This window comes from Leuresthes tenuis, unplaced genomic scaffold (genome assembly GCF_036924035.1).
Source record: "Leuresthes tenuis unplaced genomic scaffold, fLeuTen1.0.hap1 SCAF_11, whole genome shotgun sequence".
Lineage (NCBI taxonomy): Eukaryota > Metazoa > Chordata > Actinopteri > Atheriniformes > Atherinopsidae > Leuresthes > Leuresthes tenuis.
In genome coordinates this window covers 15,509,647-15,650,166 of record NW_027325365.1, presented here as the reverse complement: position 1 = coordinate 15,650,166, position 140,520 = coordinate 15,509,647, and the positions used below count along the sequence as shown (strand labels likewise).

The 140,520-nt window shown below is 38.7% G+C and overlaps 2 protein-coding genes across 2 annotated transcripts; one reads left to right on the top strand and one right to left on the bottom strand.

The window, feature by feature from the left end:
- Window positions 1-40,313: 40,313 nt before the first annotated feature.
- dock2-like (dedicator of cytokinesis protein 2) lies at window positions 40,314-133,569 on the bottom strand. The gene is made up of 51 exons (XM_072395699.1): window positions 133,221-133,569; window positions 131,476-131,559; window positions 131,099-131,139; window positions 130,891-130,946; window positions 130,709-130,805; window positions 130,472-130,620; window positions 130,091-130,226; window positions 129,525-129,682; window positions 128,381-128,462; window positions 128,064-128,196; window positions 127,149-127,224; window positions 126,850-126,926; window positions 124,524-124,774; window positions 124,274-124,372; window positions 124,036-124,108; window positions 123,656-123,759; window positions 122,119-122,320; window positions 120,255-120,352; window positions 120,070-120,159; window positions 119,718-119,818; window positions 117,190-117,324; window positions 112,803-112,911; window positions 112,359-112,429; window positions 110,614-110,720; window positions 96,891-97,033; window positions 90,706-90,801; window positions 59,395-59,493; window positions 59,196-59,290; window positions 58,044-58,122; window positions 57,778-57,878; window positions 57,437-57,495; window positions 55,902-56,050; window positions 55,546-55,631; window positions 55,149-55,305; window positions 53,713-53,753; window positions 50,563-50,653; window positions 49,625-49,735; window positions 49,243-49,332; window positions 48,443-48,547; window positions 48,020-48,161; window positions 47,472-47,553; window positions 47,156-47,240; window positions 46,690-46,776; window positions 46,277-46,453; window positions 44,710-44,793; window positions 44,468-44,605; window positions 43,575-43,702; window positions 43,205-43,409; window positions 42,934-43,039; window positions 41,941-42,089; window positions 40,314-40,570 (listed from the first exon to the last, which is right to left on the bottom strand). Exons 1-51 carry the CDS (start codon window positions 133,261-133,263, stop codon window positions 40,508-40,510), a joined length of 5,520 nt encoding a protein of 1,839 aa, XP_072251800.1. The 5' UTR covers window positions 133,264-133,569; the 3' UTR covers window positions 40,314-40,507.
- On the top strand, window positions 76,243-89,553 carry insyn2b (inhibitory synaptic factor family member 2B). The gene is made up of 3 exons (XM_072395700.1): window positions 76,243-78,201; window positions 83,106-83,183; window positions 87,526-89,553. Exons 1-3 carry the CDS (start codon window positions 76,622-76,624, stop codon window positions 87,707-87,709), a joined length of 1,842 nt encoding a protein of 613 aa, XP_072251801.1. The 5' UTR covers window positions 76,243-76,621; the 3' UTR covers window positions 87,710-89,553.
- Window positions 133,570-140,520: the final 6,951 nt, after the last annotated feature.

The following is a 140,520-nucleotide window of genomic DNA, read 5'->3' as shown; positions in this document are numbered from 1 at the left end:
GAACCAAATATTTGTGAAGCTGGGTGATAATTGTGTCTGAAGTACATGAAGTGTTTTCTCTTATTTCACTACATTTAAGCCTGTTTCATGTTGTTGTTCAATAACTTTATACAAACATAGCCTTCTTATGAAAAATAGTTTAATTTGCATTGCTTTCTGAAGATAATTTAAGTTCTGTGCAGCGACTAAGGGTTGGACTTTTGGCAGTTTGGAGATGAGCGTTGTAACAAACTCCAACTAGTAGTCCATGCAAATTGGCAAAAGCTGTTTCCTTCCCACATGCAGAGCAATGTGTTGGAACCTTTCATCAATTATCCCCACCAGTGACCTACACCGGGAGGATCAACATGAACTGTGGTTCCAAGGCCGCTCCCTCAGCTGCAGCACTGGATGTCACTATTGTGTATTGTTGACAGAGAGGCTTCCTACTATGAAAACAAGTCACTTGGTCTGAACTTACTGTGATATAAATGAACATGTGCTGATGTGACTTACGTGAAAACCTGCAGGTGAACAGGTTGAGATTCTTTCTCTAATGGCTGACAAAGAACAATTTGATTAAAAAAAAGGACAAAAACAAGAACATTGTGATCTGGATCATGTTTTATCTTCTGCATAAAAAGAATATAAGGAAAAATGTGCTGTAATCCAAAGAAGTTATGGTGCAGCAGACTCCATTTATTCCCCTGGAATGCCACAAGACAGGACAAAAATAAACAACTCAAGTAATGGCATTCAAATCCCTCAGGAGACCCAGATATATACCCACACACCCCAAACCACGCATTGATAATGTGTGTGTGTGGGTGTGAGACCCAACAACGGCACTGACAATTATTTAGTCTTAAGAAGCACTGTGAAAATTTGGAATGATTTCAATCCTTTATAATGACTAAGATTCACCCCCCGTTGTTGTTCACATGAAAAGTACAAACTACCAGCTGCTTACAACACTTATCCAAGCACTCAGAGGAGGGTAAAATAAGCTATTTGGTCCCTTTAATGGCAGTCAATAATGTTCTGGGTCTCTCCACAGTATATCCCACCTACAGCCACACGCTGCTTCCCCCTGAACTGTAAATGACTCCACACTTCCAGCACTGTGGTGAACCCACAATAGCCTTACATGTGGCCTGTTACACATCATATTTCTTTGCCAAAACCCTTCATCACAGTCTCACCCAGCTTTGACAGCCATGGGAAATCCATGCCGCAAATTGAAAAAGGTCCTGAGAGACTGGAGCGGGGGGCTATAGATTTCCCTTTTTACACTGCTGAACAAAGAAGAGGCAGTGACACGAGGATGTTCGAGGGAGAACATTTCCATGACAGCGCCTGGTTTCGCAAAAAGTCGACAAAAAAGAAAAAAAAAAGCTAAAAATAAAACTTTTCATTGACGAAGCCCACGTCTGACCTTAAAAGTCTACCCTTTGTGTTTAACATTTCAACCCCATCTGTGTTGAAACTAACATTTTGCATCCCTCACAGGTCTGTGAGATCTACATCTCACAGAATGAATCGACCAAAATGTTTAATTGATGTGTTTTTATGTGATATTTAGAAAGTAATCAGAAAACTAGGTATGGCTAGAATGCACTGTTGATCAGGGATCTAAAAACAATTTCACTTGAGTTAATGGTGACATCAAAAAAAAAAAGTCTTAAAAAAGTCCTAACTTTGACAGCACTTACCTACACACTGCGTTGTGTCCAAGTTACCAGGAAACCCCACGGTGGAAAAGGGTTTCTTTAGCTTTTTATCACAACAATTGAAAGGTCATACTCAACTTACCACGGGGTAAAGGGAGAAAAAAAGGATAATCAATCTCTGACTGGCCTCTGCTCAGTGGTAATTACCATACTCTGACAATACCTGCATGGGCTTCAGCCTGTATGGTGAAACAGAATGCACACACAACTGGCATACCTTGAGGTTATAGGAAGTCATTTTTCAACAAAATGAGATCAAATCCTTCTCAAAATAATCAGGCTGACCTAATGCCACTGTTTTTATCCCCCCCCCTTCTTTCCACAACCATATTGTTGTGTCTGGTTTAATATAAACTAATGAGGTTATGGCCACCCTTATCTGACATGCGGGCCATCATAACAGCTTCAATCCACCAAAGTCATAATGTCCCGTGGCATCACCTTTATGTCCTTTCTGGGACTGTGTATACAGTCAAAAAGCTGTTTGAATAGAAATATGGATTTTTCACCCTTAACGGTTGCCATTTTGGCTACATAGCAAAAGGAAGTGATTACACTAGCTAAGAGCCGCAGATTGACACCAGGTATTGATATTGTATTTGATATTGTTTTTGTTGGTGTTTATGTAAACTGTCATCTTCTTCTGCAAAAACACAACTCTCTGGTTCCACTCTTGACAGAATAATCTGTATTCTAGCACAAACAAAAGCCTTGGGACATACTGTTTTTGCAAGATAGTCAACATCATTCTCTTTAGTTATTCTGGCTCACCAACATTTATATAGAATGTTTTGCTTGGTGTGAAAATAAATGATCACTTCTCTTGGCACACTTAATTTGTACTGACTTGGGTTTTAAGGCTATTTACTAACTAGCAAAAGAAGCAGATCCATTCTATCACCATGAATCTCTGACATGTATCATCATTCCCTCTAAGCATCAAAGTCATACGATACATGAATAAACAAGTCAATCAAAATTTCTCAATATCAAAGAGAGGATTCCTTTTAAAATATGCCTGAAGTTAGTGTCATTATATTATACACTATATTTGAGCAAGAATACATAGACACACAAACATAAATACTTTAGTATATGGACAAAAGTCTGCAGGGGCCAAGATTGTTAGGAGAAGACTTGATTACTGTTTGTAGCTGCAATAATGTTTTCACAAATATGGACCTATTGACCCAGCTGAAGCAGTGCTCCACTGGATAACTATATTATATCAGCTGAAACTAAGTGAGTTTACACAGTTTTGAAGCTGTTATGATGATTTTAAGAAGTGGTGCCATGAGGAAACTAAATGAGAGATATCTGTGAATGGTGGTGTGAATTGGGGAAAAAACACCATGCACTTAATACAGACTTCCAGGCTGACCTGAAGTAACCCGGAGTGGCTGTTTCATTATGTGCAGACCATAACGGGACTCTATGACAGCGTTGGAGGCCTAAAAGGCCATTATAATAGGAAGAAAGAAAACATTTTTACAGCGAAAATACATGATCAAAATCAGAAAGGTTTCAGATCAAGTTCTTGGGTGTTTCAGCACAACAATGACCGGATACACACGCCAAACAGCACAAAGAAACATGTTGAGATGTTGACATCTTAAATGCAGGAACTTTAATCAAAGAAGAGCAAGAAGCTTCTAGATGGTTACAAGAAACATTTAGAAGCCGTCAATGTTGCCAAAGGTTGAGGAACCAAATATTTGTGAAGCGGGGTGATAATTGTGTCTGAAGTACATGAAGTGTTTTCTCTTATTTCACTACATTTAAGCCTGTTTCATGTTGTTGTTCAATAACTTTATACAAACATAGCGTTCTTATGAAAAATAGTTTAATTTGCATTGCTTTCTGAAGATAATTTAAGTTCTGTGCAGCGACTAAGGGTTGGACTTTTGGCAGTTTGGAGATGAGCGTTGTAACAAACTCCAACTAGTAGTCCATGCAAATTGGCAAAAGCTGTTTCCTTCCCACATGCAGAGCAATGTGTTGGAACCTTTCATCAATTATCCCCACCAGTGACCTACACCGGGAGGATCAACATGAACTGTGGTTCCAAGGCCGCTCCCTCAGCTGCAGCACTGGATGTCACTATTGTGTATTGTTGACAGAGAGGCTTCCTACTATGAAAACAAGTCACTTGGTCTGAACTTACTGTGATATAAATGAACATGTGCTGATGTGACTTACGTGAAAACCTGCAGGTGAACAGGTTGAGATTCTTTCTCTAATGGCTGACAAAGAACAATTTGATTAAAAAAAAGGACAAAAACAAGAACATTGTGATTTGGATCATGTTTTATCTTCTGCATTAAAAAGATATAAGGAAAAATGTGCTGTAATCCAAAGAAGTTATGGTGCAGCAGGCTCCATTTATTCCCCTGGAATGCCACAAGACAGGACAAAAATAAACAACTCAAGTAATGGCATTCAAATCCCTCAGGAGACCCAGATGTATACCCACACACCCCAAACCACGCATTGATAATGTGTGTGTGGGTGTGAGACCCAACAACGGCACTGACAATTATTTAGTCTTTGTTTCCATTCTTAAGAAGCACTGTGAAAATTTGGAATGATTTCAATCCTTTATAATGACCAAGATTCACCCCCTTTTGTTGTTCACATGAAAAGTACAAACTACCAGCTGCTTACAACACTTATCCAAGCACTCAGAGGAGGGTAAAATAAGCTATTTGGTCCCTTTAATGGCAGTCAATAATGTTCTGGGTCTCTCCACAGTATATCCCACCTACAGCCACATGCTGCTTCCCCCTGAACTGTAAATGACTCCACACTTCCAGCACTGTGGTGAACCCACAATAGCCTTATATGTGGCCTGTTACACATCATATTTCTTTGCCAAAACCCTTCATCACAGTTTCACCCAGCTTTGACAGCCATGGGAAATCCATGCCGCAAATTGAAAAAGGTCCTGAGAGACTGGAGCGGGGGGCTATAGATTTCCCTTTTTACACTGCTGAACAAAGAAGAGGCAGTGACACGAGGATGTTCGAGGGAGAACATTTCCATGACAGCGCCTGGTTTCGCAAAAAGTCGACAAAAAAGAAAAAAAAAAGCTAAAAATAAAACATTTCATTGACGAAGCCCACGTCTGACCTTAAAAGTCTACCCTTTGTGTTTAACATTTCAACCCCATCTGTGTTGAAACTAACATTTTGCATCCCTCACAGGTCTGTGAGATCTACATCTCACAGAATGAATCGACCAAAATGTTTATTTGATGTGTTTTTATATGATATTTAGAAAGTAATCAGCAAACTAGGTATGGCTAGAATGCACTCTTGATCAGGGATCTAAAAACAATTTCACTTGAGTTAATGGTGACATTAAAAAAAAAAAGTTTTAAAAAAGTCCTAACTTTGACAGCACTTTCCTACACACTGCGATGTGTCCAAGTTACCAGGAAACCCCACGGTGGAAAAGGGTTTCTTTAGCTTTTTATCACAACAATTGAAAGGTCATACTCAACTTACCACGGGGTAAAGGGAGAAAAAAAGGATAATCAATCTCTGACTGGCCTCTGCTCAGTGGTATTTACCATACTCTGACAACACCTGCATGGGCTTCAGCCTGTATGGTGAAACAGAATGCACACACAACTGGCATACCTTGAGGTTATATGAAGTCATTTTTCAACAAAATGAGATCAAATCCTTCTCAAAATAATCAGGCTGACCTAATGCCACTGTTTTTACCCCCCCCCCTTCTTTCCACAACCATATTGTTATGTCTGGTTTAATATAAACTAATGAGGTTATGGCCACCCTTATCTGACATGCGGGCCATCATAACAGCTTCAATCCACCAAAGTCATAATGTCCCGTGGCATCACCTTTATGTCCTTTCTGAGACTGTGTATACAGTCAAAAAGCTGTTTGAATAGAAATATGGATTTTTCACCCTTAACGGTTGCCATTTTGGCTACATAGCAAAAGGAAGTGATTACACTAGCTAAGAGCCGTAGATTGACACCAGGTATTGATATTGTATTTGATATTGTTTTTGTTGGTGTTTATGTAAACTGTCATCTTCTTCTGCAAAAACACCTCTCTCTGGTTCCACTCTTGACAGAAAAATCTGTATTCTAGCACAAACAAAAGCCTTGGGACATACTGTTTTTGCAAGATAGTCAACATCATTCTCTTTAGCTATTCTGGCTCACCAACATTTATATAGAATGTTTTGCTTGGTGTGAAAATAAATGATCACTTCTCTTGGCACACTTAATTTGTACTGACTTAGGTTTTAAGGCTATTTACTAACTAGCAAAAGAAGCAGATCCATTCTATCACCATGAATCTCTGACATGCATCATCATTCCCTCTAAGCATCAAAGTCATACGATACATGAATAAACAAGTCAATCAAAATTTCTCAATATCAAAGAGAGGATTGCTTTTAAAATATGCCTGAAGTTAGTGTCATTATATTATACACTATATTTGAGCAAGAATACATAGACACACAAACATAAATACTTTAGTATATGGACAAAAGTCTGCAGGGGCCAAGATTGTTAGGAGAAGACTTGATTACTGTTTGTAGCTGCAATAATGTTTTCACAAATATGGACCTATTGACCCAGCTGAAGCAGTGCTCCACTGGATAACTGGCAGAGAGAGGAATTAGCTATTACAGTGACAGCTAAGATTCAAACAAGATTCCTCTCAGGCATCTAAATTAGATGAAGTACTGGCATCAGCTAATGATCGCCTGGGGCATTTAATGGAGGAGCGAAGGGCTATGCATTGTAATGAAATATAGATGCAAATTCTGACACCATGGAGTACACTGGCTTACTATACAAAAGACACTTCTGTGTGCTGAAACTCTCCATGCCCGGCTAACACTATCCACAGTTATTTCTTTATGAAGGACATCTAATGAACCACAGATCCCCGTTTTTATTTTTATTTTTTACCACTTCCAACCCCTCTGACAGAATAACTCTGATGATCACTTGGCTGGGATCAGCAGATTATGTGCAACATCAGCAAATGCTATTAGCTGAACAACTGAACACATTCACCCGATAAGATCCTGCCTGCATCAGCTGATATGTATCAGTCACCACAGAGCAGAAGCCTTTTCTGCCAAATCTGACAGTGTCAACATTTTCTATTAATATAGAAAAATACCCTTGTCTGAACTTCTGCTTCACGGTGAGAGAAGTTTTAATTCAATCAGGAGTACAAGCACTCTTGAACAATGGTGCACAGTTCTATCTGTAGAATTAAGCAGGAGATTGCTATATTTGACAAAGATCTTGCTCAATCTTGAGGACTCTTAGAAGGATCCAATACGCTTGCTCCAAGGGATCTAGCCATGAGCACTAAATCCTAAATGTGTTTGTAAAGTAAACAGAACATCTGTGACAGATGGCATCTAAATAACACCATCACATTGATTTTTAGGACCTCCAGACTCTGGATGGGACTGAGCATTGGATTCTGGTTGGGCCATTAAAAAAATGTGAGTGTCTTTGTCAACTATTGTATGTTAACAAGTACATTTAATCTGTATAGCCGTAAGAACAAACGTCAAAAGTGTTTCACAATGATAAAAATTTGAAAAAAGGAGTGCAGGCAAAAAAAAGAAAAAAACGATAAAGGCAAGTGCTTCAAAGTGATTAAATGCTGAAAATAAAAATGATAGAAAAACCCTCCAAAACAATAGATATAAAGGTAAATTGAACAAGATAAATGGACTGTAATTAAACCTAAGCAGTTCAAACAAATGGCTCTCTTACAGATCTTACAGCCGAAATGAGAGTTACAAAGTTTTGGGGCAACAATCTCAAAAGCAATTTCCTTTTATTCTGAGCTGAGATTGAGGAGTAACCAACAGCCTCTGACCAGAGGACCTTAAAGTTCCACTATTATTGTAGGGCTTCAATAAGTTTTTCACATACATTTTAGAGCGTGACCATGCAAGGCTCTGAATATATGAACATGATTTTTTTTTATTGGATTCTGATTCATCATTAATTGCTCAGAAAGGTAAAATAGGGAATTATGGTTACTGAGATGGGGCCTGAGGCATAACGGAAGAGGGCATCATGACCAGAGGGAGAGCAAAGGATGCCTGCAATTACGAGATATGCTTGGATTGTGTGGGCAACTGACACAAAGTTGACAGGCAGTTTATTCTTGTCCCTGACATTTATTCCCAATTGATGACTAACAGACACATGCAATACATGTTATTTGTGATGGCTATGCAAAGCTGTATGAACATTGGGAGCTATATGCAATTCTTTATTGTGATGATCTTCTGTTGTAACTGTGCAGAACATTTACTGTATCATAGTATATCATATTCCAAGTCAAGTTATCAAACACTTGCCACCACATTTCTGACAAATTTATAAACTTGAGACAATTATTAGCTTAGAAACTCACAATGTTATCAGCCAATTGAATTGATAAAGTAACCCATTATCTATCACATTGATGGAGCCAGGCAGTGCCCTTGTTAGTCTTCTGGGAGAAAAGAACTGCCAGTCCCTTTTCCCCAGGGAGTGATAACATCCCAAATACTCTTATGTATGCACAAACAACAGCTCCCCCATCATACAGTTCTACTCCTGCTATCACACCATTTTTTTCTGACTCATTTGCTTGTGTTTTGATTTGATCCAGTTATCCGAACCTCATCTTCAACTGGTCTATAAGTTTACTTTGAAGCAAGATCCTGGCTGCATGTTCCTGGCTGAATCTCTAGAAATATGCTTATTGGAGTCCTCTGAATCTCCTCAAAATTGAATGAGATCTGCGTTTACTTTGGATTTAACTGTACAACCTTGGAAAAGAGAGTTTGAAGTCCTGATTGAACGCAAGATATTTCCCTGACTGTATGGCATAATACAGATTTGTCAAAAAGAATAAAGAAGTATTGATTTTTTGTTTCAATACATTGACACGATCAGATTTGACAGGGAAGGGCCTTGTTTCGTTCACCATTGTCAGTTGAAAAAGGTAAGACTTTGCCTCCCTGCAATGTTTATTAATGTTTTAAACAGAAGCTGAAGGACAGCATCCTTCTTGGTATGTAAAAACACACTATAAAGCTTTAATGTCTCCATAATCTTTGCAGTTACAGAAATATTATTATAGGGGTCATTTAAGCCGTTTCGGGTTTCTGCACAAATAAATACTGCGCTGGATTCAAAATTAAGTTGAAATGCTGTGAAAATTTTATAGAAGCCAGACAGAAAAACGAAGCTACATGCTGGATTCCCCCTTGCTGCATAGAGATAAAGTTCTTGCCCTGAAGGTGAGAGGGGATATACTGCTGCAACATGAATGACAGAGAAAGAGAAGGAGGAAAAAGGGGGTAAAGCAGTCTACACACCTAAAGAGCTGGATGTCAGCTTGTATTGTGTATACTTGTCTTATTTTATTGACACAGTGTGGGAGATTATGACAACGACTCCAGTCTAAGGCAGTAAAAGCACATAATCAACACACACCGTGTATAGTGTGTTTTACCAAAGTAAACATCTCCCCGTCAAACACCAGCATTGTTTACTCTTGCTGCTCGGTTGAGATTCCTGCTCGTTAGGCAGGGCTCTGTCAGGGTGTGTGTCTGTATTGCCCATGTCGAACGGAACAGAGGACAGGAGCTTAATTTCATCAGCCAATTGCTTTCGTCAGCTCAAAAAAATTTCTTCAAAAAAACTTAAAGGAAAGATCTTATTACAGTTAGCAGCTGTGAAGTGTGTAATATGTATCAACTTCAGTTGAATTAAGTCAGTAATGACTGGCAGCTGATAGGTTTAGAGTAACAACAATCCCTGACGATATGATGTCTAACAAAAAGAACTGTAATGCCTTTGAAGGAAAAAAAAAATCAGATTGGTGTATGGTACTCAAAAAACCTTTTCAATGTCAGGAAAGAAACTGATGAAACTAACTCACAACAGTGTGATATTTTTCTGTGTTAGTGTTATTTATTTTTTTTACCAACTGAGTGATCAAATGCAAACTGGCTGCCAAACAGAGTGAAATAAGTGGTTTCACCTTTCATGGTTCTTTACCTGTTTGCAGAGAGTTGAGAAAAACAAAACAAAAGGGGGTGTGGGGTAAATGGGAAAATGGTGGCCTGTGCTTGTAATCTGTACATTTTTCTCTGCATGCATATACAAAGCACAGACCAGCACATACTCAACAAACATTCTTAGTGTTTGGGTAGCAAAAACTAACTCACATTAGCATTTTTTTTTTTCACCAAAAGCAGATCACCTGCAAAATAAAGGGATATGAGTGGTTTTCTTCACCTTCTTCACCTGTGTGCAGAGAGCTGAGAGAAAGAGGAGTGTGCATTTCCGCCTCATAAGCAAACAGGAAATGGTGTCCTGAGCAGGTAATTGGGCTCAGGTGCTCATCCATAGACAGGGTGGGAGGGACATTTCTCTCCACATACATCCACACAAAGCTCAAACAAACACACATAAAAAACATGTTTTTCATTTTGTTTCCATGCATTCCAACTCCTCTGTCTGTGACTAACTCTCCCACCTCCTCTGACTTTCATGCTGCTTCCTTGTCTGTGTCCTCTGTCTATCAAACTCAAAAACAGTGATGGTCAAGGCAGGGAGGTTATAAAACATGGATGATGTCTTGCTGTGTTACATAACAAAACTATAGCAAGGTTTGCAGGGCGAGGAAGAGGGAGAAAACAACAAAAGAATGTGAAACTACTTCATGCAGCAGATGACACATCCTGTGATCTGCAGTAGTCTTTTGGCTGAGTCACAGGAGTGAAAGCAGAGCCAAAGAAAAGCGGGGGGATAGAGAAAATAAATTAACTGAGGAAAAGAATGTAGAGACTCCCCAGCTAACAGTCGCGATAGATTAGGAAAAGAATGGAAACCATATCCAAGGCATATTACTGATAACAGCTCATTCCCTTAGAAATTAAACTAAACATTTAAGTCAGACGCAGTGGAAGCAGGGAGGTGTTTTCTAAATTAAATCACAGTCAAGTGACTTTTCAATGCTTTTCTCCACTCAATCTTATGTTCCGCTGCTGAAACTGCAGCAGCATTCTTATGGGAGATTACCTGGCAATGAATTACAAAATTCATCTTCTCATTTCTGCTGTCTCTGTGTGTTGCTGCAGTGCCTCAATCCCACAACCACATCACTTCGCTCCATAAAGAATCATCTCACGCATCCAATACCAGGGAATTCAGTAGCAGTGGAAAAGCTGATTGAAGAGCATGGCTAAGCCAAGAGGAATTAATTGTGTGTCATAGTATTCACATTCAGGACTGGATTTGTGGCTGAAAAATAAAAGACAAATGAGGAAAAGAGGAGGGGTGAAGATTTTGCTGAAAGGTTACTACAATAAAACATGAGAAGTTTTGCAACATTGTCCAAATTTAACTGTCATGGCACAGCGGACCTGTGCTGTACTGTCTTTCTCTCCTTGTGTCACATTGTCCATCTCTATTTCAAATGGTCTCTTATTATAATTTTTAGTCACAATCTACCTCAGCTGCGAACGGAACTTATAAGAAGTAGGAGACAGGTGTTATGGTTCGGTGTTTGGTTTGTATTGCTCTGCATTTTCCTCAAAACAAATTACTTTCACAATGTTCCTCAACATCACGAGGGAACCACTACACCCTCAAGAAACAAAGCAAAAACCAATAGAAAACCACTTACACAAAGGTAATTTGAGACCAGCTTTCATCAGACAAAAAGAAAAACTAATCACTTCCATGCAAAGTGTCAAACATATTACATAATTCGTCCGAAAGTATGGGCATCCCTGGTATCCTCATGTAACTTACCAAGATTTCAGCCTTTTTTTGTTAGGGATATGGCTTGTTTGAAAAGATCAGGTAAGGCAAATTTCTCAGCTTTAAAATAAAACTCAGACTGAGACCTTGACGGTTTGAAGGCTATAAAAAGTAAAGAGCTTTCATGCAGCCATTCCCTTGGTTTCAGATTTAATTAGGGAGTAGGTAATCGAGAGTGCTAGAGGTGTAGCTGCAGTCTGGAAACTTTTCTGAGATAACTGCTCCTTGAATTGCTGGAAAGTAATTCATAATGCATTTCCAACTGTAAAAGCCTACAGCAAAACAGAGAACAGTGTAACCCAGAGGTGCACTCTTCCGCCACAGTTTGAAAAAAACGTCTTAACTTACTTTTGCATTTTGGAAACCTGTCCTGTCGAGTGATGATGGTAGAATGTAACTTTTTGGGAACAATGAGCAATGTTATGTTATACGGAAAAAAAGGGGTACAGTATCAAATCTGTACAGAATCAAATCAGATCATCAAAATAACACCTCTTCAGCTGTTAATAACAGGTATTGATCAATAGTGCTTTCCATTACTGCCAACGGCACAGAAAACATCTTACTGGATAATGACTGATTAAATTGAATACCAGAAGATGTTGTAAGGACTTATCACGCATTTGTAGAAAATAAAAATGAAGATGAAAATATGATTTCTACAACAATGCAATGATCCTAAACACCAGAAGCAGTGATTCAATGGGCTCAACGAGCCTGGGCCCACCTGGTTGTAGGATGGGTCCATCCTGAATGAATGTGTGAAGACACATTTTCTTAGCTTTCATTTTCAATTATCAAATTATCCTTAAAAGAAAAGCTGTTTCCTGTTGTATAAAGTTTACTATTCCACAATCAGTGTATTTGATGTATAATATTTAGATTATCAAGGGAAAACTCTGACCATTCACAAAACAGGATTTTATGTTAGCCGTACCTGTTAAGTCTGCACATTATTGTTCCACTACAGAGGTTGTTCAGCAGAAGGGAAAAAGAGAGAAAAAACTTTCATGAAGACTATAGCCCATAATGTAGGCTACACGTAAATAAATAATATTGTGTACCAGTTTTGATTATTTTGAGGAGCAAAATTACTTCACCTCGAAATTGAACCTGAAACACTTGAACAGTGGTTGTTATTAACAGGGAAACAACACAACTCACCTGATGGTTATTGGGAAAATACAATAATTACAGAGAACACCACAAGTCCAACCACGGCAGAACCATCCATCAGCTTGTCAACACACTGGCGAACAAAGGGAGGTAAGAGAGAGAAACTGGGTGCATGTAAAATGGGTTCTTGAAATTGTGCTCACAAGTAACAGCACAGTAAAATGCACTGTGTCAAGCCATGTTTACAGCTCTATCCTGCTATTAAAGTGGACCATAATCCTTGTAACAGTTTATATGCACTGGAGCAGAATCATGACAAGCATTGATATACAAACACAGTGATATTTTTTCATGTATTGTATTGATTGTGAAGGCATTAGGCAAGCACTAATGACTCTAGAAGTTGAAGCTGTAGGACATCAAATGTCTGACATTTCAGGAGAGAAAAGCTTCCCCAGATGCTCAGTGTGATCTAAACGACATGCATGCTGGCTGGCAGGCTGTCTTTTTGCTTCAGTTGAGATGATTTATTTCTCTAAATTACATAGTTGCAGTTATCAAGGACAAATTGTTCCTATGAGCAAAAACGCACAACAAAGGAAGAAGAAAAAAAATGGCAAAATTGTTGACCGATATTAAATTTGTGATAATACATCTAGTGTCATCAACAAGAGAAAAGAATAGTTAAGTCTTTTAGTTTAGTAAAAGATCCTTACTCCCTTCACATTTTGAAGTCACAATTAAACGGCCCAAAAATCTTTTTAGTAACACTATAAAAGGAACGCTGGAATCAAAAACTTTGAACAAACAGATTCAGGCACGAGAAACAACAGAAAGCAAAAGCTAATTTTGAATACAAAAGGCAAAACTGAAAACAAACTACTGGCCTCATGTAACACTGACCACCAAAAAAAGTCAGCAAGCACACAAAGCTGCAAATTTCAAACTTGCATTTCACCGAAATAAAAATAAAAAAAGTCACCAAATAACTTAAGATAAAGGAGAATCTTTGTGGTTTCCTGTAAAATTAAAATAAATAATTTTATGTGGCAACCAGAGACTTCCCAAAATGTGCCTATGTGATGTTTGTGCACACAGACAGGTCAGTAATCATGTTCAGAGAATATGGGACCTCTAGTGGTTGTGAGAGAAACTGCTTATAAAGTAATAATGGCATCTATGGCAATACGGATAAACAAACAATTTTTAACCATCCATCCATTTTCTATACTGGCCTAATCCAATTAGGGGTCGCTGGAGCTTATCCCAGCTGTCACTGTGCAAGAGGCAGGGTACACCCTGGGCAGGTCAGCAGCCCATCACAGGGCCACACAGAGACAAATAAGACACACAACCATGCATGCTCTCACTTACTCAATTTAGAGGGACCAGTTAACCTAACATGCATATTTTTGGACATTGGGAGGAAGCCGGAGTACCCGGAGAGAGCCCCCACATACACAGAAAGAACATGCAAACTCTACAAAGTGACATTTCAGAGAGTTTTGAGTTTACATATAACAAAGGCAAGCAGCGAATGGGTGATGGTCATGCATTATACACCTACCGATAACCATTTTCTAATCCCAACCAAGTAATTATATTACTTAAATCAAAACAGGAAGTGATTCAAATGTTTTTTTTAAATCTTTTATAAAGTTTTTTTTGTGAAATGTAAAGTGATGTATGGAACAGATAGTTAAAAATGCAAGACGATGATACTACGTTTTGCTATTTATTGATGTTTGATTTTGATTGATGTAAGTGCTGCTGAGTCCACAAATTTCCTTTGGGATCAAAGTATCTATCAATCAATCTATAAAATAGGTGGCAAGCAGACAGATCGAGTCATTGTTTCATCACGGTGGCAAACAACCATGCTCACTTTTACTCTACAATCAATTTAAACTGACTACAGTAAAAAAATTAAGAATAGACTTCCATAAAAAATTGTAGAAACCTAAAGGACACAAATAGTTTGAGCATTCTGACAAACAAAGGGATCGCACAATTTTTATTTTAGTTTAAGAAACAGACCAGAATTTAGCGTATTGTGCGAACTGATGAAGGTGATTATGATGATTATGACATCAAAATCATCTAACTATCTATGACAGATAAACAAAATGTTCATGGTGGTGAAACAAAGAGGGCATTTAAGTGCAACAAGTCAAAGGAGAAAGTGTAGTATAAAGGACTGATGACTAACTGATTGACGGGTATTTGGAAACCTTCAAATTTTGCAGGCCTCTACTTTTTTCACTATCTGGTTTTGGCCTTCAAAGAGAAAGAAAGAGAAATAGACAGAAACTGAAAGACTTTATGATAATTTGATAAAGAGAGATAGAGGGGAACAAAAGAACAACGACAATAGAGGCAGAGGAAAAAACGGGGCTTGCAGTATCTCAGCTCTTGTGTAACATTCTTTTATTAATTTTCCCCTTAATGTACTTCTTATCCTCACATATACACTTTTTCGCTTCATCATATGTCAGAGTTTGACAATGGAGATGAAGGAAGAGGACCCAGATGCAAACACGGGACAAGAGCCAGAGAGAAAACTAAGGGGTTTATTGCAATATACGGAAAAAAAATGGAACTAAAGAACTAGAAAACACAAAAAACACCTGAGAGAAAAAACTAAATTGTACAAAACTCGAAAGCAGAACTATGGAGACACGGAAAAACATGGGCATAAAGACGGTGACACACCTCAAGTAGAAACATTTCAGACTAGTGAACAAGCCAGAGTATTTGAAAAGGTTTTATTGGGGGATTAAAAACATGCCGAGATTCACTGTCCACATCGAACCTGAGGGGCGACCCAATTAGTTTAAGACTCAAGGTGTGGCAGTCATGTCACTTTCCAACATACTGTACCTTGATCAAATTATGTTGACCAGCTTATAGAGACCAACTGGGTACCTGGGAAGAATTTTTTTTCTGCTGCCCAGAACCATGGCCGTCACTAATATGCTCTTTCAAGTAGTGGACGTTCTGATAGTAGTCTTTGCCCTTCTCATAGTCAAAGTTAGAATAACCGTCCAAACCAAAGTGTTGCACGGATACGGTTGCGGATCCCGGTCCAGACACTTGGCGGTCATCTGGGTAGCCAAATTCCTCCGTCTGCTGCCGGTAGTTCCTGACTTGAGCTTCCTTAATGACACTGGAGGTCTCCAGTGACTGGAGGGCAGGTCCAGGTGGTGGCAGAGGGGGTGAAGGGAGAAGGTCAGTGGTGCCTAGGGCCTGGATGGAAGCTGATGCATCCTGACAAGAGAAGACCTGGGGAGCAATAGCCCAGGAAGTTGCTGGCTCGCTGCATACTAATAAACGTACTTCTATCGTAGAGCAAAAGTCACATTGTTTGCCAGATCACATCAAACACAGTAGTGGAGGTTCAACATGTTTAAAAAAAAACAAACAAAGCACATAAAGAAATATAGCTGCAAGCAGCGATGGCGGGGTCTAGCAGAACAGCAGGTAAGCCTGCGGCTGCTCAGAAAGGCATCATGAGACCATAGACCAAGTTTGGTGTTTGAAATGAACTCGTCTTCATCCAGGGATTCCAACGGTAACTCATTTGTCCAATTTGAACCAACGGCTCCAAAGCTATGAATAAAATGCAGTTTTTGTACTTATAGCGCCCCCACTGGGTGGAAGTGCACCAGACTTCTTGGGCTTCATACAGACTTGGTCATGAGTCTGTATTAGAAGATTGATGTCAAAAGATTAAATGGTTGCTGAAATACGGCCTCACGTCCTGTTTGGCGCGTCATTGCTGAGTTTGATTGGCTGCTACGGGCAAAAGGAAACGAAATAATAAAATCCACATGATAGCTCTTGTGAGGCTTGGTCTGAAGATTCTATGTGTCAAGTCCCGTGGAAATCAGACAATCTGGGTGACCTGTAATGCGTTTTGAAGATTTTTGACATAATTCAAAATGGCGGACAATCCAAGATGGCGCGAATGACGTCATAGGATTCGTTGACCTCGGCTATATCCACGGATTACAATGGTACGTCATTTATGAAATTTGGACAAACGTGTCCAAAGATATGAGCAAAAATGCATTTTTTCGAAATATAGCGCCACCTATAGGTCAAAGGTCTCCAAAATTGTTGGGCCTCTTCAATATTGAGATATAAATATGTGTTATGAGTTTGATGTCAATAGATTAAACTGTTGCTGAGATATGGCCTCACGTCCATTTTGGCGTTGTCGCCGCCAAATTTGATTGGTTATAATGGGTGAACAAAGTCGAAATTGAAAAATCCGCTTCCTAACTTTTGTGCGGATTCGTCCAAAGATACTCTGTGCTAATTTTCATGAGAATCGGTCAAAATATGTGAACGAAGAATCCTTTTGAAGGTTTTCAACAAAATCCAAGATGGCGGAAAATCTAGTCAGACGGAAAATGACGTCATAGGATGCGTTGGAATTGTCATGATCCAAGGATTACAACGATATCTTGTTTTTGAAATTCGGACCAACGAGTCAAAAGTTATTTAGCTGAATGGGCTTCAAACTTTGACATGTTGGTGGCGCTAGAGAGTTTTTAATTTGGGCACGAAATTTGTTGAATTTGCTAATGGGATTGTCCTAAAGATATGGGCCAAATTTCACAACTTTTTACCATTGCGTTAATGGGGCTGCCATAGACTTCAATGGTGGCGGAAAGTAGAAGAATAATAAGAAAAGCTACTAAAACAATAGGGTTCTGCAGCTTCGCTGCTAGACCCCTAATAAAAGTCAGGTGCCAAATGAATGAGACGGAAAAAAAAAGGAAAACTTTTCATTATCACTTCATTTATCTGTCTTGTTCCACTCCTCCTCTCTCTCCAAGCTTTCTTCTAAAAGTTTTCTGGCAGTTCCTGAGTTTCATTTGTGGAGGCTGGCAGTGATGTGGGCTTAAACTCAGATTTCCACCAATGAAACAACTGGAAGCTTTATGACCTTCATCTGGACGTGTAAAGATCAGTCTGGTAAGTGGTGTAAAATGGGTATTAATGTCTTCTGGACAAATGTATGGAAAATAATAGAAAGGTCTGGTGAGGGGAAAACCATCCAATCGTCTCCAAAGGACAAAAGCTATTTTAAAGATATCTTTATGGTTATGTACATAATTTTGTCCCAGTCTACAAATGTACCAGTACAGGCTTTGATTTTTGGTCTGCAGATAGGTGAGATACAAGCTTGTTCTGTGCTTGTTCTCTTATCAGGGTTTAACCAAAATACTCCCACCCTGCCTTCTCCAGTGTCGCTTGTTATTTCCCTTGAAGCTCTCTTGGAGATTAATAATGCAGATGTTATTATATCAGCTTTGATTTTTGAATTGGTGGATTTTTCTCATTAGGAACTTGTTTTCGTTTCTTTATTTGAGAACGTGAAAGTCACAGCTATTCCTCCATCATATGACTCGAGAATTTAACCAGAACTGATTTCAGGCCAGATATAGACTGGTTGAGCAGTTTTGACACTTATCAGACAGGGTTTGATTACAATGTCTGATTTCTTGAAGAATGAGCAATTCTTCTTTGCTCAGATGCCTTTGTTACAGTGCCATTTTGATAGCTTGCTAGTCATAGACCTCTTACATAATGCCTCTTCCAGAAGGTGAGGTGTTAATTTCGGATGGATTTATTTTTTTAATTCATTGTTCTTGTTACTAGAGAGAGAGAGAGGTAGATTTTGGTATTACCAACATTTTTTAAAGTATATATGACTGAGAACACCTAAGTTGGGGTCTAGTTCTGCTGCACTTCCTCAAGTAACTTTCAGCACTTTTCAACAAAACAGTTCCTCAAGCTTTCTTGATATCAATGTCTTTTGTGTCCATAATGTATATGATGACAAATTGGCCTTATCAGTTATTACAAATGTAGGTTTTTGTGGGTTTATTAAAGCCTGAGTTCATGACAAAGATCACATACATTGGATGAAATATCTTGGCCCTAACTACCAGAGCTGCAAAACATATGTTGTCTACCAGAAAAGAGTAGTGAGGTCAGCAGCATTCTCTTAGTTTGAGCGGACAACTCACTGGTGGTTGAAATTAAAGTCTGGTAAGCAAGATCCATGACATCCTGAAACCCCTTTCATTTAAGCGAAACTAACAAGCATGACATTCACAGGTAGCAGCTGGTTAGACAGCAGTAGAGATTTGAGTGGGTTTTGACATCGACCACATAATTGGTGATGGCCAAAGCATCTGTAAACTGATGCAGTGTCAGATGCCACATGAGTTTTGTGTGTGCTCTGCGGTCCTAAATTTGCTATGTGATGTCTCCTTGGCCTAATGATGATCTGTTTGTCTCTGAAACACAATGGCTGCAGAGAAGAGGAAATGGAGACAGGGGGAGATGGAGGAAGACTGGGAGGAAATTATCTATTGTAGAAAATATTGGGCTGCTTCTTTTGTCTGAGATTCCATCTTGATCAACACAAAACAATGTATGAAAATGTGTGCTTCATCTTAGTCCAAGCAGTAACTTTACATATAGCTTGCATGCACAGATAAAACTTCATGGACTGAAACACTGCAGGCTACATATCCTTCTCTTGTGCACATTCCCACTGTATGCACACAAGTAAAATTACATTAATCTCAGTGATAGATGGATGCAGCACTACTTTTGTGTCTATAAATCACCTGTGATCCATCTTGTGTCAGGGGACACGGTCACCAGAACCAGAAGCCTGGCTTATGCTTGCTATACCAAGTAATATACCTAGATCAAAACCTCAAGGGCCTAAAGGGTCTTGACATCATTTGGAGTTTACCGAAGTGCAGTGTAAGATTTGTTGTCATTCTGTGTTATACTCCCCAGAGCCGACAAACTTCTTGCTTTTCACGAATTGTAATTAAAGAACTTGCTGATCTGCTGCCTTCAGATCAGAGGCATTTTACTGTCTATTCCAAAAAACAATGTGTCTGTTAAGTAAAACAAAAATTATATTTACTGTAAATTCCAATCCCTTAGTCAACAAAGGTTATATACTGCTGGCATATCATTGTGGTCAGTTTCTACTAACATATTTCCTAAAAGATAACTTTCCCAATTTTCCAGTACATATTTGAATGATCCCATTTCTGCTTTATATCTTAAAGTTAAATGAGGAACAATATTCTGAATCATCTCAGTTTGACTTGTTGGCATTTAATCTTGCATGCAAGTCTTCACACATTCTTTCCCAGAAGCACTCTTTTTCTTTTATGTTAACTAGAATAACTTGGCCAATTTGTTAATGAAAAATCTTTGTTTCTGTAAGGGATTATGTGAGAATTTGGTCATTCATTTAAAGTAATTCAAGTTGTCATAAATATATATTTGTTTGAGTTATCCACTGGTAATTTGAGCATATGTCTCAGGGGAATCACTGTGGATATCTGACTGTCTGCCCAGTGATTAAGCAGTTGTCACCAGAGGCCTGGTTGCCAAGGTAACGGTCCTCATCACATCCTGATCGCAAATGTTTTCCGCTACTCTCCACTCGCTGCTGCTCTTATATACACTCACTTTGACATTTTCTATTCAAAGGGAATAGAAATACATACACGTGCATACAGTTATACACACCTGGTGTAAGTAACAGCGTCCTCGTATCATCAGTCACACAGGGTGGCCACTGCCTCCCCTGGTGATGGACTTAGATGCCAATCTGTTGCAGCAGCTACCAGAAAATCTGTCAGCACCAAGTGGGATAGATGCCTACATTTTATGTCTTCATTCCTTCATCACATTTTCCTTCTGCTCCCTTGTCTTCAGGTGTGAGCTTATTTCGGCTACCAGTTTTTTTAAATTGATTTTTTATTCCATCCATCCATTTTCTATACCTGCTTAATCCAACTCGCAAGGTTACAGCTGCCATTGGGCTGCCTAGGCACAATTTAGAATGACCTTTACCAACTTGACATGCATGTTTTTGGGCATTGGAAGGAAGCCAAAGTACCAGGAGAGAACCCCCACACACAGGGAGTACATCAACACATAAATGCCCCAGATTTGAACCAGGAACCCTCTTGCCGTAAGGCAACATTGCCAACCACCACAGCACCGTGCAGCCCCTTTTCCTTCCATATTTGTGTAAAACTAATCATATCTGCTCTAGTTTTCACATTATTACCATCAATGCTTTTAGCTGTATCTACAAAAAAATATTTTTTTCAAAAAAATCTTTCAAAAGCTCGATGAAAGTTTAAAAAAAATAAATAAATAAATACATTTTGATATTCAGACCCCGTATTGCCAGACAGAAAAAAACATGTCAATCTGAGCTTGGCACCGCAGGGAATATGAGACAGATTTGTTGAAAGTGTAGTCGGCATGAGCACTCTTGGCATCATTGAAAGCAAAAACTAAGGTTGAAACAATAGATAGCAGAGGTTTAACTCGTGTGTGAGACCTTAGCAGGTAAACGAGGCTTAAAACAGATTTTTAAAACAAATGATTTTAAAAACAAATGTTAAAAATAATTGGATTATCCTGAAATCACATTTAAAAGGTGTACCAGAGCATTAATTAATGATCTGTGAAACAGTGCACTAATAGATATTTGATCTGTATGTTGAGATGAGAGAGAGATTGCTTTCAGTGGAGTGTCACGTGCTGCAGTAAAGGACTGCAGCATGGTGATAGATGAAGAACTAAGAGTGAGAGTGAAAAACTGTGTGACAGAGTGAGTTTGAGTCACACCTTATCAAAAAAAAAAAAGCTCCAGGACATCTAGATGCAGGAGCTTCGGTCGCTGAGCCTCAGCACCAAACCCCTCCTCCATCTGTGTGTGCTCTGATGCCAGATGGATGCTGAGCTTAGGCTGGTCTGTACTATAAAATTGCAGACCTTGACTCACAGCTAACAACCTGGAAATGTGTGCATTACAGGCTATTTTTCAGGATCCAGCTATTTACTACTCTTTTAATTTGTTTTTCACCAAACTGTTGTTTGTTTAGCTTATCATCGTATGAAAATGATATTTGCAATTCTTGCAGTTAAAATAGCCAATAAATAAATAGCCAAAATTGGTACAGAAGTATAGCGAAAAATACAATGTTATTAATATTGTTGTTAGATAAATATAGTTTTACATATTGTGGACGTCATGATCAGTATGTGCTCTAGCAATTCATGTATGTTAATCATATTGCTTTTCACATCAATTCTCTGTCGACTTATGTGTTTGTCTCTCAGCAGAATGTTAGCCGCTGTGACAGTTCATGATCAACCAGCAGGTCCCAGAGGATGGCCAGTTCTCTGCATGAGTCTAATTAAACACAACTTTTTTTATTGGCATCCCTCCCTCTTATCATTGTCCTACTTCCTCTCCTCCCTCCCCCATCCCTGTGATGCACAGTGGGCTTATTAATTACTCTGGAGTTTACAGACCAGCAGGCACCATCTCAGTGCCATCCAGTGAAAGAACATATAAGTAAACATTGAACATTAGTGTTTACAATAGCTCTGCTTGTATTGCAATGAAAGGTGGCTGACTGAGCCATTGTATTTTCTGCCCAAATAACTCTTTACTGCATTTTCTCATGAATCAGTGTGTGCATGTATCCCACTTTGATGTGAATTGTATAACACAAAGGTGTAGACACCATCTTGGCTAGTTCTCTTAGATCGTGACAAAAGTGCACAGCCAGCTCTCATCTCTCAATCTGATATCTGGCAACTGGAAAGATAAAAGGAGGTGAGGAGATAAAATAAGCAGATCAAAGAAAGTTGCAACAGAGATTTAAAACATCCTGCATGATAGAAGGTGTTTGTCAGGAAGAAACTGTGCTAGGTATCTGATTTAAGAGAGAATTCCATAGATGTACTTAACCATCCCTTTGCAGGATCTGGAGCCTGGTTGACTTCACATCAGTTTGTTTAGAAGATGGAATATGCAAATATGGTGTAACTTATGCTTACCAAATATTAGCCCTCCATGGTATGATTTTTTATTTTAGGGGGAAAAAATATTCAACCCTAGTTTTTGGGAGCTTGGGGGTCCCTGTTAATCTGTCAGTCATAAAATGTGTTCCCTCCTATGCCTCCTCTAGGTCATCTAATGGAGTGGAATGACCAAGAACCAAAAAGTGACCAAAAAGTTTTATTTCAATAAACATCAACAGCAAATGGTTTATCAATCAGTGATAAATAGAAGTGAGGTGCTGACCGAATCATTGTTTCTCTTTTTCACGAAGTAGTACACTCTGTGTTATTCTGTATGAAACCTCAGGTAGCAGTTGCTGGTAAATGTGAAACGGAGATGGTTGTTACATTTTCGGCACTTGACTTTTGGTGTACCTTTGCATCATGGTGCTTTGCATCTCCCCTTCTTTTCATCCATGACCCTCTGATGGCCTGTGGCATCCAGACAGACATCAGAGGCTGGAATTGATGTAGTGGGTCTTCTTTTGTCTCTTTCCTTCATAATCCCCAGCAACTGTGGAACCGGAACAAACTGTCTTGTGCTCCAGATTCTTTCTACTTTTGCAAAAGCTTTTGGCAATATACGACTTGGATGTATAAAACTTTATCTGGTCCTGTTTTCTCATGCCAGTGCTGTTGAAATCTCCTCTGCAGAGCAGCTAGGCAGTCAAAATGATCATGTCGATAAAGTGGAACATCAACCAGTCTTTTCTCACCTGATTAGTTGCAGTACAGTGCAATGAGATCCACCCCACCCATATTCTTGTTGTTCTCTCTCACCACAGCAGGGCAGGGATGAGTTGCTTTCGCTTACCATCCCAGTTTATCAACCTCGGTGACTGGGTTTTCTCCAATGTAATTACAGAGGAGACTGATTGAGCAGTTATCACATCACTTTGAGGCATTCAAGGTGATTTCTACAACTATGGTCATCTTCTGTTAAAAAAATCCACATTCAGTTCTCTTTAACTCAGCCTCACACATTAAGTTGACACCAGCTAGTCTGTTGCTACGAACAGTACCAGTACAGTGAATTCCCTGCTGAGCAATTCTGACCATTAGGACACCCAGAAACCAGTTGCGGAGAACGACATTGCCCCAGAGTATATGTCTGTATGTAATTGTGTGGGACACTATCAGAGCCAGACAAGATGAGTATCTTGTAGACCCATTTCTTTGGCTTTACTGGCAGGTATTGCTTCAGTCCATTTTTTCCCTTGAAAGGGACCATCTGCTCATCCACAGCCAGTTTCTCACCCATTGGGACCATCTGCAGCTTTAAGGTAAGACGACTGACCAGCGGTCGGATCTTGTGGAGAGAATCAACATTTTCTCCTTTTCTCTCTTCGCTGTTGTTGAAGTGCAGGTATTTTTTTTTTTATGAACTCCCATCTGTTTAGTGTCATGGTGTCGGCTACCTGGGACACTTGGGTGGCTTTGTTCCAAAACATGCTGGTGCCCTGTAATCCAAACAATGACATGTACACTATAGAACCCGGGAACTGTTCCAGACAAAACATGTCTTTGTTCAATCAAATATGCTTTTGCACATATTCACTCACATCCTAAATATTATTTCTAGAAAGTTATTTAAATGAACAACATGTTAAAAGGAAATATTTATCTTACCTGTTGCTGTCAGGCTGTGGTTCTTGAAAAGATTGCTCCGCCCCCAGACAAAAGGTCACACCCACTTTCAAATTGCATTTCACTGATCACAGACTTAACAGACAATTTTTTTATGTGATGTTTTATTTCTCTTGTGCATACAAGAATGTGTAAAAGAGCAAACTCTTGGATGATAATCCTGAGGGGGAAAAACATTTCATGAATAAATAGTGAAGATTGAATCATTTTAGCAGTCTTCTTCTTCTGCTAGAATATATGTATCATATGTTCTGCCATAAGTCTTCAAAGGGTAGGGCACCTTTAATATGACATTTGCTTGATATAGTTAATAAACAGCAATTGAGAATATACTTTCGCTTAACTGCTGAGAGAAACGTATCAGTTTTGCTCTGCTCTATGCTTTTAGTGCATAAAAAAAATAATAATAATCAAGTCCCTTATATCCCCTCATATAAAGCTATTATTGTTTGAGTTCATGTTCAGTTCATTCACAAAAGGAAATTCTACCTGAGAGGAATGTTCGCAATGCGACTAAAAGAGATAAAAGCTGCAGCCATTGTCATGGTTAATGCCCAGGTGACTCACAAATAGGAACCAAGAGCAGATGCTGGCACTGGGAGATTTGGTTAAAAGACAAGGTTTATTTAAAGGCAGGAGATGTGGGGAACCAGAGAATGGAGAGGGAGATGGTTAGTAATGGTCTGAGAGAGTGATTCATGCAGGTAAAGGTGTGGGTGAGTCCAGGTTGGGTTCGAGGGTGGAGGGGAGGCTGCTGGCTGTGGTGTAGTGGTACTGAGTCAGCAGTGGGGCGAGCAGGTAGGTTAGTGAAATACTTGGAAGTACAGAGCGAGGTAAGCAATAAGGGAAGCAGCATGGGGAACGCAGGAAGACATGGTAAATACACAAAGGAAGATTCATAGCAAGAAGCACATAAGTTACCAAATTACCACTGAATTAGTGAGACAATCTGGTGAAGAGTGGCTGTTCCTGCAGATCTTTAAGATGAGGGCAGATGAGGAATAGGCGTGAGAGCAGGAGCTAAGAGCTAAGACCAGACTCTGCCCCAGGCTTCCTGGAAAATCTGCTCAACCCTGCCTAAGACCCAGAAACACACAATCACTGCAGCCGAGCATGATCGTGACAGTCATGCGCTGATGCATCAAAATGAGCAAATATTTGAGCAAATCTAACACTGAATAAATGGATTAATAAGGAGAACAAACCCTGTGAAAATGTATATTAATGCCTCAAAATAAAGAAGATGGTTGGTTGTTAAAGGACTGATGTGGAATAATAGACTCAGGGGATATTCAAAAAACACTATGCCTTGAAAGAAGAGGCTCATGTTGGGATCAGTGGCGGAAGTCATCAAGAAATTTTATCTGTTTTCCTCAAGTTTGTAGCTTGAGGTGATGTGCTGAGTTGCAGCGGTGTGTTTAAAAGGTACGGCTGAGAGGCAGTGTGATATTAAGAGCAGAAAGTTTTAGTTGACAGGAATGCAGTAAAGAGCATTCAGTTGAACACTAGATGTTGGAATTAGAACAAAGAAAATAAATTGCAGGGTTTTCACTTTAGTGGTAACCCTGCAAAGCATTAAACAGCTTAAGAGCCAGATATCCCTGATGAGTAGATGCCCAAGACAAACAAGAAAACTGCAGGTATAAGAAAAGAAAATATCATATTTATGTAGTACACTACTAAAAAGACATTAGCCTGCTCTGATGGTCCCATGTGTACACAAATACAGCATTAAGCCCTGGAGTTCAGTCGAGTTCAATTGACTATAACAAAATCTCCATCTTATATCTGTAAATAGGCCTTTTGAGTTTGTACAAACATGCTGTGACTCCATTGTTATTATCAAACTAAGAATAACAGAATCTGCTTTATTTGGAAATGAAAAACATCTGCCATCAAGCAACGACAAAAAAACTGTTAATAAATATATATATTTATTGGAGATACCAGTTACAAGATTCTGTGTTGTAAAGTGCAGCTCACATTTTCTTTACAGAAACACATGTTTACTGGCCATAAAACCTCACATGGAGGCCCTGAAACTAGCAGCAAAAAGCTTTTGAACAAAAAGAGACGAGATTGATCAATTTTACCTGTCGTCACGACAGCTGGCAGATTGTTCTCTGTCCCGCTGCGAAGGCCTGATGGCTGCGGTCTTATCAAAAATGAAAAACGGAATAGCTGAATCATATCAATCATGACTATCATCCTTTTTTAAAACCAAATCTATCGTATTTCAATGGTTTTTTTTCGAAGTACACACCTGTTACAACAAACTGATTGAATCCTTTCCCACTGCTAGTAGAAGCGTACTCTCAGCTCTCTGAGGGCCACAGCTTATCAGTCCGGTAAACTTCTACAAGTCTATAACAATCACAACATGACGGGATGGCTTTGCACTATATTTTTCAGGCTGTGTTGGACCAAAGTTTTCTGAAAAGTTGAACTCTCTGGGATAAATAGGCAAGTTTATTGTTTTGACCCTGATTGTAGGGGTCAACCCTACACAGCATGATTGAGAGTGAGCAGTCAACTGTCTTGCAGATTGGTTAAAATCGATCAATCTGGGCCTCCATGTGAGACATAATGCCTGATAAATATGCTTCTAGATAAAGTGAGCCGTGCCCTTTTTTATTGTCCCAACTGTAACATCTTCAGTGAAAATTGGTGGGTACACAAGGTTGTTGTGTCGCCACTGATGCTTTGCCAAGCCTGGGGCAAAAAGACCTGCAACTAATACAGACTGAGAGTACAGTTTTCCATTGCTTTCAAAAGCCAGATTTGACCGTGTTAGTGGATTTTTGACCAGTGTAAACAGGGCTTCAGAAACGCAGAATGTAGGGTACAGTGTGATGTCACCCAATCATGTTGTCATAGTGAAAGGCTAATCCCCCGAGAGGTAGAAGTAAACTGGACCACTGAGTTGTCAGACCTTGAGGATACAAGTAAACAAATCGCTATAGCCAAAGGGGTTTAATCTTGGTTTAGCAGGTATACGTGCATTTAGAAAACATATTCAAACAAGTTACATTTGCTGGAAAGATAGAACATGACACATCACATTTCTTTTAAGTCAATCAAGCCATCAGAAATATTCCCTCGAACAGTGGTACATGTGTGTGTGACTGTGCATGTGTGTGTAGTAAAGGGGAGAGCAAGGGATGCACATCCCTTTGAAAGAAATTTTCCTTGTATCAGGTGTCAACAAATTGGTGACAAGTATTGCCCACCTTTGCTTGCCCATTTTTGAAATAGGATATCAAAGTTTTTATCTCTCGTTGCTCTTTGTAATAAACAAAATAAAACAGCCGTTTCAACCAGTTGAATCCGGCCTGTAGCAGAAGCAGTAGCAGCAGGTGCTTGAGTACCTTGTAATTATTCAAAACTAATACAGGGGAACTGCAATTTATAGAGGGCAGTCAAGACACAATGAAGTATTGAGACTGGTGACTGCATAGATATGATTTATTTATTTTTTGTCCAATAAATCAAAAAAAGCCTGGCCTTTTTCCATTTATGTACCAAACTGATGCTTATTGTTTTTACAGCTGCAGGCATTGTGTAAAGAAATGGATAATTTTCTAATTCAATAAACAAAAAGGAAAGGTTGTAGAGTGGTGTGGTGGTTAGCACCATCACTTCACAACAAGAAGGTTCCAGGTTGAAATCCCACCCGGAGCCTTTATGTGTTATCACAGCTAAAGGGAAGACCATAATGTAATTTCAATAAGGATTTGTCTATTTACCAGGCAAAATGCATCATAAAAAGCAGTTTGAATGGAAAGAGATTATATCAACTAATTAATGAGAAATAATCAGATTTAGATTAGGTGTCACATTAAAGACAAACACAGCTTAGCTTGAAATAATTAAAATGTTTGCTTTAGATACAAAAACTAGATTAAATTACTGACCTGTTTAACTCAGGAAAATGTTTAATTGATGACCATTGTTATGACTATCCTCACCAAACCTTCAGTCTCACATAAGATAAGTTAACATCAGCATCTTTAGATTTGACGCTAGATCCTCCGTAGATCACGGACACCAGCTATGCTATTCTGCACATCAATAGGGCCGTGGTTCATATCCACTTGTGGATCTGAGCTGCTGTGACAATGGAAGGAGACAGATTGCATCATTCCTCCTCCTAGCTCCTTATCTCAATAGCTTATCTACTCTTGGTAAAATACTACGATTAGAAGCCTGAGTGAGCAGCAGCTCAGAAAGACTAATGGGTTGAACTACAGAGAAGTAAAACTCTGAGAGTTTCATAAATAAAAGGTCACAACCAAAGTCTTGAATCAGGGACTAAGAGCTGTTAGTGAAAGTGGATACAGTGTTATAACAAAATACATACCTTACATACCTTATTGATACAAATGAGTCTTTTAACCTCTTTTATTTAAAGGTTATTATGTTTCTGACTATGATTTTGATAACCAGTTAACAGCATTTCTCTGTTCTAGGGATACATTGTAGAGATTAAATTAAAGCTAAATTTGTTGACGCATAAGAGGGAGTTCTTAAAAGCATCCTGTAGCACTGAGGTACTTAGTTTGGACTATCCCAGATAGTCTGCGTAGTGCATGCTGTGCAGACATCAGAAGCTACAACAACAACAACAAATGTCCTCTGTCAGAGTTTTACTGAGCAGCTTTGAAAGCTGCAATGGCGGTTGTGGTTCTGAGTGATTTTGCAGCTCACTGGTGGTTCAGAGGATTGTTCTCTCTGGAATAACAAATTAAGAAAACTCCTCTGGCTTTAAACTTTAGAATGTACCTGTAGCAATGTTGGTGTGCATGTGTGCTCTGTGTAGCGGATTATTTTACTCCTCTGCTGACAGAAGTTTCAATGAAACTAAATTGCAGAAATTTATAGATTACCCTACCTTTATGTTTGTGTAAGAGTGACTGTGTACACGAGTGTGAACAGACGGGCACAACATAGCCACTATCAATGCAAATTAAATCCAGTCCCTTTACTTTCCAAAGTGAAAGTGAATAAGAGATTAAAATTATATGGAAACATGTTCAATATCAAATATGTGTGCATCTAGGATGTATGTATGCATGGACTTTAGTGTTTCTGTCGATGCAAAAGACTGACAAGTTGTGAGCTAAAATGTAGCACATTCATTTTTCTACCTGTTAGGCTACTAACAAGGCTGGAGGGTTGGGACAATGGAGACATCATCAATCCAACAATTATCCATTTTAAGATATGCCATTTGTTCCCACAAAACAAAGCTACTCAAATATCATTAGTCTGGGAAGATGTGTGCTTCTAATCTTGTGAATGTCATAAAGGACATGGAGATAAAGAGGGAAGGCAGTTTTGTTTTTTCTTCATTTTGGAAGTTACATATAATATTTAATTAGAATCGTGGTTAAATTGTGATGTTTTGATCCTGCAAGTCACCGTGTTGCTTGTCTCAAAAAAAAATTTTGCATGTAGGTCAATATTTTGTCTTGTTTATTCATAATCATGATACTTTGAAGTGCTATACACACCTTTTGGTCTTATTGTCAAGCTTGCAAAGATAAAGAATGATTTTCTTTATTTTGACATATGACAAGGCTGTCTTTTCTAATCTAGAACAATAATTTCATTTTTGGAATTCAAGTTTGCAAACAGATACAACTAGTTTTGATTAGATGACATGCTATGAAAGATTTTCTGGTACAGACATTATTTAGGCATACACATGTTATCTGTACGAAGAGCATAACATGACTGAAGCATTCAGTCTGAAATTTGTGTAGGATATATAACTCTTCAGACAAATTAGAGCCCAAACTTTGAGAGTAACTATATGAATCACATACAAAACAAGTCTGGTAATCCCTGTAATGAAAGGCTCCCTAAAGTCTTCAACACTCGGGTATCATTATACACACATACAACTCTTTATATTTTGACACATCGATCCTTAGATTACAGCTGAAGCACATGAATGTCAAACAAGTTATTGTATTACAATATAAAGTACAGAGTCTAAAAAACAGGATTTAACTTTTTTTTGTGGTAGGTTGCTTGAATTTGAATAGAAATTTATAATATATTTTTTTTAAAACTGCGGTGAAAGCACTGTAAATTATTGACTGATGTGCCTAAATTTTGCAAGCTAACTAACTAACTATCCATTAAATTTTGGAACCATATGGTTTAAATTTGCATTTGCAGTTTAAGACTTCCTGTCTGGTAACAATCTGACTCTGATATTCCTAAGTACCCTCGTGTTTGTGCTTGCTTTATTAAAGCTGTGTGTTTGTGCTTGCTTTATTAAAGCTGTGTGTTTGTGTGTGGAAACGTGTATTGGCAACCTAACAGTGATAATGGCAGTCATAAATTACCACTAGGTCTTTATAGAGCCAGATCGCCGGTTAATCAGCTGGTATTTTCCTCCAGGGGGTTATGAGCACTTACAGATTATTATTTCAGTATGTGTGTGCACATTTGCGCTTGTATGCACTGTTGCTGTGTAATGTCTCCATAGTGCATGGAAAAAACTGTATTATATATATATATATATATATATATATATATATATATATATATATATATATATATATATATATATATATAAATATATCTCCATATTCTTCATATTGGAGTTTATGAAATATCTCAGGTTCTAAATGAATGTTCCCTTAATTAGTTTCTTTAAAAAAGAGAAAGGATGAAGCTATCTAATAAGCAGGGTTTTTATGTTAGTCATTTCTTATGGTACATGTGAATATACTGTGACACACCTGTTTTCATGTAGGATTCTGATATGAGAATGAAGAAGCCAGGGCACAGCAACAAAAGCATTCAGTTGTTTGGATTTGTATTCTGTTTGTGAAATGTTAAATGTTTTACTTTCAAATACATCTGCACCATGTGATTGATGAAGGTGTATACCTCTACAGCAGCCTGAAAATCACAACAAACCTATAGATTATAGTTCACAACAGACACTGTTTTATTCTGTAGACTAGTGACACCGCTCTACATGCAGGGAATAAGCAAAGATTATTATAATACATAATAATTATATATATATATATACATGTAGTGATTGATAAATATGTGTCAGATGATATTAGTAAGAAACAACAAACACTAACACAGACAAATGCTGAAACAATCTTATTTTTGTGTGCTTATAGATATAATTTATCAGAGAGAGTGCTTGCAAATACTCCTACTCATTAAACAAAAGCATGTGGCTGCATGCACACACAGCCTACAGCCTCATCTTCATTAGAGCAGTGATCAGGAAATGAGGCCCGAGGCTGCTATTGGTGAAACTGATGCTGCTGTCTGATGTTTTTCATTTTGACTCTTTGAAATCAGGAGATATAGGAGCCCCTTTCATCTTCTATTCTAAAATACATCTGATCCTTGTATCTTGTGCCAGAAAATGGCCCTCATTTGGCATTTTAAGAGAAATTTGACCCCTGAATATCAAAATTCAGAAGCATCCTGTGAAAAAGTAAGTACAACCTATTATTCAATAGCTTGAAGAAGGTATAGGACATGGTTGACGGTGGAGGACCCAAATGCAGAACCGGCAAACAGAAGGTATTAGATTATGAGCCAACACAAACTTTATTAACTTATGGGAATAACAAGTTTAGCTGGTAAATATATACATATTTTTAACAAAAGTACAAAAAATACAAGAACCATACAACAAGAGAAATGTTTGCTGTTTGGCAGTAAGGCGTATTGTATGGCTTCCTATTTACCATGTTTGTGTTCTGTGAGACTTTGTGCTCATCTTGGACCACTAAATATCTCTAAATTTCTATATAGTGGCACATTTCAATGTGGGATTTGTGTGTGGTATGAAGGCAAGGCACTCTGATTTGGAAGCTCGGCTGTGTACCATTGAAAACAATCCAATAGCTATCCAGGCCTCTCTAGCTGTTGCAGAGCTACGTGGCGTCCCATTAGCTGTTCCTCACCAGACCAGGTGTCTCTGGGACCCCAGTTTGGCAGGGAGACGTTTAGGAGGAGAAGGCGCATAGCCCCAAAGTCAAGCCCGTGGGTCACTACCAACCTGTCCACATTTCTAATCGTCAGAAACATGGCATCAGAGACACCAGGTCAAATACAATTGTCAAATACATTCCAAGGGCAGATGTAGAATCCTGCTAGAAACTACTAGCCAAGGATTAACGTAGATAGTGTATAAATTGTATTCATTTTGGCGGTATTGACACTGAGGTCACTAAAATTATGCTTATTAGTTTTTCCTGGACTCCTGCCAAATCTGACCAGTGATGACATATTTAACCGCCTGTCATCTTTCATCTGTTGGCTGTCTTGGTGATGTTCAGCAAACAATGTGGGCAACATAGATTATTGGCAATCTTTCTGGTGAAAACCTGGTCTGATTATCAGAGATGGCATCCATCTCACTTTGGAAAGGGTAGCTTTCATATACAGAAATCAAAGAGCATCATAGCACAGAAACAGTAATGGTAAAAGTCACCCATGATCTCCTCTAACCCTAACCCTGCATTTGATACAGTCGATCACAACATTCTACTGCAGTGTCTTGAACATGGTATTGGGATTAAAGGAACCATATTAGATTGACTTGAGTCATATTGAACTGGTAGAGTCAAGTTTGTTCTACCATGAAACTGATTTGATACTTAATCAGTTGCTTATACTATAAACATGTCTTCAAGCCATAGAGACTTCAATGACTGAATTATCTGCTTCTAAATTCAAACAGAAGTTGTTGTCCTTTGACTTGAGCACTTCAGGGATGCTTGGCTTCTTGGAGAACAGTGATGTCCCTTGGATTTATTTTTAACCAGGATCTTTCCAGTGCCTTCTTTCACCTCAGTAACATTGTCAAAATTAGAAGCATTCTGTCTCAGAGTGATGCAGTTACTTCAAGATTGGATTACCATAATTCTTTATTTTTGGGCTGACCCAAAAATTCTTTAGAAAGCTCTCAGCTCATCCAAAATACTGCAGCCAGAGTTCTAATGAAAGCTTGCAGGAGAGATCATGTTTCTTCAATTTTAGCTTCTCTTCATTGGCTCCCTGTTTAATTCAGAATATTATTTGAAATTCTTCTCCTCACATATAAAGCTCTTCATGACTAATGACCAAGTCCCATCATATCACATCTTTAAGACAATATCCCAAGGCAGCCAAGGAACCTGGATGATATGGTCCATCATCTGGACTAACATCTGGAGAATGCCAAAATCCAGACTCAGCTTCATGTCAAGGGCAACATACGACATCCTCCCTTGGGCTCAGAACCTCACACAGTGGTATGGTGAGAAGGTAGACTGTCCTCTCTGCAGGAGCACCAAGGCAAGCCTCCAGCTCATATTGTCGGGATGTAAAGACTTAGGGACGCGTTAGCTGGCACCACAATCAAGTCCTGAGAAAAGCCGAGCTGAGATCCTGGAGAGTTGTAGACGAGCAGAAAACCAAACTCTGGCAACAGCAAAGCATCCCCTAGTAGGATTCATAAAGCCCAGCAGAGTGCACCGACCTCCTCAGAAAAGGATCGGTATGTTTACACCCGGCAAAGAGTGGCGGGTGTTGGCAGACCTCATGAAACAGCTGGTTCTCCAAGGAGAGATCATGACAACTACTCTCTAGACAGATATCGTCATGTGGTCCATGATGGAGAAGAGGGTCCTGCTCATCAAGCTAACCATCCCTTGGGAGGACGGCATGACAGCAGCCCATGAAAGGAAACTCCAGAGGTACTCTGAGCTGCCAGCAGAGTGCCAAGAGCTCAGCTGGAAAGCCAGGGTTTACCCTGTGGAAGTTGACTGCAGGGGCTTTGTGAAGCTTGGGAAGCAGATGCCCTCGCTACATTTAAGAACAGGCTTGAAATGTTAATTTTTTGTATAAAGCTCAGAGCTAAGCAAACAAAAAGCCTACAGACCATGATATAATTCTCCCTAATTAAACAAACAAGACAAAACAGGTTCATTAGAGTGCTTTAGAAGCACTCCCAAGTGCAATTGTTTTACATCTGGACAAAGTTTTGATTGCCGTTTCCAGTCTATATGCTAAGCTAACTATTTCCAAGCTGCTGCCTCATATTTGGCTTGTTAGTGCGGTATCCTTTTATTTCGATTTTTGGTAGAAAGGATCTAGGTTCATTTTTAAATGAAAAAGTTTTTTATTTGTTTGTTTCAGCTTTTCATTTGTTGTAATGCAGCTGATCAGTCTATTGAAGGTCTCCCTTTTCTGCAATGAACACGTATTCTTTAGAACTCTAACACTGCGCTGTAGTGGCCGTCTGACCCTGTCAATGCAGTTTGGTTTGCACTGATTACTATTCTTGCCTTTTGCATTGAATAAAGTTTGTCAACCTACAGTATTGAGGTTTCAATACTCTCGTGTCTCTGAATAGGCATCTCACCCAACTGTCACTCTGCTTTGCTAAGAACAGACTGTGCATTGTTTACCTGTCACCATATTTCAGTCCAGTTTCAAGGACATATCTGCGCAACATATAATCTGTAGATTTTAGTCAGATCTCTGTTCTGCAGTAGTAACCATGTAATAATACATGTATATAGACCGTAGTCTGCAGGCACACATTATTGGGATCTATGATACTTGTATTCAACCTGGTGAATGACACCTGAATGACGGAATGTGAGCAGCATGGTCTCCCTTGATGAGCTGTCAGACAAAAGATTATCAGGGAGCCCCATTAAAACTCACAGCACTGTTCCACTTTCTGCTCCCCCATCAGCTGTTTGCGAAACCTGTCCAAGAGCTAGAAAGACAATCAGAAATCAGATGGAGGGAAAAACAGGCTGAAACAAGTAAGGGGAGGGTGGAAGAGTCGCAAAGTAAGAAGAAGGCAATTACAGAGAGGCTCGGGGAGTAGAGAGTGGAGAGAAGAGCAGGCTAGCTGATAGCTGGCATGTTATCAGCCTTGATTTACAGAGCTGTGTACGCTATACAAGAGCTTTTGCTCCTAACATCTCAGCTTCTACCAAGACACACTGCTACTACATTGGAGAACCCACTGCTGGCGAATTTCAACAGTGCACTCTTTAGGCTGAAGGGGGAATTTCAATTCTAAGAAGAAGAAAAAAAAGATAGACTTGGACACTCACATTAAATCATCTATTGAGAAAGACTGTAAATAGCTTCAACTGTCATATTCTGACACAGTCACCCAAAAAGAATTTACATTTTTATCTTTTTTGGACCAGTAAACTTGTAGTTAGCCTCATCGTATCACAATAAACAAGTTACAGTTGATTTATAAGCAGATGAAAAAAAGGCAGAAACTAGATTAGTTTTTTTTCACTCTCTCCCTCTCCATCACTGTTTTCAGCAACCAAGGACAACATAATAGGATACCACTGACCCTGACTCTCCTTTAAATACAAACAACTGTGAAAACTACTGGATTCATTTCTAAGACCTTGGCTAGAACAAAAGAAGCTTACATCAAAATATTGCTGGGCAAAAGCAATCAGCTGGAATGGAAAACTGCCACTTGTGCTTTGTACTCCACAAAACCATGAAACTGAAGTTAAAATGCATATCAACCAGCATAGAATATAGAAGCATCAGCATTATTCCTTGCAAGATTGTTACCAGCTGAGGGTTCAGTGGTCAGCAGAGGAGGGTTATTTCACAATTAAGATAGTTTCATTGCTGCAAGTTACTTTTCATGATGTAGGTAAAGGGCTGAGAGCTTAAAAACATGCTGGCTAGTTATGACGGTGTGCAGAAAAATCCCGCAGATGTGACATGATGTAGCTGACACCACCTTGTCACTACCTTGTGACAGAAATCACAGGCAGAAGTGAGAAGAGATTCACTGCAGCTATTATTCCCATGGGGAAAACTTGAGTCTCCAGTGTGAGAAGTCACTCAAGCTTCCTGGACAGAAAAATAAACTTGCTTACCTTTGCTACTCTTAACCAAGACAACAGCAGGGCATATCGAGTCTTTTTTTTTTTAGAATGCTAAAAGAGAAGCTAAAAAAAAAAAAAAAGAACTACTGTAGTTTTACAGCATTTTACAGAAATATGTTTAAAGTTTTGACATTTTGCTCTTGCTAATAACCTCAACAAATTTACCACAGTTGTGCAAGTAATCCCTGTTATTCTGCGAGAGGCATCTCCACTTTAAAGCTATGTTTTATTGCCCTCTAGTGGCCAGAGATTATAACCAACCTTAAAAGAAAGTGTCTAACATGTAATTTGGTGAAGAATGTGCTACATTCAAATGCTGCCAAAGCAATAGAACGTGATGTTACTGTTTTCATATTATTACCCACATTACTTTGTCATCAACATCTCAGCCATTCTGTACTCTGACAGAGTGGAGCTGCTCAGCTATGTCCATCATACTCCAGCCTGACTGATGCAGAGCAGAGTTGCAATGGCAAAGGGCAGCCAGAACTAATATCATAATATTTGGTGTTGAATGACTCAGATATTTGACTTGAAGTACATCTGTAAAAAGAAAAAGAAAAGAAAATCATCATTGTGGCTGAATTAATGAAACTGTTATAACCCAATCAAAGCACGACATCTAAAGTTCTTCTGAAGGGACACTTGTAAATACGCAGTTGCACGTTTTTACCAACACAAGACTTTGTATTCGATAAAAGTGTCCTGCCAAATGTTTTCTGAATGTGTTGACCGATGAAAATATAGAATTCGGCAGCCATCACAAACTGTATTTTTATACTCTTCGTTCAGAGAAAACTCCCAAACTATAACAGCTTCTGCAAATGTTAAGAGGATTTACAAAGTCATTTTACTATAAATCAAGTCCAACCCATGGGGGAGCTTTTTTCAAATAAAATCTATTACATGCAGGGAAATCATCCCTTTAACCGGGATAGATCTAAAACAGATGAGTGAACATGCCTTCTTTGCACAGGACCTGGGGCCTCAGTAATCACTGTACTCTTGAGGTATAAGTGAAAGTTTCTGTCAGAGGAAAGATTTTCCAATGATCATTGTATCACATTAAAAACAAATAGAAAAATCAGTCAGTGGCCTTATTGCAAATGTCGAAACGCATTCTATTTCACTCAATACAGAGTTTTAGCCATGAATATGAGTAATTTACAGACATCACTTATGCAATTTGGATTGATAGGCTACACAATCATATAGCTACAGCAGAATAAAAAATATTTTATAGCTAAGTGATAAAATAATTATCATGTTAGTGGCAGCCTGGATAGGCTCCAACCTTCCCCTGAACACTGAATTGGATTAAGTGGAGATAGAAAATGGATGGATGGATGGATTAATAATGTTTGATAATTTAATAATGTTAGTTCCATAGTTAGTTCTTTATAGGTCGGCAGGAACAAGCTTTAGAGTAATTGATCTTTGATTCAGGCAGCATAAGGAATGAAACAGGTTCCAGTGCAAGTCAAACAGCATAGTCTGTCTTTGACTTTACTGGGAGTCAGAGAGAAAATCCCTCACTGTCCATTAATTATCTAAGAGAGCTGACTGGTTGGAAGGTGGTGATTTCATGAGTGTTGATCTTGTTTTGTTTTGTTTTAAAACGTAAGCTCTTCCAGGGCAGGTCAGGTTTTCAGCAAATGTTGCCATGGTGATACATTCCGGTATGAAATGGACCAGCTTCGTCATACTGAAAATCCGGACCTGAATCTGAAGTTATCATTAATCCTGCTTTGTACTACAGTCCCCTGCAAATGTAACATTTTTGTGTGTTCATGATGTGGCAAATTGATGTGGTTTAAAAATGCAACTCAGTTTATTGTGTTAAAGATAGGGATTCAAAGTGTTTTTTAGATTGAGTAATTGTTTTGGTTTAAAGATTCAAAACAAAAATAAACAGCTGCAGTTGCTTCAAAAAGCAACAAGATTAACTAAACAGGTAAATTACACCAATTAATATGGCAAATGATCGTAAGAACCAAATCAATTCAATGTGTCTTTGGAGGCAACACTTATTATAACAGCAGGTGTTGTGCTTAAGAGTTTTTGACAAATTCTCCATATGAGAAACCAAACCTGCCACAAAGAAGGATCAATAATTTGAATATGGATTTGACAAATACTAACAAAAAGCCATAAATAATGACTCATTATTGTGAATATGTTCTGAGATCAAATTTTCTGCCTGTCTCTAATTAGAAATGCAATGTTTTCCATGTTTCTCCACTGACACACGAGAGATTTGATCACCTCGTGTTTTTTGTAAAGTTACACACGTTCCAGGAAAGTTGCGATGGTAATCAATCTCCTGATCAGTCAAAAAATGCTGCCGCTTCATTTTCTGTGAGAATATACCGCCTATAATTTAGCTTACCCACTGCACCAATCCATCCTTTTTTTGTGTGATAGATGTCTGTGGCATGAAATCACTGAGTGGTGCAATGGTTTAATTAGAAGCTCCACGTTCCAGACTGGGGAGCTGAAGTGTTGGACTTTGCATGAGTTTTAAAGACTAGTCTGCAACTTTAAATTGGCTGTGGAGAAACCTGGTGGTCAGTGTGGAACCAGCTAATGGCAGCATTAATAAGGAAGGGAAGCCATGCTTCGGTTGCTCTTAATCACAGACTATCACAGTACGGAGCTCAAGGTGAACCATGAGGATATAAAACCTCGAGAGGGCAAATGTGAGATATTCAACCAATTTATTCATAATTAAAACCGTGTCATTTTAAATCGTATTTTCTTACTTAATGTTTTTTTTTGCCAGTACAGGTGAAGTATTAACTCCATATCTGATGACACAGGGGTGACTAATGTATATCAAATGCAGCTGCCTGTCTGCTCTTTTAACTACTAATCTTTATCTTTATTAAAACCTTTCTAAATTAAATGAAGAAATTAGGACATGTGCTAACATCTTTCCCACCTCATTCACTCACTATCTGTCAGGGTTTTAAGTGGTTTAGCTGTGTTGATTTATAATAAGCCAGGATGGACCCACAGGTGACAGAAAACCATAACTTTACGCTCCACAGTTAAACCTGAGGGCAGCAATGTCTCTCATTGATTTTCTTTCCCTTCTGCTGCAGGAGAAGGGAGGGAATCTGCTCTCCACCCTCAGAGATGTTTTTGTCTCTCGCTCAATACAACTCTTCAGTCCTGGGATGCTACATCAACACTGCCCTTGCACACTGGTTTTATCCTGAGCTGTTCGTTCATTATTCATGCTTCCTCTCATTCCAAGAAAACACATTCTTCAGAAAGCGACTGAACTGGTATCACGCAAGACAAACACAGAATACAAATTCTACACTCTTGTAAATGTACAGGTGAAGTCTAAACTCTAAAGCTTCAGACAAAGCAGCACCGGGGAAGAACCCGAAGAACCGGGAAGTGATTTGGTTAGCTTAGTTCCATATGAAGCCTGAAGGCATGGGGAAAAGAGCAAGTGCTCAGCTCTTCCTAGCACTCTGAAACGCAACATTCAATCTGGACAGATAACAACTTTTGAACTAAATAAGGAAAGTTGGGTGCTGGAACAAAATACTACTGAAATAAAGACTTTTGGTTTTTTTTTTCTCAGTTTTTTCTAAAATGTGGCACTAGTTAGAGAAAACACGTTGTTTGAGGTGAAACTAATAAGACACATCATGCCAATAAAGACTCCTGGCTGTTGTAAGGACATAATCAATTTTAGAATCAGGTAACAATGGTCAATGACAAAACCTCATAAATCAATATGAATTCAAGCCCTCTCTGTGCTTTCTCTTTATCTTAAAGAATTAAAGACATATTTACCATTGTTGCACAAACTGACTGATTGTTGCACACACAGAGCCCACAGTTTATTGACTATTTGAATTCATTATGTTCTTGTTTGTCGTATCGGTGCCAGAGCATTTTGGCAGGGTGTTCTTGTGAAGGCCTATGGGAGGACACGGTAACCTTTGTGCTTTATTGAATTATTATTTTCTCATTAACTTCAGTCACAACAATGCTGAAAACCGTATAATAAGAAGCTTTTCAATCAAGCGCATTGGCGGGGTGGTTTGTGTTTGCTCGTTCGTGTATAAGCAGAATTGATTGAAAAGCTGTATGATGGCATTTAGCTTCAGTAGGAATCATTCAAATTACCAGAAAAAAAGGTCACTGAACAAAAATAGCCTTTATTGATAGGTAACATCAGTTATATCAAAGCAACAGCGATACTAAGACAAGCAGGCTAAGTGAGTGACTGAGTGAGTGAGTGCTTTCATCATGACAGCAGGCTTGAATCTAAAGTAAAACAAATACTTATCAGCAAAAGACTCGAAGAAAAAAATTGAAAATTTTACAACCATTCAGAAATGGTTGTGACTGTCTTTGGTTGAATCGCTGGGCTTCACATCCTCTGATTTGGAGCTCTGTTGAAATAAACACAGATGCATTATGTAAGTACAATTTTTCTTCATAAGGACAAAATTCACTCATCATAAAGGAATGTATAAGTTATAACTGCCAATGCATTTTAATCTCTTACATTTAAATAATGCCTGAAATATTCAAAATAAGATGTGTAAAATGAACGCATTTAGGTGTTCATATGCTCTGGGAATTCGGGGTTCAGAGGAAAGCTATAAAGGAGTTAGTCAGGCCTTCTTCCAGCTTACTCTAAAGAATGTAATACTTGACTCTGCTCATCAGAAAAGTCAGAGGGGAGCACCAGTAATATAAGTTTAACTTTTTGGCCTTGGCACAGACAGCTATGCATTCATCGACTCAGTCCTCGTCCTCGTCCTGTACTGCCATAAAGTATGATTTTATCTGAGGTCATGTTCACGCAACACATTTTTTCACAGAGCTTCTGGTCTATTTTCTTAGTTTCTTTTCGGTGTATTTTGCTGTTGCTGTATGATCTGAAGATGCAAATGTTTCCCCGCTGATGAGGTTACCGTAGGCAAATTTAGCAAGTTTGCCATTGGCCCTATGCAAGTTAATATGCTTTAGTTTATTTACTAATATTATTGACCTATGATACATGTAAACTGATTTGAGCTCTGCAGTTTATAATGTCTAAGAGCCATTAAGGTTTGATTTAATTTGGCAGAAGCAGCAAAGCTTGATAAGAAAGGTGATATGAATGTGACTTGAAGACAAAGTTGATGCAATTCAACCTTTAAAAATTATTTTCAGGGCTCAAAGGGCACTCTGTTAAACTCTTATCAAATATAGTAGTCTAAGCAATAAAACATTGTGATTTTTCATTTTATTTTCATTACAGTTTGATTTTGAGTTAATGATAAAATACATAAATGCAGAGACGTGCATGCGTCTGCTCAGATGGTCGTTGAGCCCATGGTATTGAATTCGAAAGCAATGTACCTTTGGAGAAGGATAATTAAGAGGAATGAGAAATAAATGCAAACTATTTTATTTTAGGATCACAAACTTAGTTCAGAATTTCAAATGGTGAACTGTGAACTTCAGCTAATTCAGTTTAAAGCTGTACGAACTGAACTTTGAATTAGTTCTTGTGAAGTAAGAACTCGCACAATGCTCTGCCGAATAGATATATTTGTATTCTTATAGAGAAAAAAATATGACTGCGCAATTAATATGATGCGCAATTAATATGATGCGCAATTAATATGATGTAAGTCATCAGATAATGAACTTAACTTACAAAAATATGCAGAATGAGGCGATAATGAGAGAGCAGGAGAGGTGCCCTTTCCCATATATTTCTATTCAATGTCTATCAGACAGTTTTAAACATGTTGGCTTGTTCTTCTACCTTGGACTTGAAGAGCAGGTTAATGACGCCCTTTGAGCGTCTGTCTGTTGTTCGGTCAGAGGTCACGGAGACAGACATACTCTTACTGTCCCTCCTGGCTCTGGATGAGTCCATCTCATCTGTCCCACCAGCCACTGACAAGGACAGTCCTGGATAAAGGAAAAGCATGATACAGTCTATACATATCACCTATTAGCGGCTTGTAACAAATGCGCTGTGTGTTCCTGTTGTAAGACGCTTTTGGGGACTTATTTGCTCTCTCAACTGTTGCTACTTTTAAATCAAGGCTCAAAACGTTCTTGTTTTGTCAGGCCTATGAGATGTGATGATGGCTGCCAATGGTTAGAGTTACAGATACTCTTGGGTGTTTATTATCTCCTTTTTACTTGTCTTATCCTTTTTTACCAAAGCATTTTATTCATTCTATCTTGCACTACTTCTGGTTCCGGCTGAGTAGATTTTACCGGTTTTATTGTCTTGCTTTGTTTTACGTGTCTTTGCACGTTTTTATTTTTTTATCCTTTCATCCTTTTATTCTGTTCTTTATTTCCCTGCTATGTAAAGCACATTGAGTTGCACTTGTGTATGAAATGCGCTATAGAAATAAAATTGCCTTGCCTCAACTTTTCTATACTGTTTGATGTGTGTTCAGTTGTTGCAGGAGGTGCTAATCTGAGGTTGTGAATTAACACCACAGTCTGTCTTAGTTTGTCTGATCATGGCCAGATGCCAGCAAAGCATCAATACATTGTGGTTTGATGCACCAACTAATAAACTAATAAAATGACATAAACTGGAGGAAATGGCTGCCAATTTCATGCATCTGTTTTTGTTTTTATTTTTCCAGAAAAAACACTTTGTCCCAGGGATATGACTTTTTGTTTTTACTTAGTGGCTCCTTGTTTTGCAGATGCACTTCAGTGTCAGTTTGCTGTGTGCCACAGGTTGATGTGTGTGTGTGTGTGTGGGTGTGTGTGTGTGTGAGAGTGAGACCTGTGATGGCTGGCAGAGATCTGGAGTTGGCATTGGTCAGCACCTCATTTCCTTCATTTGGTTCAGACAAGTTGGTGTCACTGCGGAACTCCTGTTTCTTGGACAGCTACAGGAAACAGAGATCACATGAAACCGAGCAGCCCTTCAAAAGATACTAAATGTTTTATGACTTCAACATTTACACGCCATCATCTCAGTTCTCCCCCGATGTCCTTCTCTCTGTCTTTCTTTGAATAATATCCAATCTTGTGCCACTATCAATAACTCTCACCCGTTTGCAGTCCAGTGTACTCGTTCTTTCTCTTTCCTCTGTGATGAAGATCATGCTGCTCCTCTTCTTCTTCTTCTTGCTCTTCCTCAGTTTGACCTCTGCATCACCTACTGTCACCACTCCCTCCTCCACTTTGCACATACTAACACTTCCACTGGAGCGTGGCAGGGTGGAGTTCCAGTTTGGAGACTCAGGAGGGATGTCCCTGAGAGGAGACAGGAAGTTGCATCAGTAAGGAGTTCAAAACTACTGTTTATTTTCCATCTTTATTTAGAAGGATTTTTTAATCAGTTATTAAGTTGTAATAGCATTGAATAGTAGCAAAAGTAGTAATAGTTTGAGATGAATTAAAGGTTATTAACTTTGCTACCTGTCAGCATGGGTCTTGGTTGGTGTTCCACACTCAGATCCCTGCAGTGATGAAATGGATATTATGGACTGACGAAAGGAGCGCAGCATGGAGCGAGGACGAGTTGACTTTCTCTCATCCAGGTCCGGCTGGAGAAAGACAGAGAAAATGTGACAATATGTAGATGAAAACAATTCAAAACCACAGTAGCAGGACTACATAGCTATAAAGTGTCAACAAGAAGAAAATGTTCAAGTAAAATGTCAGAAACAATAGAAAGGCAAAAGACAGCAAGTAGGGTTGTACGATATATAAAGAATGCATCATTATCGCAATATCAGCATTTTGATTGGAAATAGGACAAGCACAGGAGTAAATAATGAGGGCGTCATTCTACTTCCTTTTGTGCACGTTCTACAACTAACAGGTGCAAAAGTGGACTGTAGCTCTCATTAATAGAGCTCAACCATATATTTAAGTAATTGTTTGTAGGAAGATAAATCATCAACAAAATAATACCGCATCTCACATATTTTCCTAATATCATTTGTCCCTACAGCAAAGTCACTCTTAAAACAGTATACCAACCCCCCGCTCATTAGTGTAATTTCTCCCCAAGGGCAGAACCAGTTTAGAAGTTAATATCCATATTTGCCCCCATTCAAAGCATTGAAACTTTCTTCTGGTTGCAGAGAAATTCAGAAGTATAAACACGCTACTCAAGGGGTTTTAAGAGTACTTTGATGAATAAATTGTCTCAGTAAGCTAATTTGCAACTTAATTTTCATGACTATGTTTAGCCTTCCAAACAAAAGAGATGTTTGGTTACAGAAACGCAGCGTTGAGATATTAAGTTTTTATTTTCCCACATTTTCTTCTTTCCTCTTTCTCTCAACTCTTTTCCTAATTCTTACCAATTCTCTCACTCCATACTCTTTCTCTACTTTCTTCTTCAGCTGCTTGAAACACTCCTCCATGCGCTCGTGGAAAGGACGCAGGTCATCTGTCACTCTCTTCCCATGGAGAGAGATACCTCCACCCAACAATGGGATCTACAAATTAAAAAGTTGTTGAGTCAGCAAAAAACAACACATGAAAGTGCTAAACCATATGTAGGGTGCGCATGTGTGGGGATGTGCTTTCACATGCTCAGTACCTGCCATGCAATGAGGTCTTTGAGCCGCAGCAGTTTATCTTTGTCCTCTTGGTGCTGCTGAGTGTACTCTTCAGTAAAGAACGCCTGATTCAGGGGAAACATCCAACATTAATTCAAAGAATAACAGCTGTAGTGTTCACCTACTCAGGCAGATTGGAAAGTGGTATTTGAAGGTTGAATCCTATAACTGTACCTAAATATGACCTGAAAGGTCATCGGATGTTCTAAGAAGTGGATAAAGAGAAGCAAATTCAACAATATTTTGACAATAATATCATACCCTCTCTTTTACTTAACGAGGGCAATAATCCAATATATATTCACATGGAGAAAGAACTGAAGTATGGCCCAATTTATCAACTATCAGTATAACTCACAAAGAACTGATTTTTCCACACACATATAAGGCGCATTCCCACAGTAGGAACCTTTTGCAGTTCCTATAACCTTTTCAAGAATAGGGCCACGGCCCTCAGTTCCTATAACCATTTTAGCTCCTTCTCCGAGGCAGGGTCTTTTCTGGGTTCCATAGGAACACATTTGACGTTGGTGTTTGGTAGCTACGCCCCTTGTCTGAAATGTTTACTCATACGACACGGACACAACTGGCGCATGTTTAATAAGTTAAATTTACACGTCTTCTCCTCTGTCTGCGGCACTCTGCTCTCCTTCTTTCCTTCGTGAAAAGAAGAAGTATCGCCTGCCACTCGATTCTTCGTCTCCTGACACTCGCTGTGTGCTCTTCCAGCCTCGATCTTAGACGCCCGATGTGATCGTCCATGATTAATATTACCGTCATGCAGACCATGAACATGGTGGCCTCATCGCTCTCCATATTAGCTTCTTGGTGGTGTTGTTTTCTTCTCTCCTTACTTTTCGTGGGTTTTGTTTTTTAGTTGTGTGTGTCGCTAAAGTAACACGTCTGTCGCAGACGGCAGCGTCACATCAGTCCCTGTCAAGGTCCCTGACTCATGTGCGAATGCAAAATGAAACGGTTCCCCTGGGGAAGGGCAGTTCATATCACAAAATTCTAGGTGGACAGTTCTTAGAACTGCGTTCTTAGAACGTCTCTGTCCGAATGCGGCTATTTTCTTTATGAGCACACTGATAACATTTTCTGTGGAGTGTTTTAAGTTGTGAATACAGAATCACAAACTCCAATAAGTACAAATAATTTAAAAGTTTTGGACTGCAGAAGAAGGTTTGGAAGTGACCCAGATTTCTGATGCTTAAATTAGCATGAGTGTTACATTAAGACATTTTCCTAAGCTTTGATAACTTAGCAGAGGCTCATTCTGAGATGGTAAATCTTTGGCTGAGTGCATTATCTTCATCTGCCTCGTGGTACTAAAGTGCGACAGTAACTGCAAGTCAGTCAAAATGTATCTTACAACAGCTAGCAAGGACTCATTATCAGATTAATAGCTTAATCTATAATCTTAAAACCCAGATAAGAGTTTTACTCACTGCAGTGGTCTTTAATTTACCAAGACAATGGTATTTATGTGGGGCTACAAATTATGGCAGGTTTGATACGGAGGCTGATCTTTTAGAGCTGAGAATTTACCTTTTCGTATTTGGCAAAGCCGCCCATGACAGCTGGGTCCACAATACCATTGAGCAGCATGGAGAGGGGGTTAATGGGAAGGCTCCAGTCAGCCTGGTATTGGTTTATCATGGTCAGAATCTTCTCATTGGTAGACTCCATGGTCTCTATGGCATTCTCCAGTGGAGAAAGGGTTGTCTGGAGAAGGACACAGAGAGGTAGAAATTGAGGAAGAGGGGGAAAAAAAGGGAAAAATGGCATATGCAGGTTTTTAGAAGAAATGTTTGTGGAGGTAAGAACAAATTTCATCAGCGAGGGTGAAATGGGAAATGTGCTTCACAGGAGATGATGTTGTATACGTTTTCATAAAATGATATTGTATATTACAAACATTTAAGTCAAAGATGGTTTAAAAACCTGCCCCAAAAACTTACATGTTTCATGTCAGTTGCCTCAAACCAGCGCAGGATCCCAGGCAGCTTGTAGACAGTGGTGAAGGTTGTGCGTTCAATCCACATTGACTAAAACATAAAGAGAGACAGAAGAGAAAAAAACAAAGCTTTTAGATTAATTTATGCCTCTTGGGGACACCCATATATTCTATCAATGTCTACATTTACAAAAAGCTCAATGTACAATATGATTTAATTTAATCCAACTGTACATCGCAGTAATAACTGAACCTGATGTTGCGTCTCAGCTGCTCATCTGAAACCTTTTCACATAAGCTGATGTCTTAACATTGTGTACTCTACAACTGCTGAATAAAATCTTGTCTCATAGAGCAAGAATTCATTATTTCAGACTGATGACAATGCAAGCGTACAACAGCATCTGAAAGATTTTCATGGTCCATGTTGCCAGACTTGTGAATCTTTTCATTGGAGACAATCAACTTACAGCAAACTCATTGTTTGGGTCCACGGGTCCTTTCCTCACAGGTCTGGAATAGTGGAAACGCTGCACGTAGTTGGATTTATAGAAGCTTCATTGTGTAAGAAGACAGAATAGAACAGAACAGAACAGAATAGACCTTATTGTCATTGCACACCAGGGTACAATAAAGCAAAGATGTATAAAAATAAATTATTCAAAGATAATAAATAATTTACTACAAAGGTAGATGTAGTGAATATAGATAATGAGAACTACCAGAGTTACCACTTCGCAGGCACATTTCATCTTATGAAACTATACAGAGTTAAACAACACTCACTTGATGATCTGGTCAGGGACAGGTTTGTTCTTCAAGCGAGGAGGGATCTCCAGGACTGGCTGCACTGTGAAACACTGAATATCTGGGTGAGATTGCTCAGAAAAAATTTTCTCACAGCATGATGGGTAGTTTCTCACTATTCCTGTGTCAGAGTTTACAAACTGATAGTTTAGATAGTCTGATATATAAAGACAACAAAAGTGAACCAAAATTCTGTGTCAATTCAGAATAGAAGTGACAGGATAAAAGGATTTAATACACACAGATCTCATATCTGGTATAAATCCATTGTGTTTGTGGGTGAAAAGATTTTGTGACATTTCCTTTTACGAGTTACTGTTGCCAAGCTGATCTTAATATTTCATTTTATATTGGTTCAGATGCCTGCTGTCACCTAGATACTTATAAATCCCAAAGGTACTGTATGCTAAGAATTGTTCATTAATGACAGTGGATTTCTATCCAAGTGTGACTGTGAAAGCTGTAGATCATGCAAATCATTAAAATTTTCACAATTGTGGTTTTGTGTTTTGCTGCCCAGAGGATACTCTGATGTGGAGAGTTCCTGATGTCATCTCCCGGCATGGTGGTCGTGTTGAGGCGCACAGAGCTGGGGAACTGGCTCATCAGCTGGTTCTGGAAGTCCTCCCTGCGCTCATATTCTTTACCTCGGTGGATAAACACCCTGTTCTGAGAAAAAGAGAAATGAACATGTGTTAATAATGGTAATGAAAAGATAACAATCCATTATATTCTGCCATCGTGAAAAGACTGAAAAGTATTCTTCATAAACAGGATAGTCCACCCAAGAGAGAGCAGACACTAATTAAAACCTTAAAAATGTACTTAATGAAAACTAATAATGTTCTTTATGATAGCTATTACAAATCACTTTATTTCCACAAAGCATAAAGTAATAATATTTTTTAAACACTGTTAATTTGTATTAAAGAAATAAATAAACAACAAACTCTGAGGAATGGAGGGTAGCCTTGTCCATAGTAGCCCACTGCAAAGTAGTCTGGCTTAGGTCTTAAGATCTTCATAATATTCTCATAGAACTTGGCTTGTTTTTCCTGCAGAGGGAGACAGGAACCGAAAACAAGGATGAGTCCAAAGGAGAGTTTAAACGTGCACTGTGAGCAGTCAGGGCAGTTTAATGAGTTCATGCCATTGCCAAAGCTATCCTCAGCAGAATGCTGGGCCTGTGAGGGTGATAGATAGAAAAAACAGTGCACACCATCCAAGGACAATGTCTGTCATTTATATAACCACATAAATTTGGCATAAGTTGAAAGAGCCACTGCAGCAGTCGCATAAAGAGAGAGGGGGATTTTGCCATCGTTGGGGCATGTGCGAGTCTCACTGGGGAGGGGGAAAAGATGTTAGATGAGACGGAGATATGAAATTATATGAATACATGACATGAAAGCAACACAAGCGGATTGAGAAGAAAAAATGAGCAGAGTGACAGTAGGAGAAATCTGAAGTAGATGAAACTAGCAATGAGGAAGTACACTGCAGGGGTCATAGTATTTATAGAAGACCAAAGCCAAGTTTTAGATATGAAAGCAACAAATTCTAAACCTGAATGAAACAGTACATGTAAATGTATTACTGGGAATGATAGATTCTGAAGTTCAAAACTGTGCAATGTAAAACCTGAACATGGATAACAGAGAAAATATAGATAGGAGATGTGAAACAGCAAAAATATGTGATCACTATTGTTGTGCTGAAGATATGAAGGTTCACGATTGTGGTGTATTACCAGTCTCTTGCTGAGTAATTCGTAGTCAAAGATCTCATTTTCATACTGTTCTGCTAGTTCCTTGCACAGAGTGATGGCCTCTTCCCACATCTAGAAACACACACAAACATAAGAAATGGAGGTGTCCTTTAACATTCCATCTGCTAATACATCAGCGACAGCTGTTGTGGCAGGAATTCATCTCATGAAAATCTGTTTCAAGGTGTCTGTGGTGGAAAGTCTCTATTTATGCTTCAGAGAGCACAAAGTCCTCATGGAGAATGCACATTGAATCTGACACCAACACACTCTGGAGACGCCAAACAACCACATTACACTATGGAGATAAATCTAAATAGGAAAGTATAAACAGTGACATAAAAAAGTCGAAAACCAGACAGACCTTGCCCTTGTCAAAGTAGTCAATGATGGTGTCGTAGAGTGTTTCTTTCAGTTGCCGCTGCGTTTGGGAGCCGTGGAACTCAAACTGAGGGTTACACTTGTCATCTGACCACTGAGATAGAGGCAGAAATCAAGATAGAGAAATGGAAGAAAGAAAAAAAAGAGAGACTCCAGTAAGTGTACGTATAACTTCATTAATGCTGAAAGAAAAAGAAACAGGACAACTCGGAGAAGAGAGAGGAGCTTAAAGATCAGAGCCTCTTCGCTATAATAAATCAATGTTAGACCCAAGCAGGGTATGTGAAAAAGCTGTGGTTCATTCATTATATAAATCAGACAAAAGCTCATCTTCTATTACATAAATTACACATAAATTATTCTGAAAATCAGACAAGAAAATCCACGATGATTTCCCAAAATGTCTACTTTGAATAGTGAGCAAGACGGTTAAAGCAGGTTGCATGTTACAGCTTTCTCTTTCCAGCAATATGAATGACATCACTGATATTGTGGACAAATGGAGCTTGTTCAAATCAGCTTCTTTGATTCTACAATACTACAAAGAAAGAGGAGGAGAAAAGGTGCGAGGGATTCTTCTATTCCCCCGGACTTCTTTGTGAGCCTGTAAATGTCCTATAAATGAGACGAGGACACAAAAGAGGTCAAACACATGCATGCACACCAGCTCATGCAGAAACACACTGACTGCCCAAGTGCACTGTATCTATCACCATAGTGATATAGCTGCAGAGGCCGGCACAATGCCATAAAGTCACCTCAGAGCTTCATCAATTGGGGGCCAGTGATGCAGCAACCGTTTATCAGCTGATAAAAAAAACAACATATAATTTGCTGCAGGAAGATAATTAGACAGAGCTAGAAACTGTGACCGGCATTAAGCAACTAAACATTTTTTATGTGTGCGTGAGTGGGCCTTGCCTTGAGCAGACGGGAATGGAGCAACAGGGTGTAAGCTGCCTCTGTGTAGTTTTCACCCTCGAGGTGAAGGTCCCTCAATTTGTACAAGTACCTGAAGACAAAAAAAAAAAAGTCAGGTGAACCAGGTTTTAAGCAACTTTCAGCATCACTCCACAAGATGCCAGTGTTGGGCAATCTGAAGACCTGCAAAGAGAGCTTTAAAGAATAGTATGCATCCTTGTGCCTGTCTATCTGTCTCCCTCACACACATGCCCTGAAATACATTCAAGAGTGAAAAGCAAAAGAGGACACATACAAGCACAATTTATCACACTGTATGCCTTTTAAAGGTCTGACAGGTGTTTGTAGCCCAATATGCAGTCAAGTTCAGCAACATCAACCTTAACAAAGGCGAGTTTCAGGCAACACCAGAGGAGTACAGACTGTTTGGTGTGTTTACTTTAAAGAACTAAATTCCTCCATTTATGTTGATTTCATTTGGATCGATGCTTATTAAAAAAGGAGGTTAAGCAGGTTGAATTTTTAAGATGCAAAATAATCTATAATTTGTAAAAAAAAAAAAAAAAAAAAAAAAGTAGAAATGTTTGACCATCTGTTATACCACGATAAAATCTCTTGATCAAGTTTAACAAGCTCTTATATTCATCAGTGGATGAATTGAAACGGATGGTAACCCTGGAATATAAAAGACATGAACATGGCGTGTAGGTCACATGTATCGCAAGTATGCAAGCAGTGATCCACGTACAGGAGCACACAAGACCAGAATCACAACTAAGACATAATAACATGATGGGACTGAAAGAAGTTTTAAATTACATTGACACTGATTATCTTATTTCTTATATCCATTGCATTTTCAGTAAAATTAATCCGTTTGTACTATCGAACATTTAAAAAAATACTTTGTCTATATTACAAAGTATAGGCGTGTGTGTGTGTGTGTGTGTGTGTGTGTGTTATTTCATTGTACCTACATGATTCAAGTCATGGCATTTAATTGTTGAAGTAATTGTTTGAAATATTGTAAAATGAAGAAGCTTGGTTTCATTAGTTTTTGCAAGGAATGAATTATGCATTTAAAACAGTGTTAAAATTCAAAGTGTACAGCAATATATATTTTTCATGAAGGCATGAAAATGCAGGTTGAGCATCAAATCCATTCAGGAAAGAAAATGGCAACAGGAGAGTCTGCTCCTGCTTTTACTTTCTGTATTTCTGTTGTATCAGTCTTTTGACTGGAGAAGAAATGTTTGCCCCGTGGCTAGAGGCTAGGCTTTGTTTATTAAGCTTCTATGACAAAGTAGAAAAGCAATGGCGTGTTGGTGCTTCTGAATAAGCAATCCTCTATCAGTTTTCGTAAGAAGATCAACAGTTGATTTACTATATTCTTTTTTTAAAGCCTCATTTTCTATCCCTTTCAGCTCTAATGAATTTCAGTCTGAGGATTTGTTTACAATATCTTTTATATATGAAAGTCTAGTTAGCATTTGTGTAAATAAAAAAAGTAAAAACTCTATAAAGTCTATTAGAACCTTCATCTCTCCAAACTTGCAGCTGTCTATGTCTCTCTAATTTGTTCTCCTTTTTTCCTTTCTTCCCCGATCGTCCTCTCCCTCTTCACCCCTCCTACACCTCTGTCCTCCTTCCTTCCGCCTGGACCAGTCCTCCCAGAACTGACACGGTTTTTAAAAGCCAAATTTAGCAAGAGGAAGCTTTTCATTCCCCTATACTCTGCAGGTATCAAAGGTTTATTCTACAGTACAGTTAAGACACAACATACAACAAACGTTTCCAAAAACAAATGGTGCAAAATGCTCTTAAGAATTTATGCGATCATTTATAAATGATCTTAAGCCTATAATCCAACTAAAATAGTGTATGTGGTATCAGCAAAGTTTTTTCCTTTTTTTTTTTAATTACGACAGAGAAATGTTTATAACTGTCTTGCATCTACTGTTTTTTTTTTTAAATGATATAGTCTGTTGCTCCAAAACCTCCAACAATGTTGCCATAATAAATGTGCAAGTTGTCCTCACAATGTACACTAAAGCACATTCATACCATTCCACAACTGATGCTGCCTTTTAAGCTGTGCGTGGTCACTCCTCCCTAACAATAGCATCCATGATTTCCAATTTCTGATTGCTCAGACCATGGGGTTGTTTTCCACTTCACCTCAGTCAATCATAAATTAACTCAGCCTCATTGCGATTAGTTGTGCTTTTATTGCACAGCAGAGTTTATAAATGTTCTTGTCCCTGGTTTGTTTACTCAACATATTTTTCAGAGATGTTCTTGGGCTCATGCAGTGATTTCAGCAACATAAATGTGTTTCTTTTTTAATGCAGCACTGCCTGAGAGCCTGAAGATGATGGCCATTCAGTACTGCTTTTTTTGGTCTTGTGGCATCTCTGCCAAAAAGTCTTTGAATATTTTAATCATCTTGTGAGCCATAAATGATGAAATCATTGCACTGATAATGTTGTTGGTTTGCACATGGGTTGCTGTCCCAATCAGCATTGGGTTAGTTTAAAAACTGGTCAGTAAAAAAATGAATCTGATGATGTAATGTAGCATTGTTCATACACTGGGCCACATCATAGTTAGCTGTGTGCATTTATTATAAGATCAGATACTGAATTTTCATGCATACATCTAACACTGGCATCAGCTGTTTATCTGAATTAAACTAAAACGACTAATTAGCCAGCTAAATATTATTGTATTTTGAAAAGAGCTGACAGCATCAGTTAGTCATCCACTGGCTCAAGCTTAAATTCACCTGCAGAGATAACTAATTTGTTTAAAAGTCACACCCTGAAAAAAATCGAGGGACCTGACAGCATCTGTCTTTCCTCATTTCCAGTTTCTCTTTCTGTCTCTCTCTTGCTAGCATCCTGTATTTTCATCTCTCTCTCCCTCTTACTCATCACGTTTTTCCTCTGTTCTCTCTGTGGTCAGACCACCATCTGATCCTGTGGATTTTGACATTAATTCAGTGGAACTCATATAATCCCCCGTCAGATTATAGAGCCGGAGACACACAAGAGCACACATCCAGACATGCATATCCATGCATGCACATACAGCACAGATGTACACCATTTAAAGACATGTCATGTCAAATCCAGCATATAGTGCAGATACCTGATGTACATTGCTTCACGATTGATGTCCTTGTAAAAGTTCTGCAACAACAAAAGGAGAGGTTGGGTTAGCATGACAGATATATCTAATATCACTTTTAAGACCCGCAGTAACTGTAAGTTTTGTAAGTCAGCATTTATGTGTCTGAGTGTTTGTCACACTGGTGCCTTACAGTATGCGTTTTTTTTCCTGCGTGCTTCTTGTGGCCTGTGTGAGTTAATGTGTGGAAGTGTGTTCATGTGCGTTTGCACAGTATTCCCAGTTTGATTAAGTTTATTGATATCTACAGAGAACAGAGGAGAGAAACAAACTGATGTAACCCCGCCTGGCATAACCAGCAAAACAGACACACACCAACAGTGTGGGGAAAAAACAAGCTTTTTTTCATAGTACGAGTTGGATACTGAATTTTCTGTTTGGATGATGTCTTAGTCATTCAATTAATTTTTTATTTTTTTGCAAGTGTATGATATATCATTGACGGCACTGATGCTGTATAAATAGTTCATCAAGAGAAGGAAGGGATGCTTTTATATCCGCAAATCGGCACATCTTTTGCAAACATGCAGTACAATCGAATATGTTCTAAAGAAGAACTATATGATCACTTTGAATGGATTTTCCGAAAAAAATGAAATATTGTAAAATAAAAAAAACAATTGTGATTTTAGCCTTTTACCAAAACAAAAAAAAATAACAAAACACGTCACCATTATTCATGAACTAACCCTCTAAACAATCGAATCACAGATAATAAAAAAAATCCAAAAATCAAAGGATTAAATCTGCTGTGAAAATGATCATATGGTGGGTAGTTGGGATCCACTTCTAACTCTGAGAATATCAAGGGGGAGAATCTGATTAGGAGATCACATAAAAGAGAGGATGTGAAACAGACAGAAGCTGATGCAACCAATTGTAAATAGTCAGAGACCAGAGATGAAGAAGAATCTTTAGACCAATCAGCACACAGATAAATTTGTGGAAAATGAACGTAAAGACATTGGAACAAAAGACGTGACATATGATCAATGTTTCACAGTAAACTCTTCAATCAGTTTGTTTCCTTTGATGTCGAAATGTTACTTAATTAGTAATTAATTACCAATCAATTTGTTGTTGTTGTGTGTTGATGTTTGCACTCATTTCTGAAATCAGCACTTTTTTGCTTTGCTACAAAGTACAGTACACGAATCATAAAGTTAGTTAATAAAAGCAAATCTGCAATTAGGCACACAGATTGGAAGCATCAAGGAGATTTTGAATAATTCAGTAAGATTCAATGTTTGCTGCTCCTTTAGGCAGTCCACTCAAACACATTTCGCATATGGGAGGCGACATACTGTGTAAAGTTTATGACACCTTCAAGTCTTTAAAGACCAAGGCAAAAGCAACTCTGCCAGGCGACTGCTGTTTTCAAAGAGGGTTTGACCTACCAGAAGATTGACAGTGCAGCTCATGCGGTTGTTGCGGCTGTCATCGCTCATCACAGTGCGGTAGTCAAGGAGACGAATGAGGAGACCCTTCACCAAGGATACAAAGTGCTGCACCTGTGGCTTCAGCGTGGGTTTCTCGGCAGCACAGTCCAGCAAGCTGGCAGACAAGCATTCCAAAGCTTAATTATCAGCGACATCTGATAGTAGTTTACATTCAGAGATGTTGTGTGTTGATGTGTCATCGCAGTGAGACCAGCGAATAGTGTTCATTTTACATTCTAGATAGTCAGGAGGGAAACCACTTCTTAGAAAACTGGAAAGCCACGCATATAAAATATTCAAGATCGAATCATTTTTGACATAATGTGACATGTTATACTCTAATACTTAGGCCTACATGGTCTCTAGCAGTTGCATGTATCGTTCGTCTCCTCCTCCTCCTTCCACCTCGTGGTCCAACTTCAGAATGATCTCATTCTCAAACTACACAAAAGAAAAAAAGCAGGGCGGGAGATATGAAGCAAGTGGTCAACAAATTGGAAGTGGAAAAAACAAAAGAGAGGAGCAGTAGAAGGAGAAACCCTTCATGCAATTTTAATTAAGGTGTCATTTTTACTTTTATGCGCAGTTCTTTATTAGTGCACGTTTCCACAGCAGTGATATAGGTGTCTGTCTTTTAAGGTATTTCACCAAATATACAGAAACATGTGAATACGCATATAGTATGTCTGTCATTAAACTGTATGTATGCACCTTCTGGAAGTTCCCAAACTGTGCATTTTCACAGGTGATCATGTCAAAGAAGATGGGAATGGTGGCTCTTCTCAACTCCTCATCAGGGATCAAAGTCATCTCCAAGATGGGACCCACCATGCCAGGGATAAAGCAGATCTTATGACTGCCTGCAAGAAACATACAGATGCGCACAACAATCCCACATTATGTTCATTTACATGTTTTTCACTTAATTCAGCTTAAAGAGATTTACAGAGTTGGAATAGATCCGACATCGATATTGGGCTGATATTGGAAAAATACTTTTACTATAATACTGATGTCATTCACAGATCAGATATTGGACTAATGTCACCAATCCAAGTTCTGAGAGAAATATGGATCCAGACTTCATAGCATGATGCCGACACTCGTGGAAGTTTAAGCTTATAGCCAAAATGTTGTTGTGGAATTTGTCAATCATTTGTTAACCATCAATTATATCAATTAGTTATCCAGTGCTTGTTTGTAGATTTTTCTGTTGCTTATGTCAAATTATTTTTTCATTAACTTCTTTTTCTTTATGTGACTTTTTATGTTGTGCTTGCTGTCTTTCTTTTTGCTGTAACTTTGTTATTTCTCTGCTGCAAAAGAAAATAAAGGATGGTCTTAATTTAGATCTTAGGAAATTATAGAAAAGTAACAAAAGTATAGAAAAGGAGCTCAGGTATCAGAATTTATCCGTATCAGCAGCTAACTAAGTTCAGGTACTCGGCTGGATCAAAACCCAAAAACATAAGATTGGTGCGTCTTACAGATTTACATGTACTAATGTTGATAAAGAAAAAAAAAGTTCTAAGAGCATAGACTGCTAAAGTACCTCTCTACACCTTTTTTAATCAAGTTTTAGTGGTTAAACCAGTATGTTTCATCTCACTCACATACCAAACTATCATAAGCAATCCAAGCTAACAGCACACTTGATGCATTAATTTGGGAATATGATATGTTAACTGATAGACAACATTATACGTGTGATTGATTTAATGGGACATTAAACTGACAGAAGTTCTATTAACAGTTAAATATTGCACCAATCGCCATTTTTGTTTGCAGGTTAGTCATATACAGTATGACTTTGAGTTCAGGGCAGCAGATGTTACTCTTATTTTTTTTCTTTACTTAAAAGGCTTTATAACTTGCTGAAGAGAGAAATATACAAACTAAAGTACAGTCCTTTATTGACACACCACTCCCCTGTCTCTGTCAGTAACTCCTCAGTTCAATGTGCACAGAACACAGACCAGCTGATGTTTTTTTTCTTTCTATCAGCAAAATACATCCCTCTGTTTTTCTACTTACAGCTTTCTATGACTGCTACAAATGTTATTTACAGAATGATATATTACACTCGCATCTATGCAACATAGTGCTTAGTTACTGAAGATTTTGTAATATCTGTCGGTACAAAAAAAAAAAAAAATCTACAAACTTATAGTTGTATCACAAAGTAAAGACATTCTGAAGAGTAAGACAAACATCCATAGTGCACTCAACAAACTGGCTTTTCTCACCTAGTTTGTACCAGATATCACGTATAGCAAAGCCAATGAGCCTTCTCATATCTCCATATCTGGGAAAAAATGTTTGAGAAAGAGTACAAGAGGAAAAAAACAGAAACAGAGACACAACAAGAAACCACCTCCTTAATTTGAGAATAATCATCTAATCAGCAATGATCTTTCAACCTTCTGAAACAGAACAAGCCCTAAGGGAAGATAATGCTGCATTCCTCTGCTTCACCATAATTGGATGTCAGACTACAGGTGATACAATGTTTTAATAGGTAGTTACATCCACGTGGAGGAAGAATTGTTGTGGTTAATTAGGGAAAATGAAATGGATGTACTCTCACTTGATCAGAATCTTGTTCCTCTTTGTTGGTGAGAAATGCTGAAGCTGCAGAGACTCCTGCGTAATAAACGCCACCGCCAAGTGGAAGTAGTTATTCCAGAGCTACAGAGAGCAGGAGCGTGATGAAAGAGAGGGATAGCAGAGGACTTAATCAAAAAAATGTTTTTTTAAATAAATAATGATCAATTTAATTTATGCTGGAAAAATAACACAGATGCCATTTATATGGCATGTGGTTCAGAAGTACTGCATACAAAATACACTTACCTGTACTTCAAAGTCATCGTTATTGAGGAACTTTTGGTTCATAGTGTCGGCATAGGTATTGATGGCTCTCAGGAACACTCTAATGGGGAGAGACAAGCAGATACATTTTGCATAAAAAGATGCCAAACAAGTAGCAAATGTTCTTATGTTGCTGTTTTATTGCAGATGTATAATATTAGGATTACATTATTATTTTTCTTTTAGAGTGTATTTAAAAAAAAATACAGTTGAGATGCGAGTCCCAGTAAAAGGAAGAAATACACATTTTTTTCTTGCATTTATTTCTTGAATCAGGACAAAATGCTGAGAATAGATTTTAAACTTTCTCGATTATCTACCACTGTGAATAATATGGAAAAGGAGTTGACTTTATCCCCAACAATTTGACTTCATTCTCAACATACCGCTTAAGATTTTTTTTTTTTTTTTTTTACATGGCCCCAATATTAACTCCTACTGATGAAAGATGCAATAACAAAAAATCTAGAAAAAAATACTTATGGGACGTGCCACAACTGTACATGTACACAAATTATCAAAACAAGATACCATTTAACAAAGAGCACAGGTGTATAGCTGTGAGATGTGATTCTATATAATTATCTAACTTAAGGAGCAAAGCTGTTCCAATCTCTCTCGGCTAAAATATTGCCAATCTATAATCATTATCCAGAGCCAAATGACCATCTCCAGCTCATTCCCCTCATTCATTTCCTATTTAGTGGTACATTCTCCCTACATTTGCACATCTCTTCCCAGCCCCCTGTCTGCAGACTTCTTATCAGCCTGTCTTTTCCTCTACTTTTCTTTCACTTTTATCAATTGGTTTTTCCCTCGGACACAGCTTTATCGTTCCCTCTGGCTTTCGCCACAAAAAAATCCCTGATAGCTTTCGCTCTGTCAGCTCAACACACAGACACATTTGTCACATCAGCCATTTCATCACTGCAGCCTTGATCTCGGCTTTGCTATCTCTTACTCATCCTTGCGTTTGTTTGCCACGATGAACAAGTTCCTTTGAATTCTGACAATCCTTTAAAATGCAACACCAAGCCTTGTATGGCCACCAGCAAGCCACACTAGGCCTAGTGACCGCTGCAAACTGCGGTTCTCTGTGTACGTGCGAGTGTTGATTTGCTTGCGGTATCGCACCTGTTCTGCACCATGATCATGGCCATCCAGTCAGAGGGATACACATGTTTCCCAATAAGGTCCTTGAAAAGTAGAAAGGACTCCATGAGGAAGTCCTGAGAGAACAAGGGAGGAGCAAAATTGTTAAAAAATTAATTCTGTTTATGAGTTTTGTGTATCTTGAGTTGTCAGAAATCTGCAAGCATGCTAGTCCACTCACCACTAGATCAGAGGTTCCAGTGAAGGTTTCTATGTATGTATCATAATGACGATCACCCATCTGACTGAGGATAGCTGTCATGCAGGAGACAACTCTTGACTACAGAAGTAAAGAGAGAAGAAAAGGAAGCAGTGTTACTTTTGTCATGTGCTATGTATCTCAAGCCAAAGACCTAAGGAAAAACTTGTTGGAGCATCACATCCAATGTAGCAAAAAAAAAAACATTTCAAAGACACCCTCTAAATAGTTCTGTCACTTGGCAGAGTTTACCAATTATTACTATTCATTACTATTGCAGTCCAAAAATGTCATCATCACGTGTTGCCAGCAGGACTTGGAACAAAAGAATAGCACTCTCAGCAGCAAAAATATGCTATTTCTAGTGTTATTTTTCAACATGCTTTATGTGCCAATTGGTTGAAACCACAGTGTTATACAAATTATCATAATTGCTATAAACAAACAGAACCATTGCCAGGAGGAGTAGTAGCCTCTACAGTTTCTCTATTATGTTCATTAGTTCATATTGTAGTAAGGTGAGATTTAAAAAAATATTTTCTGCAAGCTTTTAGAGTTCACAGCAAGCTGTAAAAGGTAAACTTTCGAACCGGTAACTTCTTTAATTTCATCTCTGAAAAGACAAAAGGAAGATTATTTCACATATGAGGCAGAGTAAAAGAGAAGAAGGGAGAATGATTTAGAAAAAAAAATCAATGATGCGATGGTGTAAAGTGGGAGATATGGTCATTTCATAGCTGCAAATTGGCAGATCCAATAAACGGTGTGATATCTTATAGAAATATAAACGTATCATCAATATAATTTCAAATGACAAGATATTGAGCTTTAGGGAAAATTGTTTTTTTTAAATCAAAATTAATTTACTGCAGGATTTCTGTCTTCAGATTTTAATTAGGCATCAACTACTAATTACGAGCACTTGACTATGCGTATGGCCCAAGGAGAGTACACAAAAGCACACAAAGACTAAATATGGAGAGTTTGTAGAAGATGAAAGAGAGTGAAAGAAAGATGAAAAGGAAAAAGATGCAATCACCGCAATGACTCCTGAGAGTAAGACAGACTCGATAGGCCATGGCAAAAAGTTTAAACTAAATTTACAAATATGTGTGAAACTACTTATGTTGGAGAAAAATATCTTTGGGCTGAAACAAAAAGAAAAAATAAAATTCATTGAAATTTTAGATCAAATCTTTTCACATGATGCTGAGACGGGCTCAAAGTAGAGGAAGCAAAAAAGAAATAAAAGGACAAAAACTGAGCTACCCTGACCTAAAAGAACATAAACAATTTATGTCATGAATGAACAAAGAAAGACAGAAAACAGTTTGCGTGTATTACAGACGCACAATCCTATCCCCTACAGCCACAATGACAGACTTCAAAATTCTTGTCACTCTTTATATGCTCCTCAAACTAGACTGATGCTGTTTTCTCATCGTTTTGTCCTGTGGATTTCGAGCCCTTACTCTAGATGCACGCTGTTAACCTAAAATGGAGCTTTTGAAGCTTGAAGAAATCACTGGGAGGAAAAGAAAAAAAAAAAACTGAAAAAGAAAATGAACTATAAAACATTATTGGGCATTTTTCCTTTGCTATTTTCAATTTTATGCATAATCAGCAAAGAAACATGTCATTCATCCCAGTTCCTCTGGCAGCAGTTATGGTATATTTTGGACATCAGTCGGAGTCAGACATAGAAAACCTCAGTGATATTTTGTTTGTAGTTTGTTTTATGTGCCGTTTTTTTCACGAGTGTTTTCTGATCCTTTCCTCTGCTGTGCTCTCCTTTTCAAGTCTACAGACAGTTAACTGATCTGTTACAAGGAACATAGCAGATGTAGTGGTATTTCTGCAAGTCAGAGTTTGAGTGAAATCTTCCTCTGGAGTTGGTAGCAGAAAAGGGAAACATGAGACAGAGACGATGGGATGATGGATGACTAACAGAAGATGAAAGATGAATGACATCTGATGTGGTGACAGCTTTCATCTCCTCAAAATGAGCAGGGTGTGTGTTTGTGCTTGATTTAATTGTAGTGGGCAAAGACAATATTTCACTCATGTATGAAAACAAAAACGTTTTTTTTTTTTTTTTTTTACAGAAAATATTACATCAGACGTATACATGCAAACTGTTTTCACTAGCACCAAAAAGTTCATAAACACATGAGTGGGCATGACTACAGCTTGTTTCAGGATGTGTGTTTGAGTTCAGTTCATAAATAAATCATTCCTCCACAAACTCAGTTTAGTGAGTGTAGTCACTGCAGTGTAGTGACACCAGATCCTATCTGCATATTCGCATTAATTCATCTCTTTTTCCTTTCTCCCTGCCTGATTCCCTTTCAAATAAAGCTGAGGGACACCTAAGAAACAACTCACATCTTTAAAATTAACTCCTGACATTGAAAAGGAAACATTCATGTCAAAAACAGTGCAAATGACAGCTTTACTGACATGGTAGTAGGAGTTTAAATGACGTAATTACACAAATTTATGTCTTCCACCCCCAGGTAGCAGACGGCAATAGAAAGCACTGAGCAGCACAATTACCTGACCCCGTCTCTCTCCTCCATCTTTGCCTCTTTAGTGTGCAATGGCTGAACAGTAATAGGATTAAAAACCCACCCACACACTCAGTCACTTACCAGAATTACTCTCCAGCTAAGTACTTTCTGGTTTTATGTTCACTGCACTTGCGTATCTGTGCATGTTTGTGTTGTGAAGTGTAGGTCACATGTCATATTGCCCTACTTGGTCTCTGAAGACCTCAAAATCACCTTTAACACCATCTAAACACAGCAGAGATGCTCAAGGGGCCGAACTGTTTGTGCCTTCTCGCATGGATGTGTTTCATTAACACATTGAAAGAAATGCTAAAAAGTGTGGACAGCATACTGACGTGGTGTATATCAATAAAACTATCATGCATATCACCCAGACAGGAAGTTCAGAGCGTGTTGAGGCAGCAGCCTTACACAACATGAGATTACTGACATAACAGGACACAGATGCTGGGTATTTTTTCTCTTTTTGTCCTCTCTCCTTCATTTACTTTCCATCAACTCTCTCTAGTTAGGGTTATTCATAATAGATTTAAAGCTGCAGTTTCTATGTTGCTTCAAAAGGAGAGTTTCATGTTAAAAGCCCGCTTCATGGGAAGTAAAACCAACTTCAACCTTTTCACAGTAGAAATCAAGAGGCTGCAATTTTCAGTCAGCGCCAGAGAAAAATATGCTGAATTAAAGAAAAAAAAAAACAGTGATTATTTTTACTTTAGTGTACTCTAACCTGCAATATGATTGAAATTAAATGTTTGGTCTCAGGATTGCGTGAGAGAAAAGGTCACAGACTTTGCAAAATAGAGATGAAACAACATATTCAGAATCAGTTTGCATGAAGACGCTTTCACAGCATGTAATCGAATGACTGACTATACATTGTGGGATGCTGCTGTTGCTGGGAAGGAAGAATCAAATCAAGTGCTCTCATGGACAGTGACAGCAGATATATTTGTGTAGACTGCAGTTCGCAATCATCACCTCCAACAGATGGTTTTAGCTCATGTACTTCTAATGTTGAGCTACAATAAACAGTTAAGTCCAGCTGGCATCATCTGGCCGCTTATAGTCATTAAAATAAAATCAAAAATAAACACATCAGTCATTTTGTAAAATCACAAGTGAGTTTTTCATTTATAAAAAGGCAAGAAGCGAGAACAGCCCAGCTAACCACACATTGGGCATTCTTTACTCACTCCTCATTAGTCCTTAATGAGCCTGTGCTCAAAATAAAGCAAAGTTTAATTTAGACTGATCAGTTCATTTAAAGCCACAGACTTATATTTTTACACGTATTATAGTACATCTGATTTATCTGTTTGATTCTATAGATATTTTTAAGAAAATATTTCCAATCATTGAACATATTCTACAGCTGCACCACAAACTATTAGTCAGTTATGAGTAAGTAACAACAGAACAAAAATATACAATAAGTGAAATTTATTTAAACACTAAAAAGCTGCGGTTTTGGTCAGATAAAGGGTGTAGCATCAGAAACCTATAGTGAACAAAAACTGCATTTGACTGCTTATAAATGCTTTACAAAAACAAAGTTTGCATTGACCCTTTTTCAAAAGTTTTCATCACCATTTTAAAATTCTCTGCTTAAAGTTCCTTATCCCCAAGAGAAACCCAGCAGGATCAACTATCAAACATGATCGATGCCGTTAAAAGTAATTTAAATGTCATTAATTTAAAATTAAGACAGAGCATTAAAGCATTAACTGTGAAAGCCTAAATTTAAACACTTCTGTCCACATTTAATCTGCTAAATTAACCCTAAAAAAAATGTTTCAGACACGAACAAACCCGTCACTCATCCCTGTGGAACAGCGGATCAAGTAATCCACCAGGTACAGACTGACTATTTTGGCATCTTCTTTTAATTTCTCAACCTTTTATAACATTGCAAATGCCTGAGGCGTTCTTTGGAGAATTGGCAAATAAAACACAAACAGGAAGCCTTTACCCAGCAAAATAGAACCAAACACATAACGAAATTAGTTTTAATTTAAAGCAGAAGGTAAAAGACACCGGCGATCCATTCAAATAATTCCACATCAGGACTATTGATGCCTTTAACACAGCACTTAAGTTAGGTCTGTGTTCTGCCTCTACTCTCCTCATCCTATTTTCCCTTTTTCCTTCCATTTGTGGCATCCCTTGAGGTTGAAAATCATTACGCTGCTCTCAACTGTGATTTTTTATTATTTTCTTAAAGAGAATATCTAAAAAAAACATCGTCTTACTGGGATGCCTGCAGCATTCCCTCACCGACTCTTGCTCACTCATGTTACACACACATATATATACACACACACAAGCGTTTTACCAACACCTAAGGGCTAAGGTGAAAAGCCCAGACCGTAGAGGGGGGTTAAAGGTACACACAGGCTTGTGGGGAGATGTAATTAGAGCTGTTGCGTGCGTCGATGTGTCTGTGTGTTTGTCTGAGGCAGAGAGATAGGTGGCTTGTGTGGCATAAAGGTCTATCAGAGAACAGATCAGTGTGTCCTCACCCTTCTGCTTCCTAGTCAAGTACAAGAAGGCACTAGCATGTGATACTTGCAGGGAAGACAAGGCTAAGGGAGGTATGGAGGGAGGGAGGGAGTTCAAGGTGAACAGAACAACGGGGGGTGGGGAAGACAAAGATGCAACAAAATAAAATCAGGAAGTTTCCCTATATTTTTTCTTCTCCCTCTTTTCCTCAGCAATGACATTACTTCTTTTCTCATCCTCCATTCCAAAAAACGATTTACTGCTAATCAATTGTCATAAAAATTTGATAATACACAATTATCTGAGGTGTTATCAAAGCTTACGTGTTGCTAAGCACATGTATATTATGCAATGTAGGGTAAAAAATCTACACTGCAACAAGCATATATATATGTATATATATATATATATTATATACGCATCAATTTCTTTGTCTCACTCGAGGTCAATCGAAACCAAACACAAGGTGAGTCAACCACTGTGCTGTGGCGCATATATCACCGGTTACTCTTAGTTGGGGGAGGGGTCAGAAGGGACATTCATGAGGATGCTGCATCAAAAAAACTTTCAGGAAACATTAACACACAAATTCAAAGATTACTTTAGATGTTCAACCACAGTTCAAACACACATCTCACAGACTGTCATAACTGAAAATTGAAGTAAACAAGGACAATACAAAAAGAAAGTCCCTAAAGTGGATAAGTGTTGCCAGTATGTCGTAATAAACCCATATCTCTAAAGACTGAATTCACTCTAAAATATGTTCTCTTTGCTGATGCATGACAAATGAGGAAATTAATTAGCAATCACAGAATTTCTGCCATGCTGAGAAGAAAAAGTATTCATCATTTGGAATGATTAAAACCTGATGTAAAATCGTGTTTAATTTTATTGTCTTTTCAATGTATCCACCCGCCTATTTTGTTACAAGAGAGAAATCAATCAATCCCAGCTGAAATAAATGGGCAAAAGACAATGAGACTGAAGCAGGATGAGTGGCGGCACAACCAGACACAGAGGATGAGGTGAGTGTGAGGAATGAAGATGAAAGAAGACGACAGAATAGGAAGACCAGGCTAAAGTGGGACGGAGGAGGGAGGACAGTGACTGAGAGGAGAGTGAGGTGAAGCCACATGGGAAGACGAAGCAAACAGATGAGACAAGAGAGTTAGTAATTGAGCAATAGTAAACTGTTTTTACACAGAAATGCAAAGATATAAATAAAGTAATTGACTGAGCAAGAGCGTGCGTTTATAACAGTGTATGTTTGCGTCCTGGCTCGACTCCCAGAAGCTGACACTTCTATGCTGCTATGCCAGGGTCAATGTAGGCACATACACAAGCATTGATGCTTAAACCAGGGCAAACAGGGATAAGCCACCAATATGGAGACTGAAACAGAGAAAAAAGTGAGTCACGGGGGGAGACAGTGGAAGACAACAACAGTGTGAAGGTATTTCAGTGATTTGTGAGAGTTAATGAAAAAATTGCAGTAGATAGAAACAGAGATAAAGATCGATCAAGGAAAGGGAAAATGAGAGGGAGAGTGAGTGAGAGGGGGAGGGAGGATCACCGGGCTCCGGTAGCATGCGAGGATCAGCAGCGACAGAATGAGACGGGGAGAGATAGAGAGCGGTAAAGAGTCGGAGGGGAGCGCAGCTGACGACTAAAGGACTACCCGACACTGGAGAGCCACACCAAGAACCAGGGAGAGGAAAAGCATGTGAACCAAAGAGGAGGATGAGAAAAGGTAAGTGACTGAGAAAGCAAAAGAAAAGACAGCTGGTAAATAACCAGCTGTGTAGTGTGTGTAAGGAAGTAAGAGCATAGAAGCTTACAATGTTTTCTTCTTGCTCTATAATGACCCTCTGAGGAATGTTCCCAGACTCATAGCCCATGGCTAGTACTTTATCTTTTAAGGCAGATCATTCAAGATTAAAGACACAGGCTGTTTTTTTTTTGTTTTTTTTAATAGGTGTAACTATGACTGTTTGGAAGCAACTGCAATACCAGACATAAGGTCAGATTAAACCTCATGACTGCACAATTTAACATAGAGGGAGAGAAAAAATGGATAGCTCGCCTTGTTTGTATATTTCTTCGTCACTAAAGCTGTGCTTTTGTGTGTTTTTGTTCAAGAAGTAATGCGATAACATCATCAACATCGAGCACAGACTCATTGTATATGTGTGTGTGACAGGTGCGAAATCCCATCCATCTGTCACAGGAGGATTTGATGCATATGAATGCATCAGTGGGCATTTGTGTAAAGTGTGTGTCTGTGTGCTCAGTGGGGAATTATCCTCTGTGATCTATTACGCAACATTAATGACAATTAGTGCTTTTAACAAGGATTCCAAATGCTCGTGTGTCTGTGTCTGCTGACCAACTGTTATCAAAAGCCGTTGAAGTGGTCGTCAGGGCAGCTAGCATAGCTTTAAAAATATCTCTTATACAGTAATGCTACACCTGAACATGGTTGTGTGTGTTTGGTCCCCGTATTACTTCTCGTGTGGCGACCTGAATCTGGTTACCTAGTTACATTAGGGGTCGTGTCTTTCTTAATGAGCCAAAAAGCAAGTCCCCATCATCTCATATATCTAATTGCAGGGTTTTGACTGTGCACTTAACCTCTATGTAACATCATCAGTAAAGTCAGATTCTAATTTGAAATAACAGCCTGTGCATATGTTTGAGTGTGTTACACTACCACATAGCGCAGTCCTTCCTTTGCACCTATATGTCAAAAGCTGAATGGAAAAATAATGTAGTTTTAGTTTTTTTTAAACTGCTGTCAGTTTCTTCACTGCATGGGTGGCATTAATATCCAGATTTTGCAGATATTCTGTTTACCTGTGCAGACTTTTCTCTGCCACAGGGTTCAGCAGAACCCTAAAACTCAATATATCTTTAGCCATGTTTAATAGCAGTCAAGGTGTTCTTTTCATCAAATGCTGCTCCTATTTCTCTCCAAGTAAACATTTGTTGATTACAGCCAAACAGCTCAATTTGAAATTCACATGTACACAGGACTTGCCTCCAAAATGAGAGGCTCATTCAGATGTTTCTTTGTGTGCTAGAAATGTTGGCTTTTGTAATGAGGTTGAAGGGACAGTTTCCCTCTGCATCACTGATACAGAATGGAACAGTGCATTGTTACTCCGATGCCAGCAAAGCCCTCTGGCAGGTCTTTTCCTGCCATGCGTACATTTTGCTTTCTCTTTATGCTTCGCAGGTGCATAGTTCTAGCTGAAAGTTTTCTCGATCCTCAAAATTTAGCTATGTAATTTCTTCACAACATTCCTTAAAGAAGGTTATCTTTAATGAGGTAATTAAAGTCTTTCCAACTCATGAAGCTCTGAAACGTTATAAGTAGACTTTTGCACATCACAAAAGTGTCACCCCCCCCCCCCAAGTTAATGAAATACTGTAACAATCAAGTCTGTAGGTGTGGTATTAATTTGTTTTAGTGTATTAGCAGGGTTTTACCAGACTACTTTTGAATTGTTATAAGTTATCAATATAGATTACACAGTTATTTCTTGTAATTTGTGATTGAATTCACTGGGTTAGAATAGAATAAAATCTAATCTTGTTCCTTCATCACCTTAAAGATGACTTAAAATAGATGTCTGTAAAGTAATTTTATGTTCATTTTGTTTAAAAGCCTCACTTACAAGAAAAGCGGTTGTATCCATCATACATTTTCAGCATAAATAAAAAAGCAATAAAAACTTGACCATTTATGAACTGCCACTACAATGGGAAAATATCAATTAAGTTACCAATAAAAACAGACATATACTTTATATACCTAATCAGTATATACACTGTATGAAGTAAGACACAAACAGCACTTTGTGTGTGATGCCACAAAATTAGCCAGATCAATTTACTGTTGATGGTGATGCAACAGAATAAGTAGGCATTTTTTTCTCTTTTCACTATTAGATGAAAGAATAGTGCAGAATAAAACCACTGAAAGATGGTTGGACTCTGACTGAGGATTAAACAACCATCCATAAAGCTTCCAATAATTTTTCCATGAAAGTGCTTTATTGATTCTTGATTTATTTATTTTTTTGACATACTATTGCTTTATTTTCATATAATGAAGACACTATTTCATTCTTTAACTTAAATGAGTAACACCAAATCTCCACGAAAGAACCAGAACATTTGAATCCATCTATAAACAAATAAGTACAAAAATGACAGGGCACATATTGGAAACAACTGCAGTGTACTAAGAGCTAATTGGAATGGGATTTCATGCAAATTACAGAGTAGCGTAACCTAATCAATACATAGGTTATAACATTAAGCTGCATTTCCTCTCAGTCCAGTCATTTTTTCCAGAGAGTGACAGATAAGTACAATGGTGGAAGGAAAGAGCAATTAGACGCTAAAGGAGGATAGACAGGAAGACAAGATGAAGAATCAGAAGAAAGGTGTCTGTGCCTGCAGATGCATTTGTTAGTGTGGGTGTGCGTGTCACTGACACTTAAGCTGCTCTTCTAACTAGACAGAGTGTGAGCAAGTGATGAAAGAGAGATGAGATGCGGAGAATGACAAAAGGACAGGAAAGTCGGAGGAGGAGGAGAAAGATGGATGAAGAAGAGCGAAATGGGACGGCAGGGACAGCAGGATGGAATGATAAGAGGAGGAGAAATAGGCTGAGGGTAAATGATAGAGAGGCGAGATGGACGTGTTGAGAGGATGAGTGATAGGACAGAAAAGATAAAGATGAGGTGATGGAAAAGTATAGAGAGAAGACAGGGAGTAATCAAGATGAAGATAGGTGAAAAGGAAGGATGGAATGAGGAGATGAATGAAAAAAAATTACTTAAAGAGAGCAGAGGGTAGCGTACAAAACCCACCCATCACGCCCTATTAGCCACACTGATAAAATGTTAGTGTGGCCATGCATTTGAAGTGTGTCCCCAACTCAGGCACATTGTTTCTTCTGTTAGCTCACTGGAACAAGCTTTCCACTTTATCATGTTTATCTCTTTTTATCAAACATTTGGAAGCAAATTGCAAATCAGTATTGAGTTTTTTTATAGGCTTCTCTGCTCTGTTGCTCAACCAGCACAACACACACATTTGTCTACCAATAGGCTCAATAATGGTCTCTTTTTCTATATGGACCTTTCTGCTTGTTATGGGTGCATAACTGGTTGTAAATAAGCTTACACCATACAACCAAGTAAGTCATTTCTTTTTTTGTTTGTTTGCTTTTTTAGGGGTCTCTGACAGCGCTCTGACCACAATATAACATCGATGTAGTTAATGTCCTATTTACGGTCTCAAGTAAAAAAAGCTAAAATCTCATTAACAATTCATATCCCCATGAGTTGGATTTTTTTTTCTTTCTTTTTAGCAGTTTCTGCCATCATGCATTTTGATTAGAAATGCACGACTGGGGCTGTTAGGCAAGTTTAAGCAAGTCTATGACTGATTCACTGTGATGTTCAGACATGGAGCATTAAACAAATCAGGTACTTCCCCCTCTCTTCCTTCCCTCTACTAAAGGGAATCTTTTATAAGAAAAAAAACAGCAATTACTTATAATTTGTTTATGTAGTCTTAATGTATGCAAAATACAACCGCAAAATAACTCCTTTAATTTTCCTATCGCACAGTACTGATATCAACATATTCTAATGAGTTTCTCTGACAGAGGTATGGATTAGTCTGCCCCATTAGCATCTGGTTATTTTATGTTCCACTTTTGAACATCACTGAGTCCAAACTTGTACAAAAACACAAACACGCACTTAAACAAATCAAAGGGCACAGAGCAGTTGGTCCAAAGTAGATTCACAATGAATAAGCGCACAAGCTGCATGAGAGCAGAGGCATTTAAGACTATTTAGTTGTTTGTAAAGTTGTTGGGATTTGAGTTTGTCTTTGAACACCCATTGAGATTTTTCATGTTGGGCTTTTCTTGAGCACCTCAATAGTTTGTCGTAAGAGCCTTGAGTGTTTTTTGAGAGAACATTTTAGTGTCTTACTATAAGTGTTTCACAAACAGTCTGCCTTTAACTATTATCTCAGCTGGCTGAGTTATTTGGCTTTTGCAAATTGAACAGTAGCCTTTGTGGTGTCTGGCTCTCAGCTCAAATGGCTGATTAAAGTGCACTGTCTTTGAACAATACAGTTGCAGTCATTTAAAATGCACAACAAACAGACTCAGAATAAAGCTGAGCCAGCTTCTGTTGTTTTTCTTTTTGTTTTTCCCTCCAATGATCATTACTGGATTTGTGCCCCTATGAGGCAGCGATAAATGCTATGCCACAACACTTAGGAAAAAAATACATCAGTATCCTATATTAGAAATAAAGGCAAAGATACAGACACAGGATGCTGTGCATACATGTTTTACATCTGCAGTGCAGCACACATACATTATTCACTACCAGCAAAAATAAATACAAGTATTACACACACACACACACACACACACAGTGTGCCCACACATATAACCAGATTCTAAAGAACTATTTCATACCTCCAGTGTGTGAGATTTAGGAAGACAAAAAGGCACTAAACTATTCATAGGTATGTTTTCATTATTGTAGGATCATAATTAGAACTGTCGAGCTCAGTTACTTTAGGAAAAGCCCCAACAGGCAGCACAGGTCTCCCACTACCACATTTTCTATAGAAACCCAAAACAAACACTGACCCTAAAGAGGGCCTTCTAACATTTTTCATGTCCACTTAAGTTTTTCCTTTATGCTTGGAAGGACAGGGTTTGGATGGGGGGTGTTCAGTTGGTTGTCATCTATTACCTTGCTACTAGCTGTAACTAAATCCCACACACTGCTCCTTGAAGTGACAGGATGAATAAGGAGTCCTCCAATATAAAATGTTATCCCCTCAGAGGCCTGGTCTCACTACAGTCAGGGAACATATGAAGAGACAAAAGACAGAGAGTCAGGCTAAATCCATTAAAGGACTGAGAAAAGTTCCCCAAAAGGTTTGGAACATCCTACATTTTTGAATATCTTACAAAAATGTCCACCAAGCAGAGCTGGTGCTCTATTAAGGGGGAAAGGAACTCACGCCAAAGAACACTGGTGTTAAATGTTGCAATATATTGTCTTAAATTAAGTAAACAAAATTGACTTCAAGTTACAGCTAATATATTAGGGAGCTTGGGTAGAATATTGTGTTGTGTACTCCTACTTAGCTGAACAGACCAACTGACTTGTCAGACAGCTTATCGGCAGGCTGTATCAGAAGTCTTTTTGACTCATCAATCACCTCAAAAAGAAAGAAAAACAGCTCACACTCCAACTTATATTAGGAGAAGTCTGTGGCCACCAGCACTGGCATCACTTTGAAGTCTCCAATGTCCATGCAAGGTTGAAAATCATGTCTGATTTTGTGATTTGTTATATTACTAGAAACATTAAACGTGTGAGCTTGTTGTGCAAAATTTCAAAAGTAATAGAGCAATTGCCAAGTGTCATTATGTCAAGTACAAGGACTGCAGGAAGTTTCCAACACTTTATCAAATCTGAGCATTTGTGCTAATAAGAACAAGTTCACAGCTTTATACATAGCTGAGATTAAAATAGCAGAGTTGGCTTCTGTTGCTTCCAGTACAGATAAGAGAGGAACAAAAAAATTGATAGCATAACCAAAAATTCAGTGTGTGCCCTGTCTCAAAGGGCCAATAAAGTCGTGTGTTTGTTCTGTTCTGGCGGTGAGTGGGTGAGAGATAGTTACTGGGAGAAGAAGTGTGATTACAGAGCAGTAAAGCAAGTCTCAGTCACCCTAACACACACCCACAGACACACACACACACACAGGCCGTCAATCGGCAGTTGAAAAATGAGGCTCACCTTGAAACGACAGGGGACTCGATTCGCTGGAGCATTCAATGCTCTGTTACCACTGCAAAGGCGTGGGTGTGCACTCACACACACATGCACACACAAGGCTTTACTTAGACTGCCTGAGTTGGAGACGATTCTTTAACAACCAAAACCTGCCAACTGGTACATTAAACTGATTACCTGTATAAACAGATGTCATAAAAGCTACACACTGGCAAGAAATTCCCTGTTGTGTTTAAAGGCTGTGTGTGTGTGTTTGTGTGGGTGTGCGTGAATGTGTGTTTGTGTGCATTGTGACAGATGTTCAAACATACTTGAAGTGTGTATTGATTTCTGACAAGCAGATCTTAGGTATTTTCCTTCCCCTCTGTTGTCTTTCTCTCCATGCATCTCTCTCCTGTTGTATTCTGTCATTATCATTTAATATTCCCCATCACACATATTAGGATATATAAACTTTCTGTCAAAGTGCAGGGTTTTACATCCTATTTTGACATACATAATGCAAACCAACATGCATGATCATGCAATAATTAAATCATGTCTGTGAGTCTTCTCCGTCATCACACCTTTTAGCACCTCAGTTGTCTGCCATGTTCATTTATCTAGGCGCCTTGCCTTCATCCCACAGCTGAGTTTCCTTCCCTTCTCCTTCCCATTCATTTTGCACAGCTTGGGGTAGTGGGAGGGTATAGAAAAACACAACATGTCAAAGACAGCATGACAGAGAAGGAAAAGGAGGAGGTGTGTGGAGAAGTGCTAAAATAAACACAGGTAGCAATGAAAAAGTGATGAAAGGACAAAGTCATCCAATAGAATTGAAATGAGGGGGAAAGACTAAAAAAGAGAGAGAGAAAGAGAATGGGGTAGAAAGACTGAGATCGAAAGAGGTGTGAAAGGGATTTCTGAGGACATGGTGTTACTTTCTGCCTGGCAGGCTGCAGGTCAGAGGTGAAGTGTGAGACCTGAGACTGACAAAAACAGAGATGCTCACACACAGAGAACGACTGCAGAGAGAAAGAAACTTTGTTATATCAGGTGTTTCTGGTGCACCCGCAGATGAAGAGACAAATGCTTGGAATTAGGCTGTGGTATAATTGCCTTCATCTGCCTTAGTCTCAATCACAAAACAAAGTGCTTGACAACTCCTAAAATCACACACACAATCTGGTATATGCAAACCCATCTGCAGTCTACACTTTCTCCAATGATCAACTAAACAAAGGCTCACACTCTCCTCTCCTCTTTCACTGTATGTTTTTCTCCATAAAAATATTATCACCTGCAATTTGATTTTTGCAAACAACATATTTTTCTTATCTACCCAGTGGCTACCTCTGGCTTTAAATGGGGTAAAAAAACACACCTAATCATTGACATAATGATGTACTCTGCCTCAAGACCTATGTGGTCCACATCACAACAGCAATTATGACTTTTTTCATTGTAAATAATCAAGAATTTTCAGCTGCCACTGGCCAGTCATAATTTACAAGCTCTTGCTAGCTTCCAGGAAATGTGGCGATCTCTGACCCAAAATGGAAATGGAAACTTCTGGGAGAGAAAAATTAAGCCAGTGCAAAAGTGTGTGGGGCACTTCCTACTTATTGTCTACATACCAACATATTTAAGAGCCCAACATTTTCAGCAAAAGTAAGTAGGTTTAGAGCTTGGAACAAAAAGATAGTTGACTTTAGCATATAAGTTTCGCCTGCAAACCCAAGATAATAACAGCCTAATCAAAAAAAAAAATCAAGACTTCATAGCTAACCCATAAACCAAAGGGTGACATCTCTGTAGCCTTGTAAATCTTTCATAGGCAGCCAAACCCGCTAATAAAAAGTGGCACAGACACAAAAATCTTGATATGGAGCGCTTGCTGCAAAAACCTTACACTCAAAGCACCACTGTGAATTAAGCTCATGAGCCGCACTGTGAAGCAGCAAGCACACAGCGCTGTTCAACATTTAGAATAGAGAATGCTGCACATGCAAGACGCAGACCACATGATATGGGATGCAGACTGAGTATAGTCTGAATATCCGAGTTCTCTAGTGCTGCTGATGTGCACGCCAACCTGCATAATAAAGTGTTTTCATTCAGTTTTAATTTTTAATGCGCTTAAATGAAAACTGAAATTCCACGGAGTCTGACAATTTCAATTCCTTTTACTGCCAAAGAAAAGGAAACTAAAAGGACTTACATGTCTATTGTTATTCTGCTCATGCTGTAAAAGCAGCTTAGGGACAGCAGGTTTCTAAATGAGTCCCTGTAATTCAAGACAGACCAGTGAATGTGAATGTGTGCATGACTCTGATTCTGAATCCATATGAACTATTAGAGTAGAAGTCATCACAGTAAGGTTGAGTTACCTGTTGTCCAAGGGTGAGGGCTGATTTGTAACTACTGCTTTGATTTAACTTCTAAAACTTTCTGAACCACTGAGCTGACGCACAGTTATATTTTCTGTAGCCTTTGAGTCAACATTTACTAGCTTTCGATGTCAATGTTGGTAATCTCATGGACTCTTAAGCTAATGCAGTAGGTAAACAATCACATTCTTTTTAACTGAAAAGAATATTGGGATTTTTCACTCTTGACCTTATACAACAAGTATCTCTGCAGTGATCCTTCACCATTTAGCAAAAACAGCTATTTTGTTTCTCATTGCACATTACAATATCTATAAGACAGGTTCAAGATTCAGTTCTCCTTGAACTCGAAGAGACTGAATCTTGAACCTTTCTTATAGATACTGTAATTACATTGCAGTCAGTGTGTGATTTTAAATCTGCTGCCAGACAGTAAACTCAAACACAAAACGAACTTGAGCAGAACTTGAGCAGCAGCATCACTGGCTTCAGGTGTGTCACTGAGGGATCGCAACATGGCCTAATTTAAAAGATGGAAAACTGCAAAAACATCCAATTCCCAATAATTTAATTTGTTTGATTGCATGATTTCATTAACTCAAATAAAAGCTAACAAAAAATTGTGGCTCCAACTATTGTTACATGTTCTGCAAGAGAGAACTAATTGTATATGTTTATCAAGATTCCCCTCATTCATCCTCTGTTCTTTTGTCTGCCAAACTCTGCAGCTGTAATCGATTCCCAAATGGAGAAGAAGCAAATGCAGTAATATCCTGCCCCTGTTTTATTAGCTAAACAAAGTGTGCACTGACGTGACTTTAATCAAACATTAAAAATGTTTTTTAATAAAAAGTTTGATTTTCTGCTCACAAACATAAACTTGAGTTCAGACCTGAAATGCTATTTTATTTCTCACCTAAACAAATGAAAAAATATGCGATTTCGAATCGGTTATCAAAACCTCCACTTTAGAGCAGAATATCAGACAAGTGAAATGAGAGAAGACTGGACTCCAAATACTCAACACTGCATTGATATAGTCTATGCACTTCTGCCCTTTGGATGGCATAGTGCTGGCTGAACAGAGAGCTTACTGAGATTTGGTTTTGGTTACAGACACATGGCACAGATGCTGGTTTTACATTCTGCTGTGGGAGGCAAACATGTCGCTTTAAAAGTGTTCATTATGTGTCGCCTTCCAGCCAAATACTGCACCAACATCTTTACCTTTACATTTGTAAAATTTATACAACTCTGCTGTGGGTGTAACTCCAGGTTTATTGAGACACACACTTTCACCCTTAAGGTATTTCTAGACATTCTGTTCCCTCACTTGAATGAGATTTAAAGTTTGGCCGTGATAACTCCTATCCACCTGCTGGGGGAATTAGAACTTGATAGACCTCTATTGATCCGGTCAGTGTGAGCATTCAGTTAAGGTTGAAGCTTTTATATGGTGCTTAACGCGCCTAATGTCTGTGTCTTCCTTCCAGTCGGATAATGTATTGCCTCTCTCTTTTCTTCTATTGTTTCTCTCACATATTGTCTGTCTCTCTTTCATTTCTCCCTAGAATGAACCAGAAATGTCGAGAGAATCCATCACCTGCAAACCATCGGTCAAAATCTGAAAAGCATAAAAGAAACTTTGACAGAAATGTCCAATCCAAGCAGTTGGACCTAGTGATGAGATCTTTAATGGAAGAACTTTGAGAGTTTATTGAATATTGAATTCCTGTCTACTGTGTCCGCACACAAACTCTTTCAGTCTGCCCCCCAAACACTCAATTTAATTTGACTAAATAAAAGCTGGAACACTCTGGCTTTCTGCTGGATATAATCTTGCAGAGGTTGGCTGATGTCATCGAACGCCTCCATCTGTTTCAGCTCCTCCGGGGGCTGAGCCAACCTGCAGAGGAGCATGGGCAGGAGGGTGGCTGACCCAACCAATCCAGTGCCTGCACTGGGAGTTCCTCTTGCAGGGGGGCGATGGGGCCCACTGTGCAGCGTCGGGGTGCAGACATCTCCCAGACTCCGGACTCTCCCCTCCATCAAACGACATGGCAGCCAACCGACCAACAAGCATCAGCCAGTCACCATGGCAACAGACAAAGCATTGACAGCCGAAACAGGAGAAGCTATCAAAAGTGACAGCAGCAGTCTGCCGGGATCCAAAGAGACATCTCAGAACGAGATCAACAGCCTGACACAGGACGACATGGGGTCACAGGGGTCAGGGAGTGGAGTTTACTGCCAAATCAGAACCATACAGACGAATCCCAAGGACACAAGAAGTAAAAGGACAGCTCGGTATACTAATGGCAGTGTGGTAGCCTCTGATGTGATGGGAGGGGTTTGCAGTGAGGCTACAGAAGCTAAGGAGCCAGCCCACGAGAGGAGAAGGGTGCAGTCTCTTAGAGGGGACGGTCATCGCTCAGTGTTGAAGACGGGGAGTGTTTGTACTTTACATGCCACTCCACCTCGGCCCTGTCGTGCGATGACCAATTCCCCGCATCGCCTTTGTGAGACATGTGGGAGGAGACGATCACAGATTACACCCTGCACAGGTGCATGTCGCAGGAGGGCAGTCAATCAAATTTCAGCCAGCCAGACTTTGCCTAATCCGCCACAGAAACCATCTGTGGCTCCCACTCAATCAAGAAAAACCTCTGCTGCTCTGAACTCTCAGCCTTGCACCAAAAACATAAACGCAGCCAACTCGCAGCAGCACATATCAGTAAAGACTGCTCAAATACCACAGCTGTCACACACAATACCAAAAACACACAGTTCACAGTTTAACCACGCAGCACATACTCAGAGCAAAACAAAAGATTCAAAGCAGCAGACACGGCCTCGTTCGGCAGACTTTACTTATTACAAGGACTCGGCCACGCAAACAACAGAAACACACACACACAACAACACAGACAGCAGTACAGCTAGTACACATACACAGCAGACACACATGCCCACTACAGAGGCAGCAAAGGCTAATTCCACTGACAAACACAATCAGGATCTGGCCCAAATCCAGAACGCTGATGAACATGCAAATCAATTTGCATCAGTCAGCATCGTTTCTAAGCCTCAAACTCCTTCCTTTAACTGTGACCATAAATCTAGCAGTCCCACACCTCGTCCACCAAAAAGCTCTCCTAAGGCCTCCAATACTAAACCAGCCACACTTGTAGCGCAAACCAAAAACCAAGAGACCACAAGCTCATTCAAACAATCCTCAGAGCGGATTAAATTCAAGGAATACACAAAGCAGAAGAGTAAATCATTTGATGACCACACTCTGCCTTGTAAGACTCATATGAAAGCACAATGTAATGGGGCTCCAGGAGGACTGTTGGACGGACACACAGTAAAGGTGCCACGTGGGATTGAGAGCCAACTGCAGAGTGTGGAGGAGAACCTACTGTCCAATCAGGAGAAGATCAAGGTGCTTCTCAACGTGATTCAAGACCTGGAGAAGAGCAAAGCCTTCAGCGAAGGGTGAGAGAAGGGACTTGGGGAGGAAAAAAAAATATTGCAAGAGAAGGGGATACATGGGAGTGGAAGAAGGTAAGAAGAAAAGGAAAAGAAGACATGGAGGTTGACGAGTAAAATTAAATAAGATTAGATACCCAGACAGAGTGAAAACAGAATGAAATAAGGATAGAGAGGAAGCATAAATGAGAGGTAAAAGTATTTACTGCAAAAGCAAGTTTTCAAGTAAGAGTGTGCTAGAGTGATAAAGAGAGAGCAAATAGAGAACCAGAGAGAGTGTCAAGGGAGTGGACCAGATTGAGAAGAGAGCATATTTGGGCTTTTATGGCATTATATACTGATCCGTTTTCGAGTCTGTGTGATAGCATTTGAAATTTACTGTAGTGCTGTGTGTTTGCATGTGTGTGATGCAGTCCTATAGGACGATATAGTACCAGTTTGCCTGTAGCCAATTTCAGCATCCCAACATCTCCTTTGTCCCTTGATCTTATCTACTCAGTATGTAGTCCCAAAGAGACACAGCTCCCTATAAAAAAACTCATAAGAACAGTTTCTATTACTCTCTCCTGTTAATTCCTTTATTTTTGCTGCCTTTAAACCCGCGTGAAGCAAATTCATCTTTCTCCACCTCCACCCTTTTATCTTTCTGTGCTCCATTCTTAATTAATGCCTTTTCTTTGTCCTTATCTGCCACCCACATCTCCACATTTGAACCATATCCGCAAATAACAACTGGGAATCACTTGTTTCCACTCACACCAGTTCTTCATCTTCTCCCCCTCTCTGACAACCTGTCTATTATTCTGCTGTCACATGTTTGCCAACACTCTCTTTTTTGTCACCAGCTTACCGCTCTCTTTTATTCATCTCCTCCCTTTCCATATTCTCTTCAACAATAAACTTTCATAAGGCAACACAAGTTTATTTTTATTGATCATTTCAAGGACAGAAACTCGCAAGTGTTCATAAATTTTTCAAAATTATGATACAACCAAAATTGAAAGAAGAAAGAGCATAACACTGCGGCCACACAGAACGTGTAATGTACACTGATCATTCATAGAGCAGGTACTACAATACTATGATCTAACATGCCAGGTGGTTTGTTTCATAGAGTCGTCTTTGAAGTCCACCATGGAAAACATTTCGAAAAAATGCTGCAAGCCGGTTACACTTACAAAACATTTGGTGAGCTGCAGTCATTTGAGATAATCGTGAGCATGTTTGCATAGCTGTCAGTCGTGCTCATTCACCTACTTGAAAACAGTCATATTTGTGAGAATTATTTTTATTTCATACGTTTTTTTGTCCACTAACTACTTCTGCAATCTTTCACCGATTTCTACAATTTTGTTATCAAAACGTTCAGCTCGTTCAGGAGATGTGTGCTATACCTTAATATCTTTTACACTTTTTAAACTATTCAACTTTGACTTAACTTTTTTCCTCATTCAAATGAATAGAAAATGCTTTCAACTCTTCAAAAACTTCCTCCTCTTTCCAACCTAACTACTTCAACATACTTAAAGTTAAATTTTCACTAGTTTCAGCTTTTTGAGCATGGTCAACTAATCACATTCAGCTCATGAGAATTCTCACTCAGTGCGGTTACATGCGGCATTCGGATCGGATTAATGGCTAAGTTTAAATAAGATTGAGTTATTCAGCTCATGTAACAAGCTTAATCCGACAAGAAATCGAATCGGATCGGGTTACTTGCGATCGGATTAAGACCCCGAGATAACTCGATCCGATTGCCCACTTAACGTGCCTGGAGACGACAGTGGATAGGATCGAGCGTTCTGCACATGCTCCAGATTTTTTCCCGTGATCGTCACCCGGAAGTCGAAGGGGACGATATTACTGTTGTTGTTGCCGCCGTCAGAAAGAAAGCAATGGAGAATGCGCCATTGTGCATTGCGTTTGGGCCATAACCATGTTCATCACAAATGTAGAGGGACGCAGCTTCATCTTGCTCTTCGTTCACCGTCTTTCTCGAATGTCTTAGTTTTGTTGTTGTTGGTGGTGAAGACGTCAACCGGAAGTGGCTCTATTGGCGATAGTTGAAATGGGTACAGCGCCACTTATCTACTGTGGTATTGCATGCTTTGTGCCAGTGATTCAATTCATTCACCGTCATGTAACAAAGGATAATTACCCTTGCTCAGATAAGGAGCATAACCCAACTATAGCTATAATCGAGTTAATCTCATCATGTAAACCAATTTCCAATTGTTTTCCATTGTTGATACCCAGTTGAGTTTATGCCCTTTTAATGAAGGGCATGAAGTTGCTCTCCTGTTCTATGACATGTCCTCAGTTTGAATATTATGGCAGAATATTACTCACAGTTATTTGTATTTGAACACTGGTGTGTTTGTGATCTAGCAACTCTCATGAGAATCAAGCTGCTTTGCAAAGTAAACAAAACTAAGCGGTCATAGTGATCATGAATCTATAACTCTGTGGTATTGATAGGGGATCACGAGCAACTGCCATAACAGCAGTTTTTTTCTTACATAATTCAATGGGATCTATCCTCGCTGGTCCTTGGATGGACCGTGAGGATCTGTCCTGCCCTGTAATTTACTCGTGGCCCATGGTGAGTGGTTAAAAATATAAACTGAATTAAAAAAATCTAAATTGAAATGGACTTAAGTACTGCAGTAAGTGACTGAGTGCTGTGATTTGTTTCTGTGAGAGTGGCACTCACTGGCCTATTAATGACATGCAGAAATGAAGTTGCGTATAGACCCTTCTAACAACAAGCAGCTGGGTTTATAATAGAAATACTATAATAACATGTAAAATAATACAAATGTTATGCAAGGTTATTTATATCATGACAATTGTAACCATATTACTAGGTAATCTCTTTCCTGTTACATGTGTAGACATTCTTTGTTGAACATTAAAACTAAAAATATACGTTTTAAAGGAAAATCCAATCTGAAAACTGCACTTAATCTGTGTAAAATTATTGCACATTTATGAATATGAATTAAGCATTTTTCTGAGGCTTCAGTGAGGCATCTCCAAAGACACAGAGATGTAGGTTGCCCAGCCCTATAGTTCTTGTCTCTATCAGCAAAGCAAGCTTCAGCCTGCAACCATGCAGGGTGCAATGTTGCTATTGTAAGAATGGCCACTTTCTCCCCACTCAACATACCCCCCTTTGTTCAGCTATCCACAGGATGTCCACTTTCCCAGCAGCCTCCTCTCAGGGCTGAACAAATTTGAGGCCATGGTGCATGAGGATGCTGTGTGTGGGGTCCCCATCCCGTCACTCCAGGTCCCAGCCCAGATCTCAGAACATTAACCTCAGCACGGTGCACAGGCTTTTCCCTGGCCGTCTGTCGCTCATCTCTCGGTGTAAAATCCCCCTCCCTTCTCCATCGGAAGCACAGAAGTTCGGCGCTGGAAGCGATTAGTGTTGCATTTAAAGTTTAAAGTTAATTGGGTTAAAATCCTGAGGACAGCTTTACTGTCATAGCACATTAGACACATTAGTGATGTCAATTTTATACCTCACTAATTTTAACATAAACTTTAAACTGTCTCTTATTTATGCTCATTTTTTTCTCCTCCACAAAACTGGAAAACAAATTAAGCTGCTCCACCTTTATCAGGCCATATGTTTTTAATACGTAACGTCCCTCCTGTTCCTGTTCAGCGTTAACAGATGTCTCTCGCTACAGACTAATCCCTACAAGACTACCCTGCAATTAATGATTAAACTGCACAATAAGACTCCTAAAGTCAGTATTTAGGCTGTCTCGCCTGGTTTAATATCATGCATCCACATGGTCATTTGTGTGTGCTTATATCTTGTGTTGCCTGATAAATGCAGACAGACTGAGAGGCAGGGAGAGAAGAGAAGAGAGGGTGAAAGTGAAAATAATCACCAGAACCACCAAGTAAGAGGGAGTGTATGTATTTGATGCTGAGCCACAAATGAAAGCAGTCTAAGTGGGCTGCTGTGATAAAAACGTCAGCTTGGCTAAAAGGCTGTAGCTGTATTCCGACTCCTTGTTTACTTTCTTTCCTAAGGCAAATACTCGTCTTCGTGGCTGCTGTTGTCTTTGATAAATATAGGTGGGGGTGAAAAAGAATAATATGAGTCACACAGTCTCTCTCCATGTAATTAAAATGTCAATTTTATAAACATAAAATCAGTGACTCTTTCATCTAATCGGTTCATTCAAAGGCCAACCAAGATATCCTGATAGAAACAAAGTGCTCTAATTACATGGCAATCATCATGAGCTTCACGCATTTCCACACTGTCTTTAGCCGAGTACTCTTGTTTATCCTTGAAAAGACAGTGAGCATGTGTAATCATATTTTTTTAATAGTACCACAGCTTTGTAGTAGACAATAACATCCCATAAAAATTTTAAAAAACTGCTGCTAATAATGCTGGTGTCATGTTTTGTTTGGCTCCAAACTAGATCTGCCTACACAGCTGCTGCAAATGCTGTTTTTTACCTGCTTGGAATAATAAACAGTCACCCACTGGTACAATGTAGGTATAAGACTTCTCTTTGACAACACATAGCACACAGCTATAATGCAGCTGCACTGAGTATATGTTGGTGAGGGAACCAATACTATTCGGGGCACCACCAGTCAACCTGTTACATCAGAGCACACGGTTGTCACCAAATAGCTTCGGTTTGGAGACGTTGACACAAAATGTAATATGTTCAGAATTTCAACAACTTCAAAGTGATTTTTCTTTTAAGCAGACAATATCAGTAAGTTTATGTGCAAACACAACAAACAAACAAAAAAATGACCAACAATTAAGAAAAAAACAATGCAGTGTATTAAAACATGTTGCTACAATCATCGTGCAATCTCCTTTTATGAGTTTGCATGGATGTCTTACTTGATATTTGTTGTTTCAGCAGTCGCAGCTCATACAGAACAGGTCAGGACATAAACAACTGTCCCACCTGCCAGAGGACAGCCTGCATCATCTACAGGTAACCTTATTAAATTAATTACCTTACTTCATTACATAACCCACAAATGGCCACTCATTCTTGCCTGGAGGCCACTGAAAATGCCCCCAATTCCTTATTATTCTTTTGTGGTCCTGAAAAAGTTCTGTTTCCCATTGTCTCACCGGCTTGTCTCAGCTGTTTCTGTTTTTTAATCACTTACTCGGCTCATCTTTTTATTTTTCATTTCCCATCTCCCTTATATCTGGCTATCTCTGTCTTGAACTCTGATGACTAGTATTTCAATATATGCTATTTACATGAAAAATGCAAAAGTATTGCAGTAGAGTATTGACACAATCACATACTGTAATCTACTGACTGACTGAGGAAGCTAGAAGCTCTATCCACAATAGTTATTTTCACATAAAAGAATGTTTGGTGCATACAAGCTATTGTTTCAGCATCTTTCCAGCTCCAGCTATCCCCCCTGTATGAGTGCCCTAAATATGAAATTGCACTATTAAATTGTATGCAATTTACAGAGCCGCTCACTCATAATCTGCTACCAGATACTGTACTTTAATACTCACATCACCTCCAGCCAGACCTTTTCTCATTCACATATTTTCATTATGCAAATCATTTCATCCCTTCATCGCCATGCCTGAGCGATCTGTCAACTCTGACTTTCCTTCAGACTGGTTTCCTCTGCATGTCCGTGCCTCATTCTGTCCTGTCAGTTGCCAAAGCTATAATCACCTGTGCCCCACTCCCATCCACTGCCAGAGGCTCCACTCTTTCTCTCCACTGCTTCCGTAAGCTGGGAATGTAAGTTTTCATGTGTAGCTTCGTGGATCAGACAGCAAGAAAAGAAAGGCAGGCTTGAAGCTAATTCTGAATGTTCATGTTTATAATCAGACAAATCGCCCTTGCAGGCCTCGATTTCCCCCAGGGTTGATGAACTATCTCTGTCTCTATATCTATCCTTCTCCTTATCCATCTATCGCTCTGTCTTCGAAGATAAAGACCTATTTTGCAGGATATTTGCTTTTCCAATTCTCTAAAGTCATTTGCCTTCAAGCAGCCCAACCTCTGCATCTCTCTGTCCCTTTCTCATTTTTACACTGCCTCTCTCTTCATCCTTTCTTTGCATCCAAATTCTGCTCTTCTTTCTTCCCATTCTCCCCTTGATCTCGATTAACACAGCAGAATCTTTTTCTCAGTCAGCAGTAATGCGCATCAAGGGGGATGGACTGCTGTACGGCATCATATTCATATATGGATCTATACTGATCTGATCACACGCCACACAGATACGGTTGAACATACACACACCCACATTTATGCACACACAATAGATACTCTGAGTGGAATAGAGCATTACATCTAGTTAGACCTGAAACAGTTTAAACAGTTAGCAGATGATTAATAACTTTTATGACATAATATACCAAAAAAAAATATTATTTTTGTAATCAAAAACTGCTAGATAAATTTAAAAGAAAACCCACTGGTTTCTAGCTTCTTACATGTGACAGTTTGCAGTGGAATGTGTTCAAGCATCGGACTGTTTGTCAAACAAAAAAAGATATTCAGCCTGCACTTTAAATAAGAGTGACAGGCAGCATTTTATTACCGGTGGGTAAATTCATAATGCAAGTTACTGTGTGTGTGGCGCGGCTAAAACTTGCATTACACAACATTTAATTTAAATGGGAAATGCATGAAAGCTTTTGTAGGCAATTTTAACCTGCACATCCAGAGGCATTTGAACACAGACAGACTTTAAAATGTTGATGGATTTGATGGAATTAAATTAAGGAAAAAAATATTCAGAAAAGTACTGAATGCTCCTACAGAGAAGCCAAGAAATTTGACTATTCCAGTTCCATTATTTTCTTGCTTTATACATCAGTAAATTGAATACACTGTGCAAGGAACTCTGATTAAATATGAATACAAAAGTAATTTCTATTGGGTACAGATGTTTTACATAAAGTATTTTGCTGCTCTTTCTCATATAATTAGACTTTCTCTTTTCTGTTCTCTTAAGATATTTCTTCCCTGCTCCAGTTCACTTGTGTTTTTTTCTTGGACACATGCAAATACAAAGTATGTGTGTATGCACGCATGCTTTTTAATACAGCAAAAAGGAAAATTCATCTATCCAGGGAAATCTGAGCAGTCTTTATATGCATACCATGTACACTCACACAAACAGGCACAAATGCATTTCACACTATTCAAAAAATTTAAATAAAATTGTCACGAATACCGAATCTATCTCTGAATTATTTACCTCTTAAAACAATGCGTTTCCAACAGGTTTTATTGTGACAAACATACAAAAGGCAGAAGGGCCAAAGCTTTTTAGTATTGGATAGTGGGAGCCTATGAAACCACAGAGAATTCTGGGTTAAAAGGAGAAGAGATAACAAAGAGACATGCAAACAGAGGATGAGTTGCACATGGGACTGAAACATCCATCCTAATGATTTTTAGTGGAATAAAGAGATATTGACATGGGCTGGCTGCCTGAAGATGTTTTCTTTTTGTCAGTTCTAATTAATCTCTATAAGAGACAAAGAGGAAAAGGATTTTAAGGCAGTTCCTGTTTCCTCCCAAAGCTCAAACACACATGAAATAGATGCAGGCACGTCCACAAACATTACGCTTTCTTTTTCTCAGGAACTGAATTGATATCATAGCTTTAATTGTGTGAGACATGCATGCATACAGTAGCCAAACTTTAACTCTTTCAACCACGTTGGCCCTAACTGAACCCAAAAATATGAAGGTTTAAAAAGTCTCTCACAAGGATAAAAACAACAGCATCTCGCAGTCATGCATACTGTTTCATAGACATTGCAGATGACATCTCTCAGAATGAATTATGAGCAGCAGCTTTTCCCATAGTGCCGTAATCCCACAAACAATAATAAGAGGGAAGGTAGATTTAGAAAAGAGTGTTAGTTAATAAGGTCTGAGACATGATGTCCCTGAATTATAACTGGGAGGGTAAACAGGGACCTGACAGAAAAAACATTCATTCTGCAACAGGATTCACTGTAAATTAAGTAAGTGCAGGTAAGGTGCAGCACCTTATCTTATCTTATCTCTGAAGTTTGCTTGTGGAAAATATATGTGTGTATGTGTATTCTGGGTACACCCCCTGCATACTTTATTCATGGCAGCCATATCCCTTTCTCTATGCCCACCAGATATTTTATTTAATCTTCTACTCACTCATTCCCTCACTCTTCTCATCACTGTGCTTTTTCTCAGGGAGACAAAATGGATCTGCTCTCCCTGTGTTGACACTCATCCTCTTCCTCTTTTTTTTTTGTTTCCCTCATTTATTCTGCAGTGATCTCTCTGGCCCGTTTCATTCATTCAACTTTAAATCTCTCATGAGTTTCTCTTCTCTTCTCCTCTATAAATCCTTAAACAGTTCTTTTTCCCCTCGGGAAAAGCCGTGGGCTCATTGTTTAAGATGTTCATGTTGTATGGCAGAGCAGCGCGTCTTGTGTGTGTGTGTATAGCACAATTTGTGTTTGTGGAGTAGAGTGTGTGTTGGAAAGTTTGGGGTTAGGGGGAGGGAGAGGTGGGTGGTTATCTCTGCTCTCCTTGCCTCATCATGTGCCTCATTAACTCCAGATGTCAGGCCCTATGCAGCTCCACCCCTCTAATCCAGCTCAGCATACACAGACATAAACACACAGTTACCAAAATTAAGTGAGAGACTCAAAAGTCTACAACATTATAACCTGCAGCAATGGACACTTCAGAGGAAAAGCGTGCAAGTGAGATGAGAGAAGGGTGGGGGAATAAGAGCATAGAAAAAGAAAGCCAAGAGGGTCTGCTTTGAACATATCTGAAGAGCAAAGAGTTCCTCCCTTGCTCTTTCCTTTTGCACCTCCATTGTGCAAATGCTCCTCTCCTCTCTTTTCCTGGTCTCTTTTCTTTTTCTCATCCCATTGCTCTCATCTCAGCACCCTGTGATGTATTGGTGCATGAAGTTCTGAAGAATACTCTGGACGTGAAATGAGTGCCTGTGTGAAAATGTGTGTGTGTGCATACTAATGGTACACGTGATTCTAATGCATGGGCAAAGCCTCTCTGTAGAGTTTTTGACGCATTTTGTGCCTACAAGACTCCTTCATGTACCATTCACATAGTCCCCTCTTTCACCTCTCACTCTACAGCTCCCTGCTCATCTTCTCTTTTTTCTCACTTGGAATCATCTTTTGTAATAGATGAGCTATGTGAGTAAATTTGACTTGCATTTTACAGTAAACCAAACCCCTAAATCTGGTTCTTGCTGTTTCTCTCTTCTCTTTGTCTCTTTCTGCTTCAACTGCTCTCCATCTCTCCTCTGCAGTGTGGAACATGATTTTCGACAGCAGGAGGGACTATTCCAGGGGGTTATTGAAGCCCTTGAGGTGGAATATGATGTGCTTGCACCTACTCTGACCAAACCCATGCCAGCCCCTTCTTCTTCCAGTCGCCCCAGCACCAAGGCACGTGTCAAGAAACTGCGCAAGAAGTGTTTCTGGTGGCTCTAATCTTTACAACCCCCTTTCTGGACTGCAGATGAACACAAACGGATTATATTTCACAGGAGTTAAAACATGCTTCTGTGGAGGAAGACACCTTACTCAGATGGGTCCACTTAAGTTTTATCAAATATAGAAGGATTTTTTTCTTTTCACCAAGCATCATACGTGTGAAGGACACTTTTTCTCTGACAGAATATATCTGCGACCATATAAAGAAAAAGGGAAATGCACAAAAGAAAGAAAACAGGGCCAAAGAAGGACTCAGAAGACCACTACTTCTATCGCTGCGGGAGCTAGACTTTATTAGTTCATTTGTTACCAAACAACTGAAAGAAAGGACACTATTTTCTAGATCAATTACATAGCTGACAAAGGAAGCAGACTTTGGATGGCAATCACATGCATTGTTTATAATTTGGCTGAGTAACTATCAAGATAGATGGACAGATGTATTTGCTGACTCTTCACAACAATTCTGGTAATTTACAGCAATAAGCAGGGGACCCGCGATGACATCGAAAAGCCAAGGAATTTCACTACTTGGATTTCTTTCACTTTTGGTGGCTTGGTAGCCAAAATTTGAATGTAGCAACAACTTTAACACTTTAGGGACCTTCGGGGAAAAAAAACAAGCTGATGACCTGTCTGGAAACATACAGATGGCTCACTGGATCATCAGCATTTTGGAGAGCCAGAGATTGTAGATTACATTAAGAACACCCTGAGAGACATTGTGAGTGGCAGCTGATCAGAGAAAGACAGTTTTTGACAGATAATTAAAATTTCTGTCAACATTGGCTGACAGAGTGATTGATTTTCTCCTTTGTTACCATACGAAATGTAAATGTTCCTTTTCAAGGTTTTCACTCAGACATGCATACAAAAACATGCACAAACAGGCTTGCAGACGCTAATTTGCGCATACAGTAAACCCACTGAAACTCAAGAAGCTAGTTCCACACGCATGTATACTGTAGACAGTTGTTACATTTGTGATCAAGAGCAAATTAGGAGTAGACCACCATCACTTCATCGTTAATGATTGGCCTGCATTAATGATAAATGTATCAATACTTGTACAGTCTGAACCAAAATGGCACCAATGAATTCTGTACGACTAACGGCTAAACTAGCAGTCTGTATTCTTCCTGATCAGTCATTGCAGGATACTGTCAAAATGCTATAATTTACTGTGCAAACAAACAGGAAGTTGCCTGATAAATCAAACAGAAGAATAAAAAATGTTCCATGGCTTTGTCATTCACAGCAAAAGATATACCCTTTGACGCAGTGATACAATTATAAACTTCTTCTTTAGCATTAAGGCCAAACTGCAGTTTCAATCAAGAACCAATGTCTTTATAAAATCATAACACAATTAAGGGTGAGAAATAACTAAAAAAATATATATATATATTTTTCAATATATATATAAACCGGAAGATTTGTCTGTTGTCAGAATTTCAAACAAAAGTCTGCAAAGTTCTGTATGGTTCCATCCCTTTTACAAATATACAACCAGAATGTTTTAATATACTCAGAGATATAACATTTGCACAATGCTCCCAATGTTTTTGCCACAGCAGTTCAGAGCTTAATTACTGCTGTCAAAAGGGCCTACTGCAGCATCATCTGGCTGACAGATTGTCCCTAATTAGAATGCCGGATGACACCACACTTATTAATTACCCAATCTATATCCAAATTGCAATGTCATGTGTGAGCTCCCACAAAATCCTTCTCCTTTTGATCTTCCACTTGTATGTCCAATAAAATGTGTATTTTAAACAAAAGACACTGTTGACAACATACTCTGTGTTTCAGAATGATACTGAATGGGAGAAAAATGTAGATAGAGATGGTTCCTTGCAATCCACTTATATCAGCAAACAACAAATGATAAAGACGTAGGACAGAAGGTTTTGAAAAGCTTGACGAGTTTATATAAAGTCCAACACTTATATTTATGTGAAAAAGAGGCTCACACATTCTCAGTTCTTAGGCTTAGCTTATCAGGACATAAAAGTTATCTGATCCGTACCAGAGCTGAAATAAAGTAAATACAACTTTAGATGAACAACAACCCTTGACATAGAACTCTGAATCATTACTTTCTAAAAACAAAGACACTTTTTTCCCACTGTAGAATGACAGACTTTATATTGTTTGAAAAAGGCTTCATAAGATCAGCGCTGATGTTTTTCCTCCTTGTACTTGTATCAACACACCCCTGAATGTTTCAGACCCAAAAACTTCTGCTTTCATAAAGTTGCTCACATTTGCTTAAGATCAATTAATCAAGAACATTTAATTAGCAACATCTGGCTGCTATATTTACCCTGTTATGGAAGCAGTAAGGATGTAGTTAGTTTTTCACATTTCACATGTAATATGCACTGTGCGGAATATTAAACAGAGTAATATGTAATGTTACATTGGTTATATGCACACAGTGGATACAATTCCTCATCTTGAATCAGAACAAGACAAAGGAAATTAGGATTTGGGTTTTTAGGAAAACTAGGGATAAGTCAGAAACTATTTCCAAGCTTAGGTCATTCAGTCTTTACAAGAAGATGTTTCATATCTTCCATAAGTCTGTGGTGATAAAGAAGTGTGACTCTGTGGTGTGAATAATGCTGCACACCTTCTACATGGCAAATTGATTGAACAAGGAATCGTATTCAATCAGAGGCTTCTTCAGCTGGGGCGCAACAAAAAAATCTCACCAGGCGTTATTTCTTGCCCACAGGAATAACTGTCCACATAATTCTTTTTTTTCTAAAAGTTACTAATGACCAATGACTAAAAACCTGCTTTGATTCTTTATGCTGCTAAATAATTCCCCAGTTTGACTTTAACAAAGTACTATTCAATTCAATTAAATATGGCATTTGCTGTTGTTCATCTAAGGTTGTATTTTACTACATTTCAAACATATCCTTACACATAAAGGCTTAGAACTGATGACGGGGTGTACGTGCCAGGCTGTGTGTACTTACAATCAGGGCGTGCTCTCGACCCATTGTGATGACTGTCCTGTTGATGATCCTTAGCAGAGACACCACAATGTCCTGGATATGTTGAAATGTTTCTCCCTGACATAAAGAGACACAAAACAAGAAAATGACAAAGGAGGAAAAAGTTAACAAGAGAGAAAAAGATGAAAAAGAAAAAGAAATACACAAAAAAGGATTATTAGGCCTCACAGACGTAGACAAACAAAAACATACACAGTTGTGAACCAGAACTCAGTTCTTCAGTGAGCTTCCACTTAGGGATACTGTAGAGCAACGTCAGAAGCTCTTCTCTGCCAAACTTAAGACTTATCGGGTTTTATTTGTTTACCATTTTCCCCTTACGTGAACTCCCCTGTGTAAAGTCAACCTAGTTTGTATAGCCCAAAGTTTTACTTTGCTTCTAAATGGAAGATGGATCAAACGAAACAAGAAAGAGAATAAAGTTCTCTAAATCTGAAACTTTTCAGTGAAACGTTTCAGTCTTTTCAGTGGTCACAAAAAGGAACGTCAGCAGAACATTTCCTTCCATATGAACATATGAACGAAAAGGGCTTTGAACAATGAATGTGAATTTTCTGCACAGACCTGCTTTCCTTTCCTGCCATTTCCATTCCCTTTTGAAGACATTTTCCTGTCACTTTTCTCCCATCCACCCAGAGGGAAACTCAGGGGACAATACGCTTTTAACAGTCTCTATATATATATATCTGTATTGGAAAAAGCCTGCAGGTTTCAATGAACACACTGGAAGGGGACAAAAGGAAACAAAACTTTTTTCACATGCTTGAGAGAATTTTGTTTTGGGCTTCAAATCTGAAACTGTAATGTGTCAGAAATATTGTGCATATAAGCAACAGTTTCCTAATGTTAGCCACGAAGAACAAAGAGAAAAGGAGCTATATGAACTAATATGTAACGGTGTAAGTTCTCATTGGCGTTATTAACCCTTCAGTGGCAGTTGCATTGTGCGGTGTGGGTATTAACACCTTGGGCCAGCTCAACACATGAGTGGTGACAAGGCTGAGGGATCAGTAGTCTGCAAGTTGTCCATGGTCCAACTGCAGAGGAGGGAAATGTAAGGATTTCAGAAATAAATTGTCGGTCAAGTATTTTTCTATCAGTTTGGCATGTGGTCTGAGCTCCCAGGCTATTTATGATATGCTCTTTCATTCTGCAATGATGTGCTGCAAGGGTTATGCAGTACCACAGATTTAAAAAGAGGCAGACCCTGAGGAAGAGAGGGTTGGAGTGGAATCTAGTGGGCAACTCCATGTCCTAAACTTATCATTTTGAATGGAGGTGTAAACTGATGGAAGAAAGATGAGTTACAGGGTGCTGCCTCTCTGCTATTCTGACTGAAGTAATTAAGCAATTTAATTAAGTCTTCAGTAAATTGAGCCAGTTTGTGAAAGAAGTCTTATTTAATTCTCAAATACTGAAGAATTTTAAGTTAAAATATAATTTGATAATTCTGTCGTGACATCAATTGATGTTCACCAAGCACGTTGAGTGCATTTGCTTTTTTTAGTATATTCTTTAAAGGTCATTGGACGCATTCATATTTCCAGATTCATTTCAAGACTAGAACAAGACTAATTTTAGTAAATGCGGATGAAAAAGGAAGAAAAGAAAAATAGAAAATGATTTCTACATGTGTGTGTCTGTCCAAATGTTCTAGCTGCTCTAAAGTGTCTCACTCACAATATGACACAGAACAATGACATCTGCTGAGCAGAATCAATACTGTTATTGGTAGAGCTATATGGAGGACAGCGTAAAACAACAACAGCCCCTTGTCGAAAGCTAAAATAAATTCTCTTCTGACATTTTGGGGAATGTCGTCTGCACAGGAGACTACCTCTAGAGAGCTGCATGACCAGCACTGCTTTGTATTTTTCTACGTTATTATGTTTATAATATAACCCAGACAGAAATGCAGGCAATCGGACACACAAACCGATAATTATTCACTTGCAAATAACGGTGTGAGGTGCCCACCTAAATATCTGATTTGTGATGCAAGTGCGATTTGTCTTTAGTCCGATCATAGTATCTGAGTCTCAAGTAGATGCCTGATTTTCATTAAAACTGCATTGATACCAATCTATAAAAGATGACCGAAAGAAATACTTTGACTGTTTATCGGCGCACTTTTATATAACATTAATCAAATGTAAATATCCACTTTTTGAATGTAAAGAGGAAAATTTAAAATTTAAAACACAAGAACAAATATCTAAGAATGACAGAGAAGATATTTATCTATATCAGCAGAGCTAAATTTATGGTTAAGAATACAATTTTATCTTATCATTGCAAGAATGATAAATAATCCATATTTACAATAACATTTACATTAATATCTATTTACCTTGTACAAATAAACTACTAAAAGGTAAAAGTGGCAAAAGTATTTTATGTTAGCTATGCACTGTGTGACCTATAAAGTTAGATCTGACCTGAATAATTAAATACACACTAAATTAGGACAATGGCATCTCTCAGAAGCATGCATAAAATATGGGACATTACAGAGGCTTGGCATGTGCACAGAAAAAAAAAAACAGCGCACACACACACACACACACAGACCCCACACACACACTGTGGCTGGTCATTAGACTCTAACTTGCCTAGAGGTACCCACTCAATATTGAAGCATCTGCTATGTCCAAATTTACCTTAGCACAATCACTGCAGGGGACATGCATGTGTATGAGTTTGTTTATAACCTTGATAGCAAAACTGCATAATCTGGCCCATGTGTATGTTTAGATCTGTTTTGCTAATTTGTGGGGTCTAAAAACCAGGAGGTCACTGTTTTATTTTAAAGAGCAAGTGAGGATTAGCACAAATTAGACACACACATATCTAACCTTTAGATTAAGATAAAGTTAGATGTGTGTGTCAATGTGGGTGCGTTGTGTTTCCTTATGCCTCGGAGTTTTTCCACATATCTCCACTTTCTATTTATGTGTTTTTGTGTCTGTGATGACATGCTGGCAGACAATTTGAAGGGCCTGATAAGAATTGTGTAGATGAAAGCACAATAAAAGCACTGACTCACCACCCAGGGACACCCAGGGCAAAATAAAACACTGTGTGAGTGTCGCTGTGTCCGATCTTGACTACTGCCACACACAGCACATAAACACACGTGTGCATAGGCTGAGGTGCATCTGTCAAACGTAAGCAAGCCTTCAGCAAATCTTTTTGGTTCACTATGGATTTTGGTCACCAGGACAGAGCTTCTCAGACACATAACAGAAGGAGAAATGAGAAACAAAATGCAAAAAGTTCATGTTAATTTATTCCAATATGTAGCCAGGCTGGTTTGTCACATTTAAAGATAATATATTAGCTAAAAAATGTTTGCAAAGCTTTCATAGATAAGTCACACTCTTTCTTGAATATTATTCTATGGACAAAGGAAACAAAGTGAGGCCCTCTGGGAATGCACTTGATCAGTGTATTTATATAGTAGATGTTCTATGATGCTCTGGGACCGGGCTGCATCTTGAACTGGAGGCACTAAATCTAAAGCAATGATAAAGTATGGATATTACTGAGGCATTTCAGAGTGAAATGTGTGTGTCAGAAAACTAGACTTGGGTTTAAGGGCCCGTAATGAGTGCTGATCTGTCTCCCCTGAGAACAGGAGATAACCAAAATCACTTAATGCAAAATGACTTCTAACTACTAGAAGACTTGTATTCTTCCCAAGGGTTATGTGAACATTTACATGCTGTCACTGTTGTAAAAGGGTCTGCAATTAGATATAGTAAAGGTTACATAAAAATTGTGAACTGGACATATTTTTGGTTTGCATTAAAAAGTTGTTCTTTTGAAAATGTATCTTAAAATATTCTTAATATGAAAAAAAAAAAAACATTTGCATTTGTTTCTGGAGATTCTCTGATTCTGTATATATCAAAGTCTTTTCTTACAGTCCAGGGGTGCTAGTAATGCCGCACAGGAATGTAGGAGCAGTAAGATGCATGACGACAGTTGGCCATATCTATAGCTTCAACAAAAATCTAACCAAAGCCACCACAGCTTCCTCTACATCACAGTCGGGCACAGGAGCTGCAGCTGTGTTCACAACCAGCTGCTGAAATCGGTGTAAGTTTGGCCATTTCAAGGTAATGACAATCAATGAGTGCATCATCTGAGGGCTCTCATCCATCACCATGTGCAAAGGGACTGGCTGAACTTAGCCCTGTCTGCTCAGAATCAACAACCAGCTATAACTACACAAAGCATACTGACTAGATTCGCCAATTACTCTGATGTCGTGCAAACACATCCAACCTCATTAGATCAAGGTGGCTATAGATCTCGGAGCCACGCATTGCAGCTAGTCTGCACTTGCTGCTTAGCCTTAGGGCATGATTGAAAAAGCTTGGTTGAAGCAGCTTCTGCGAATGTTTAAGCTCTAACATTTCTGTAGTGAAAGGCATCGTAGATATTATCATTGCTTTCATTTCATCTACTTATATTAAGAATACAGACAGCAACTGACTTATTGATGAAGAAATCATTAACACCATTTCCTGAATAGTATCTTTATATGTCATTAAAACAAACGTGCATAAACTATGTAATGGGTGGAATAACTTTGCAGTAAACAAGAGTCTGAGGCGAGTGTTTCTACAACTTCATGTAGAGAGTGAAGGCTCCTAGAAACTGTACGACTCAAAGCTGCTTTTTGTCTCTGCTCCTGCTCCCTGCTCTTGTCCGCTTTCCAAGCAGTTCTACTTTAACGAGCCTATTGTTTTGGTGTCAGGGGGGAAAAAACAAGTGAAAAAAACTCTGGCGAAGCACGTCTAGCTTTCTCCTATAGTATTCTCACTTTATCACCCACATACTTATAAATGCAGACACAGGTTAAAGTTAGTTATAAATTAAACTCAAAACCTCCTGCACACATGAGCATCTGTCCTCACATCATCGTCTCGTCTATCCCTGTTTCTATATCCTAGACTTTCTTTGGTTTCTGACATCTGTGGTGTGACAATTTAATCAGGTATCACCCAGAGCAAGGAAAAGAGAAGGATGAAAAACAAAGAGAGCAGGAAATGAGGGGTGAAGGGGAGGAGTCAACAGCCATCTCCTAGCACCTCTTCCTCCTCTGCTTCTGTTGGGTTTTTTTCCTTGCACCTGTTTCCTTTTCTCCTACTGTCTTCCTCTAAAATACCTCAACCCACTGTGCGGCCTATGAAATAAACATTTTTGTTTCTGCCTGTTTTACTGTCAACTCACTGCCTCTACATTCAACTTTTCATTCTCCTTTGCCCTTTCAGGCCTTTTTCTGCTCTTGTTCATATATCTGGACTATTTTAAAAACCATTCCTACATAGTCTGCTTATTTCTACAGAAAAAAAACAACCGTGTGTGTTTGTCTGTGGTCCATGACTGTATTTTCATTTATCACAGCCATCAGATATCCTGCCACCACTAATTTTCATCTATGTATCTCAACCAGTGCAAATTCATCTTATCAAATTTACCCCAATCCACTTCATTCATTAATTTGCTCTCTCTGCCTGTCTGCACTTGGCTCAAGCTTCATTAACGCATCCAAATAAATACAGCCGAAAATAAGTCATACCTTCACTTCAAAGACTACTCTGTCAACAACTTGCACAGGCAATTAAGACCCCCTCAGCTGGATGTTGGTGACCTATTTGTTTTGCATGTGAGTGTGCAAGTGTATTAAAGCTGTTTAGTTCAAGAGCTAGCCTGATTTTGTTTCTAACAGCAGTCTAACAAACAGCAACATGGGTGTGACCAAATATGCTAGCTAGACAATAACTGGTCAAGGCCTTCTTTATTGTATGACTGGATAAAAAGAACTTAAGGTTCTTCAGTCTATTCAGCTCCTGTAGTAAACTAAGAAGTGGGACTGCTAACTGTATACAAGTTAAAACTACACAGAGAGTTGGAAAGAGTGACGGAAGGAGGTAACAAAGTCAGCAGGGATAACAAAAAAGATTTTGCTTGGGTGTAGGTGGGACTTTATAAAAGTGACATGGCCAACGCCCTGCTATGCAGATATAAACACAGCGGATTAATAAATCAGTGTATTTAGGAAGTCGTCTGAATAAAGTCTTTTTTTTATTCTATTTTATCTGTCTTATACTGTGAATGGTCACTCTGTATCTTACCACGTTATTTCTGCTGAGGACCTCCAGAATATTGTTGAGCAGCTCTAAACTATTTCTTCTCTCGTCATGAGGCCCATCAGCCATACTGGCCAGAGCCCCGCTCAGCTCCCGCAGCATCATGGGTAACAGCACATCACGGCATTCTGCAGAAAAAGAAGTACATGTGGTCAGAGATGACTTGTCTAATAAGCAAATGCATACTTAACACACACAGTTACTGGAGACAGACAGTTTTAAACAAAGAGAAAACAGATCAAATTGAGTGAGACATCATATAGAGGAATTATATTTCATTTCCATTTTTGTGTTTAAAAATAAATATCAAAAGTTCTAACATCAAGATCACATTTAATGGGATTCCCCTCTGATCGACTGTGCCCACACAGCTATGAATAATGATGACACTGGACTGTAAAAGAAAAAAATCATACCCAGCTCCAGAATGCGTAATGGAGACATATCAGTCAAGTGTATTTACAGTTCAATGCATGTCAGTCTTTCACACTGTCAGATACACAACCAAAACATCAATCACCGTGCCCAAACTCATTCTCATTTCTCTGATTAATCTTAGTCTCCTAGGAAGAAACTGAAAAAGACGTGTCTGATCCATGATGTTTTTCTGTTTACTTGTCCGTCAGCAAGAATCTCAAAACTTCCCCATCAAATGAAGCTTTCTTGAAAAATTGTGACATGTGGCATTTTCCTTGCCAGAAGATGTGTTCTGTGTATCTTCCTTTTTTCTGTCAAATAAAATCTGCTTTCGCTTACAGTATTAATTTCACAAACATTAAGCCATTAAATCAATTTTGTTTAAACATGTCCGATCAGGAACTCCCTTTAAATTATCTATTTTTCAAGCGTGACTAAGAGAATGACAAAACACATTTCAGATTTTATAGTACTTTAAAATATTACCGAACATACATTTTGTCAAATTCAATTAATCTCTCCTTGTGGTTCATTAGTCTTTTTCTGTGCACTGACATAAATCCGGTGTTTAAATACAGCCTTGACTTGGTAAAAAGGGGAAAAAAGTGACTTGGATTCATCAACATGCTGATATTCCAACCAGTCAGCTGCAGGGGTGTGTGCATGTGTAGACAAAATGGGCAGTTTGAATAAGAGGGATGATAAATGTGCAACATGCATGTCCTTAAGTCTTCAACACAATTGCATTGTTAAATAGGAAAGATGGCCTAGAAATAGACAAAAAAAGGAGAAACCAAAATTTTAAAACAAGCAGCCTGTAATGAGGGAAGGGTAAAAACACTGTTAACACTGGTTAAGCTCCTTTAACTGTGGTGAGACCTCAGAAAGTTGAAGAGTATGAATGCAGATGAGGAGACTGTTTGCACTTGATGGACAGGCAAAATTTGTTTGTTTACATCAAAGATCCTAAAGGTCAGCGTTAATTTTGTACCATTTGCCAATACTTTTGATCAGTAACACCAACTCGCTGAATAACATGCACATACTTGACCAAAGGACAAGCTGTTGGTGTTATGAATATTATCTAGTCCTAATGTGTTGACTGTGCAAAACTGTCTTGAGCTTCTCTTAGGTTAGTTAGTTTAAAAACAGCAACTGTTGCAATCAGTTTGCTGATTGCAACATTCAAAATTCAAAAAGTTATGCTAAACATTACCTTCCTTGGCTGGAAACCAAGAGTTCTCTCTTTTTGTGTGTTTGCTCGTTGTTCTTTCGGTCAGATTCCCTAACAAGTTTACTAGGTACAAACAGACTTGTATGGGGATTTTTCAGATATGATCATCCTGTAAAAGTGCACATTAGGGTGCAGAGGAATTGTATTTATATGCTACTGTTTTTCAGGCTGTAGTCAACAAAATAGTCTAACTAATAAAATCCAATCAAAATTATGATCAATGTCTGTCAGAGCAAAAGTATCTGTATCAAAAGTCCCAAATTACATTAAATCAAGGGCAGACGTGTTTAATCATGAGATAATTAGCTATCTTGAGCAAATTTCAAGTTTGAGGGAGTTGATTTTGTTATCATACTGTAATGAACTGTAAAAACGTATGAACCCTAGAAGATATTTAAACAATGCTACACAAATGCTACCACTTGCATTAATGGCTATCATAATGTATCATAATGTAAACTGGAAGCACAGAAGATTTACTGATATGATCATTTGAAATCATTGAAATGTTTCTTTAAGGAGGCTATACTCATCTAATTCTGTTTACTGAAGCCAATTTACCAGGCACTCTAAATGCAGTAGCTGTCTATACAAAGGATGTGTGTATCCAGTTATAACTATGTACAATATGTGATCATAATATGTCAAATATAAACTGTTCCTTTCCCTTCTATTAACAACCTTGACCTCTCCCTTTCTTGTCTTCCCCTGTCTCCTTCTTTCTGCTCTTCCACATCATCGATCCCATCACTCTCCGTGTAGCCTCAGGTAGACAGAACCCATTAAAAGCTCATTTGGGCTGATGGTCGTTAGATCCATTATTAACTGAACTAAACATCTATGCCTGCTGCGTGGACCCTCACCACAACACTCAGTCTATTACACAAACAGGAAGCACACAAATGGATTCACAAAGGGATATACGAAAATACACGAGTCACTGAATGTCGTCAAATACAAAGGAAGGGGGAGGTTTAAATAAGCCATTGGGGTAGGGGGGATCCAGCTAAAAAATGTAGTAATTCAACAGAATGCTACAAATCTATTAAGAATAACATTTTAAGAACTAGAGAAAATAGAGACATAGAAATGAGACATCTCCTGGTTTATCCATTCTAGAAAGATAGTGAATGGAGCTGTAGCTGTGACAAGCAGAGTATTTAAGTTGAAACTCAACTAAATCTGCTTAATCCACCAAAGCAGAAAACTCATCATCTTTTGTCCTTTCAGATAGAGAAAACAGGGGGTTGTGCTTTATAGCAGTATTGTTGTGGAAGCTTAAGAATTAATCCATCAGCCTCCTGGCCTGGATGTACCATTAAACCTGTGAACCTGTGCACTCAATAACCTGGCAAAATAACCCTAGTGACCCATGCTTCCTTAGTTATATTGATCTAACAAGCAGACCCAGTTGTTATTTTCAGGTGCAACTTGTTTAGAAGAGCCAAAGTAAAATGGCAAGAGGGCGGAGGAAAGGAAAGGGTGACCTGTGGTGTGATACATTTCACATACAGGCATAAATAAAGAGAAAAATAACCACAAATGAAAGAGTTAACGTTTAGTTCTTTTGAATAACAAAAACGTCTTCATTTAGAACTTTTTGCCATGCTACCTTATGAAAACTGTTGCAATTCAGTTGGACTCTGGCGGATTTTTCAACAAAACCTGATGACAGTGCAGGAGGGTGTATTTTCCATCAGTATGACTAGAGATTGAAAAATAACCACAGTCTGAAGCCTAAGCATCGACATTATACAGCCTAAAATGAACAAGCATGCACAAACACCTTTTATCTAATTAACACTCACAAAGCAAATAGAATAGCTCACTTATTCCACAACCTTTAATGGATTAGTGAGAGTGTATGTTGTCTCGTTCGATTTAATTGCGGTCCATCTCACATTGCAAATAACTTTTACAACTCCCTAATATGAGCATCACAGATGATGAAGCACAGGCTTCCTTGGTTATTTTCCCATAGACTGTGTGTCTTTAATCACTGATACAGAACAGCGCCTTTACCTTTGCAGGTCTTTCTTATTACCTTAACTCCCCTGGAACAGCATGAGGGGTTTTAATATCTGCCATTTGAGTCTAAAAGATAAAGACCTTTTTAAAATGGGCCGTGGTCCTCTGGGGCCTCAGTCAAGTAAGGACATGAGGAACAACGGTGTGCGGCTCTCACATTAGAGTCATTCTTTAAGACTGCACGGCTACTTAAACAAACATTCTCTCTGGATCACCTCTGGCCGATCACACACTCAGACACAGTGAACGAAACAAATTACAGACAAATATGAAAGGGGGAAAAAAATGCACTTTCGATCCAACAACTATCAAATCTGTGATTTGAGCAAATTAATATTTTATGTTGCTCTTTGACAAAACCCAGATAAATCATCTGGTTGGGCTCCTAAAATAGGATGTTGTCTGCATATTTAGCAGGACATGAAAGAAGCAGTTTGTTCAGGCACTGGAATAATTTACAAAGCATTTAAACCCCATATTAAACTGAAAACGTTAAAAGAAAAAAAAACCATCAAATGTTCAGATTTAAATTGTTAATTGCTGTTTGGCCAATGTATTTCACCTATTTTCCACCATGCTCTCGTCAAAAAGGTGGAACAAGGGCATGGTGGAGTCACAGCAGTTAAAAATGTTATGTTAAACAAAATCATCAGGTTTTGGAGCGACATATGGTTCCACTGTTCACAGAAAAGGATTTGTCGGTTGAAGAAAGATGTCAAACCTCATTCTGCGGGTGTAAGAGGAACGGTAAAGAAGTCAAACTGTTTTTTAACTACAGACCAGACCTGTTAGCCCCTGACAAGATCTGGATCATTAGAACAAGGAGGGCACCGAATTCTATACCTAAACATTTTCAGTCATGGTTATCAGACTGAATAACAGGATAAGCACAATTAAGCTGTAAATCTCAAGTCATAATATGTCATTGTTGCATCTTCAATCTACTATTCTTTTTAAGTTCTTTATTGCATTACCTTCAATACCAGCCACTTCCATTTTTATCACTGTTGCTGTGAAATAGCCCAGTTTCCCAAAGGAGATCATTAAGTTTCAACACTCAAAGGATTGCATGTTGCTGTAACTTGAAAAATTACATTTGTTCATACACTGTGCTCCTCTGTACCTGCATTCCCTCGCATGTCATTTAGTGCGGCTCTGTCAATCATAATTTATCTTCTCCAGCAGAGCCGTTCAGGTCAAATTCACTTCTAACTTTTTAAGTGAATATATCAGCAATAATTTCTCCAAATGACTCGGTTTGTATAAAGTACAGCAAGTGTTTTAGGAACTCCTATCCATTATGCAATACAATCAAGGGGTGTCTGATCTTTCCCATATGAATTTCACTGCATGACAACAACCGCAAAATATACAGCCACAGTTTTAAAGACATTTTTTTAGAGGCAAGAAGAACGACAGATGGTATGGCTCCCACAGGGTCCGGAGCTCACCATCATCAAGTTAGTTTGGGATTACACCAGACTGCAGTTAGTGAAACAGCCTGAATTCTCAGAGGAAGTGTGGATCATTTTCAAAGATGCTTGCAAAAATCTACCTGCACAGTATCTTGAAAAAATGCATACAACAGGTGGAGGTTAAGTCAGGATAAATAAAACGTGAATTCTATCTGGAGCATTACTTTTGAGTGCATTCTCACTTCACTTTCAGCAGCAACATCATTCAAATTAAATATTGTGGAATAGCACAACATGTGTTATGTCCCTGCATCTCCTCTAGCCCGTATGTTTCAGAAAGAGCTTCCTTTTAGGCTATTTCACATCCTTCGTAAGAACTGGCACCGTTTAACCCCTAATCCTATAAAGTCAAACCGTTTTTTGCAGAGGCCTGTTAGCAGCTGCTTTGTAATGAAGCAGGCTAAGAGGAGATGCTGTCTGAAAGGCTCAACTTAAGGCAAGAGGGGCAGGGGCAGTGGCAGGGGAGAGTTATGGGAGGAGAAACTGTGCAAAAGGCACCAAATACATGGATAAAAAGAAGGAATTCATACTGATGTAACATATTTCCAGTGGGTGCATTTTGTCCCCATTTAAAGCAATATGAAGCATATGTTAACACATGCAAAATGAAAAATAGACATGCATTTCAAAGGAGCTTTAAATGGAAAAGATCAATTTTTACATGCGCACACACACCTCAGACTAAAACTAGTATTAGTAATTTCACTTATGACTGCACTTTCCCACACACACGCACCTGTTTCTATGTTCCAGATGTGATTCAGCTGCATGTTTTAGGATGCTGCCTGTGATGCAACAGTGCAACAAATCAATTCAGCCATGCAGTGCAAGAAAACTTGCCAACAGGCACTGAAACATACATGGAAATCATGGTCTGCGTGTGTGAAAATGTGTGTGTTTTTACAACCTGCTGACATGTGTGCATATATCTGCACGGATCAGTTTGTAGTTATATAAACAAATGTGCTGACACACAATACATTCAGCATACATACCAACATAGCCTCAAAAACTCATCTGTATTCCAATCAAAATATAATTTCTATTCTATTTTGTGCCCTAATCCCAGCTGGTGATTATTAATACCAGTGTGTGTGTTGTGTGTCCAAGTATGAATTGTCCTTTTTGTATATGATTTGGTGCTTTGCTGCTATTTGATGTGTAAGCGCTTGAATCTTTTCGTGCCTGTGTGAAACTGTGGTTGTGGGTTTTGGTTCCCAAGTTTGCGAGAGCAGACAGGCGCTGGCATGCCGCCACACAGGGAGCAGCTTTGATGGCTCAGCAGCCAGCTCATCTCTTCTCTGTTCCTTTTTTTTTTTTTTCATTTGACAGCCAAACACAATAAACTACAGCACACGATAATGAGATGCAATATCAGTTTCTGAGAGCTATGTAAATCAGAGATTTTCCCCTCTGTCTCTCCATCCCCATCCTATCCCTCCTTTTGGATGCAGTTCTCTGCTGTCGGGAAGATAAAGTGATAGAAAAGATGATAATGAGGAGGTTCAGAGGCGCAACAACAAGTAAATCTTGTGAAATGAAAGGGAGCTGGGACCATGCCAACTGTCGTCTTGCTTGGTGACGACTAAATGTCTTTTTCATGTCACTGTGGGTGTTCCCTATCATCCACTCTCCCTCCACTTTTAATTTGTAACTTCCCTTCCCTTACTTCTTCCCTTGCTTCATCTTTAAACCTCATTTTGAATTGATGCCATACTGTTTATATTTACACTGTGCTTGCGCATCCACTCAAATTTAGCAAGCATGAATCGTAAAAACATAAAAACACTATAAAAGTTTTTGAGAACAATCTATTTTTGTTCTTCGTAAAAAAATGTGGAGCATCTTTCTACCATTACATAAAATTGACTTTACATAGGTGAATGATGACGATGATATAAAGTGTGAACTGTGGCATTTTTCACTGTTTCCACTTTTTCAGTTTTGCTTTGATGCTGGTTAGGACCTGGAAAAGCAAATGCTACAAGCAAAACCAAAGTAAACACAGTCACATCAAAGGATGCTTTCTTGAGTCTAACATATTTGGAATGTATTTTTCTCTGAAAACATACACATAAACACGGAAAAATATTAAAAAACATAGATGCATCATACACAGCATGGGTTGATCGCTGCTAAGTCCACACAGAGTTGTATATTTGTTCCAATTAACCACACAAACAAGGACATGGTGAAAAGATAACAAGCAGTAGACACTTATGATACTTGCCATAATCTCTTAAGTGCTTTTTTCAGATTTGATTTTTTTAATCCTGTGCTTTCAACAGTGTGAATTATTTTTCTTTCCATCCAGCTTGGACACCCTCGATGAGTCACCTTTTAATTGCCACCACTCATCTATGCCTTTCTCCTATGCTTCATCCTCTGTGTGAGTAGACTGAACAATTATTCTGATGCTACTATTCGTTGCCACTACACTGATCAATTAAACAAAAACTGATCAATAGAAGATAAATGCTATATGGTTTCCAACTCAGTAATTTGACTGTTCAGCAGATTTATTTTCATTGTCCTCCAATTAAGAACTAATATGTCACAAAGCTGCTGGCTCCATTTAAGCCTATGTCTGATCTTTGTTTTCAAATCCTGTTTTGAATAATAGGGCTCACACTTAGGCTGAAGCTGTTCACATTATATCATTAGAGTATCTCCAGTTCATCCACCGCAACTGCTTGGTATCTATTAACCAAGTATCCAAACAAAGAGAGACTGACAAGCTTTAAGCAGAAATTACAAGTTGCTGTAACCTAAGAAACCGGTTTCCCTATTCTATGGTAGCTACGGATAAAAAAATGGTGCTGTGTCATGTTACCTTTATCACTACTTAACATTAACACATCCTTACATCTGTACAAAATGAATTATGGGTAAGTGTATTCATACACTGTGTCCCTCTGCCGTCCTTGTCTGCATTCAGTTTCCGCTAAGATCCCCCCACAGGCACAGGCATCAGAATATAAATTAGGCGGAGGGAGGGTGTGAGACAGAGGCATTTCCCAAAATGATTAAACTCCTTTCACTTGCCTCCATTAGTCTCATCCATCCCTCGTTTTGTCCATTCACAACCTCCCAAACTGCAATCTCTACAGAGATTGAATGACAGCCACCGCCTCTGCGCACTCTCATTAACCTTCTAAAGCTATCAAGCCAAAGCTCTACAATAAGTGCTGTTATTTTGGGTCAGTTTGAACAGCAACATTTAAAAATCTCATGCAGCAGATGGCTTATCTGCTGTAAAACACCCTAACAGACATTTATATACACAAATGCCGCTGCTTGGACTCTATTTACATTGATAGCGCTTTGCCATCACTCTTGACGAGTGTTTGTGAGCAATCTAGTGAAACGTGATATGAAGTCTACTGCTAACAAAAATGTATAACAAAATCAAATGTAATGTAGCACGGCATAAGAAAACAGAGGAAAAACAGGAGAAGAGGAACAGAATAGAAGCACAAACATTTCAGATGAGTCAGTTAATAGACAGCAAAGTGAGGCAGAACAAAGAAAAGCACTTTAAGACAGCCTTACTGAGACCCTCATAAGACTATTATGCTGTTTTTATGATTCAAATGTCAGTCTCTACATTTGTCTCTATAACTACAGACAAAGCATGTGGCAGATGGGAGCTTACTTGCCCAACAAGTGACCTGTTACACACGCATATTCCCACTCACTGCTTGCTGCAGTAAAGCTGACAGATTTGAAATTACAGCTCAAGCAGCTGCTTTGAGAATGGCCAAGTCTAGAAATACATCATAATAATTGCAGGCATTTGTGGTGCATGCATACACTTGCTTACCTTCATACTGACCCTTTTAAATATACCACTTTGCACCCTACGTACTTATACATACATTTGGTCACAAGAAATAAAGCAGGTATATCTATTTTTGAAGCAAGAACCTGCTTTGTTACATGTCAATAATTTAGGCAATTAAAACCCCTCTAAGAAGCCAGATGTGCGAAACCACATTCGTATCATTCCACCTGAGCCTACAGTAACCTGTCACTACTGCTGATTAGTTTGAGAGTGTAGGAACAACCTTGATCACTCAGCACTGATTAAATCCTGACAATAATAACTGTTCGGTGCATCACTCATCCATATTCATTAAGCACTGGCATGCCTCTGTTAAGTAATCACATCAGGAAAATACAGACATGGGTGTGAACAATACTCTATAATGTGTGCCAGTAAAACTAAAACGATTCAAGTAATGAAATCGCTGCTGTTTAGAACTGTTCAGAACTGAGAGCTCTGACAACATTAAGGAATACATACTATATATTTATTGTGCTGGCTCCTTCTGTTTTTCTGCATTATGGGCAATTCTTACATCCATCTGTTACTATTACCTTTACAAGAGGATTATTCATATACATACGGGGTTTGCTTTAATTAGTTTGATATATTTCAAAGAAAGGATGGTTTACATGGGAGAGGAGAAATGGACATGAATCGGTCTAGCTCTGGGACATGAGAGGGAAAAAAAGAAAAAAAGAAAATAAATTACTCATACCACTGTCACTGTTCTTGCTCTCCCTAACATCTCACTCTTTTTTTTCCTTCATCAGAGTTGATGCTCTCAATCTGTCACAGTGATTGCCTGATGGAATAATAATTTGCCTAAATTGAGCCATAATGCGCCTTGTAAATTTAATTTAGTCTCAAAACCAGATTAACCCACATGACAGTTTGCACATGTCTATCAATGCATGCGTGCCAATATGTGCATGTGCACACTGTGTGTGTAGATACACTACATGCTTGCCAATACCCTTAATCCCAGGAGCGTATGCTGAATAAGTCCAACAAGTATAACTGACTGAGAGGACAAAAAAAAAAGATGTCCAAATCCTCTCAAAGACAGCCCATGGATGTTACCAGTCATGACAAAGCCAAGAACATGGAAAAATGGAGTTGGTAAGGTGGGCACACATATGTAAAAAGAGGAACAATTCATACATCCAAGAGATCATGTGACTGGACGTTATTACAGAAATATCAACTGCTCATGTACTAAATAACTGCAGAAAAGCAACATTACATAAATGTCTTTCAATGATGCAACATACTAAACTGCATTTAAGGGCTTGCAGTATTCTGACTTTCACTGACTTTCACCAAATGTGTTGATATTTGTTCCAGGAAGTTGCAGAATAATTTGCATCAAGTTTCATCCAGACCCAAGTCCTCACAGACCCTTGAGTTTGTGTTTTCTGCTAAACAATTCTGCCAAAGTAGTTTGCAGTAAACAACACTCTCTGCGGCGAGAAAACATTTTAGTGACAGTATGTGAGGGTAGAAGCTGTGGAACAAACGTATGCTGCTCATTAGGCACTCAGTGGTTTTGGAGGAGTGTGAATAACAAAACAAGAAATTTACATTGAGCATATGGTAGTTTAAAAATCCACTTATCCAACATACTGTTGTCCTTCTGTTTATTTTCACACGCAAAATCAAATCAAACCACTTCACAGTGTTGTTTTCTGTGCATTCCCACTCGGTCAAATCTGACCAAGAAAGTGATCCCCTGTTCCACACGGACACACACAATCCCCTTCGATCGTGTCACTGCTCCTACATTGGAGTGTCAGTGTCATTGGCTTGATATTTTTCCCTGAACATTGAGCTCCGTAGGTCTACTTATACAGACAGGTACGGATATTAAATATGCATTACTGCGCGGTGATGGGACACGGGGGCCATTAACTATTATAAATATGTAATTCAGCCCTGCTGCACAAATTCAGTTTGTTGAACAAATAGCACCGTAGCATGCATGCCCACTGATTAGCATCCCAATGCTAAAATGCATCTCAATTAGATTAAGTGTCAAACCTCATCTGGAAAAGCAGGGATTGAGATGGAATGAGCCAATGTATACAAGAAAGAAAGAACAAATTAAAGTGCTGTGCTGAAGGATGAAGGGGAGAAGAGCAGGAGATAAACTAGGTGTTGCCAACCAGCAGCATGCTGATTTGCTGATAGATTGGTTGTTAGCAGGCCTAAAACTCTAACCATATTTTGCTCCAATCAATCTTTTTGTCTTTTTGTCGGAGAAAGAGCTCCGGCATCAATCCCTCACATTCCTTTATCACCCCTCCATCTTGTCCATCATTAACTAATCATTATGTCACGTTCTTTCGTGAACTGTTTCCAAGAGCCAAGTAAATACACCCCTAATTGCTAAAAAGTTATGGACACTGTAAAATTCAAATGAAAGTAGAATGCAATGATTAGAAAAGCTTATAAACCAATACTTAATTCACGACAAACATAGAAAATATATTAAATGTTTAAAGTGAGAAATTCTATTATTTCTATTTCTGATGTTTTAACATATGGCCCTGGTCTCTCTGTTGGACTCCTCTCAATCATTTTAGAATCTGTGATTTTTACACTTCTGCGAACCCAAATTGGTAAGCAACTATTTGGCTTGATGATTGGCTTGATGCAAATTCCTGCTTTATTTCTGTGTTTTCTCTTTCCCTTCCCTTCAATGCAGGTGACAAGAGTGTGACTCTGAGTATGTGTGACTCTGAGACAGCAAGCTAGCGGGCCGAAGCCCCAAAGGATTTAAATATCTGAGCCAGGATCGATAGCAAAGAACTGTATCCTGAACCCAGATCCTAAGCCATAGATTTGGCTTTCGGTAACTGATTGGCCTAAAGAACAATACTCAAGGTACTACTCACATTCATTAAGTAAGCACCAGGCCCCTACACTCACACCAAGGCACAGTTCATCAGTTTCTCAGAAATAAAGCCAAACAAATGCACAGTAATGTGAAAAAGAAATTAAAACCTCTTCTCATTCTTAGGCTTTATTGATCATGATGTAGGTCTTTCTAGGTCTTAAAATGAGGTAAATGCAACTTTTAGATTAACAACAACACAAGACAAAAAATTTAACAAAAACCAAGTTAAAATGCCGTAGCTATGTGTGGAAAAACTAAGCACACCCTTATTGCTTCCACAGGTATTAATAGGGTGAACAGCGTACAGCTGCTCCTAATCAAATGGATTTTCATTAATTGATCATCAAGTCCAACCACTTCAGTAAATGCAGAAGTTATGCAGTTTGCTGGTCTGGAACATTCAGGTATGTGTTAGCAGAATTCCAAAGATGAGGGGCACCACTCAACTGTGGCTACCTATTGATCTAGTGAGGCTTATAAGGCTAGTTACAAATCATTTGGATTCCACAGTTGTGCAGCAAACAATACTATACACAGGTGGACCATGAAATGCTCAGAAAAACTGCCAAAGCCACACCTAGGATTCTACAGGACTAGGTTAGCATGTAAAATGTTAAAGTTGATGACAGCAACTCTAATTTCCTGATTCATGTCCAAAAACATGCACGTAAGGTTGATCGATGGTTCTACATTGATTACAGAAGTTAGTGCAAGGTTGTTTGTCTCTGACCCTGTGATGGACAGTTGACCAGTCCAGGGTGTACCCTGCCTCTCTTAGCTTGAATAGGCTGCAGCCGCACTGTGACTCTGAGTTGGATAAAGCGGGTAAAAAAAAAAAATGGATGGAGGGAATCTGCAGACGAAAGCATCATCAGATGGCAGGTATCACCCAAGATATTAAAATGGCTGGTCCTAGTCTTTTTCCATATTCACTACCAACACCTACTAAGGCATGAACAAAGTACCCAAGTTAATGCACAGTTTGAGGTTGAATGGAAAATGTCAGAAAGTCAGATATTAGTTAAGGTCAGATATTATGGAAGACTAAGATATCTTGAGGTTAGAATAGCACTGACCTAAAGACAGACTTGTTAATCTCAGCAACAGGGACTTTAAGTGACCTTTACCATCAGGGGAAGGAGTACATTAATCAGTGCTGCTTGGACTGATTGTAATAAGGTGGGATGTGACTGGGGCCCATTGCACTGATTGTAATAAGAGTGTCTGTAACTCTAACAGCACTGAAATGGTATGTTATAGCATTAACATAAAATATCTATATTCATCATATATAAAAGGGATTATGAGGGAAAGAACTTTGACCAAACTAAGCCCAATAATAAACAGTAGCTGTAGCAGCCAGCAGACAATTCTAAGTCAGGCTTGTCCTCACATCTTCAAAACTTAGTTAAAACGGAAACATTAAGACAAATTAAATATTAAAAATTACGGTAAATTTACAAGCACACCAAAATGTCCTTTAACTGTATGCCTGAGGCTTTTATCAACAAAGCTTGGCTGGATTGTCCCAAAAGAAAATGGGACATTACCCTTTTAGTGTTAACAAGATAAAGCCTACTGAGCAGAAAGCACTTGTACAGAAAGTACTCGTCAAAAGGCAGAGAGGGACAAGTTGTCTTTTCAGTCCTGCAGGAATTATGCAATGTCTAACAGTCATTCTGATGTAATCTTCAACTTTATGTGAGAATGCAAATTGTTTGATGCTGTGAAAACTTGTAATCGGTTTTTGACACTCAATTAATTCTGCTTTTGGCTAATACTGTAGCTCAGTGCAGAGGCCTGTATCTGGCAAAAAAAGAATAACTTACCTTGTTTCTTGAAGAGTTGGCTGCTGACAATTTCAGTCATAGAGGCCACCTTCTGTTTCTGGAGTTTCTCAGGTGGGATGCAGGAATAAAAGTCATGCAGCAGCTGACTACAGAAAAAAAAAGTGATGAGAAATTGTGATGAATGGCAGGCCATTTAGGTTATAGAGGTTTGTTTTCTTGAAAAATAATTATAGAAAATAAACATCAAGAATTTTCTACACATTATTACCAATATTCTGAATTATTATAACCAAAATCTCCATGGTCCTTAGTAATTTACTCAATGCACTGCAGAAAGGAATAAAAACAAGAGAATCTCTTTTGTTCAGTTGTAAACATCTCACCTTTAAAGTTAAAAAGACTTGCAATCGCTAACATAAACACCTGTATAACAGAGAAAAAACATAAGCCAGAAACGCGAGCTGAGCAGCGTATGCTGCTGAATGACAAACTCTGTCTCAATTTTTTTTTGTCTACATTTTATTTGGTCTATGTCCCCTTATATCATGCGATTTAATGCACCTTCATTATCGTACAAAATAATTAAATGCACACCCAACGGCTCCCTAACCAGTGTATAACGGAGAAGGTTTGTTTGCCTTTTCTTGTGAGTAAGTCGACATGAGGACACGCTGGGACACAGAAGCTCAGTGCAGACTTATCAGACCCACCAATCATCTGTGCTGATTCTAATTAAAATCCAAAATGTCAGCCTGTAACCTACGGACATGCAAAGGACAAAGCCAACAAAACACGTGCGCGGCTGACAAAATCTTTGTGAACACACCACTCCACTGATTTAACCACAGGTGAGTTTCCAAAGTGTTGGAATGTAAGGATACAGGAGATGAGAACACTTTGATGTCCACCTCCTGCACTGTGATTGTAATTCACACGGCTTGGTTGTAGAGAGTGCTTGGGGCAATTCTTATCAAGAATGCAGTGGGGACCTAGACTGTAAAGAAGTGCTGAGGACAATAAGGGGTGAGTGAAAATGTGTCGAAGAGAAAGAAAGACAAAATGAGCCCTGACATTTAACTCTGCCCCTCAGCATCTCTGTACCATTTACAGGTATGTGTAGTTCTCCATGTTATATGAGAAAGTTGTTAAAAAACAAAACAAAATGGAAGCTAAACAGGCAGATAAAGATAACTTACAAACACATAAATGGACACACAGAAGCACACACAGGTGAAAGATACATTAATTATGAGAATCTGTGTCTAAAACTGAATGCAGAAAATCAAGAAAACAACATTTTTCTATCAAGTGTTCTGAGAACAACTGGTAAATACTAGTTTGTAGAACTGCAAGACGAGATATAAGAATGCCTGGAATTTATAATCTGGAAATAAATACTAAGAATAAAAACAAAAATAGTTAGTAACTTAAGTGGTATGTGCACTCCTGTAATTTCTTGGGCTATAAGGTACCGAACATTTTTAATTGTGGGTCAAGGGGAGGTTAAATGATCTATTTCAAATGGTTTTGTTATCAAGGAGTCTGAGAGGAAAAGATAGATGTTTTTGCTCGATGGTTTTGGTAACATTGCAATTTTAGTTTGATGAGTTTTTTATAACCTGGTGAAGAAGGAAAGGCAGAAGAATGAGGGTCACTGAACAAAGACAGGAGGAAAACTCAAACGGCTCCTATACATCCCCTCTGTCAATGCACCTGAATGACATTAAGGAAAACGTGCCAGTGAGTGCGTCTCTGTATGTTTTTGTTTTTAAGAATAAGCTTACCTCAGGAGTTTGGCATCAAATACTTTCTCGACATCACGCAGGACTGTTGGCAGGTACTTCAGAGCAGCAACCTGATGACACAAACCCACACAACAAGAAACACTGTGAAAACTGCTGCCTTAAACATGTGGACCTGTGCAAGGTGACTTTGTCATCAAACAGATTATCCTCACAAGGATCTATCTGTTTTTTCAAGGGGTGGCTTCACTGTTTCTAACATTTTGCCACAGGATACGTCTGAATGTCTGTCTTAGTGTAAGTAGTTAAGTGATGCAGTCAGAATCAGATCAGATAACAGAAGTGAGAACATGTGGAGAAGATGAGACATAAAACAGAGAAAGGGGTGAAGGGATGAGGAGAATAAAGATCAGAAGAATGGGAAGATAATGGAAAGATAAATGCTAGTTGGAGAAGTGTGCATGAAAGGTGAATAAATGGGATTACCCTGAGCAACAGCGTGGTGGTGTAGTCTGTTCTCATCAAGTTGTTGATGGACTCGAAAAGCCTCCTTAGCGAGTCCTCAAACTCACCCTGCTCCTTCCCCTCATAGAGTCTAGGAGGGCAAAAGAAAATTCAACTTGAAAAACTGAATATGACAGACAGGCAGAGTGCATGACAGAATGCCAGAATATATGACATATCATGTCTAGCAAAGAGGATGGAAGGACAGTCTAAGTCAATTGTACAGTAATTACAGATTTTTTTTTTTCTGAAAACAATCACTAACTTCAGGAAGATGTATATAATCTTACAGTACTTGTTTTAGTTCATGATAGGAGTTGATTTGAGGGTGGAGACAATGACTTCTGGAGTGACAGGCATCTATATTAGCACTGACTCAGAGTAATTTAGCACCAAATGAATTGATAGCTAAACTTTTGTGCTATTGAAATGGGTCACTACCATCATACTTCCTTAAATTATTATAATCCTACATCGGAGCTACAGCAAACTTCTAATTCAATACAGTAAATTCGATTACAGAGAGTAACTAATATAGTATTATGCTTACACGATATCATGCTTCCAAGGCTACACTAAATACTGACAGACACTGACTGCTGTAGTCACGACATCAGCTAACTAAACAAAAAGACTGGGTTATCTTTGCTGTGGGTGTTCACTTTGCATTCAAAGACCCACACAAACCCATTAAATACCACTTACTCCATGCTTTGCAAATGTTACTTTCACCCATGTCTCTATCCCACTGCCCCACCCTCACCCCCTTCCTAACCATCTTAGTGTGACTCAGTTGTGCATTTGTCTATTACAATTGTAAGTGCTGGGGAGATGGATTAGTACAGTATGTGGCACACAGCGAATTTAGGGTGGAGGAAGAGATTAGGCATGCAGTAACACGCAGAGGTTTTATCACTGGGCTCTTTGCAGAGTATAGTTATGATTACAGAAGCACTCTTCTGCTTAATCCTAAAGCCCTGTCTGTGTTTAAGGATGAGTCTAGAGAGATATAAACATACATCAGGGACAGTCTTAACGCGATCACAGTCAGTTGTGCACTTTCTCCAGACATATACACTTGAATAAAATAGCTGTATCTTCTAAATGATAACTCCAATTGAATTCATAAATGTGCCAAAACAGTTGCTACAACTTTTCACTTCACACAAACATAGACTGAGGCTCAATATAAATGCAAACCCGCAGGTGGAAAAGAGGGAGGTATAAAGGGTTGACAAAGAGCAGGTTAAGGGATTGTAAGGGGCACTAAGGATGAGGGTTAGAAATAAAGGCAGGACAGAGAGCTCAATTGCATGCGATTGTGGGTAAGAGAAAAAAAGGGCAGGACAAGGCATCTCTAAACATTTCCCCCATTAGTTAAGAAATCTTTGTCTAAGCAAATGAGCTACAAATGACACCATATTGAATGTAATTTCAGTTACCTTCTGGATCAGTTACTGAAAGTGTTCAATGCTACAATTAGGCAGCATCACGTTGGGTGAAATTTGAAATGTAGATATTGTAAACAAGGGTATGCAAATAAGTGATCCACGAACCAAAAACTATTGAAATGCATTACTGCTTTAAGATTTGTCAAAACAACATGAAAACTAGAATAACAGGCTTGTGGTTGCATGCCTCTGCTGACAAATCCAGTTACAGGTTAGATCAGTATATGCTCACAATCACATGGTACAGATGGCAAAAACTTTAAAGGAATGTCCAAAAAACTGTTTTGCCAAAAAATGCTGATGCTTTAAATATGGACATTGTTGCGAAGATGCCACAAACTCTAACAAGAAAATGCTTCTGACACCTTATTCAACTTGGTGGAAACAGATCAGTCACAATACTTTCAAGATCAGTGCCCAAGATTACAAGAAGCATAACCAACTGTGATTCCAAATGTGAAATATAGTAAGCATCGCCCCCTCAGTTCCTGACAAACAGTGGCACAAACTGAAATAGTGACATAAAACATATCTCTACTCAATGCCTTTTCTGCGACCAATAAGTGAGACTTTGTTATTAGGCACATAAGAGTACATTAAGTGTTGTTCAATCAAAAGTTGTATCCAAGTGCATTTATGCAGCCACACACCTTGGGCTAATCAGTAGAATAGTAAAATGGTAAAATACTGACGAGTCAGCAAAGATCAGTATTTCTATATAATGGATGGAGCAAAGTATGCGCCTGTGTGTTTTGAGTGCTGTTTACATGTTTATTTTCTATAATTGAGCAACTTTTCCAAATTCTAAGATTAAAAAAAACTGTCTTGAAATCATTAGATGCCATTATAAGAATATAACATAATGGAAACACTTAAGTATTAAGGTAAAGAGAAAAGATTACATATGGCAACAGTCAATTCATTATCACATTAATAAAAAACACGGTTTTCAGTTTAGAAAACATTCTTTTTTTTTCTTAATTTCACAAGACAAATTAAATCTGTTTTCTCTAAAATGTTAAAGGATTGCAATCAAAGACAGACAAAGAATGAGATTTAAATATGGAGAAATGGGAACAGGGAGAAGGTGACACAAAAGGGAGAATATAAAACACAGTTGGTGAGGATCTAGACTTGACAGGAGTGGTCAAAGCTATAGAACATGAAGGACAAAAAGGAGGAGAAGAAATGAGCTAAATCTGATATATTTGTGCCGTATATATATTTGAAGTAAACATCACACAAAACTTTGTAGTTTTTGCATGAGCACGAAGCTATTTTGACAGGCCATAAATCTTCAATGCCTTCAACTTAACCACTAATGATTGCTAGTGCTGCTGGAATACCAGATTACCTGTTGGCATTACCAGTCCTTAAACCACAGAAAAATGAATATTACATCTGAGGAAGCTTAACTTGTCTCCATCATGCATATGGGACAACAGACAGAGGGGAGAAAAACGGAGAGAAGAAGAGTAAGGTTTATTACGCTTCTTACAACTGAGACTCAGTCAATCAGAGGGAACGGGAGGGTTAATGTGATGCACGAACACACAACCAGAGACATTTAAACAGAAGCATGCCTACACTAGAGGTGTGTGCTCCTCCATATGCCTACATGTTTACAAAAAGCACAAAGACGTTCATACTAATGCAAATAAATGAGCACTGTCTAAAAAACAAATCCCCTCATTTTAAAGTGAGTGATGTTAAGCCACTTTCTCGTGGAATTTGATGCAACCCAAATCTTTTGTTTTAGCTTAATTTGCATATTCATTCTTAGCACTGATGCATTCATTGTAGTGCAACGTCTGACTTAATAAACCCGATAAATCCAATAGATCCACTAAAAACTACATTTTGCAACTCCTATTCATAAAAAGTTGGGCTGTTGTGTAAAATGCAAATAAAACAAAATGCTATGATTTGCAAAGCTCATAAAACAATCTTTTATTCACAACAGAACAAAGAAAACATTTCAAATGTTTAAAGTGAGACATATTACTATCTAATGAAAACCGTTATCTTAAATTCATCTTCTCTGGGCCAAAGCTCATTTAAAATGGACTGTGGTAAAGAAGTAGATTTTTCTGTGGTCAGACAAATTTCTTTTTGGAAACCACGCATGCCTCAAGACTAAAGAGGGGAACATCTGGCTTGCTATCAGAGCTCAGTTCTAGAAGAGGGGATGCTACACAGTGGGAAACACGGCCTTATCTCAACTTCTTTGAGATGCAATGCTGCCATCGAATTAAAAATTAACTGATATATATCACGAACTGGTAAGTGATAAGTGGTAAGTGTCTAACTTTTAACATCAGACATGTTTTCTGTCTTCTATTGTGAGTAAAACATTGGTTTATGAGATTTGCAAATCATTGCATTCTGTTTTTTATTTCACTTTACACAGCGCTTCTAACACTTTGGAACAGGGAACGTACAACTGCAAATACACGGGTGCTGACCTCGGGTATATGAACAAACATTATTCCAGACAAGGCTCTTCCCACCCTTGTGGATCATGAGTGAGCTCTGTCAGTGCAACTTTTACACAACTTATAAATTATGTTTACACTCATCATATGGTGTAAAGGTGGAAGATTTCTCAGCACAGTGGGCGCCTCTCCTGCTGGAACCTTGTCTGCCTCATGTTGGCTGCCAATTCAGCATTCCTGTCCTGACATTAGCTCTCATTTAGTTGTTGCACTTCATCATCAGTACTTATTAGCACCATTAGTGCTGTTATCAGCAGCCTCTTCTCACAGAGCTGTCAACAACGATTACTTTAGCAATGCAGAATCAGAGGGGTTCTGTGCACCTTCAACAATTTTTATTTGCAGCGTTGAATATCCCAAAACCACATTTTCATCAAAAAGATCATTTGACATGAAAATAAATAAATAAAACTATACACTTACTGGGAATAGAGCATGCGCGAACGAACAATGAACTTGAAGATGTACTCGAGGGCTTTGAGAGTTCGGAGGATGGGCTCACACTGTTCTCCCCGACTGGACACATCTAGATACCTCTTCAACACTGACATTAGCTTCCTGAGAGAGAATGACACAGCGAAAAAAGGAGAGCGATGGAGAGCAAAGAAAGGAAGACGGAGATAAATCAGAAGCATTCAAACAGAATTGTCATTTCTTTTCTCATGTCATACAGGTTGGAAAGTTAATCACTAACTCCATTTTTCACTTCCATGGAGCAGAAAGACAAAGTGCAGCGGAGCCAGAGCAAAGGAGCAGGAGGAGATTGACTGGCAGGGCAGTAGCTGTGGAATAACCGCCAAAGAGTACTTCACAGCTCATCTGACGAACCTATCAGACTCACAGCGTTTTCATTTGCACTCCGATGCATGGTGAAAAAAAATCTCCTACATATGCACACCCCACAGGCGTCTTTAGTCACATACATAAATACTTCAATTTGTCAAAGCAGCTGGAGAGACGTGGGTGGGTTGCTCAGAGTTCACTCTAAATTTATGGCCTATCAACATTATACAGCTCCATTTGCATGGTTTCAATGGCATATAATACTGGCATATTGATAACACCTAATAAAGTGGGCCTACAGAGGTCAGGAGGTTTGGCTTTGAGACATCTCTATTTCCATGAAATGGCAAATGGGGATCACCCACTGACCAGTGTAAATCTGTTTAAAACTATCCAACCCAAAAATTTTATTCGTCATAACCATTTAGTTCTTCGTAGTTTATTTTAGATATATGGCCTTAAGGCAAGCAATGGAGGATTTATTATTTTTGAGAGCAGTTTAAAATGTTGTGAGCGGGCGTTAAAGCATTTTACATAACTGCCTCTGAGCTGACAGGCAATAAGCTGCAGTGACCCTCTTAAAGAGGTTGAATACCAATACACAAGCAGGCGAAGGATGGAGAGATGATGTGTAGATACTTAAATACAAGGAGTAGAGAAAAAAAGAAGTGCTGAGAGGGGGAGGGGGAGGAGAAGAAGGGTGGGGATAATTGGGCAAAAAATGCTAAGAGCAGTGAGAGAAACAGTTGGGATGTGTATAAAGTAACGCAGTAAAAGAGCAGGATGGGTACATCAGACACTATATTATCAAAAGTATTCGCTCATCTGCCATTACACGCATATGAACTTAAGTGACATCCCGTTCTTAATCCATAGGGTTTAATATGACGTCGGCCCACCCTTTGCAGCTGTAACAGCTGCAACTCTTCTGGGCAAGCTTTCCACAAGGTTTAGGAGTGTGTTTGCGGGAATTGTTGACCATTCTTCCAGAAGCGCATTTGTGAAATCAGATACTGATGTTGGATGAGAAGGCCTAGCTCACAATCTCCGCTCTAATTCATCCCAAAGGTGTTCCATCGGGTTGAGGTCACGACTCTGTGCAGGCCAGTCAAGTTCTTCCACACCAAACTCACTCATCCATGTCTTTATGGACCTTGCTTTGTCGACCATGGAAACCCATTCCATGAAGCTCTCTACGCACTGTTCTTGAACTAATCTGAAGGCCACATGAAGTTTGGAGGTCTGTAGCGATTGACTCTGCAGAAAGTTGGCGACCTCTGCGCACTCTGTGCCTCAGCATCCGCTGACCCCGCTCTGTCCTTTTACGTGACCCACCACTTCGCTTCCACTTTGTTATCATACCACTGACAGTTGACTGTGGAATATTTAGTAGCGAGGAAATTTCACGACTGGACTTGTTGCACAGCTGGCATCCTATCATGGTACCACGCTGGAATTCACTGATCCCCGGAGAGCGACCTATTCTTTCACAAATGTTTGTAGAAGCAGTCTGCACGCCCAGGTGCTTGAATTTCTACACCTGTGACCATGGAAGTGATTGGAACACCTCGATTTAATTATTTGGATGAGTGAGCGAATACTTTTGGCAATATTGTGTATGTGCAGACACATTTTCAATTTTCCAACTGGAGCTTGAGCAATCAAACAAAGGTTTTCACAGGTACCCATTGAGTCAAATGAGATGAAATTAACATAAATTAAGAAGCATACAGTCAATATAGAACCATATTCTAATCTTGTTCAAAGCTCCAAAGGGCAATCCAATGACTCAGACTGTCCTTTCTTTAATCTCATTCTTGACATTGATTTCAGAGATCCTGAGGTCAAGGAATAACAGAAAGAAGAATCGTTAAAGAAAAAGGAAATAACAAAGCTCAGACACCATGGGTGTAAGAGGGCTATACATACTCATACAACCTAAGTTAGTGAACTTACATTCAGTGGATTGACTCTGTGAAGAGGCACACTTTGCAAATTTTCAAAGACAACACAAGGAATTAACTAATAAACTGCTTTATTTTATGCACATGCTTTATTCCCGCCCTTCACTCATCCTATTTTAAACTTATCTCATAGTGCAAAGGATTCCCGATAGTGCAAAGGATTCCTGATAGTGCAAAGGATTCCTGACCCAAGATGTAACCTACTTGTAGGCCAGTGTGGCGCTGAAATGCTGCTTGATGTAGGCCTCCAGAACTGTGTTGAAATGCTGGAATTTTCTGTCAGCAATCAGCCCGATGATATGTATCTGCAAGACAGGAGGGAGAATAGAAAGGCAGAGTGTGTGACATGTTTGCATAGCAGCAAACATTTACAAGGCAGATGAGGGTTATTTACAGTCATCTGACAGACCTGCTTGTTTCGAAAAAAGGCTGGCAGATAAGACAAGTTAGACTCAAGACAGCTTGTTAAGAAATGCGCTGCATGTGTTGACAAGGCACACACAGAGACTCAGATCCATAAACATTTTCTCAGTAAACAAACATCCCGCACGCTTACCAAGGCATCAAACACGAGGATGTCGTAGTCATCTGTCTGAGAGTGTTCCATCATGATGTTGAATAAGGCATCAAGAGTGTCCTGCAGAAACTGCATACATACAGACAAAGCAAAGGGTCAGTGAGAACGCAGTCATGCCAATCCGCTCTCTCACACACAGGCACATTTATATTCACAACACTGACCTTTACCACCTCCTCTCCATCAATGATTTTGAGTTTCTCCAGGTTTTCTTTGAGGAGTTCAGGTCGAGTCCTCCATTTTAGCAGCCCCAACAGGCCCACTAAAGGGAGAGAGAGAGAGAGCATTTTCAGTTCAGGTGTATGAACTGTATACTGGTGACTGCATGTACTGTGTTGGTCAGGATGCTGCTCAAAGCTAACCCAATAGAAATTAATAGCTCAGCTGACTGGACAATTCTTCTTTAACTTGTAATGAGCAACAAAGTACATCTTGCATCTTACATCTAAAATTCGCCCCAGTTTGTCAAATGGTCAGCAGCTTTGTTTCAATCCAACTGTTAACAAATCTGGAACATGTTTTTTTTTTTTAATGTTGCTAAATGGAAACTAAACATCAGGTGCTTTTCAATTAATCTTAATCTTAATCTGATTTGAGTCAAAGAAACTGTCTGTGAAGTGTTGTCAGGGACAGAGGGCTTTAGAATATTTTGCAGCCAGGTTTGCTGTAATTCTTTCATGTCAATGAACACTGGCTTTATTTTCCAGAAGCATTATTCAGATCCCCGTCTTCAGTCATTAATATTGCTACAGTTTGACATGGGACACACTTCTCTGTCTCTGTGGGGCTGGCCTGCATTTCCAGCTCACCACTCTCCCTGTCCAACAATTTCTGACACATCATGCCAAGCCACACATCTGGAGGGTGGCCTTTAACAGCACTGTGAGCATGCTTGCTAGCGAGGCTGTGGGCGTGTGTGTGTGTGTGTGTATTTGTGCGTGTGGTAAAGGTGATTAATATTGCAGGAAAATATTCATTACAGTGATGGACTGGCTTCCTCAGTAACAGGTGTTGCACTGCACCTGCGTCTGATGCTCCTCGCTGTCTGGAGTGAATGTGCAATTATGCACAGTGGATGTGTTTCTCATTGAAAGTGTCTTTTCTGTGTGGCTGGCTGACGGAGTGTACGACATTCCTTTCATAAAACCCATACATACCCATACATTTTTTTTATCCCAAAGGGAAATTATAATGTTGCAGTATTTTTTCCCAATAATCATTACAGGCTGTCATTAGGCATGGTTATTGCTGCAGGCAGAAATTACCTACTGTATCGTTCTGTTTTGCAGCAGAGCTGTAGAAGCCTCAGACTGAACACACTTTGTTGTTTCTAAATTATGTTATGTAGAGGGTGGGCAGTATTGGTCTTTATGCTAATCCCCTTGCGCCGCATTCTTCTTGGACAATTAGGTCTAAGGGCTCTAGATATTACCAGCCTTCCATAACAGCTTGTTGAAGTTTCTTTGAGTCAGTGGCTCCAGATTCTGCTGCCACAGCAGATGGGAGCAAAGCAAGTTGCATAATATTAAACCATAATCCATCCATGCTTCCATTTTCTATACCCGCTTAATCCAATAACATGCATGTTTCTGGATGGTGGGAGGGAGCTAGAGTACCCAGAGAGAACCCAGGCACTCATGGGGAGAACATGCAAACTCCACACGGAAAGTGGAGCTGGGATTCGAACCAGAAATCCTCTTGCTGTGAGGTGACAGTGCTAACCATCACACCACTATTAATTAACATACTGCTGAGTCTGCGTTAATTTGTTTGATATCTTTTTGATATAATTTTCTACTCAATGTAATGCCCTCTACCAATTTCACAGCCAGCAATGATCCATTGTCTTGGCCAGGCCGTATTTCTCTGTTGAAAGATGTTAATTAAAAGTTTATGTGTGATGTGACAGGTTTTAATTTCAAACCTGTATGTGTGTGTGTGTGTGTGTTTGCCCTGCCAAGCCTTTAGAGTCACAAGCTGGGTATCTAAACAATGTAACACCTGTCCCAAACCCACACATGCACCTACCATTTTGGGTGAGTTTAGTGGAGCAGACAAGGGTGGAGATTGTGAAGCTGTCTCTGGAGCTGACTGAGAGACCTCCTCCACTCCCAGACACACTGCTGGAGCTGCGGCTCAGCCCTGACCCTTTGTGGGGGTCACCGTGGTGATGGCGAGTCGAGGGCAAAAACAAATAGGAGTTCACGTCTTCCATGCGCTTGCTGTCACCCTGAGAAGAAAATATGCACCCTGTCATTTTTAACCAAACAATGTCACACCAGTAACAATAAAGCTGGGACAAGAAAATATTTCTTCTGTGTTACTTAGAAATGTCTTGATGGAAATAAGGAAGAGAAAACAAAGAGACCCCTGTGATTTGTTACACTTGGAGTGACTCATCAGGTCATCCTTGCATGAAAACAATCCCAAGAAGTGACTGAGGCCACAGCAGTATTCCTCCAAAGCAGTGATGATCATACCATAACAATTTCTGCCAAACTCATCTTCAGCTTGTAAACTCACAACTTTTGGAAAAACATCAGACAAAAACTCGAGCGAAACAAATCATTTTCATCTGAGCTACTCATTTAAACATTAAAAAATGAAGAGATAAACAGTATGTACAAAATAGACATCTTCTTGTGGCCACTTGATCTCAGGTTTTGCTTACATTATCATACTCATCTGTATGATTACTGTTGAGTGTTGCACATTTTAATTTACCATGTCAAGATCATATTCTAATCCATCAACTCTGCTCTCGTTATTAGCCCACCACTAAATGAGTATGTGGCTGAAAAAAATCCAGGAGGAAGAGATTGAAGCCATGAGTGGCAGAGAGATCAAGAGGAATGCAGGGATAACAAGAGATAATTGAGAAAAGGGGCACAGGGGGACCATCCATTTGATATTTGAGCAAATCATGAATAATTAATCTTCACTGCATTTGACATGTAATCAATAAAGGGATTCAATTTCAGCTCTGGCTCATTTAGCAGGGAGTCTATTTGGCTTCACTCAACCTGTCTGAGTGGCCATAATCTTTCCAGACTCACTATATCTTTAGCTCTGCTTTGATGACTGTTGGAACACAACAGACATAATCAAATTAGTTCCACTGCATTAACATCTTTTTAACATTAATCTGCATTTTGTTAGTTTTTGGCAAATCACCCTGTGCGCTTGTGTTATTTGTAAAGTTTAACATTTTCATGAGTTGCCAATTTAATTTGAGCTAATACATTTCATTTGACAAATATCCATTATTTAGTGTGGTTCAGCTGCTCAATCCAAAGCTCTTTGCTTCAATAAAGCTAGTTAAATTCACTACAAAAGGATGAATGTGAAATGTGCTATTCTGAAAGCTTTGTGTTTTGATGTGCCGTTTATTTGCTCAACGCAACTATTTGCAAATAGAAGAATGTGAAATACTGGCATTTGGGTTGATCTAAGCAAATTGAATGTGCCTTGTTAAATTAGAATTAAATCAATCAAATTAGAAATAAATTAATCCATTCATGTGTAAATCCCATTTGCTCTACAAAAACCCATCATTGGTTTTCACCTTAAAGACTACAAGATCATGCAGTCCATCCGCTAGAACTGTCCCATCCTCCTTCATCAGTCGCACAAATGCCATAGCAAAGTTCTTCTCACTCTTGTCCTTGGCTGGGGAGGACAAGACAGATATGTACATAGAACAAGGAAACGCATCAGGGAGTAGGGAAAATGAGAATGGAAGGTGAGCTTTCAGACGAACAAGGAAGAAAAACTGCTCATTTGACTAATCAAGTGTGTGCCATGATGCCATGGGTCATTTTGCAAAATTTGCTCCTTTCAGGATCACATTATGCTCAAGGGATTAAACAGGAGGAGAAGATTGAGATTGTTACTCCTGTACAAAAATCAGACAGGTATTGTACACAAACAGAGGATGATACTCACACTCCTGAGAGGAGCGGTGTCTGAACATGAAGCGCAAATGAATTCTGTGCATTTCCTCCAGAGGGACTGCAACCTGTAAGACATCTTATGTCACTGCAGAACGTAATAGAATAGATATTCTAAAATCTTACCACAACATTGTGTTTTGTGGAAATGAGAATGCAAGTTATGTAAAACAAGTCATTTAAAAAAAACTGAGAGAAATGGATGGAAGAGAAGGGAAGTAACACACACAAACCTTAAAAGTCTCCATCCAGCGGGGCTGTTTAATTTGGTAGTAGATGACTGACCTGTATTCACTAACCGCCTTATCTCCAGCTCCAAGACAGATAGAATTCTAGGAAAAAAGGGTTTAGTGAAAAATATATTGTAAAATAGTCAGATTTTATTTTCTTTGTGTGCACATGTATCCATGCATGCCTTAAAAATGGATGTTCTCAAACCACCACTCACAAAGCAGCTGTACCCAATTTCTTTGTGCTGCTCACCTGTATGACTTTGCCCTCCTCATCACAGACCCACATGATAACCTCCACGTTTTTCTGTGTTGTCTTGTTGTACTTGTCAAAGTCGCCGCCCTGTAAGGTGAGGTAGATGTCATTGCGAACATCTCCTGGCATAATGATCTCTGGGAAGCCCAGCTTGCGGGCAACAACCGTGCTGCGGTCCACCAGGTGAGGGTATTCCTTCCGGATCTGAACTATGTCTCCCACAAGAACCTTCATGGTGACCCACAGACCTGCAGAGTTTGTTTCGACAGGAAGAAAAGCTGTGTATCAAAATGAATTGCAAATGCTGTGGGAGTGCTCATCTTTTTTTGCACAAAGCAATGATTCTATTAAAATCCATTTGAATTTTTGATAAAGCACCCCCATTGTTAAATTTCAGATCTCCAGCCGAGCAAAACTTAATATAATCAGTCGCACTGAAGTCGCACTGAATTAGTAAAGAAAAATCAGAAATCATCACGGGATTACACTATTGCAAAGACCTTAGACAAAGCTTGACACTAACCACTGAGACAGTAGTAGTTACAATTTTGCTAAATTTGCTTTCAAATTTAAAAGAAAATTTAGCCCAAAAGGAAAGAAAGATTGTACTGATATAAGATGTGATCTGTCTGGCAATCAGTTACATGTTAACATAGAGTATCTTAATGGTCGCCTGGGTTCAGACCTTTAAATCTCTACAGTCCACTGAGTTAACTGGAGCTGGAAACCAATTGCAGGGAGATGACATTTCTGTCTGATATGAGGCACGAGAAAGTTCAATTGAAAACTTCACAGAACTTTGACAGACCAAATATTAATCAATTCTGTTTGGACAAATTGATACTGCTCCAGTCTACTTTAAGTAAAGGATCAAAATGTTTCTGTCTCAAGATTTACCGTGCAGTTTAAGTACATTTAAAAGAAATCCAAATTAATAATGAAAGGATTTTAAGGCTGTGAACGATCAAAAACTCACTTTAAAGACATTTTCAAGACATAGTAAGACATCAGGCCAGAGAGGTAAATTTAATATGGGCTCCACTTTTTCACTTCCACAAACTGGGGATGAGAATTTGTCCAATAATACAGACAACACTGTAATCAATACAGCAACATTTCTGTTTCAGAATTTTTGGGAATGGAGTGCTGAACAAGAGAGCGAATGGGTTTATATTTAAAGTTTAATGGGTTTATCATTAAAGTTTAAGATTAAAGTGTTATGAACTTTAAAATATATATCATACAAACAGTTTATAGACCATATAAATGGAATATTCAGAGGAATGCTGTTTCTTCAGGGAAGAAGAGCGGACTCAAATAGAAACTTTGACCTGGAGCTTTTACTGGTGCATTCAGGCTGAGAAAGAGTGAGTACATGCGCTTCCCTGTTTCCCGTCCGTCAAAGTAAACCTACAGTAAACTTGTTTTCATAGTGCTTACTGTTACCCTGAATGGTTTCAGTGCAGACAGTTACACAGATCTTCAGTTAGGTTGACTAAACTTATTGGAGGTATAAAGTTATAAGTCATGACTCATTCACCCAATCATAATGACACCTTAATAGCAAAAAGTTAATACCTTGGCATTAAAAAAAGGTGTCCAAAAGTTACTCCTAAAGACTGTGGGCTCCCACAGATTTGAGAATTGGATATAAAAAAGTGTTGAATGGATTAAATATTATAGAAAAACATATAGATAGTAAAAGCTGGACAGTGTCATAAACTGCCTCTGGACAGGGAAAACTATTTAAACGTGTTAGTCTGTAAAAGTGTGTGTGTACAATAGTAAATGTATCTCAGTGTGTGAGGAAGGAGAGATTAGAGGAGAGGAACACTAAGAGCAGACATCTGTTGGCCACAGGTGCTCCCTCTATATCTGCTCAGGCAGGTGCTCTTTCCATATCTGGGCTATGCTCTGAGCCTTCAGGGGGAAGATAAAAGCTTGGGGATATGACAGTGCAGTCTAACATGCAGGGTTACTTCTTTTTTTTTTAAAACATGATAGTGTCACTAACAGGGGTTGTCAGAGTCAGCCAAAAACACGAGGCAGTGGGCAGTGAGGCTGGGGCTTGGCAAGAGCAAAAATAAGCGTAAAGAATAGCAGCTAAAGGGCGACTGCTATCCATCAGGATACTGTCCCTCATTCACAACTCAAGTGGAGAGAGAAGAGGTGAGGATACAGTGAGTAGTGGTGATTTTATCTGACCACAAATGACTGCAGTATACACAGTCCAGCGGGAGCCTTGGGTGAATGCAAGACAAACATTTACAAGGATTGTCACATGCCTCAGAAACATAGAGCAAAGCCAGTAAGAGCCACATACCTTGACCACCACTGTCTCCCCTTGATGCTGTCACTTTGTTCAGCAAGGTGTGAAGAAAGTCATTCTCTGCCACGACCCTGAAACCAAACACATGCAAATAAATTGACAACTCAAAAATATAATCCAATCTGAAATCATGTGCTGACAGCTGGCACGATCACGGAATTATAACAATGCTATTCTAACTATTCAGAGGATCAGCAAAGATCAGCAAAAGATTTTAAAAACTTGATAGGGAGTTAAAGGTGAGCCAGAGGCAGAAGAGGGGAGAACTAATATCAGATGAAAATAGGACATACGGAAAGAAGGGGATGAAAAACTGCTTCTCCTCATCGCATTCAATCTTCCCTTTGATAATGTCACTTATGTCCATCACTGCCAAGAAGAGGAAGGAAATGTGTCAGTGATGACAACAATCAAAGACAGTCCGGCGCGGTCATATGTTGCTTAATGTGAATTCACCTCAGCAAAGTGGAAAACACACGAGCACAAATGGCTGAAATGCACTCACTGATGATTCTTTAGAGACGTTATTTAAGAATTTAGGCACCTGTTTTAGCCAGTGTGAGCAACAATAGCCTAAATGGTAGAAATAAGTCATTTTGTCATCTTTAATATTTGTTTTAGTTGTGAAAAAGATTAGAATTTTACCATGTAGTTTGTCATATAGGCAGTAATTGTGAAGCAGCATCAGCTGACAAATCAAACAAGATGCTTTAGCCTTCTAAAGTCTGGTGAAATTTGGTAAGCGAATGAGACACAAAAGCCATTCCTATCCATCTTATGTAATTATAGCACAATTTTCAGTGACAGGTTAAAGTTGTCTTCAGAGTGTCATTGTGAACTAACAAAAAAAAATGTTTCCTTGAGTTCTAACAAATATTCATAACACATTTATTTCCTTGTAAAAACAAATAGATTGAGTCATTCACAAGCTTCCATTCTTCTTCACATCAAGCCAGTTGGTGAAATTAGTCTAGTTTTTCTATACGTTTGAGTATACGCATCAATACACACATAAAATGGAGGCTGAGGACTCCAAAGGCAATCTTAAATAAAGGTAATACGAGTAAATAATGACAGCAAATGAAAAGATTTGAGATTAGCAGATACGCAAGTCTAATTACTAAATCTTGTAACCCCTGTCCACTAGGGAATAGCAATTTAACTTCTATTTGGACCAAAAGAAACTGTATTGACTCTCCTAAAAGTACCTGCCACCCCAAAAGGCCGTCTGAGGCCCAGAGTGCACTTCTTGTTTGTTTCTTTCAGATCCATCCTGCCCACTCTGACTATCTGACAGATCAGATAAATCTTCTCTCTGCTCAGGTCTTTGTTCCCCAAGTCCTGGTAGACAAAGATAGAGAGAAAGTGAATAAAAGAATAACTGGTAAAAAAAAAAAAAAAAGAAAAAACAGGGAAGAAAATAAGAAAGCAATCCTCTGAGAGGAGATAAGTTCATTCATTCTGTTACATTGTGGCGTGTGTAAGCTAAGAAACAGTGTGACAGTGTCATCCTGTGGCCACTTACTGTAAACACAACCTTCAAGTTGTTCAGCATGTCAATCTCTTTAGGGAAACCACTGCTGCCCCAGCGAACCAAATAGTTTTCACTGTACAAAGCACGGTAACATGTTAAAAAACAGACATCTTATGTGCATAAACTGCATCACAGGTCAATTAAAACATCCACCAATGTCATACTAAAACATACAAACTGCATATCTTAAAGTTCAACTTGTTCTTTAACCAGTAGACATGCAATACACAAACAGAAGCATATACAAGTAATTACTGTGAATCAGTAAGTGTTTTGTTTAGTTTGATTTAATCAATCTAATGAACACATATATGACAGGAGAGGATGAAACAGGAGAATAAATGGCCACTAAGTTAAGAGATAATCTTATAGCACTGGGTATACATGGAAAAAATGTATATTTGACTGAGGTTTATTTTAATACTTTCAGCTACTGAAACACAGATATCTCCAGTGTGACAGTGAGTGACAGGGCTTAACATCAATAATGTCAGCAACCACACAGTGCTGCCAGTCACTATGTGCTGCCTCTATAATTCAAATTTTCTTTATCTCTATTTTTGGCAAATTATCATATCTTAGTGTGCCTCAACAATAGAAGAGAGGAGAAGGCGAGGTATATAAACAAAAAAAACTGGAAATGGGAGGACAGTGTGTGTGGGCTGGAGGGTTAATGTGCATCTTACAGACAGCTAAGAAATGGAGGCAAGGTGAAAAGATCTGAAGTTAAATTCTTCTCAGAAAGCGCACAGTAAAAAACAAAAATACAGGGGAGGAGAATCAGCACTTATATCAATGTTCCAATATTCTAATTTTACTCTGTGTACAGAGTTCACTATTTTTGTTATGCTAATGTTCTCATATGATACTCGTATGATTTTTTTCACTTTTCATAATTCTTTCCATCTCTGTGACTCAAAAATATCCCTCTAAATCAATTTCATATAAATTAGAGATTAAATGAATCCATCATAACACAGAACTCCAACTTAACAGACACATGTTATGCTTTATAGCATGATTTAATGCTTTGTAGAGTCGGATTCTTCAAATGCTCTATGCATCTGACATAAACAAATGTCCAAAATAACTGATCATCATCGAAGCAATGGACAAATCCAGAGAGAATTGGTACCTGATAATGGTTTGTTTGATGGGGTCGTACAGGGACATGAAGAGCTCGGAGTCCTCTCCGATACGACAGACAAAGTTCCTGACAAAGACGTAGAGGCTGTGGGTGGGGGAAGACTGAATCCGTGCTGAGATACCACTGTAGTCTGTCTGGATGTTGGACTGCAAGAGAAGATTGTTTTTAGGAGAATAAAAAGCAGGAATACTAAATGTATAGCTCACAAGTGTATATGGTATGGTATCCAGGCTTTTGGCTTGTAAGGGAGAAGAAAATCTGTGAGCAATAATAATCTCAATATCTTCTGATTACTTGTTTAAATGTAAAATAGGCTGCATGAAATGTGACTGAACTGTAAGTGGCCTCTTTATTAGCTTAACTTTGGGTATAACTGCAAAAAAAATGAATGAATAAATTACAAACTTGGCATTCCACCCATGCACAGCTCAGAATAGCTTTAACATTTACTGATATTACCTCAAGAAAGGTTAGAGCAGTTTCTCCAAAAAATCTTTCGGTGTAATTATGAAATCAAACTTTTCATTCAGCCATCATCCCTCTAGATTCTGTACCTGTTCCTCTTTGATACGTTCATTTATCTTGGTTGTGGCCTCCTCATGCGCCCTAAAGAGACTGATGACGTTTGCACTCTCTGGGTCCAATATGTTCCCATCTTCATCTCGCACAACTAGGTCCAGCTCTAGGATCCTGGAGCAGGGATGGACAAACAGAGGATTGATGGCATTAAAACAAGTACGGAAAAAGAACAAAGACTAAGTGATGACGAAAACTGATGATGATAAGACGAGCGTAAAGAAGAGAAAAACAGAGCAATTAGAAAAGGACAGAGAGACTTGCAAAACAGGTAAAAACAAGAGATAGAGGCTTGTGTGACTCTTGTTTGAGTGATAAATAAGCTTTTAAACACAGAGTATGTGTCAGTGCAGTCCTACTTGTTTCCATAATCAATCTTGGAAGTAACTTTCTGCTTGAGCTCCTTGAATTCATCATTAGGCAGTGTGCCAGACAGAAGCTGAGAACGCCACTCCATCAGTTCCCACATCAGCCTCTGGACCTGCTTCACACGCACCTGTTTGTTGCCCTTGACAGATAGACATATAGTGTTAAATTCACACACATACACACTCACACAACATTTGCGAAAACATTTTTAATAGCTGTATTTGTACCACAAACAGCTGTTTCCATATGGTTCCCCACTCCCTCAATGTGGTGGTCACCTCCTTGACCAAGGGCATCTCTGCTGACACCACCACCTCCTCATCTCTGAAGTTGCACACAAAAGTACATTAAACTTGACAAATAAAAGGTCTCCTTTAACTTTTAGAGACAGCATTTCTATCACACTCACCCCCGTTTATGAATGATGACCTCCTTAAGGTGGACAAAACTGACAGGGAACACTCCCTGGAGGGTAACATATGTAGGGACAATGAACAAGGAGAAAACATCCGCAAAACCAGAGCAGTAGATCTCTCTTGCGATTAAAGCTAGTATGCAGTGTGTCACTATCACCTTTCTGTTAATGTCATATGCACAATGAAAAAATACATTGTTACCTGCTGGGCTTTGTTCCTTGCCAAGTAGCCTCTGTACCAGCCTAAAAGAAAAACTGATAGTCATCTAACTTCATCTTAACACTTTACTAGACCACCATACAGTGGAAACAAGCAGGTGAGATTCCTCCTCCATTTACATTTTTCTTTTTATATTGGCAGTCAGCAAATGTACCAAATTTAATGATAGACAATGTGCATAATTATAAAAATCAGTCATACCTGGGAAAAGTAATGACATAATAGCTACTGTGATAGCACAGTTTGTATGCGTAAAGTGTTGCCTTTTATTATTGTTAAAAACAACAAATGTCAGTATTGTTTTTCTATTTTTCTAAATCACTTCACAACAGAGGAAATTAATTTAATATATTTCCTACCATCGCAGACCTCCTGGATGTAGACTGCATCTCCCACCTCCAGGGAAAGTTGCTTCTCTCCTTGGCTGACAAAATTCCACTTCACTAAAACAGAAACAGTTTTAGTGAAACAGTGTCTGAAGAGGAGCGTATAACCGTTGATTATGGTAGCACAATGGGGAAAAAAATGCATACCACCTGAACACAAAACAGGCATTTGATCATGCAAATGTTAGCGCATGCTGTATGGCATCTTAATGAATGAAAAAGCAGGTAGTTTGGTAACCGTGAAAAGTTTCCAGTTGCCACGTGCACAGCAGAGACTATCAGCTCAACAGAGAATTAGTTGAGAAGAGCTACAGGAAATCACCCTCGAAGGTTGATGACAATCAAATAGGTTTTGGATAAAAGGAAAATCAGATTTGCACGAATTGCTGCTCTAGCTCTAGTGGAAAACCCTATACTTTATGGTCGTCAAGTTTAGTTGTTTTTGTTTAGCTATTTTCTGTCATTGAATCGATTAGTTTATTTCACAATGAGTCTTAATAAAAACCTTGCTGTTGATGATGCATTTAGTACTCATTATATCAGTGAAATAAACTATGCAACTTATGTTGCAGGAGTAAGCACTACTCAGATGAATGCTGCAGCAGCAGCTGCTACCATATATGCATGCATGAGACATCACTTTGTAAGAACTAACAGCGTTGCTCTTCCCCGCGCTACAGTAACTCATGTAACTTAGCAAAAGTTGCACACTATTCATAGACTACTAGCTTAAGCCGTTACTTGTACTTCAAGAAGTGAACAAACATGTGCGAGGTTCATGACATTTTATTGTGTCAGTAATACTTTGTATAAAACTTTTTCTGCAGTTCTCAGCTGTACAGATTTAAACTCACACAAACTTCCTTCCTTCTCCTCCACTTCCTGTGTTGTAGTCTTACCCGAACTAGGAAGAAACTCATTACAGATAGAGTCATAAGATTGAAATATGTTTACTTTCAACTTTGATTGACTTTTTTATTGTTCATTGCCGCTTTTATTTTCAATCTTAAACTAGACACAGTAGAAATACCAGGTAGAAAAGAACTTTAAGCTGCCGCCTCTAAGTTTATCTTTGTAACTTATTTCCAATGAAAAAAAATAATAATCTGTGTAACGTCTGCAATGGGCGAGCTGCACAAGAAGTGATAAATCTGTGTTTTTGCCAAGTTTTTCACTCTGTTGCATATCTAATGGAAACATACGCTCCGCCATATTCAACCACATACCACCTTAACAATCAACTGTACTGAGATTGTCTTTATACAGCTATGGTCTAATCCTTGTCAAATTTGTTCCATATATACAGCAACTTTCAGGAATATCGTATAAAGTTAGTTTATTTTTGTGCTGCATAATGTTTAATGCACTAAAACTGCCAACTAACTGCTGCTCTTTTCTCCATCAGATCTAAGATGTGCTCGTGATCCTATCCCTCACATTCCACTGCAGCTACTATAGGTTTTGTTGTACTAAAGCGCAATGATGAATATGAGAATGTTAGAATATAAGATATTTTGGTTGGAATTTAATGGGATGTGCACATTCTACCGTGCCTCTACTAGAGGCCTTTTGCACCTGCTCATAAAGCATCAAGCAGGAAGTGACAGTAAGTTGTACTATAGATAGACAGTTCATCATTACCCAGTGAGACAGCATAGAGAAATTTATGCGCATGCACACACACAAAGAAACACACAAGTGAGCACAAATTGACTTACCCACACCAAATCGCTCTGTGGCAGTCCTTGTCCAAGGAGCCATGATTGCTTGTAATCCTTTACCCACTTTACGAATCGTATCTTTCTGTTTCTCCTCCTATTTTCATCTCTCGCCCTCAACTTCTCTCTTATACATTTTTTCTTCTTTAAAAAAAGTCAATAAGCCCATCCCCCTTTGCCTTTCTTCCTCTTCTGCCTCTTTTCGCTTCCTGTCTTCAGGGTGCTAAGAGGAAGTGGTAGAGTACAAAAAGGTGGAGTCCTATCAAGCACACAGGCCCATGCAGTGTATGAAGCCTCCAGTTTGCTCACTTGAACTGGCTGCCAAACATCAGCAACTTGTGATGTTGTCAGATATTGGCTGAAAAAAAGTGATGGTGTCCAACCCATGCAGAGTTACCCACGCTGTCAAAACAGATAAACAGCATTTTTTTTCTCACATTCCAATATATTTTTAATACAAATACAATAAGATGAAACAAACAAACAAGTGAATTCTGTGATCTCTTCTAAAAGTACAGAGATAAATGACTGGGCTTGCACAAAGTAGCATCTAGTCATTAATCTGTGGAACTCAAATCAATAATCTGACAGCTCACACTGCCATCTCACCTTCTTCTCTTTGTGCATGGCCCTGCAAGCCTCCAAAAGTGTTTTGAAACAGGAAACAAATGTAGGGGGCACACTCGACAACATTAGCATTTATTAATTTCTGTTTAAAAGTAAGATGTGGTAAAAAATATTTTAGTTTATGTAATTGCCAGTTAAAATGATAGATCAATTAATACCACACACTGTACAATATATCAACCTGTTTTCAATTTAGATATAATAAGTTAGATTTGAATGATTCTGTGTAATCAGTCAATCAACCAATTGCAAATCTATGCTACAGTTTAATGGTCAGGTAGCAATTAGTTTCGAATTAGGTTGACACTTGCTGTAATAACTTCACACTCCAGTAGCCTAACTAGGACTCTGTCTGGTTTGATAGGAGCATTCAGCTTTCTCCTGCATGCAAAAGTCAATGTGAAATACTCGATATGATGATGATAAAACGTCTGCTGAGTCATTTTCTGAGCAATAGTTGTAACTTTAGTTGACAGAAACATGTAAGACTAATGCTCTGATCCTACATGTAGCAAACTGTCATTATTCAAGATGTATGCGCTGTAAAGTGTTGTCTCTTCCGTACGAAGGAACATTTCAGAAGCAGGATACATTTTCAGGACTCAGCTGTAAATTTCTCATTTACCAGAGATTTGAAATTAAGGTTTAATTTGGTCCCAGCTCTGATTGTCTCAAATTAATTTCTGAGATCTCAAAGAAAACTCTCCGTCAAATATGCATTTTCCCTGAACCCCATTCACATGATGTTACCGTGGTAACAGACTCCCATTCAGAGATCATGCTCATCACCACAATCAGCAGCAATCAACTATGATAGATTTGACTTTTTGAATTTTACTGGTCCACTCTCTTGACTTTATTAAGAACTCATCTCTTAAAATAGTAAGTAGTAACTTTTCGTAGTGACCAGAAAGTAATTCTGCATCCAAACACTATCTTTATTCTAAAAATCATCCATGACTCCTTACAAATCCTTTATCAGAATAAAAATGAATAAAGATTTTTTATGTGTATATTGAAGGTCCATTTTCATTTTTTATCTGTAAATCAGCATTTAATATTTGCTGCAGCTAACATATCGTCTGTGGTTTAACACAAATAAACACCCTCTGCAATACCTAACAAGGTAGCATCTTCCAACATGTAGCTTTAAGCTACATTATGCATAAAAAAAATAAAATAATAATCAGAATAATCAGGTGGAATTTTTTTATACCAGTGAAAGCAGTCACAAATACTGTCTTGTTAAAGTTTTAGCAAGTTGCAAGGCTCTTTTTTTTTTACTATTTTTAAGGAATACTTTATCAATTTATTTTTAGGTGTTTATTCTCAAGTCTTTTTATTATTATCATTATTTTTGTCATCTTTGTTTTGACGGTAAAAGGAAGAATATGCAACCCCTAGTGGACATTTGCCAAACTGAATCTGAAGTGTACCCTTTCCATGATTGTTTTCCAATATTAACCAAGTAGTTTTGATTTCTAACCATAACCAAGTGATGTTATGACATTGACCCAACAAGGAGATGAAAAAATGATACTGTAACATATTTTGGTCACATGTAAAAATGGCAACCAGCAACATAGTGCCCTTGAATCACTTTAGCTGATCCGGTCACTCTTGCTCCAAACTAGATTCAGATTAAAAAACATTTTATAAATATAATTTTTGATCTTTTAAAAGACAATATGACTTGTGATGCATAAACAAAATATGTCAATATATGGCATCAATCAGGTGTATTATTGAGGGCTGCATTCCATTTCTGCACCTGTGCATGCTGGTTGATGTTGAACATGCTCAAAAGAGGAACTTTCTCTAATTGGAATGCAGCCCACATTAATACACCTGTGCTCATCTTATTTCAGGTCAAAATGTATTTGTGATAGATATAGTAACAATGACACATTTTCTATATATCGTGTAGTCCTAATAGCAATAATAATAAGATACACATTGAAGGGGCAAATAAGATTAAAATAAACTATAGTAAATGGAAATATCATAATAAAACGATTAATTGTTTCATATATGCTGTTTGTCAAACCATTTCTAGCAGTTGGTTTGTTCACAGAAACTTCAGATGCAGTAGTTATTGTTTCTTATCTGTATCTGCATTATCTGAGTTTACTGCTGCCAAAACAGGACTGTTGCAAGTGAATTATACCTTGAAAATAGCGTGGTGGTGTAACCACACAATTTTTTTTTATGTATTACAATGCCTCACCCTTTTGTTCAAAACATCATTCCTTAAAACACACCGTCGACTGGAAGTCATGATACATGTCCCATAACAAAAAGGTAAACTACAATGCTAATTATATTTGAGGTAGCATTTCTAACTGCTTCAAGCTCCAATAAATATCCTCCCCAACCCCCCTCTACCCTTGATTTCAACACATTGGAAATGCATCAAAGCCAAGGAACAGCCTCAGATACACAAGATGCCACAGATTAAGCCAATGACTCAGTCAGTAAGCCCATGACTCAGTCAATTTGTTTTTAAATCTTAGCAGTTAGCATGTACTCTTGCTCTCACACTTTGTATGGATTTTAACACTAATGGGAAGGTTTATTAACAATGTTAGGTTTTGCAGTCTAGGAATGAGTAAATTAATGTGTGAAAGGGAGTGAAGAACCTGTTGGTGTATTAAAAAAGAGAAGAGAATAAATGAGAAAGTTTTAAAGAAAGGATCTGTTGTCACAGCTTTGTGCAGTAGAAGACCAGTAACCCTGGTGTAGAAAGTCGTGGGGAGATATACAGGTGGAGCTTAAAGGTGTGTGGAGAGAAAGACAAAAAAATAGACAATTCTTTGGACAGACATATTGTGAGAGATTAACTGATGTAAAGATGAAGGAATACAAAGAAATAACAGAAAAAGAAAGAGACAGAAAGGGATTAAATTCAGCTCCAACTAAGATATGAACAAGGCCACAGTGCCAAACACAGACCGATATTAAACAGATATGAAAAAGGAAGGCACAAGTGGATAAAAGCAATGAAAAGAGATAATAACTTAGCCTGTAGCTCTGAAAATTAATTGACATTGGCAAGTAAAGAGAAGTCCCACCAGTAAGCATGCCTCATGAAAAATAGATACAAAGGTTGAGTCTCTCTGGCCCTCGGGATCAAGAACATCACTCCCTCCCAAGTGATGCCATTTCTCAGACTTCTGAGAAGCTGTTGCTCGTGTAACTCCAGCATTTCACGAAATCATAACTGCATAAATTCAGAGAGCAAATGCATTTCTGTGCCTGAGATAGAAAAGGAAAAACTGAAAAAAATATCTTCTTCTTTAAATATCTATGCAGTAGACTGCTTGGATGACTAAGGTATTATTAAGAAGAATCTGCTTTATTGTGGTTGCTGGCACATGCTTGTTAAAAGGCATGACCAGAGAATGGAAGAGCAATTGAAATAATTTCAAAGGCAAATCACCCAGGTGAGATGAGTAAAAGGAGAACAATTAAGGGACAGAGAGTGAAAAAGAGAAGTAAGAGAGAGACAGAGCTATGCAAGGGACTGTTGCTTCCTTGCTCTCTCTCTCTCTCTCTCCTTCTGTTCCTACACTCACATTGCACACACAAACATGCAGTCTTCATGAGAAAGCCTGTGGTTCCTTCAGAGAGCAGAGCAGAGAAGCAAGGGTGGTCGTCACCAAATGGGAAAAGCAGCCCTGAGGTGAGTTTAAATATTCATACTGGCTACGTACTTCTTGTAACGTGTCACCTCACGTCTTTGCTTGACTACTAAGCTTAACTTAGTATTTTCTTGGTGTATTTAGTGACGTACATTTCAACAAACAGCAAGAACACAACAGAAAAGTGAGATATTAATGTTTGTAAACTTTCTGCCATAGTATGTGTTTAACCAACAGCACAGCTAATATCAGAGATGCAATTTCATAGCATTTCAATACAAATAAAAGCAAGGGAGAGTTTAGAGAAGCAGAATGTGTGTGGTTAGTGATGTGTGACCTTCCTCACATCATATGTCGACAGCATCCGAACTTCCCACTCTTAACGGCTCATCTCAGACAAGGAGACACAATTTCTTTCATATAAATTTTGAAGCTGTCATGACTTAAATTGAGGATTGCAGCTCTGTGGATCTGAGTTCAAATGAGCCTCTCATGAGCCTTTTGCGAGCGTGGAACGACGTACTATGTAGTGCATAAGGGGGTCATTCAATCAGCCCTGAATATGTGGAAGTGAGATTACAGTATTCAGTTCACATGTAATTACATAAAAGGAGAAATGTATTTTTCACTTGTGTTTTATGATGATCAACATTTTAACATCAACTATCAACTTCTTCTTCGATATTATTGACTGATGAACACAGATAGACAGAGAGCATAATCGAGAGGGGGAAAAACAACCCAGGACTGAAAAATACAGAAAATGTACTGTATGTACAATGTGCATACTTTTTGTATTTTTGTTGATAATACGAACGGCTCAATGATGAATAACAATATGGCTGATGGACTTTTTTGACCTGCTTATGGTCTGAGTATAATGAGAATATTCTCCACCCTACCAGAGTACTCCGAGGAATGCATTAAAAATGAGAATTTAATTTCCATCTTCTTTATTGCAAGAGTGAATCACAAAAATCACTCACTTTCAGCCAGAGGACTAAAATTTGGTCTCCTGTCAGATGGTTAATGCTGGAGTCAAGTTATTTTCCTTGTCAGTTTTAGCTAACTGAATTAGGTTAGAAGAAAATTCTGAAAAGTCTGAGTGTAAAATACCCCTCGTGGCAATTTTAACAATGTCAAGACAGCACACCGCCCCAGTCTATGTCTTCTTATGTGACAGTAAAGTCCAACCTAGACATTTTATCTACCATCTTACAGTGTCAAATACAGATATTTAGGGACATCTATTGAAGTCTAATGCAAAGCTGCATGTTGAAATTTTGATTTAAAATGTCATTGCTGTGCTTTAAAAAGTGACTCAAAGGCTCCTGACTGTGCATGCATGAGTCAAGCTGGGAGTGACAGCAAGTTCTTTTGGTTGGTTACATGAGATTAGGAACATATCCAGTTCAGTTATATAATGTTCCTTCATCTCAATGTTGGTGAAGGTTTGTTGTTATGCTGTTAATATCCTTAAGAAGTCTTTAAGACATGATACTTTATATTTAGATCAGTAAATGAATTCATTGCATATTATGTAAATGAAAATATCCAAAAAGCAGCAGAGCAATCATTGCAGTGGCTTAAAGTGGAAAACTAAGTCAATTAAGCAACAAAAGTAAATCTACAATGTGTAGCTGCCTCTGGAATAGTGAGAGGATGTGATTAAGTGTCATGACAGGGTCAAATAGCAACATGCTGAGCTGAGCAGGTCATAATAAAGTTCCCCATCTTACAAGCAATGAACAGCAGTGAACATGTAAGATATGACAGGTAAAAGGATGAATCGTGAGAGTATGGATTTTATTCATGAATGTTTCCACTCTAGCCCACAGCCGCATATTTTGTTTGACTATTTCATACAGCGGTACTGCAAACATAAGAGATGTGGTAAGATTGAAACACTCAGGGTAATCAGTTTTTCCCATCTGACCTGAACCTGTTAGCATATCTCTATCTGTTTGTCTATGTGCCACAGCAATGCATGCTGTTAGTGTTCATGCATGTTTTTTGTGTCAGATCCCCCTGTTGATCTGCGGCGATACCTGTTGCACAATGTGTTTCAGTTTCACACTTCCAGAGCTTCTCCCCACTGGTCAGAACACACAACTGTTACCTAGCAACCCACCTTTTCCCTACCCCCCCCCCCCACCCTCTCTTACAGAGTCTTTGTCAAAGACTAAAGACAAAGCAGGAAGGCAGGTGTGTGCAAAAACACAAACACACACACACACACACACAGACAGACAGGTTCTGACACATTCAGAAAAGTGCAGACAGCTTTAGCAAACCGCTTAAAAGCAAAGGACACAAGTGAGACAAGTCTAAGGTTCTCTACCAATTTACATCAGGATAAATGAGCCATTAGGAGGCTTGATTATGCATCCTTGATGGACAGAGCAGTTTATTTATGTATCTATAGACCTTTTCAGCATTACAATCAGTTCAAATTAAATGTTTATTGACATAGCAGGTAAAATTCTTAGCTTTTCTTACTTTGAACTTTACATTAACATCAATAAGTTTGCCAAAAAAGTTCAATAGGTTTCACAATCATGCAGACGATGGCAGAATTCAGCCTTATGTTATGTGCTTATGTTGTATTTGTCCTAAATTGAAACCTCAAATTTAACCATGATCCAGAGAAGTAAATTTAGTCCAATACCAAAGACACATGTCAAAAGTGCTAAGACTAGACAAGAGATTTGATTTAGTGCACAATCTCAGGATATACTTCCCAATTAGGACAACTAAATATGAAAAATGAATTTCTGAATGAGTTATTTCCTGCATCCACGACTAGTCAGCAACAACCTGACAGAGAAATTAATTTTATGCCCGACTGACAAATTGGCTAAGTGTGAAATCAACTTTCAGTTTCTTAGATCTACAGAAACATATTCAAATACTTTACTTACTGACAATGGAGGTGATTTCTTTAATTAAGTGACTGAAGGAATGAAGAATAACAGTCAATGCTGAGCCATTTATTTAACAGATAACATCTGGGTGGTAAAAAAAGAATAAAA

What these genes read in the sequence shown, in the direction of transcription:
- insyn2b (XM_072395700.1), top strand. Translation starts at nt 76,622, where the DNA reads ATGGGCAGGAGGGTGGCTGACCCAACCAATCCAGTGCCTGCACTGGGA. An exon ending in AGCAAAGCCTTCAGCGAAGG is followed by an intron (nt 78,202 to 83,105) that starts GTGAGAGAAGGG and finishes TTGTTGTTTCAG; the next exon opens with CAGTCGCAGCTCATACAGAA. An exon ending in ACAGCCTGCATCATCTACAG is followed by an intron (nt 83,184 to 87,525) that starts GTAACCTTATTA and finishes TCTCCTCTGCAG; the next exon opens with TGTGGAACATGATTTTCGAC.
- dock2-like (XM_072395699.1), bottom strand. Translation starts at nt 133,263, where the DNA reads ATGGCTCCTTGGACAAGGACTGCCACAGAGCGATTTGGTGTGG. An exon ending in AAGATTGATTATGGAAACAA is followed by an intron (nt 130,227 to 130,471) that starts GTAGGACTGCAC and finishes TCCCTGCTCCAG; the next exon opens with GATCCTAGAGCTGGACCTAG. An exon ending in GCTACCCTCCATTCCTCAGA is followed by an intron (nt 48,162 to 48,442) that starts GTTTGTTGTTTA and finishes TCTTTTTCTCAG; the next exon opens with AACAGGGTGTTTATCCACCG.